This window comes from Mustelus asterias, chromosome 14, assembly GCF_964213995.1.
Source record: "Mustelus asterias chromosome 14, sMusAst1.hap1.1, whole genome shotgun sequence".
NCBI lineage: Eukaryota > Metazoa > Chordata > Chondrichthyes > Carcharhiniformes > Triakidae > Mustelus > Mustelus asterias.
Genome location: NC_135814.1, coordinates 23,279,397 through 23,423,575, shown reverse-complemented (window position 1 = coordinate 23,423,575; position 144,179 = coordinate 23,279,397).

The window sequence follows — 144,179 nt, the reverse complement described above, 5'->3', positions numbered from 1 at the left end:
TTTGGGATCTGCGTTATTCCAATTCCGACCTCATCCAAATCGCCCTTCCCTTTTACCTCATCATTGATGACCATGCCTTCAATTTCTATGGTCTAAGTGCTGGAATTTTCTGCCTCATTGTCTCTACCTTCCCTTCACTTTCCTCCTTCACAACTATCCATTTCCAACTGTTAGTCACCCTGTTTAATATCTCTTTCTTTGGCTGATGTGCTTCTGTGATTGGAAGATTTTTATACATTATAGACATTACATAAAACCACACGAGTGTTCTTGGGTTAGGGGACATACATAGAATAATATGTGCACTCAGAAGTATTTCCATCTGTGCTTTCCAAGATCAGGCCGTGCTTCAGTTAAAGAGAAAGAGGTCCAACAGGGAATGAATGAAAATGTAAAAATTCCAGTTTTAAACAAGCATTTCACGAGGCCTAAACAAACCATTTGCCAGGGGAGCCATGGATTGCATAATGTATTCCATTTGTAACCCTATCCTAATAATCTACTCATGGGTTGCAATTGTTAGATGAAATTGGTGATAACATTAGTATCCTATGGTTGGCTCCTTGGTATTGTTGCTTTGTACAATGCAAAGAGGCTGAAAATAGAAATGCTTTTGGAATAGACAAAGAGTTTACATTATCAGTGAACTGCTTCGAGACAGTGAGAAACAAACTACTTTGTAAATAAAGACAACTGGGTTGATTATGCATCTGCATATTTTTATTCACTAAACTGCAGCCATTAAAGGCAAGGGAGGTTTCATCTGACATTTTTGGGCCTGTCTGCTTTTTTAGAATTTAGAAAGTTTGTATATAGTTAGCAAGTTCCTGGCAAGATCTCCAGCCCAATATGGGAACCCCGCCTGGAGGAGGGAAAAGAAAATGATTAACACATGACTCAGATGTGTGTTATCTGCCCAGTGATTGACTGCATGGGCCATCGCAGCCCTTAAACCTTTGAATATCTCCCCACAGCAACCCTGAGTATCAAGATGCAAGAAAGCAAGGTCGGAATTATCCTGTCTCACATGCCTTGCTACTGCTCCCAATGAGAGCACTCGGCCAGATCTCTGTTCACTACAGCCAGACTATAGAACCCCGCTGTGGACGAAGTGGTGGGGGAGGGGAGAGAATTCCAGCCCATGTACAAGGGACATAAATGACGGGTTACACATTGGGCAGAGTTTTCCCGTCCCACCCGCCACAAGAATCGTAACGGGCGGGGACGGACCACGCCAAGGCCTGTTGACCTTGGGTGGGATTTTCCAGTGTTGGGATGAGCGTGGTCGGAAGATCCATCCCACTGTATGATACATTTTGCCATTTGTATCACAGTTCAATCTGGTCACCCAAATTAGATTCCAGGGGTGCAATTCTCTGGCCATTTATGCTGGTGGGATTTTCTGGTCCTGCTGCAGTGAATGGAGATTTGGTTGAGTTGCCAAAATCTCCATTGTCCCTTGCAGCGGCAATGGAGTGTGAATGGCCGATAAGATCGTGCCCCAGAACCCTGTCACTTCCAATGGAAAATGCTACATGTGGCGGAGGATACAAAAATTGGCTCTCAGACCCATTTTCGCTCTCTGCATATTGGAACTGCATTGTGAACCCAGCGGAAATCATATTCCAAAAATGTGAAGTATCTCAAAAGATTTTGACTTGATAAATCCAAATATTTATTTGAATAATGAACTAGCTTTGTTGAAGCGTGCAATTAGGTACAAGAAACCTGTGACTTTTCTGTTATGTCTTACTACAATTTCTCCACGAATTTCTGCATTTTGGCTTAGCAGCCATCAACTTCAACCTCCGAAGCATTTGTCTTCCTTACAAATGTCATGTTCTTATGCCACCCAATTAAAAAAATGCAGCAAAAATGTCAGGCAAGACATCCCTCGCCTTTTCAAAGATCTCTCATTAATTAAAAACTGCAAATTTCTTTCTCTCCTGTTTTCTTCCATTTATTATTTTCATCCCAAAAGTCTTAAATCGTGTGAGACCTCGTATGTTCCAGCAGCTCTTTTGGAATAAAACAAAATAGTGCTCTCCACATTTGAATGAACACCGCTCGACAATCACCAGGCAAGACTGTTCTCTTCCTGTTGGGGAGCACTTCAGCGGTCACGGGCATTCAGCCTCTGATATTCGGGTAAGCGTTCTCCAAGGCGGCCTTCGCGACACACGACGGCGCAGAGTCGCTGAGCAGAAACTGATAGCCAAGTTCTGCACACACGAGGACGGCCTCAACCGAGATATTGGGTTCATGTCCCACTATTTGTAACCCCCACAGAATTTCACTGGCTGTCTTGTCTGGAGACAATACACATCTTTTTAGCCTGTCTTGATGCTCTCTCCACTCATGTTGTTTTGTTTCTTAAAGACTTGATTAGTTGTAAGTATTCGCATTCCAACCATTATTCATGTAAATTGAGTTTGTGTCTTTATATGCTCTGTTTGTGAACAGAATTCCCACTCACCTGAAGAAGGGGCTTGCAGCTCCGAAAGCTTGTGTGGCTTTTGCTACCAAATAAACCTGTTGGACTTTAACCTGGTGTTGTTAAACTTCTTACTGTGTTTACCCCAGTCCAACGCCGGCATCTCCACATCATCTCCACATTTGAGCCAGGGCAGTCATTTCAGTTGAGTATACCACATGGAAACCCAATACAGGCAAGCCCACTGCTGGTTTTAACCACAGTTACCACAACTATGAACATTAAATGAAAAAGCCACTGGATAGCAATAATTCTGTCCGCTCTGTGCCTTCTTAAATGACGTAGGTTGTAGTAACTTGAATATTTTCGAACTGCAATAAACTAACTTAACACAGATTAGAGTTTGAGCATGGAATGGCCTTGCTTTGTCTAACTCAGTGGGTTGGACACTTTCATCCCCAATGTTGGGTGCTGAAAGGCTGTGTGTGTGTGTGTGTATGATGTGGAGATGCTGGCGTTGGACTAGGGTAAGCACAGTAAGAAGTCTCACAACACCAGGCTAAAGTCCAACAGGTTTATTTGGCAGCACTAGCTTTTGGAGCCTCAAGCTTCTCCTTCAGGTGAGTGAGGACTTGTGTTCACAAACAGGGCATATAAAGACACAAACTCAATTTACAAGATAATGGCTGGAATGCGAGTCTTTACAGGTAATCAAGTCTTAAAGGTACAGACAATGTGAGTGGAGAGAGGGTTAAGCACAGGTTGTGTATTGTCTCCAGCCAGGACAGTTAGTGAGATTTTGCAAGCCCAGGCAAGTCTTGGGGGTTACAAATAGTGTGACATGAACCCAAGATCCCAGTTGAGGCCGTGATCATGTGTGCGGAACTTGGCTATCAGTTTCTGCTCAGTGATTCTGCGCTGTCGTGTGTTGTGAAGGCCGCCTTGGAAAACGCTTACCCGAAGATCAGAGGCTGAATGCCCGTGACTGCTGAAGTGTTCCCCGACTGGAAGGGAAGGCTCCTGCCTGGTGATTGTTGAGCGGTGTTCATTCATTCGTTGTCGTAGCGTCCGCATGGTCTCCCCAATGTACCATGCCTCAGGACAAACCTGTTGGACTTTAACCTGGTGTTGTGAGACTTCTTACTGGGTGTGTGTACACAGGGCTATCTGAGTGACGACTTGTACTGCTGTAAGCCCACTCATCAGTTCAGCGAAGATGATTTTCTGCAGGGAGCGACTACTTGGCTGTATTTGGGCTTTTTTATTATAATTACTCTGTGGAATGTGTCCTCACAAAATTCGTGGAGGATCATGCCAACGGCATTAATCTTGCCTCAATTTATTCCCCCTAGAGAGCCTCAGTGAGTCAGAAAATCGAGGCTGGTATGTTTACACACTGAGCCACTGCAAGAAAATGGGAAAAGTCAGTTTGTGTAACACTTCTAATGGAGTGGAGTTTTGTCTTTACCACTGGGGCATTAAGCAGTACCTGAACGGAGCACTGAAAGGAAAATACGGAGGGGCAATCACGTCTCTGCAACAGAAACATGACTGATTTTCATTTGCAAAAGCAAAATACCTATTGTATTCTGTACTGGTGTACAATCCTTCCTGCCAAACTTTTCACTCAACATTCAGGCCAAGTGATGACCTAAAGTTTGGGTAATAAAGATGTAAATATATCTCACTGTGTTGATAATACTCGTTACTTTGAAGTTAAGCAAATAAAAATGTTAGGATGAGCACCCATCTCTGGTCGCAATGTGTCCATTATGGCCTGAATTTTTTAAATGGCAGGATCAGGATATTGTATCCGATGATCAGCCATGTTAAAAATGAATGGCGGAGCAGGCTCGAAGGGCCGAATGGCCTACTCCTGCTCTGCCACTCCGCTTCCCCAACTCTGAGTCCACTCCTGCCATTTGGCGATGAGTGCTTAGTGACTGCAGGCGGGACTTCCAACGCCCCCCCCCCCCACACCCTCCCCACCTCCTGTACTCAGGAGGAAGTCCCACCTTGGACAGTTAACGGCCAATTTGATTGACCACCAGCTCTCCAAGTCTCTGCAGTGAGAACGGAAAATTTAGATAGTAGAAGAAATGCAGAAGACAGCTGAAACTAAGTCTGGGCGCTGCAGGCCCAGGTGACTTCAAGGGGCCACAGAGCAGAGAGGATAGGGAAGGTCAGGGAGCAGCACGAAAGGGGCGATCCGGAAGAGTTGGGAGAGGAGAGATGTCTGGAGTCCACTGGAGCTAAAGTGGACCCCCTAAAGTGGGTTGGGGCCTTGACTTCAAAATGGGGCTTCTGGCAGAGATTCACCTGAGATGTAACTCAGTTCATTTCTGGAATTCCCTCACGCGCAAGTTCAACCCTAAAAGCTGAGGCTTGGTGGGAAACAGCCCATAGCTGGATACTTAAGGGCCTCAGCTGGGATAGGACATGCTTCCCATCCGAGGTTAAGTCCGCCCCAGGGTAAAATTGCTGTGTGAGCAGAGCAAGCAGTAACCCAAGGGAACCCTGTCCCTTCAATTGGCTCCCTGTACAACCTCCAACACTCCCTACAACCCCACACTCCCCCCCCACCTAAAAGCCCACCGGTGAGAGGCATCAAATTTTGGCCAATGTTTTAAATGAATTCACACATAGCAACAAGAACAACTTATTACCAATATTTCCACTGATAGGACATCATAATGCTTTGACAACAATATAAAATACACTCCTCTCATGGAATTCCTCCAATGCAGAAGAAGGCCATTCAGCCCATTGAGCCTGCACATACAACAATCTCACCCACACCCTATCCCCATATTTACCCTGCTATTCCCCCAAACACTAAGGGGCAATTTAGCATGGCTGATCAACCTAACCTGCACATTTTTGGACTGTGGGAGGAAACCGGAGGAAACCCACGCAGACACAGGGAGAACGTGCAAGCTCCACACAAACATTGACCCGAGTCTGGAATTGAACCCGGGTCCTTGGCGTTGTGAAGCAGCAGTGCCACCCCATTTCCTCACCTTCAGTTCCATTAAAAAAATTAAAACATTCTGGCCGGAACTCTACCACCTCACTTGTCACGGAATTGGCGTGGGTGAGGGTCCGACAAAAATCTCCATTGACCTCGGGTGGAAAATCTCCAGTCTTGCCCGAGTGAGCCCATAAAATCCTGCCCAGATAAACACAATTTTTCTGTTGAAAACATTCAGCAATGTCCCAAACAAAATATGTCATTGCAATGTAAGGAAAACTTATGAGGCAGACCACAACCCATTTGGATTTCACTTCCAGGCACACTTCATCTCGAATTGGCATTGCTGTATCTGACAATCCCAACAGGCTAATTATAATGCATAATTCCTCATGGAGCAGGTGGCAAACAATGTTTTATCTATCGTTGGTTCTAATCTCACTTGGTAAGACTATGGCACAGATGGTGAGGAGTTGCTCCCGGTTCTAAAATTTGGTTGTAATTCTTGTTCACCGGTTGAGGGAAAGACAGCAACACATTTATTTACAGGTAAAGGCTATACAGAGGCTTGCAGTCTCGTGGCTGCAGTCAGCTCCTGAGAATATTCTGGAGCAGAAACCCATGCTCACCAGGGTAATCCCCTACCCTGCTCTCTGGTTCACCAGGTCTTGTGACACTTACTCTGCAGATTGAGCCTTAAAGGGACAATCACCACATCCCTCCCCCTTCAAGTCCTTTAGTACAAATGTCAATACTCAATTTACACATTCCAGTATAATTAAACATCTACTCTGGGGCATTTCCACAGGATTGCTGTCAGCTGAAACCACAGGACAGGTGCCTCTTAAGGCACAGGCAGTACAGTTCTGTTTCCATGGAGACGTCGGTTGTGCCTGACACAGGATGACCAGTGCTTGGATAGTCAACACCATTTCCATGTGGCAAGTTAACTCCTGATGGCAGCACTGAATGCTGAGGCAACTCTTGCTCTCTGAAATGGTCTACATATTTCCAAACGATCCCTCCTTCTGAATCCACTTGATAAAACAGGAATCCAATTTTATATACAATGGGTGAAATTTTCTTGTTCCGCCCGCCATGGGTATCATAGTGGGCGGGACACGGACCGTGCAAAGGTTTGTTGACCTCAGGTGGGATTTTCCAACCTTGGGACGAGTGTGGCCAGAAAATCCCACCCAATGACTCCAGGGACCCAAGTCAACCCACTTCCAAAATTCCTCACACACATGGCTTCATCCACTAAAAACGACAGTGTTGACTAACAAGAATCATGATTCGTCTTCTGGCTGCTTTAGCTGGCCTCTACTCTCCCCGGCAAATTTAGAAACATGAGGCTCACCAAGGGGATCCCCCTACCCTGCTCCCCCATTTGTTCGCCGGGTCTTGTGACCCTTATTCTGCAGATTGATCCTTAAACCATGACAGCCAATGTCCTTTTAACAGACAATTTTTGAAATAACTTCCATTACAAAATGCAAATCCTGTTTCATCATTTTCCCTCTTTCCTCCCCTCTCACTGGAGCGACGGAGGTAGAGGGGGGACCTGATAGAAGTCTACAAGATTCTGAGAGACATGGACAGAGTGGATATTCAAAAGCTTTTTCCCAGGGTGGAAGAGTCAATTACTAGGGGGCACAGGTTTAAGATGCGAGGGACAAGGTTTAAAGGAGATGTAGGAGGCAGATTATTTACACAGAGAGTAGTGGGTGGATATGGTAGTGACTTTTAAGGGGTGTCTTGACAAGTACATGAATAGGATGGGAATAGAGGGATATGGTCCCCGGAAGGGTAGAGGGTTTTAGTTAAGTCGGGCAGTATGGTCGGTGCAGGCTTGGAGGGCCGAAGGACCTGTTCCTGTGCTGTAATTTTCTTTGTTCTTTGTTCTCTCCTCATTTCTTAATAAAGACATTGATGCCTGTCTGGTATATAGATTGCACACTTTAGCATCTTGACCAAGTGACCAATAATTGTATTTGAGCCAAGACAAAGATTGTCGCCATCTTTGATCCATGGAGTTGAACACCACAACAAAAACCAACTCCATCCTCAACCAGGATACAAGCATTTGGAAGAGAGATGGATATGCAGGAACTCCACTGACACTGTTGATACTCATGCTATCAGATGGTAAAATTGTTCAGCCTTGTATTTCAAGCATAAATTCACGTACTCGGTCTGTACGGCTCTTTAACATCTTCCATTCCGTGGGCTGATGCCAAGTCCACACCGCCCCTCCCTCTCTCCACCTTGCTGGGCGTGTTTTCAGCAAGAAACACTTGAAATATGATGGCTGCTCATAACCACCACCTCCCTGTCCACTCCCCAGTTTGTCTCCGATAAAGAGAAAGGTGAGTAGGTGCCAAAATCGGCAGACTGTCTGCCATATTTAATTAAATCATTAAAATTCAATTGAGCTTGTTACCAAGCCAATTGACCAGGTGATGACACTGCCCATGATGTAAGACAGTTGGCATGGACAGACAAGCTGTCTCGATTTTGAAGCCAGGTTCGAAAAAGGAACATTTTTGAGGAGGTTCACCGTGCACATTCAGGGCAACCCCCCCCCCCCCCCACCCCGGCCCCCAACCCCCCACCCTCTCCTCACCCCTCCCCAACATCTCACCTCCCTTTCATTCCTCATAATATGTCTTCCAAATCCTGCCCATCTCCCACTACCCTCCCTCCTTTTCTGGGCTCTCGGATCCCTCCCCACCATAATAGCAGGGGACTTGCCTGTCTCCGGCAACATTGCTCTTCTCCCTGCTTCTTCTTCCAGTCCCAATGTAATTAGCCAGCAATACTTGAGAGTGAGACTTCTTGCCCACTGAGGGGCACTGTGCCACTGTGACCTTTTTCTTTGGCTCATTGGTGTTCTTTTGTTATAATGATATTTAGGGACCAAACACTCACAATGGATTGGGTAAACATTTATTAAAACAAGGTGCATGAGAACCGATAAACATGGATGGAAAGCCTGAAGACATTAGCAACAGAGCTGTGTGTGTGCTCTTCTCACAAGCCAAAGTGAAACTAAGACTGAATCACGTGACATACTTCCCTTTTAATGATGTCATGCCGCTGACACTGAAAGACATATCACAACATCTGGCAGTGCATTATGTCTGAGGACTGGTCTTCTTTCTGGTCTTTTGGCTGCCACCTGACTCCTTCTGGGGGGTGGTAAAGTAGTCATCCTCCCCCACCCCTGTAAATTACAGCCCCATGTGCTATCCTTTACACACGAAAGAATATTTTCCAGGTATTAAAGAGTTAATTACATTTTCCTGGCATGAGATTGAGTCATGGAGTACAATATCATGTTGGATTGGGTCATGTGATATCATCTTGTTTATAGCTATAATTAAATCTCTAAACAAGAAATACATTGTTCTGTGAAAGGAGTGTGGAATTCATTTAAGAGACAGTAGGCTCCCTATTCATAATCTCTCAAGGCTAGAATTTCATGATGTCACTGCGGGGAAAATCCTACATAATTGCCCTTTTTCAGATTGTGCCTGTTCTGCAGTACCACAGGACAAAGTACAATATCAGAAAATATTACAAACCAGTTAGAGTACAGCTATCTTCCATTTTTATCATAACAGGATTATGTAGCAATGTATATGAGCATAATTCTATTTTAAATTACAAAAGACATATTCTGCAATATTCAAAGTCATTCTACTGGCAGCATTCTTTTACATATGGTTCTCAATTGAGTCAGTATTTCTATGTTTTTTAAGCAGTATTAAAGGCTATTTTCTCAAAAAGTGGACCTTGTTCCCTCTAATTAGAAATTCATTATAGTTACAATCTGGAAACAGGCCATTTGGCCCAACCAGTTCACCTCAATGTTTACATATTGCACAAGCAAATAGTTGTCTTCACATTTATCCACCCTGTTCCCCTATTTCTTCATATTTTAAAGTTTATTCATTAGTGCCACAAATAGGCTTACATTAACACTGCAATGAAGTTACTGTGCGAATCCCCTAGTCGCCACACTCTGTCCGGGTACATTGAGGGAGAATTTAGCATGGTCAATATACCTAACCAGCACGTCTTTCGCACTGTGGAAGGAAACTGGAGCACCCGGAGGAAACCCAAGCAGACACGGGGAGAACGTGCAGATTCCGCACATACAGTGACCCAAGGCCGGAATTGAACCCAGGCTCCTGGCATTGTGAGGCAGCAGTGCTTGCCACCGTGCCATCCTTATATTGATACTTCACCTAACCAACCTAATCTTTCCTTCTATTGCAAGACATGACTTGCCAAGAAATGGCATAATTCAGAATCTATTTCCAATCGACAATGCTAACTTCCTCATTAACTTCTTCAACTTGCCTTCCCCTGTTCAGTATATTAAAAGGCCACCTTTACTTGGAATGTCAAGAGGATTTCTCATCAACCAAATGAGATTAATGACAGCCTTAAAATCTGATCTGTGTCGATCATCTCCTCTCCCCTTTCTCCTGTTCAGGCCAAATAACCATTCACTTTAGCTGAGAAGTGAATTGTTGAACCAGATCATTGAAGGAAGTTGGTAGTACGGTGGCAAGCACAGCTGCCTCACAACTCCAGGGACCCAGGTTCAATTCCGTCCTTGGGTCACTGTGGAGTTTGCACATTTTCCCCGTGTCTGCCTGGGTTTCCTCCGGGTGCTTCGGTTTCCTTCCACAGTCCAAAAATGTGCAAGTTAGATTAATTGGCCATGATAAATTGCCTCTTCGTGTCAGGGGAACTAACAGGGTAAATAAGTGGGCTTACGGGGATAGAGTCTGGGTGAGATTGTCGTTGGTGCAGACTTGATGGGCCAAATGATCTCCTTCTGCACTGCAGGGATTCTATGATTAAGCGTTAAGTAACCCAACTGCTAAAGGTTCTCACTTTGGCAGCTATTCCTCACATCTAGATAAAAAAGGATAAATGCTACATCGTCATTATTGTTTGACATAATGTCCATCACCTATTCTGTTTTAAATAGCTCCTTTTTCACCAAAGATAGTCGGGAAAAAACCTTTAGAGTAATATGTCAGATCTGCATCAATTATTGACCAATGTTAAGGGAGAGCTAACAACAGTCATGGTAAATTCATAGTTTGGTCTAAAACAAAACAACTGAACAGGATTAGAGTAGCAAGATCTTATATGTGTTAGGAGGTGGAATTACATTCTCACCAAGATGAAATTATATTCTCACCATTAGTGTCATCTTTTGCTCTGATACTGCTAAAGTTTGGTGCCATGGCTTCTAAAGTTTGTATTTTGTTCAGTGCTTCTACCTGAAATGATGTGCCAATGAATGAATATTTGATTCTCAGTTGAAATCCTTTGAAGAATCCTTTGAGGAGTATACTGACATATTCCATGACAGAATGTCATTCTAAGGAATCACAGAGCTTTGTTATGAGGAGAAAGAAAATATCCTTTAAAGGTGGTAAGATGTCATTTTGCTAAAATGGTTTCCGAGATGGTTATGTTCTGAATCTAAGCCACGCCATTTGGAGAACATGCTGATTGAATGCTCAACAGTTATCCATTGACAAGGGTGGGAGGGTGCAATCAGGATGAACAGTTGTCTTGCAAGCTTCAACAGATGCCGAAGTGCCAGTTACTTGCTGATCCTGTTGGATCATGGTTAGGTCATGGTGTTGGCACATGGTGCAGTACAGGTAACCCAAAAGCATTGGTGCATATCTACTTTGAATCTGCCTTTGTGCATCTGATATTCCTCTAGAAAATTCAATGCATTTCTATTATCATGCGTTATTCACCAAATGAAACCAACAAGAAATAATTTCATGCCTGGAAGAAATCACCAGTAGCTGATTAGCTGCCCATTCTACACCACCGACAACTGTATTTCCCATTGAAATCATTCACTAGAGCCAGGTTCTGCCTGGTCGTCATAATTAAAATCCACCCCAAAGTGTGGTGCTTTAAATTGAGTGAAGGAGAACACAGAGGTAGACCAATAACTTGAAAGTCAGGTGGGTGACCTAATTCGTAAATGTATCAGAGCAACAGAGGTGAAACAGCCTCTCCTGGATGGTTTTAAGCCCATTCTGTTGCTTACAGAAGACAGTGTAACTCCAGTCTGGATTGTTAGAGTTAATGGTGTCTTCAAAAGTACCCACAATACACTAAGCACCATGCACCCAGTGAATTATAAAACTAATTCAGAGTGTAAGAAAAACAATTTTTGAAAAAGCCATGGCTTTTGTTCTGTGTCAGTTGAATTGGCGAATATGTTGACATTACTGTGTAATGGATGACAGATCATAGCAATTAAAATTCCAGTCATTTACCTTTCTGTGTTTCATGTCAACTATGCCTGACTTCAGATCAGGCCGAGAGCATTTTCATTATTGATTTCGTGATTCCTGTTTTTGCTATAAATACATTCTTAAAGTTTGTGAAGCATACAGAAATCTTCCTGGCAAATGATGAAACGTTGAACCTAGACAATTTAAACTGCCACTTTGGCTGTCTTGTGGGCAAATAAGGCACACATTAATAATGTTGTAATATGCAAATAATGATGGCTGTCAAAGACAATATACTGATATTGACTGTTGTTCAGGGTGACGGTGACAAAAGTTACCCTAAAGATTACACTCAGGAGCAATCAATATTAGAATACTGAAATCCCGAGGTTGAGGGATTATGACATACGGCAGATAGATTTTGCAGTTAGAAAGTAAATATTTTATCTCTGCTATATTGCAGAAAATTGCACACATAGCATCTGAAGTATATTGTTATGGGATTTTATTCTCATACAAATTTTCTTCCTTTCCCTTTCCATTGACTCCTTCCTGAGGCAACCTGTCATTTTGCCCATAATTTAATGGGTTAGATCCTTGCCAGCATGTAATAGGACTGATAGATAGCAAGTCGGCAGCCCAGAAACCTTAAAGAATTTAAATAAAAATTGAGAGTTGTAAAATGGGTCGCTGACTCGTTCTCATCCATTTTATACTATCGCACAAATTCAAGGAGTGCCCCAGTGAGTGTTAGTACAGCTCAATTCTGTTCTCACATCACATCCACTATGCGGACTTCTGGAAGGGACCACCAGATAGTTGTCAGGAGCAGTAACCCGGCTATTATTTCTTCCCCTTCTGAACAAATGACTGCTAGTTACAATACCTTACCAACACACCATCTAACTCAGAACAGACAGGGTTTCAACCTATAACCCTTTAGCCTGTACAGACTGGATGATCCGGCTGGCAGCCAATGGTGAGCCATCTCTGCCATGGAAAAGTCCCACTATGTGGAGAGGGGAGGGGCTGGAAAATTCTGGCCATTGTAACAAGTAGAATAAGTTATTTCCAATTCTCACTGACAGAGGCAGCCTATTTTATATTTCTTTTTTTAAAAAAAGGATTTTAAATAAGTGCATCCCTGGATATTTCTACAAAACTTATCTGCATTTCAAGAACAGTTATGACTACTCAGCATTTGAATCCAATTTCTTTTTCCAATTCTCACGAATAGAGGCAAACTATTTTTTTTTAAAGGGCCAGGATTTAAAATAACTTCACCCCTGGATATTTCTGCAAACCTTATCTGCATTTTAAGAGCATTTATGACCTCTCTAAAATTCATAACTCCCGCATTATAGTTTTCTGCATTGATAAAGGGGTCTGTTTGAACTCAGTGCTGAGTTCAGGTTTCCCCCCTCTGTGTTACAAGCCCCTTTCCCCCACAGGGAAAATTGGATCTGTCGGAAATGTGGGTGTGAATTCTGAATTCAGGTCTTGCTGCCATTTTTAAAGGCCCATGCGGCCTTGCAGACTCCTAGAAAATCTTGGCCTATGGCTGGGATTTTTGGTCTCCCCTCACCCCCCACATGGAGCATGCGGCGAACAATTGGCCGCCGGTAGGATCTTCTGGTCCCGCCAAAGGCCTTAGCATGTCTTGCCTGCCCTGCCGCCATGGAGTCGACTTTGGCAGGACTGGAAGATCCCACTAGCGGCTAGGGCTTTTTGCCGCTCAAGTTTATTTTTAGTCTTGTTAGAGTTAAACATTGCTGACAAACTGCTGATGTGTGTGAGGAATGTATCTCCGTTAAGCGTATCCATGATCCTGAAAATATCAAAGAGTGAATGAAGGGTGGCACGGTGGCACAGTGATTAGCACTGCTGCTTCACAGTGCCAGGGACTCGGGTTCAATTCCAGACTCGGGCGACTGTACAGACTCCACACAGACATTCTCCCCAAGTCTGTGTGGGTTTCCTTCGGGTGTTGCAGTTTCCTCCCAATGTCCAAAGATGTGCTGGTTTGGTTGATTGGCCATGCTAAATTGCCCTTCGCGTCAGGGGATTAGCAGGGTAAATATGTGGGGTTGCGGGGATAGGGGCCGGGTTGGGATTGTTGTCGGTGCAAGCCTGAAGGGCTGAATGGCCTCTTTCTGCATTGTAAGAATTATTCTATGATTCTATGAAACTGAAATAGAGGCAAACCTTGTGAGGAATTATGAAAGTACATTGTTTTCAAGGTATTGAGTGAGGTGGTTAGGAGCATGGAGCAGAGTATTCAAATAAATTATTCAAATGAAACACAATTGAACAGTAAAATTGCTTTCAACTGTCTGGACTCTCACAAGAGCTGTATAATAGTGAAATGTCTAATCTTCAATTACATTGATGTAAACATCAATATCTAGTGACATTGTATAAGTAGCCTGAATCAATCAGTGATGCACCTTACAAAGCACCAGTCTTTGGGATGTCAAAGGGTGCTAATCTTTTTGTTTTCTTCCTCTTTGATTCAATTCACTGATGATAATAGCCCTCCAGATATTGTCAGCACTACTGGGCAATCATGGAAATGGTCAGATTGCATTTTACCAGTCAAAATTGAAATTCACGGGACTAATAACGATACTGTATAGCCTCAAGGCATCATTGACGGTACATTCCCTAAATGATTTTTTTTCTTTTATTTCAAGAGTATTGTCAGAGTGAACTGGGGGGAAAAAAAGAAATAACTTCTCGATTTGCCTTCATCGTAAGGCTTTGAACATTAAAGGGTCACGATTGCCCTTTGTGTTAAAGTAACCACACGTAGATTGAGCAGGGATGTTAAGCAATTTTGTACATTCAAGTTAACATCGGAGTTGTTGTACGGCCTCTGTAATGTTAAGAAACAAAATCTCAGTTGAACATGTTAAAAACTCCTTAAACCTCTGTTGCAGTCCCATGTTAGTACAATGTAGTCCCAGCAACACCAGAATCGAGCGGTGGCCACTACCACAGCCGACGCCTGAAAAAGAGGGATCATGGAGCCCAGAAACACAGGTAAGTTTAACATGTTGGATGGACCTGGCTGGGAGATTCTAGCAAGGTGGATGAGAGGGATGGGAGGCTGTGTTAGAGAGGCCAGGGGAGGGAGGGTTAAAGGAGGGGAAGGGGGTCTAGTTTTGGCAGGGGGGTGCTTCCAATGAGCATAGGGAGAGCCCCTTAAGGTGGTAAAGTCACATATTTCCCAACAGTAGCCCAAACAGTGAAAGGCGCCATGCTACCAACCTATCCTCTATGTTCCTCTACGTTGGGAATTGTACTAACAGTTGAAACAATTTATGAATTCTGTCATAGATACCTTCCAGAATTCTGAGGCATCAGTCACTCCCATATGAATCATAGAATCCTACAGCACTGAAGGAGTCCATTGTGCCCATGCCAACTTTCTGAAAGGGCTGCCAATTAGTCCTGCTTCCCCACTCTTTCCCCATAGTGCTGGTGCACATTTTTTCCCTTTAAAGTAGGGTGCCAATTCCCTTTTGAAAACTATCTCTGAATCTACTTTCACCACCCAATGCAATGTATTGTAGATCATAGCAAAATCAGCAGGCAAAAATCATCAAATCATCTCCATCTCCTCCCTCATGCCACCACCACCCAAACTCCCCAGCTTTTTATTCAAATGCGTTAGCTGTACGTCCTTGGGTTATCAACCCACCTGCAGCTTAAAACAAGTTATCCCTATCTATTCTTTCAAAACACCTCATAATTTTGAACACCTCCATTCAACATGGGCAGCCTGGCGGCACAGTGGCTAGCGCTGCTCCCTCACAGCGCCAGGGACCCGGGTTCAATTCTGGCTTCGAGTCACTGTCTATGTGGAGTTTGCACATTCTCCCCATGTCTGCGTGGGTTTCCTCTGGATGCTCCGATTTCCTCCCACAGTCCAAAGATGTGCAGATTAGGTTAATTGGCCATGCTAAATTGTGCAGGGGGATTAACAGAGTGGGGTTACAATGATAGGGCCTGGGTGGGATTGTGGTCGGTGCAGACTCGATGGGCCGAATGGCCTCCTTCTGCACTGTAGGGATCCTATGGTGATCCTATGAATTTCCCTTAACCTTCTCTGCTCCAAGAAGAACAATTCCACATTCTGTCGTCTCTCCAGAGAGGATCCATCCCTAATCTTTGGTATCATTCCAGCCCGAAAAGTTATTATTGTGGGACTCTGTTAACACCCACAGTTACCTGGATTGCACTTCCTATCACTTCAATTCTTGTCAAGACTCTCTTCCATTCTCTCAGTGCCTTCATCCCTGCTGCATCCAATCAGACAATGCCATCTTCCACCCCAGTGACCTACTTCTGGAAGATTTCCTAAAAGCGGGAAGTCCTCCGACCATTGACCTGATGCCAAGATGTGGGCATCACTGGCTAAGCCGGCATTTATCACCCATCTCTAATTACCCTTGAGAAGGTGGCAGTGAGCTGCCTTCCCGAACTACTGAAATCCACGTGATGCATATATACACCGACAGTGCTGTTTAGGAGGAAGTACCAGGATTTCGACCCAGTGGCAGTGAAGGAATGGCGATATTTTTCCAAGATGGTGAGTGGCTTGGAGAGGAGGGTGGCTTGAAGGGAATTTTTTTTCTGTTCCCGCCTTCAAACCCAGCCCTTCAAGACTGGGAAGATTCCATTCATTTAACGTTTTTATTTCTCCCCGGATGCCACCTTACCTGCTGAGTATTTCCAGCATTTTCTGTTCTTATACCTTTTATGATATTTGATTAGCACTGCCCCAGATGTACTCGTACAATCACATAAACTGGGGTGAAACGAGCAAATCTGTAATAGTTAATTTCCTCAGTTTTTCCAATTTCTGGACTGAGAGAACAGTCGGAGAATCAAAATTAATATGACATGTTAAGCTGCTTTATTTCCCAGCAGATGATTAACTAGAAAAATTATGATGGATTAATATTGAAGCTCATGCTTCGACCAGCGTGACCACTGAGAACAGGATTGGCATTCTGAAGGCTGGATCATTGAGGAGGTGTAATATAATCTGGTGCGCAGGATCATAGAAGCTTCTGTTGTGCTCCACAATCTAGCCATTAAAAGGGGCATCCACATATAGGAGCAACGGTGAGCAGAGCAAGGAAAACAAGGTTTGAGACAGATCAGAGAGCAGCCAGGCTTTTACTGGCTGAAACATCCAGAAAAATCTCATCTCGGAATCCTTCTACATAATCATGCCATCCAAAACAACCCTTCAATTCCATACCTCCTCCTTTCACCTTCCTCTGCAATAAAGATATTCCACTAATGCGTTCTCTGCATCCATCCATGGTCCACAGCACCAATCCAACTAAAATCCCCAAATGTCAGTAACATCAAAAGGGCTTTCAAAAAGCATGGTCAACAGTTAGAACATAGAACAGTACAGCACAGGAACAAGCCCTTCGGTCCACAATGTTGTACCGAACATGATGCCAAATTGAGCCAATCCCTTCTGCCTGCCCTTGGTCCATATCCCTCCATTTCTTGCATATTCATGTGCTTATCTAAAAGCTCCTTAAATGTCTCCATCATATCTGCCTCCACCACCAACACTAGCAGTGTATTCCAGACACATACCATTCTCAGTATATAAACTTGCCCCATCAACGTCTGAGGGTAACTGCTGGTGAGCATTAAATACAGCCTTGATAGTATTGTCCACAGCACTTTAAACCAAATCTTTGAAAAGGTGGTAATTTAATCTCGTCTTTATATTGAGTGATTGGAAACATTAAGTAGTTGCTGCCCAGTCCACAAACTATTCTAAATCTGTGTATGGTTCCCACTTACTTTGCCGCTTCCGAGAGGTCATTAAGCCTCTATTGCGATTGCATCCTTGTATTTGCATTGGTGCAGCTAGTGTAGATGGCCTTTATCGGGTGGGTGAGAGGGAGGGGGAGGAATGGGGATAAGGCGAGGGAGAGAGCCTGGTTAAGATACTCTGTCAGAGAGTCAGTGCAGACTCGATGGGCCAAATGGCCTCTTTCTGCACTGTAGGGATTCTGTGATTCACCGACATGGCATGTCCATTTTGAACTTCTTTCAATAGCGGGTAGAGAGAGAGAGAGAGCATTCTCTTTTTGTCTACTTACTGAAACTGATCTTCAAAATAAGATGCCATTATGTGATTAGCCTCTTTCATTGGCAAGCTGATGTGACACAAGTTTCTTTTTTTAACTGCAGCTCCAAAATTGTGCTCCTTTGCACTGTTGCTTTTAAAAATTATCTTACGGTAAAAGTAATTCTTAGGAATTTGCTGGATCTTAGTTCAGAATATTTGTCTATAATTTGCCGACTTCCACATTACTCAGCGTTCCCTGTCCCCACCAACCCCCATACCCGCCACTTCCATACACCCTCCGCACACCCCCCCCCCCCCCCCCCCCCCCCACTCACCTCCCCCATAATCTCTTCCAAGGTCCCAAATTGCTGCAGCCACTTTAAGCTGGCGTAGGCCTTTAAGGTCTGCAGCAGTGCTTCAGTCAAGTGAACCATCAGTGCACTGAACAAACAAGCACAGCGACAGCCCATGTCATCAAAATTAGCTCAGAAGAAAAAAATCAGGGACAGTGCAATTGTCGCGAGCTGCCAATGTATTGCACCCACTTCAGTGAAACACAAGGTCTGTCTTATTGTCTCCTGAACACTTATATTGCCCAGTCTCTCACATAACAATTCCCTTCCAGCCTGGTTCTCCTATGATTTTAACTGTTTGGGAACTACGCTCAGTTCAACAATAGGATTTGCAACATATTTTACACAAGGTTCACCGATGGTAGTGTAGTCTGAAGTCCCAAAATTTACTGTTCACTGTACCTCTGATGAAAAGATAACAGATATGGCTGGCGTTTGGTATCCCAAGGTTAAAAAATGACTCTTTAAATTCCAGCACACTGAAATTCAGCATTCGATTATTTTGTCAAGTCTGAAAAGTGGAAAATGTCATGCTCAGAGCTGTATCTGTACAGGCTAATATTATTAATGAAATTTATTTGCAATTGTACAACTTACAGAAGGAAAAAACGGAAAATACTGGAGAAACGCAGCAGATGGGATTTTACGGTCTCGCTCGAGTGAGACTGGAAATGCCCGCCCGAGGTCAATGGAGATTTCCATTGTCGGACCCTCGCCCGCTCCGATTCTGGGCAGTCGAGGTAGTAGAGTTGCAGCCAGAAAGTCTGACAGCATCTGTGAAGAGAGAATGGAGCCAACATTTCAAGTCTGGATCCAGGCTCAAAACATTGACTCTATTCTTTCTCCACAGATGCTGTCAGACCTGCTGAGTTTCTCCAGCATTTTCTGTTTTTGTTTTAGATTCCAGCATCCGCAGTATTTTGCCTTTAACTTACAGAAGGAAATGTGTTCGGTAATTACAATTCAGCATTGTAACTGAGTAAAAGTATTTTTTAAAAATAGTCCACAGCAAATTTGTTTATCACTTTTAGGCTTGACATTTTCGCAAAGTAAAACATTTAAAAATTCTTGAGTTTGGAACATTTTCGGAAGGCGAAACTGAGAAGCCCCTTCTTTGTCCCTTGTTACGCTGAATGTTGTCTCATGGTAGAGCCTTTAGGTTCACATCCAGCGCACGGAACTAAGTGTTCTGTAGAGTTCTGTGCAGCCAAAAAAATCTCAGCTGTTTTGCAGGAACATTTGAACACCAAATAATTCTCATGTTTTATAACTCCTTTGAATGCAGGGCTGTCAATCAATTATGATCAAAGGAATATTAGTACAGACACCAGTAATAATAGATCACAAAGTTCATGGAATCATAGGCTGAAGAAATCCTCTGGAATTCTAATGAGAAGGTAAATACAGATTGCCTGCTTTTTATCAATTGGTCATTTTGTACAGTGAGATTGTACAGTGGGATGAATCTAAAATGATAACATAAATGTCTTGACACTAATACATTAACAAACTTCTGATAAACAAAGGAACAGACGTGGCAGATTGTTAACAGCAACACAATACAGGATTGCGCATTGCTGAGGACAATTATTTCTCTGTGTCGGTTTAGGATGAGGCAGTGACCCCTTTGGACTTAAAGGCATAAGGTTAATTCAAAATAATGCCTAAACCCGACACACAACCTTGCAAGCTTGGAGAACATTATTCATCCAGTTGATCTTAGGAATAATGTTGGGAGTTTGACTATGCTATCCTGCAGCACCCAACGAGTAAGACTGCTCACAAAATTAGTCTTGTAAAATTTTTCCCAACCAAAGTTTAAAATTCAGATTGAAAGCATTTAAATTAATTACATTTGCACAAAAAAAAGAACCAGCATAAATTATACAAGTTACCACTTAGAAAATTGCAGGCATTTACTTCACTAGGATTTCCAAACTCGACTTGCAAAATAATTGTGAAGGCAAAAAAACTTCAAAGGGGGCCTTAATCTCTCCCGGCACAGGGTTGTTAATGTAAAGAGCGACAGAAAGAAAAGCAAAATGGAACACCGAAACACACACAAATCAATGGGAAGGCGACTTATTATCGAAATGGGGAGAGACTTCAGGGTGCTCCGGTGCAGAAGGATCTGGGTGTCCTCGTTCATGAGTCACAGAAAACTAGCATGCAGGTAAGCAGATAATAAAGAAAGCGAATGGAATGTTGGCATTTATAGCTAAATGAAGCCCAGTCCATCACGCAAACCAGCCTCTCACCCACTGACCCCGTGTATACTTCCCGCTGCCTCGGAAAAGCAGCCAGCATAATTAATGACCCTACACACCCCGGACAGACTCTCTTCCACCTTCTTCCGTCGGAAAAAGATACGGAAGTCTTAAGACATGTCCCAACCGGCTCAAGAACAGCTTCTTCCCTGCTGCCATGAGACTTTTGAATGGACTTACCTCACGTTAAGTTGATCTTTCGCTACACGCTAGCTATGACTGTAGCACTACATTCTGCATTTTTTCCTTTTCTTCCCTATTTACGGTATGCTTTGTCTGTATAGCACGCAAGAAACAATAATTTTCACTGTATACTAATACACGTGACAATAATAAATCAAATCAAAAGATCATTCCAGATAACGATAAGGGAATTTCCCAGGATTTGTCAGCTCGCGGACTCCAGACTGAGTCTCTTTTTTTTCCAGTAAGGGGAGATCTAGTATGAGGCAGCATGAAGAAGCAGGCTTATTTAATATAAACCCAGAAAATGTTGGATAAATGCAATAGGTCTGGCAGCATCTGTGGAGAGAGAAATGGACTGACTTTGCAGGCTGATTTGTTATTTGTTGCTTGTTGTATTTCTTCAGAAATTATCCCAGAAGACAACCAAGTAGCATTTTATTCACCTACAAGTACCACTGGGTCCTCTATGTAAATTATGACAGAAAGTAAAGCAAAATGGAACACAAAACCCATATTCATCAATGGTTAGGGTGCAATTGGAAACTTGTGTCCAATTTTGGACATCGTACACTAGGAAATATATCAGAACCATATACAGAATGCAGAGAAAATACTGGACTGATTTTCACTTTCTCATTTCTCACCTGCGGTGGGATGTGGGGGAGGGTGTGAAGGCAGTGGTGGTGGTAGGGGGGCGGGGAGGGGCGGGGGGGGGGGGATTCACACCCATCCCTTGGATGCTTAAATCCTGTCTGATTTTCCAATAGAGTCATAGGCTGCGATCTTACCACCATTTCACGCCACGCTCCCCCTGCAGCATATACAGAGATTTTGGTGACATGCCAAATCTCTAGTCATTGTAGCGGGATGGGAAAATCCCACTGGTGTGAATGGTCAGAAAATTCCGGCCATAGAATCGTCCAGTGCAGAGGTCCTTGGGCCCATCGACTCTGCACCGACAATTGCTACCACTAAAGTTGCACCAATCCCATCTTCACTGCGCTTGTCTCATATCCTTGAATATTATGATATTTCAAGTGCTCATCCAAATACTTTCGAAAGGTTGTAAGGTTCCCAGCCTCCATTACCTTCCCAGGCAGTGCATCCCAGATTCTCACCACCCTCTGAGTGTAGACATTATTTTCTCAAATTCCCTCTGAATTTCCTGCCCCTCTCCCTAGAACTATGCTCCCTTGTGATTGACCCCTCAACCAAGGGATATGGCTGCTTCCTATTCACTCTGCCCATACCCCTCATAATCTTATATATCTCAATCATGTTCCTCTTCAGCCTTCTCTACTCTAAAGAAAACAATCCAATCCTATCCAGTCTCATTGCTCAAATGCTCCATCCCAGGCAACATCCTGGTGAATTTCCACTGCACATCCTTCTGATAGTGAGGTGACCAGAACTACACACAGTATTCCAGCTGTGGGATAATCAATGTTCTGTACAGCTCCAACATAACCTCCTTGCGCTTATACTCAATGCCATGACTGATAAAAGCAAGTGTCCCATATGCCTTCTTAACTCCTACATCATTTGTACAAACTCGTTTGCAATTTTCAAACACAGAAGTTAGGAGTGGGCATTCTCTGCCCATTTATACAAGGGTGTTGAGAGTCTATTCAGATCTCCTTTAAAAGAATTATTGGAGATAGTTTCAGAAATAGCTTCACTCTTTGGGGGATGGGATTTTTGAGTGACTCGGTGCCTTAGGACTGCTGCTCCTGGTTCCAGAAATATAGCAACACAATCTACTGTTATTCAGAGATCCGATTTAGATGTTACCTTCTGTGCACAGGATAAAAGATAGGAGAGAAATCCATGGGAAAATTCCTCATTCACCCCAGTAGATATCCCAAGTCAGGGAAACTTCAATAGGGAATTCAATTCAATCAATTCAAGGGATGCCGGGCATCACCGGCAGGGGCAGCATTTATTACTCAAGCCTAATTGCTCTAGAGAAGGTGGCGGTGAGCTGCCTGCTTAAGCTGCTGCAGTCAGTGTAGTGTAGGTACTCCCACAGCGCTGGTAAGTAGGGTGTCAAGGTTCTTGGGCTGAACTCATACACTGATGAAGTCTCATCCATCACTTGTCCCGAGTAGCTGGTCAGTAAGCTTTGGGAGTCAGCAGGGGAGTAATTTTCCAAAAACCTCCCAGCTCTTGTAGTCACAGTATTTATGTGGCTGGTGTTTCTGGCCAATGTTGACCACCAGGGTGTTGATGGTAAGGGAATTAGTAATGATATGCAATTGAATGTCAAGAAAAAATGATTAGATTTACTTTTGTTGGAGATGGTGATTGCCTGGCACTTGTGTGGCACCAATGCTATTTGCTAATCATCAGTCCAAGCCTGAATTTTGTCCACATCTTGCTGAATATGAACACAGACTGCTTCAGTATCTGAGGAGTTGTGAAAGGTAACGAACCCTGAGCAACCATCAACGAACATCTCCACTTCTGACCTTATTGTTGGAGGAAGGTCATTGATGAATCAGCTGAAGATGATTGAGCCAAGAACAATGTTCTGAGGAACTCCTGCAATGATGTCCTGGGGCTGAGATTTTTGGCCTCCAGCTTCCTTTGTGCTAAGTGTTTGTCCAGCCAGCTGAGAGTTTTCCCAATTACATCTTTTCTAAGGTCCCCTAGTGTCACACTCAGTTAAATGCTGGTTTGATGTCAAGTGTAGTCACTCTCACCTCACTTCTGGAATTCAACTCTCTTCTCCATTGTGACATTGAGGTTTGGAGACAATTAGTCCTGGCAAAACCCAAATTGAGCATTGGTGAACAGGTTATTGATAAACAAGTACCATTTGATAGCATTGTCAATAACATTTAGCACCACTTTGTTGATGATTGTGAGTAGACTTGTGGGCTGATAGTGGGATTTTTCCTGCTCTTTTCTGGACACAGTTTGCTTGGGTAATGTTACACATTGGTCAATTAATACCAATGTTGTAGCTCAACTGGAAGAGCTTGGCTACAGGCATGGCTTGTTGCAGAGCACAAGTCTTCAACATGGAGCTTGGATGTTCTGGGGTTCGATAGTCTTTGCTGTATATTCAGTGTATTTCCTGCTTCTTGATATTACATAGCGTGAATCAAATTGGATGAAGGGTCACTTTTATAAAAATCATAGAAACCCTACAGTGCAGAAACAGGCCATTCGGCCCATTGAGTCTGCACCGGCCACAATCCCACCCAGGCCCTACTCCCATATCCCTACACATTTACCTGCTAATCCCTCTAACCTACGCATCTCAGGACACTAAGGGCAATTTTAGCATGGCCAATCAACCTAACCCACACATCTTTGGACTGTGGGAGGAAATCGGAGCATGCGGAGGAAACCCACGCAGACACGAGGAGAATGTGCAAACTCCACACAGACAGTGACCCAAGCCGGGAATCAAACCCAGGTCCCTGGAGCTGTGAAGCAGCAGTGCTAACCACTGTGCTACCGTGCCGCCCCATAATTTTGAGATGAATCATTCACCCAGCACCTTTGACTAAATGTGGTTGTTGATGTTTTACTTTCTCTCAATGTACTTATATATGCCAATGCTGATGAGGGGGATGCTCATGGAGACCCCTCCTCCAGTTACTTGTTTTCACTTAGAAGTCTCACACCAGGTTTAGGTCCAACAGGTTTATTTGGAATCACGAGCTTTCAGAGCGCTGCTCCTTCACCAGGTGAGTGGAGAGGTAGGTTCACAAACACGGCAGATGTAGGCAAAGACACAATTGCAAGATAATGGTTGGAATGTGAGTCTTTACAGGTACAGATAGTGTAATTGGAGAGAGGGATAATCACAGGTTAAAGAGGTGTGAATTGTCTCAAACCAGGATAGTTAGTAGGATTTTGCAAGCCCAGGCCGAATGGTGGGGGTTACATGTAACGTGACTTCTTACTGTGTCCACCCCAGTCCAACATCGGCATCTCCACATCTTGTTTTCACTACTATAAATGACTGGGTTACAGAGCTTTAATCTAATCTGTTGATTATGGAAGAATTCAGCTCATGGCCTTTGTTGTTTAGCATGAACCTGGTCCTGTGTTGTAGCTGCACCAGATTGGCACACCATTTTTAGGTATTCCTGGTGGTGCTGCTTGCATTTTATGCCACACTCCATATTGAAACTGGATAGTTAGTAATAGTAGAGTAAGGATTATACAAGGCCTTGAGGCCATAAATCCTGTAATACTGTTTTTCATGATGTGGAGATGCCGTACTGTTTTTCCACAGCATCTCGGGGCTGTCCTGTTTTGAGCTGTGAGATGTGTTCTGAATGTCCAGTTTAGCATGATGTTGGTGCTTCACAACATAGTAGAGGATGTCCTTAGTGTGAAAATGGGACATTTGGCTTCACAAGGATTGTTGGTGGTCATTCCTACTGATACCTATCCTGGGGAAGGCAATGGCCTAGTGGTATTATCACTAGACTATTAAAGAGAATCTCAGCTAATGTTCTGGGGACCTGGGTTTGAATCCTGCCATGGCAGATGGTGGAATTGAATTGAATAAAAAATATCTGGAATTAAGGATCTATTGGTTTCACGGTCATCATTGTCGATTGTCTGAAAAACCCATCTGCCCTTCAGGGAGGGAAATCTTTCATCCTCATTTGGTCTGGCCTACATGTGGCTCCAGAGCCACAGCAATGTGGTTGACTCTGAACTGCCCTCAGGCAACTAGGGATGGGCAATAAATTCTGGCCAGCCAGCGACACCCATGTCCCATGAATTAATTTTAAAAACTATCGGCAACAGATGACAAATAGCTAGGTGAGGATCAGGTCAAGTAGGTTTTTAACCTAACATCGGTTCTCTTACTATCTTCCTCACTCTAATTTGGCAGACATGTTGCACTGGATTCAGCCTATTCCGTTAGTTGTAGAGCTACTAATCCACTCCTAATGCTGAATGTTCAAGTTTCCCACTCAGATACATGCTGAGCCCTTGCTGCCCTCAGTGCTTCTTCCTAAAATGGAGGAGTACAGAGACATCAGTTGAAGGAGAGCACTAAGTCGTAATCAGCAGGAGGTTCTCTTGCCCATGTTTGACCTCATGCCATGAGACTTCATTGGGTCCGGTGTCAGTATTGAGTACTCCCAGGGCCACTCCCTCCTGACTATATGTCACTGTGCTAACATCCAGGGACGGTGATGGTGGACTCTGGATTGTTTCCTGAATCGAGTTTGATTATATCAAGCTATTGCTTACCAGTCTGTGGATATCACTTCTAATTTTGGAGGTTAACTTTTGCATGCTGAGTTGCCTTTGTCAGTCTCATGCGCAGATTGAAACTGGGTTGTCTGTCCAGTTTTATGTGGCCTTTCATGAAAACCTGCAGAGGGTAGTTAATAGTCAGCTAGGTTGTTGTGGATCTCATATAGATTAGGCTGGGTAAGGATGGCATATTTCCTTCCCTACAGGACCAAAGTGATACAGATGGATTTTTACAACAATCCAGTGGTTTCATGGTCACCATTTCTGAAATCAGTTTTTTTGGAATTCTAGATTTGTTTAATTGACTGAATTTAAATTTCCCAGCTGCCATGGTGGGATTTGAACTCATGGCTTGGATCATTGGTCTATGTGTGAGGTTGGCATCTTTGCTAGTTTTTCCCACACCTGGTACACTTTTTTGTTGATTATACACCCTTATCCTATAAAAAAGCTAATTTGCTTCTCATTCACTTCTACTCCAAGAGCCTGAAGAATATCATCACTTAATCTTGCCTTGACTTGAATGCGGTTTCATCTCCTTTAGACACAGCTGGATTTAAGGAAATGCGAGTTTTAAAGTGGTTAAGAGCCTCATTAGCTCATTAACAATTGGCTGAGCAGCCTTATCGCAGGTGTGTTCCAATTGTCTCATCTGCTGAATCACATCCCATCTCACTCAAAGTCCTCTGCTGAAAATTGCCTGTTTCTCAAAGCACAGTAAAGTTTCTCTGCAAAATGGCCATGTGAAGATTGAATTTCAATATGCATTTAGGAAACTGCTGGGCCGGCATTTCACCATCCCACCACTAGTGGGCATCGTCACAGGCAGAACAGGAAAATTTGGAGTTCCACCTGTGACAATGCTCGCCAGTGACGGGGCTGGAAAATCCCACGCTTGGTCTAGTTCACTGCGTTGTCTCCTCCAAGATATCCACCATCGTGTATATTGGGTGGAACCCTCCCAAGAATCATTTAGGTGAACCATCTCTGATCTGTTTCCAAAATAAAGGAGACCAAACCTGTACACAGCGCTGCAGATTGTTTCACCAATTCTCTGTACAGTTGTAGCAAGACTTGCCTTTTTTATATTGCATCCACTTTGCAATGAAGGCCAGCATTCCATTTGCTTTTCTAGTTATTCGTTGTACCTGTTTGCTGGCTTTTTGTGGTTCATAGACACCCTTCCCTTGCACACCGAATTCTGCAGACTTTCTATTTAAATAATTTCTTATTCTTCCCAGGAAAGTGGGCAACCACAGATGTTCCCACAATGTACTTCATCTGCCAAACCTTCACCCACTCACTTCACCCAAACTATGGGTGGAAATCTCCCATTTTGAGGCTAAGTGTGGTGGCGGGCGGATCTGGTGGTGCCTTTCCCGCTGGTGATTTCCGCGTCAGGTTCTGTGCTTGGAAGCTCATTAATGAGGCGCCATATGTAAACAGCAGTCCAGCACAGTCATAACACTCTCTCCAACTCATCTGTCCTCATAGGAACATGCAGGATGTCCGGAAACTGGATGCAAAAGGCAAGCAGCCTCAGGAAGAAGTCAGCATCCTTCCATGTCCACTCTGTCAAGGCTCCTTCATTATTTATGTACATTAATTAAATCTTCCTTCTGCCTTCTCTACCTCAAAGATAAACACCCCAGCTTATCCGATTTTGAAGCTTGACAGAGTTGGAAAAAAAACAGTAAGAAAAGGAAGCTGCAATATGACACTTATGGATTCAGTGAGAAGCTTTGCAGGTAAGAAAAAAAAAGCCAATGGTAACAAAAAAATAGAAAGCATATGTGCTTTCTAGGAATGATCAGAGACTTGGGGAGGGGGGAATCTTCAGTATGAAGAAAATGGGGCCAGACAGAAACAGGTGTGGTGAAAAGAGGAAGCACTTCAGGCTTAATGGAGCGTGAACTGATTGTATCAATAATGAACTCTTTGATCTCCCATATATATTTCAGTCGAAAATGCTTTTAGCGGCTAATGGACAATCTGTTCTGTGTGTAAACACACCTCGGGAATCCACTCTTTGATCTGCTCTGGAGCTGCCAATCAAAGCAATGCTAAGAGGTTTCAGAGCAGCTGGGACTTATGAGAGAAATCAAGGGGATCTCAGTGGAACAGACAGCTCCTGTCATTCAAAGCACTTCAATGAGGTCTGGTAACACCTGGGGCTTTTAAAATCAAAGAAGGGTAATCCCTACTGTTGAAAAGAGTACTGTCATGATCTTGAAGGCTTCCAGTTGTTCAGGAAACATGGATTTTAATGAGACCAGGCCACTTCAAAGGTTTTACAGAATACAGACAATAATAAAGAATTTTATCAGAGAGGTGCCTGAAATCACCATTGTCAGAGGGATTTCCATATTTTCCAGGGCAACAAGGTGAAGTCCAGCCACGAGAGCCCCATCCGGAGGAAGGCCCCTGAGGTCAACCCCTTGCCCCCAGCCTGAGCTACCCCAACCCCCAGGGCCTTTGGACCCTCCTCAGCCTGGCAGCGGCAGAAGAGCACATGGGCATAGTTGGAGGCAGTACTTAACTCCTTGCTCCACCCCTCGGAGTGCATGGCACCTGGTACCCATTTGTCAGAATCAGGACTAATTGGCGCCTGCGTGACTTCCCACAGGAGCGGGGGAGGGTGGCACAGGAGCATCCCAGGAGGCCGTTAAAGCCAGCCCACTAATTGCATTTCAATCAATTCTAATCAGGTTCTCACCCGGTCTGGATGAGAGGTGGCTGGGCGCAGCGAGCCGGGAGGCTCGCAACAGGTTTGACACCTGGTGAGAATCCTAATATGTTCCTCATGCCCAATTCAAAGGGGCATTTGGCATCCTTGCTGGGGCTAGCGGACCTGGAGAATCACCCCTTCTGTTTCCTGTTAGTTTGACAATTCACTATACATGTTAATTACCCACAATGCCACAGGCTCTTATCTTGGCCTTAGCTCTGTTTGCACCAATGTAATCTTTTTTCACTGAAATGTAAACATAACAGTGGCGTGTACTTGATGCTAGAATCTAATAGAAGTTGTAAAACAATATTGTTTTCTGTCATACTTGTTGAAACTAGGGAAGTCTACAAGTCACCCTATGGGATGTTCAATCTTTCACAAAAGAGATCGTTACACCACTGATTTCAACTCTGCCCAACAGCAGAGATTGTATCATAGCATGAAGTGTGTAGAACGTTACCATGAGAACACGGACTATATATTCCTGAAACTGGCCTCTTCTCTGAATGCTTGAGCACTGTTGTAAGAAAATAGTGCCATGGAATATGATGTTCAAGATTAGTTTTAAGACGACCATCTTTGGGGTGAAACCTTGCTTAAGTCTAAAATTATCCTCTTGAGAAGTTGTTCAAAATGCAAAATATTCTGGAAATTTCAAATGAGTGAAATCATAGAACCACTAACCGGCCTGTAAAACCTGTTCATTCTACACGTGTACTCTTCCTTTGTGGATATTTAGGGACTAAAAATCTGTAGTGCACATGATTCCTAATGTGTACTAGGACAGAGGGACTCATGGACCAGAATCAATTCATCCTGATGCTCTGATGCAGCTTGCCTTTTGGTAATGACCTATTTTATTCTCTAGGGGGGCAGGGGAGTATAGAGTAGGCTGGCAAAGGCTGCTGCTATTTCATTGAGGGAGAAGTAATAATTTACTCCTTCCAACCCTACAACTGTTAATAATGTTACCAGGCTTTTGACCTTTTTTTGAGTGACCTCCTGCAGAATTCTTAAAGGTAGTTGATAAGGTTGCTTCAGACCTGGAACTTCCAGTCACCGCAAGTTTCAACTTTGTCAAACAAGTTCAGAAATGTGGACCTGAACTAAGTGCCAGAGTTCATTTTATTGATGAAATGAGGCTTGAACTCACCAACAAAGGCCTTTGCCAATTTGCAAACGGTCAAATGACCTGGCATATCTGATGTGTATCTCTGAACTGCCAAATTTGTTAGAATTGTACTCATGTTAAGCCTGTAGAATGTGAAAATCAGCTTCTGGTATCAGCTGACAGGAAGTTCTGTATTGGCATTCCTTTATGCTCAAGGTAATCATGCAAAGTTACAGAATGTTCGTCCATCTGCGCACATTTCTGGCTTGCTATCTTCCATACAGCATTCCCCAAAAGCACAGCAAACATGATACCCTTTGGAATACTTGGTTATATTAATATATTCCTGCCTTTACAAACTGCTGTCCCATTCCGGAACCGGCGCATAACCAGCTCCTTTTTGAAGGAACTAATTGGTTCACCCTCAACAACGGTTTAGCCATCACTGAATCCCCCACTGTCAACATTCTTGGGGTTACCATTGACCAGAAACTCAACGGGACTCATCACATAAACACAGTGGCTACAAGGGCAAGTCAGAGGTTAGAAATACTAGGGCGAGTAACTCACCTCCTGACTCCTCAAAGCCTGTCCACCATCACACAAGTCAGGAGTGTGATGGAATAATCCCAACTTGCCTGGATGGGTGCAGCTCCAACAACACTCAAGAAGCTTGACGCCCTTCAGGACAAAACAGCCCGCTTGATTGGCACCACATCCACAAACATCCTCTCCCTCCACCACTGACACTCAGTAGCAGCAGTGTGTACTATCTACAAGATGCATTGCAGCAATTCACCAAAGATCCTTAGACAGCACCTTCCAAACCCACGACCACTTCCATCTAGAAGGACAAGGACAACAGATATATGGAAACACCATCGCCTGCAAGTTCCCCTCCAAGCCACTCACTATCCTGACTTGGAAATATATCGCCATTTCCTTTGCAGTTGCCTCGTCAAAATCCTGGAATTCCCTCCCCAACGACATTATGGGTCAACTCACAGAACATGGACTACAGCGTTTCAATGAGGCAGCTCACCACTACCTTCTGAAGGGCAACTAGGGATGGGCAATAAATGCTGGCCAGCCAGCGACGCTCATGTCCCACAAACGAATAAAACAAAATGTTGCTGCCTTTGATATTCAATAACTTAAGGGGAAAAATGTTTCTTCCAATCTTGAGTCCCACTTCAGGCTTGGTTATTTTAAACCTGTGCCTTTTAAATCTTTGCATACTTCCCATTCAAGTAGCCTGTTTACATCTTCATCATCTATACCCAGTGGCATTTTAAAGACCTGGATCATGACTCCTTTCAATTTTCATTTCTCTATTAAACAACTTCAGTTTAGCGAATCTCTCCTCATTATTTACAGCCCTAAGTCTTAGGATCATCACTGCCACACTTCTTTAAAAATCTTCAGTGATGCATTAATGTCCATTTGAAAATATGTTGTTTAATATCGCCCACGATAGTTCGGATGTGACATCACAAATAATCTATTAAATGAACAAGAATATAATAACCCACAATACATTAAAATACTGTGTATGCTGCGCACTCCTCATTTGAGAATCATCATTTTGTCATGCCTTTAGGTAGTGTCTCAATGGGATTTTTCCAGTATAAAGCTACCTGTCACATAGTCATGCCTGCAGCTGCACAATTCTTCCACTAAATGAAACTTCACAAGCTCCAGAATAACATACTGAGGGAAATTTGCTTTGTCCTGACTTTCCATAGGCAACGTCACTTGCAATGAAGTAGTACTTAAAAATAACAGAGGCTTAGATCTTGAGGGTGAAAACAAAACTATTGGCACCAGCATCGTACAAGGGTTTAACACACTTGTATTAAGTTCTTCTCTATTTAAATGAATACATTCATAAATGGGTTCAGGCTCTTCTCAAACTAGGCAAAAAAAGGAATGAATATTAGATGTACTTACATTATCAAAAGTAAATTCTGCTCAATTCTTTTTTTGATTTCTCAAAATTGGTTGTCTACATTCCCATATTCCAATACTGACTCTACCTACTTACCTACCTATCTACTTGACTCCCTTTCCACCAAGCCCAACTGATTTTTGCTTTTAGCAAATTCTCATACGAAAGCAAAATACTGCAGATGCGGCATGGTGGCACAGTGGTTAGTATTGCTGCATCAGAGACTCGGGTTCGATTCCCGGCTTGGGTCACTGTCTGTGTGGAGTTTACACATTCTCCCCGTGTCTGCATGAGTTTCCGTACAGATGATCCGGTTTCCTCCCACAGTCCAAAGTTGTGCGGGTTAGGTTGATTGGCCGTGCTAAATTGACCCTAGTTTCAGGGGGATTAGCAGGGTAAATATGTGGGGATACGGGGATAGGGTGGGATTGTTGTCGGTGCAGTCTCGATGGGCCGAATGGTCTCTTTCTGTACTGTAGGGATTCTATGAAAAACAAAAAATGCTGGAAATACTCAGCAGGTCAGGCAACTTCTGTGGAGAGAGGAAAACAGGGTTAGTGTTTCAGGTCAATGATCCTTCATCAGAACCTGAAACGTTAACTCTTTCCCTTCGCAGCTGCCTGATCTTCTGAGTGTTTCCAGCATTTCCTATTTTCACTTTGATTTAAAATTCACATGCCCTGTCTTCTTGGCTTGGCTGCTCTCGCCTTACCTTCCTTATTTTAGTTATGTATGCGGGGCGTAGCCCCTTTAAGAGGATGGATCAGGTGACCCGGAGGGTGAAGTGACCTGCCTGGGAGGCCGTCCTTACAACCACTTGAGGGCTGGAGTGCGAGGAGTACAATCATCAATAAACCCTCTTGTTCCTGTGGCTCGCCTTTGGTGTGACTTCTTTGGAGCTACCTCCCCAGTGATCTGAGAGTTAACAATTTTCCTGTGCTGTCTACCTGTACTCCCCCAACTGCTGAGGCATGCTTTACTTACGATTTTAATGAGCTTACCTACTGACATCCTGTGTTTCCATAAGGGCTTCGGCAGACCGAACTCTCCACTCCCAACACTTGCTGTCACACCTCCACCCACTTGAGGCTGCTCTCACTTCTGACTCATCCCCCTTAGCAGCCAGTGTGCATGTCACCAATCCACACTCTAAACTCCCACCATCTAACCAAACATTGCTCAAAACAATATGTGAAGAAAGAACTCGCATTATTATTCACATTCTCAGGATAACGACCTTTTACTTTTTACTGATGTTGGTTGAAGGCTAAATATTGGCCACCATTTTCTCTTCTTGGAATTGTACTATGGGATATTTACCGTCCATCTGAGAGGGTAGGTAGACCTTGGTTAACACCTCATTCAAAACCTCTGATAACAGGGGCACTTAATTGCATTGAAGCTTCAAGCTAGGTCATGTAATCCCAAATATTTATACAATCCTACAGTGCAGAAGGAGGCTATTCGGCCCATCGAATCTGCACCGACCATAATCCCACCCAAGCCTGTGACCCCATGTATTTGACCTGCCAATCTCCCTGACACCAAGGAGCGATCTAGCATGGCCAATCCACCTAACCCACACATCTTTGGACTGTGGGAGGAAACAGGAACACCCAGAGGAAATACACGAGGACTATGTGCAAACTCCACACAGACAGTCACCCGAGGCTGGAATTGAACCCGGGTCCCTGATGATGTGAGGCAGTAGAGCTAACCATTGTGCCACCATGCCGCCCTACTTAGAACAGACAAAGTGAAAAGAACCATAGAAAATGCCATAAAATCAGAAAATGTTGGTTAAACTCAGCAGGTCTTGTTTTCTTGGAGCTTTAGATAATTTTTTGTCCTATAGTCGAGATATTGCAAATTTTAAAGCAATCTATGATACTGTAAATGAAAGCTACTGTTACATTGCAGGGTTATAAGTAGTAGGATGCAAAGCAAGTTTGTGCACTGGTTTTTCATCTTTTTCTCATCAGATTTATACATTGTACTCCTGTGAACCATGAAGTGAAAGTAGGTCTGACAATGAACGTGCCTGTCCTAATGTTGCTGGTACGTTTAAATAAGGAAGTAATGTTGTGCTGGCATCAGGCATCTTATTTTACTTCACTTAGGCTGAATGTAAAGCATGCAGCTACATTCTGAGATGTTTCTGCTGTGGGCTGCAGCTGTTGTGTTGTCTGAACGGAGAACCTGGCCCTGCCTTCTTTCCGACACTTGTTCGTACGTCGGAAAGGGTTGGTTGGTGGGCACATATGTAATGCTGTTCTGAGGGTAAAACGTCATTATTCCTATGCTACTGGACACTGGCCCAGCATGGCCACCGATCTACAGGAAAATAAATCTAGTGGTACCAATGCGATCAGTCAGGTCCGAAGGCACACTTGTCTGCATTTCAGCACAGTTGATTGGGAAGCTGCTGCTCCAGGCCTTTTACGGCAGCAGCCTGCATTCCATAGCAGAGCCTTTATTACGGGCACCACTGCTACATATTGACCTAGAGCTGCCACATGCTTCAGTGTGAGCTACAGCACCACAACGGCATTCATCAGGCTCGCATGCAGGGCGCCACAGGGATGTATCTAATTGAATTACCATCTGCTGCACACTGATGAAGACCACCCAAGTACTTCTACATTCATTTTATGCTCTACAAAATCCCTACTTTTAAAAGCCACTGAGGATTGGGTCTAGGAAGAACAAATCCTGACTGCAATCGAGAACAACATTCTCAGGATCTTCAACCCTTGGTTGCTCCAGACCACATATGACATTGTACTTCACCCAGTTCACTCCCTTATGGATCATTAATTTGGATGTGTCTGAGTTGGTGCTTATGAGGAAGAATGTTCTCAAAGGTACGTTCAATGAAGAGGAATCCGATTCACTCCTCTTTGTGGTTCAGGCCGAGTTATAACCCTTTATTTTTACAAACATTTAATGGACTTAATTGAATCTGAACAAGAGGTACACACATTTTTCAACAGACTCCTCTCTGGGTACAGAAAACAAGGCATTTTGAACCTATTAACTTCTCTTTTATACATTTTACATGAACCATTAGTGGCATGCCAGTTATTTTGTTAAACTGGTTTATACATTTGCCCTGGAGTGACAGGCAAAACTTGGAAGTGTTTGTTACCAGTCAAACATCATTCGAATAGCACTTCCAGCTTTGACCCTTTGCCTTCCTGCAGTCAATTGTGTTGGTTAAGTTAGTAGAGTGAAGAGCCAAGTCCAGTGACAACACTTAGGATGGACTACTGTACTGACAAGTATTATGATTTGGGTTTCTTCAGTTTTTTTTTGTTGTGCCCAAAGCAAATGATAGGTTTGATAGACAACTCTCTAAGAATAGAAACAACATACTGTGTGCAAAATCATCGGTATAAAGCTGTGGCCTCCAAAAAGAAATAGGTTCGATCAGTGTCTCTGGATTACACATTGGTTTTCTACTATGCATCCGTGTCACCTCAGAGAATGATTAATATTAGTCACACCAGACACTTTTGTAGCAAAGTAATCTACTAAACAGGTTTATTCACAGCGAAGCAGTAACAACCAGTTGTTGCTGTCGATTCAGATAACACAGCAGCTTTGAACCAATTCATGAAGGGATTAAACAGGCATACCAGTCAGCTGAGTTTCTTTGAACAATTTCCTTTGCTGATCCTTCAAACCAAGTGATGGACAAATGGTTCTCGGAAAAAAGGATTACCTGCCTGATCCCTACTGGCTAAACTTTCACCTGTGTATCTTGACCATCGAGGTGCAAGTTAATTCTGATTTGTTGCTGTTAGGGCATGATGGTAATTAACTGGTACATGGAAAATGCCTAATTTTTATAATTTTATTTCTTTATATAATACAGTCTAGCCTTTGAGAAGAAAGTTTGTGTGACTGAGGCACAGTGGTTAGCACTGCTCCCTCACAGTGCAAGGGACCCGGTACGATTCCAGCCTCAGATAACTGTCTGTGTAGAGTTTGCATGTCCTCTCCATGTCTGTGTTGATTTCCTTTGGATGCTCCGGTTTCCTCCCACAGACCAAAGGTGTGCAGGTTAGGTGGATTGGCCATGCGTGGGGCTGTGGAGTTGGGCAGGGGATTGGGCCTAGACGGGGTGCTCTTTTGGAGGGTCAGTGCAGACTCAATGGGCCAAATGGCCTCTTCAACTCTGTAGGGGATTCTATGATTCATTCAAACAATGATCCACAAGAATTGTAAGATAGGTACAATGGCGCTTACATTCCATTTACTGCATAGCCATAGACTATTTCATCCAACACGCACATACCATTGCTTGTATAACTTTTCCCACTTGTTTCCATCTAATTGCATCAACATATCCTTGTATTTCAGTAGACAACTATGTTCCTTAGCCTAAGCTATGCTCAGCCAGTTTTTCCTTAAATGCATCTATGCTAGTCATCTCAAATATTCTTTGTGATTGCAATTTCCACATTCTAACCATTCTATGGGTAGAAAGATCTTTCCTGAATTCCCTGTTGAATTTATTATTGACTGTGTTCTATTTATAGCCTAGTCATAGCAAATGGCACGTTGGCCTTCATCGCAAGGGGATTTGAGTACATGAGTAAAGATGCCTTGCTGCAATTGCATCGGTCCTTAAGGTAAGACCTCCCTGAAATATTATATACAGTTTTGGTTATATATTTAAGTGGTTGCATGATTATTTTAAGAGCTGGTCATATGATTTGATCAATGCCTATAGGGGAGGTGGTGGTATTGTCACTAGACCAATAATCTCGAGACTGAAGGTAATGCTCTGGGGATCAGCTTCAAATCCCACCACAGCAGATGGTGACATTTAAGTTCAATTTTTTGGACAGCACGATGGTACAGTGGTTTGCACTGCTGCCTCACAGTGCCAGGGACCCGGGTTGAATTCCATCCTTGGGTTACTGTCTGTGTGGAGTTTACACATTTTCCATGTGTCTGTGTGGGGTTCCTCCGGGTGCTCCGACTAATCAACTTCCCTATTCCTGAGATCATTCCCTACACCACTGCACTCTCTGAGATCAACCCCCTTCCTCGGGACTGCTGGAACTGATCCCATTACACACCTACTTCGCCATCCCAGAGATTGAGCCCAGCTCCCAGGATCAAACACCCTCCTCCCTCCAAGATCAGCTCCCCCTCCCACCCTGGGATTAACTCTCCCGTCCCTGTCAAGCAACTCATTTTCTCCTGCCCTCTCGATCAATGCCCACCCATCCCCCACCAACCCACTGACTGACAAGATTTTATTTTCCCCAAGGTTATGGGGCCTCCCTATTTTTCCTATCATATTGTACCACAATACAATTTTCTGAAGGTAAATACATTTGCCAGTTATATGCTCATCCTGCAAGCCTATCAATGTCTTCCTGCATTTAGTTGCAGTCCTCTTTGTGTTAACCATAACCCTCAATTTGGTGTCATTCACAAATTTTGCTAAATACTATATCTTCTCGTGCTACCCTAATTAGTTAATGTTGTTGCTTAATAGCCCAATGATGCATGATAATTGTTTCTAACACTTGAGTGTGCGCAATGATTGTTTTCTGGGCATATAGATCTATTAATTAAAGTATTGGCTTGACTGTCTTCTTTCTGATCTGCATCATGCAGAACGAAAAGGAAATAGATCAGTTAACCAGATGGAGTTGAGGACCTCATTTTGGAGGCAGCCTTTCTCGATATAAAAAAGCCCCATGTTTTAGGTAAGACACACAATAAAACAACCAATGAACTACACACTAAAATTATTCTTTTTTTCCTCACTCGAAGCACAGAAAAAATACTTACTGACTCATACACTCCCAATTATGTCATCAGAAACATTTAACAAGCTGTTTTTTTTAATGTACTGTCAATAATTACAAATCGTTTAGTATGCCCTCGTTCTGATGAACTGGGTGGTGAGACATTTTCTCCTTATTTTCAGTGCCAGCTTTGAATCAGTGGAGGTTAGGAATGGCAGGGATAAGATGCAAACTAACGTTTCCAATATGATGTATCTAGTTCAGAAGAAAACTAGCAAGCATAGAAACTAGAAGCAGGAGCCCTTCGAGCCTGCTCCGCCATTCATTTTGATCATGGCTGATCATCAAATTCAATATCCTGACCCCCCCCCCCGCCCCCTTCCCTTGATATCCCTTGATCCCCTCAGCCCCAAGAGCTATATCTAATTTCTTCTTGAAATCGGACAAAGTTTTGGCCCCAACTACTTTCTGTGGTAATGAATTCCACAGATTCACCACTGGCTGGGTGAAGAAATTTCTCCTCACCTCAGTTCTAAAATGCTTATCCCTTATTCAAACTATGACCCCGAGTTCTGGACTCCCCCACCATCGGGAACATTCTTTCTGAATCTACCCTGTCTAACCCTGTTAGAATTTTACAAGTTTCCATAAAGAAAGCTGATAACACCCGAAAACAGACACAGGGTCCGCCATACAAATTAGCCCATGATCACTGATTCTGAGGTAGGCACCACGCCAACTTCATATAACCTCTTAATTTTCATGATTATTGTTTGCAGCCAGCAGCAAACATGCTGTTGACTATCTGCATGCCTTAGCATGGAGGATCTTGTTACAGTGTGGCAAGAGGTTCAATGATTTCACGAGTGGCTAAAATCAGTGAATGCATCTTCAGATGGTATTACCCAACTTGCTGAACCACTAATCTCTCATATTGCTCCACTGCTCAATGAACTATACTGGTGGGAGACATGGTCCCCTCTCCCAGTGGAAATGACAATGGTTGTCATCATTGGAGAAGTCATGGCTCATTCTGGGGCTGAAACCATCAAAGATGACAGTATCCTCCTGCCTAATCACCCTTCTCACATTCCATTAATCCCACATCCCACAATCCCTTCAGATTTACATGCTGCAATTGATCTAAGTACCTCTAACATTCCTCCTCTCCCCCTTCAAACAGCCCCACCCTTGTGCCATTCTTCTTTTAGATGCCCAACGATTGCAACCCGGACAGGCAGTGGTGGAAGACTAAGGTATGGAAGAACAAGAAGACAATGATGAAAAATAAAGACCATCACTCACACACTTGCAGCCACCAGCTCAAAAACTGATATCACAGAGAGAATTTCAAAGAACAAATAAAAGTTTAGCACAGGAACAGGCTCTTTGGCTCTTAAGGAAGCCGAGAGGAGAACATGCCCCTGTCTACATCAACGGGGACCAAATGGAAAGGGTCGGGAGCTTCAGGTTTTTAGGTGTCCAGGTCACCAACAACCTGTCCTGGTCCCCGCCCCATGCCGACACTATAGTTAGGAAAGCCCACCAACGCCTCTACTTTCTCAGAAGATAAGGACATTTGGCGTGTCAGCTACGACTCTCACCAACTTTTACAGATACACCATGGAAAGTATTCTTTCTGGCTGTATCACAGCTTTGTATGGCTCCTGCTCTGCCCAAGACCACAAGAAACTACAAAAGGTCATGAATGTAAGCCCAGCCTCACGCAAACCAGCCTCCTATCCATTGACTCTGTCTACACTTCCCACTGCCTCAGCAAAGCAGCCAGCATAATTAAGGACCCCACGCACCCCGGACATTCTCTCTTCACCTTCTTTCGTGGGGAAAAAGATGCAAAGGTCAAAGGTCACGTACCAGACGATTCAAGAACAGCTTCTTCCCTGCTGCTGTCAGACTTTTGAATGGACTTACCTAACATTAAGTTGATCTTTCTCTACGCCCTAGCTCTGACTGTCACACTACATTCTGCACTCGCTTGTTTCCTTCTCTATGAACGGTATGCTTTGTCTGTATAGCGTGCCAGAAACAATACTTTTCACTGTATGTTAATACATGTGATAATAATAAATCAAATCAAGCCTGTGTCAATCATGATGCCATAACTAAACTAAAAAAAAACCTTCTGCCTTTACTCGGTCCGTATCCCTCTGTTCCCTCCCTATTCATGTACCCATCCAGATGCCTTTTAAATGTTGCTACTGTGCCTGCTTCCACCATCTCCTCTGGCAGTGCGTTCTAGGCACCCACCACATGTGTGAAAAACTCCTCCACACATGTCCCTTAAACTTCTCGCCTCTCACCTTGAACCTGTGCCTCCTTGTATTTGACACTTCCACCCTAGGAAAAAAACCTCTGACTATCCACCCTGTCTATGCCTCTCATAATTTCGTAGACCTCTTTCCCCAATTACTTGGGGCAGGTTTGCAGGTGAGTGAGTGGAGGGGTTGGGACAGGAGAATAAAATAAACGTTTGTCGGACTACCTCCACAAATCTTTCCGTTGTCGCCTGCTTTTACCAGAGGCAATTCAGAGTATTCAGTGCAGTTGTTGTCTACATGGACCTTAGCAAGGCATTTAACAAGGTTCCACATGGTAGGTTGTTGCACAAAGTTAAATCTCATGGGATCCAGAGTGAGGTAGCCAAATGGATACAAAATTGGTTTGATGACAGAAGACAGAAGGTGGTTGTAGAGGGTTGTTTTTCAAACTAGAGGCCTGTGACCAGCGGTGTGCCTCAGGGATCAGTGCTGGGTCCACTGTTATTTGTCATTTATATTAATGATTTGGATGAGAATTTAGGAGGCATGGTTAATAGGTTTGCAGATGACATCAAGATTGGTGGCATAGTGGACAGTGAAGAAGGTTATCTAGGATTGCAATGGGATCTTGATCAATTGGGCCAGTGGGCTGACGAATGGCAGATGGAGTTTAATTTAGACAAATGCGAGGTGATGCATTTTGGCAGATCGAACCAGGGCAGGACTTACTCAGTTAATGGTAGGGCGTTAGGGAGAGTTATAGAACAAAGAGATCTCGGAGTACAGGTTCATAGCTCCTTGAAAGTGAAGTCACAGGTGGACAGAGTGGTGAAGAAGGCATACGGCATGCTTGGTTTCATTGGTCAGAACATTGAATACAGGAGTTGGGACGTCTTGGTGAAGTTGTACAAGACATTGGTAAGGCCACATTTGGAATACTGTGTGCAATTCTGGCCACCCTATTATAGAAAGGATATTACTAAACTAGAAAGAGTGCAGAAAAGATTTACTAGGATGCTACTGGGACTTGATGGTTTGAGCTATAAGGAGAGGCTGGATAGACTGGGACTTTTTCCCCTGGAACGTGGGAGGCTAAGGAGTGATCTTATAGAGGTCGATAAAATAATGAGGGGCGTAGATCATATGGGTCAAATGCAGGCAATTGGGAGTAGCTTAGTGGTTAAAAAAGAGGTGACATGGACAAATTGGACCAAAGGGCCTGTTTCCATGCTGTAAACCTCTATGACTTCTATGATTCATTGATGGCAGCAGTGGGAAGCCAACTAAGGCAGTTAAATAGGTTATTAATAATGAGCCAATTTTTGCAGCCCTGCTATTGCACAACTGCAAGACATTTTTGTCCTCTATCATCAATTTATGTGGGCAATTTTCATGTCCCTACCATGCTCTGTGAGTTTAAAACAATGGGCGGAATACTCTCATCCAGCAGGTTTGGTGGCAGGTCGGAGTAGAGAATCCAGTGGGAGCTGAAAAGTCAGAAACCCACTGGTGTAAAAACAGTTTGCAGTTCCCCCAATGGTGTCTGAATGGTGGGTTGGTTCTCCCACAGACTGGTGGTGTGAATGCCATTTGCATCTCATGAGTGCCCATTAAAACAGCTGGTCACCAGAATCCTGTCAGGCCTTCCAATTTTGCATCATGCCAGGCTGAAATCATGTTGCCATCAAACCCATTTGAAAAAGAGTGACATGTACAAAGCGTGCCCCAGTTCACTCGAGATTTTGAGGTGAGTGCAACATACATAACCGACCTGCCATAGTGCTGTGCCGCTCCTATTGCAGTGCACACCAGTCTGCTGAGGCACCCTGATTCATGCCCACCAGCTTCCATACCCAGCTGGTCTTTATGGACAGCACTGAGCTGCAAGACTCCTGTACCCTCCACTCCAATGATCTAAAGTTCAACCGCATGTGAGGTGCGAGGTGAGGAAGGGGCTGACGAAGACAACGGTGGAGGCAATGTGGAGGGAGGGCTGTGCAAGGGGTGGAAGTGCAAGAGTACATGATGGCAGGCAGAAGGGCAAGGAGGTTCATAAAGAAGAGAAGGCAGAGAGAAGACCGAGGAAAGGGGAGCTGGACCCCAACAAGCCTGCATGAAAACCTCACAAACAAGGGTGGGGAGGGTCAAAGAGAAATCATATCATGTCAATGGAAGGGACTGCGTGAAGACTCCCAATGGCGGGGTAGAAGTTACAGGGAAAAGGTGGAAGAATGGGGTTGAGGAACTTATCAGCCATGATTGAATGGCGGAACAGACTCAATGGGCTGAATGGCCTAATTCTACTCCTATATCTTATGGTCTAAGCATACTTCTCCTTGACCCCCATCTTAAGAATGTGGGCTACATCTGTAGGTACCTTTCCCTCAAAATTACCAACCCAACTACAGTGATTGGTACCCTTAGCACAGTTGCTTCCCTTCCCTGAACTCTTCCCTTCTCTTCCTGGGGATATGGTGGCATAGTGGTAATATCACTTGACTAGTAATCCTGAGACCCAGGGTAATGCTCTGGGGACCTGGGTTCAAATTCCACCATGGCAGATTGTAAGAATTGAATTGAAATCTGGAATTAAGAGTCTAATGATGATCATGGAACCTTTGTCGATTGTCATAAAAACCCAAATGGTTCGAAGAGTTGACTCTTAACTGCTAATGATATTTAAAATAGATGGACATGGTGATTTAAATAAATTATTCAGCTCCGCGCTGATTTCTGGCACGGAGGTGGCGACACCAGAAATCTGCCTTCCGGAGACACGCAGAGGTCGTGGCACCCTGCGGGAAGCCCACTACATGGCCTCTGCTCAAGTCTCCCAGCCCATTGCGCTACAAAAGCAGGGCAGCGGGATGGGAGAATCGTCCCCGTTGACTCCTGCATTCTAATTAGATAAGTTGAAGGGTACAAGTGTGTTTACGTCTGTTTGTTATTGCTGCATTTTACATCGTGGTGCTTGGAAATCATCGGCGGTTTAATCCTTATGTTTATCTTTTCCTAAAAAGTAGCTATGATGCCTAAGTGATCCAACAATGAGTGTTTATGTATAATTTACACCATTGTATTGTGTATCTGTAAACAAATGCTTGCTGCTGATTACTTTTTAGAAAGGTACATCGCTCTTTAGAAATAAACACTATTACAAGAAGCCAGAAATTGCCATTTACAAAACAGGAAGACAGCGAAGCATTTAAAAATGAGTGGCTCAGGTGCACAAATTGGCTGCCTGTTTTCACTTACAAACAATAGTTTTTTTTAATTCATTCATACGAACATACGAATTAGGAGCAGGTGTAGGTTACTCAGGCCCTCGAGCCTGCTCTGCCTTTCAATAAGATCAAGGCTGATCTGATTGGAACCTTAACCTCACATTCCTGCCGACCCCAATAACCTTTCACCCCCTTGTTAATCAAGAATCTATCTAGCTCTGCCTGAAAAATATTCGAAACCCGGTATTTTACAACCTCGCTCTTTCGGGGCTCATAAAATCCCGCCGGATGCCAATGGAGAATTCCGTTCTGCAAGCCACACCCTCTGTAAAAAACTTCGCCCATCTCACCTTGAGCCCATGACCCCTCGTGATCGTCACTTCTGATCTGGGAAAAAGCTTCCCACCGTTCACCCTATCTATCCCCTTCATATTCTTGTACACCTCTATTAGATCTCCCCTCATTCTCCGTCTTTCCAGGGAGAACAAGCCCAGTTTACCCAATCTCTCCTCATAGCTAAGACCCTCCTTACCAGGCAACATCCTGGTAAACCTTCTCTGCACTCTCTCTAACGCCTCCACGTCCTTCTGGTAGTGCGGCGACCAGAACTGGACAGGACAGAACTTGATGGCCTCAATCGGGATCTTGGGTTCATGTCACACTATCTGTAACCCCCACAACTTGCCTGGACTTGCAAAATCTCACTGGCTGTCCTGTCTGGAGACAATACACATCCCTTTAATCTGTGCTTAATGCTCTCTCCACTCACATTGTTTATACCTTTAAGACTTGATTAGATGTAAGGATTCGCATTCCAATCATTATTCATTATTCTGTAAATTGAGTTTGTGTCTTTATATGCCCTGTTTGTTGTTTGTGAGCAGATCTCCCACTCACCTGACGAAGGAGCAGTGCTCTGAAAGCTAGTAGCGTTTGCTACCAAATAAACCTGTTGGACTTTAACCTGGTGTTGTTAGACCCCTTACAATTGTGTACAGTCAGCCTTTTTTATAGGGCATTTACAACTTCTCGTAAAGATTGTTTCTCGTCTCACACACACCAGTAAATTATTTACATATGATACAAAGAGGTAGGCCTGAGACGAGCTATTTAATTGCATCCCATCGATAATGTCATAATCTTCAGTTATGGACAGATGGAATGTTCATTCAGACAATGGTCACTTAATCATGTAATTATTATAGTTTTGGTGCTGGTAGCAAAGACATTCAGCTGTGTCCTGTTGAAAGATATCATAAATCATCCACGTTTTGCCTGCGCTATCTATTTCATGTATATGCAGAGACAACCAGTGCACAGTGAGGATGCTGCTAATTTTCCTGGCCCCCTGGCCAACCCCCTGCTGAGCTCAGTTTTTCTCTTCCACAGAGGAGAACAATTCAAAAGTAATTTGTTGGCTGTAAAGCATGATCACTTTTGCGAGTCCATAACTTAAATGTATACATAATGCCAGTACAATGAAAAAAAATGGGGGTGATTTTGAACCAGCGCTCTCCGTCTCGGAATGGTGGCATCTGCTCAGAATTTGGAGGGTGTGATTCGAGCCAATGAGTTTCCCAGTTCCGATTTTCCCAGCCCCTCGCTGGTGGAGTGGCGTGAAACATGCCATGGGACTGCAGACGCTCATTTTAATACATTAGCATGTCATTAGTGAGCTCTCCCTGCATAGAATTTCAGCTGGCGCCAGTGAGCTATTTACAGCAGGTCTGTGAACCTGGCACCTTCACCTCCGAGGGGGGATTTCAGAGGCGAGTGCTCAGGGAGCCAGCACCCTTCTTAGTGTACTCTGCTCAGAGGCCACTGTAGAGAACTCAGGGGACACAGATAGGTTCAACTCAGGTCTGGGGTTGGGAGTCCCAGAAATGCCATTTTGGGGGAGGGGTCAGGAGGGATCACTTGCAGGCCATACCTTCCCTTCATATCGAGGCGCTTCTTGCTTTAGGGGTTGTGATGGCTGATATGCAGGCAGTGATTCCAGTGTCCTCCATCCTGGGTTCCAGCTCGTACCGCAGCTGAGGGTGAGCTCTTCCTTAGTGTGGGCTGGCAAGAGGATGGGAGGGACATAGCAGTGCCATTCTCACACTTCACAGGGATGAGGTGAGGGCAGTGGTTCCCCCAAGCTTGGTGGTATGAACAGACAGGGTGGAGGTTCTGTGGGTGAGCGAATTGAAAATTATTGACAAACATTCGGAACAAAATGATGACCTATCTGCAAAATGGTAACCTATCAGGGTCTCCTGGCTGGAGGACCCTCCTGCCAATCCTCTTCCCGTCAGGTTCTGAGGGGTCCCCTGTACTCCTCCATGAGGTGGAGGGGCAGCTGGAGTGAGATCCAGAAGCCCCTTATATTCTCTGGCATTGGTGCTCATGGATTCCTACCAGTGCCAGCACCATACAGTTGAAGCCCTGCACCATGGTGTGACATCTCTTGCCACAGAGTGCACATCCTGCACTAATGTCCCCACTGCGGACGCCAACCTCGCAGTGTTGGCCTCAGTGCATTGTAGTGACGGCACCATCTCTTCGGATAGAAGGCGATTGGACTCCCCCAGTTGGTCTTGCATTCCGAGGACGGCTGCTGTCATCCCTTCCTGATACTCGCGACTCTGCCTTTGCAGCTCCAGCAGCTGTGGGACGACTGGGCCCAGGGGCACATCATCAGCCTGGGGCTCAGCAGAGACCTGAGCTCCGGCATCCTTCTGAGTGCCTGTTCCCTGGGACATCCTTGCCTCCACCTGCTGTGGATCTTCAGTTGTGAGGTGCTCGCAAATGAGTGACCCAGAAGCCTGCCTACTTATTGGACCAACTGAGGTGTGAGTATCTGTGCTGGTGCCGGGTGCAGGTGACAGTTGTGATGCACTCTGAAGAGTGGGCTCTGAGAAGTCTCATTCTGCACTGCTGGAGCCCAGTGGTTCCAGGGAGCGCAAGGATGATCCGGCCTGTTCTGGTGGTCGGCCTGCAAGAGAAGGCACATGGCACCATTGCATCACAGGGGGGACTGAGGGAACATTGTTTACTCACTAGAGATTTGAGGAATGACAGAATATCTGTTGAGGATTCTCATATTTCTCTGCTGCCCCCATTTCACTAAACTTCTGAAGATGCTCAGTCTACATTGACAGAGCTAATTTTTCCTCAGTTTAATCGTTGTTTCAACTTCAATAATAGATAAAAGGAAGCCAGCAACTGGGCTTTATATGAAAGATTATTAGGTGTTCTCATAAGTCAGGATTTGCAGACACACATTATCCAGTGAAATTAAATACCTTTATAAAATGCTTGAAAAAAAGAATCTACCCAGAAAAATGAAAATTAGCAAACTTAATGAAATTCAAAAGCTGTTTTCTTTTACGGATATTTCAGTTTGACAATTTAATGTCACAATTTCAGATGCGGTTAGCCAAAGCTCTCCCTAGCTCTCAGTCTTTGAGCTGTTTGGCACCCAGATCAGTAAATAAATTACAGAATTGTGGCATAAATAAGTTATAAATTATATAAACTATAAATATTTTACACTGTGTTGATACAAGATAAGATGAACTCTTTATTTAAATGTGGGCCAAGAAAAAGCATTCTGCATCTTTTAAAATGAATCTTCCTATGATACTTTCTGGGTTTGAATTAGATAACGCTTGAATATAGGCCTCTGGATTGCTTTGCACGGTGATTGCCATGTGGACCTCGTGCTTACTTGAGACTGCCCGCTCATTTGGATGGTTTTTGTTATTTGATCGGCTGCACACATCAGCTGGGAAGCCAAATTTATAACTTACCAGTACCAAGGTGGCACAGTGATTAGCACTGCTGCCTCACAGCACCAGGGATCCAGCTTCGATTCCCAGCTTGGGTCACTGTCTGTGTGGAGTCTGCACGTTTTCCCGGTGTCTGCATGGGTTTTCTCCGGGTGCTCCAGTTTCCTCCCACAGTCCGAAAAATGTGCTGGTTAGGACTTTGGCCATGCTAAATTCTCCCTCAGTGTACCCGAACAGGTGCCGAGTGTGGCGACTGGTGATTTTTCACAGTAACTTCATTGCAGTGTTAATGTGAGCCTAGTTGTGACACTAATAAATAAACTTTAAACTTAAAACCTCTCTGCGCAGCTTAAACCAATCATGCTCTGCTTAAAGACGACGTGCATTGTGATTGCAACAGACACCAGCAGTTGTGCAGAAAGTGAATCTGAACAAGGAAACAGTAAAAAATGGCACAACATTCAGCAGAGCGAGCACCAAGGTCATCAAATGAAGGTTTTGGAGGAATATCTGGAAAGTAAGAGCAATGTTCTGTAGTCGCATTTGGGGAGGAGGCCCCACCGACACACTTCAAAAGGCAGTGGGCATAGATAGCCATGGAAGACCTGAGGTCCTGGACACAGTGCAGCGAAATGTTCAATGACCTCACATGCATGGTGAAGGTCAGTCAATACACCTTCTAATGTCATATGCTACCAAGCACACAAGTAGCCTGAGCCACTGCTCAAATCACCATACTCCATTACAGATCTGCCAATGATCTCTATCGGCCTCACATTTATCAGTCGTATGCTTCTCCTCACACTCATGCAACAGGGGCAGAACGGTGGCACAATGGTCAGCACTCCTGCCTTACAGTGCCAGGGACCCGGGTTCAATTCTGGCCTCGGGTGACTGTCTGGGTTTGTGGGTTAGGTTGATTGGCCATGCAAGATGGCCTCTTATTGCCAGGGGGATTAGCAGGGTGAATACATGGGGTTACGGAGATAGGGTCTGGATGGGATTGTTGTCAGTACAGGTCTCCTTGGGCCAAATGACCTTCTTCTGCACTGTAGGGATTCTATGATTCTAATTAGCACTGGTGTATGCCTCACACTTGCATCCCACAGCTTGCATACACTGTTAGCTTTTTGGTCATGGCACAACAACAACTAAACAACAATAACAACACTCACTGTCACACACAGATACAGCCACTATGTAATTTAGGGCACAGTATAGATGCGGGATCTGCAATATGATACCATGGGCACGAGTGGCCTGCAGCAAGGACAGGGGGAAAGGAAAGTAAAGGTATCCGCTCACCAGAGGATGAAGACACATACGAGTTCACTTTACAGAGGACCCATGTGAGGACTTTGATTGGAGGCCTACAGAAGAAGGCTGATGGGTACGCACACAGAAATGCTTGGTGCTTTGGAAAACCTTTCAGAAAGTCGGCATTCGAGGAGCTTGCAGCAGTTTGGCTCAAAATTGGCAAAGGGTTTTGTGTCAAGCTTTGAGGCCCATGCTCTCCAGCATTGGAGGTCAAGTTCATTCGCACACTTGTGGACCTAACCATGAACGGCGTCCAGTTTCCACTGTAGCAAAAGCAGCTGCCACCTACAATGTGAATTCTGCAGTAGGAACGTTTAAGAGAAGGTGATGGTCTAGTGGTGATTTGAGTGGACTAATAATTCTGTACCCAGGCTAATGCTCTGTGAGACATAGGTTCAAATCTCATACGATTGATAAATATGAGGCCAGGTTGATAGAGATACAGGTGCTTCTGAAAGTTAATTCAATTAATTCATAAATCTGGAATTTAAAAAAAAATCCCATTATTGGTGACTGTGAAACTACTGTTCATTTTCACAAAAAGCCCCTTGGTTCAATAATGCCCTCTAGGCAAGGAAATCTGCCATTCAGACCTGATCTGGCCTAGATGTGACTCCAGACCCACACCAATGTGGTTGACTTTTAAATGATCTAGCCAACTATTCAGTTGTACCAAATCGCTACAGAACAGTCAAAAAGGAATGAAACAGAATGGAACAACAACAGCTCACACAGCCCAGTTGACCCTGCAAGATCTTTCTTGCTAAAACCTGGGTGTTTGTGTAAAATTGGGAGAGCTGTCTCACTGACCAGTCAAGCAACAGGCTGACATAATCATACTCACCAGATGATATCCTACAGACAATACACCACCAGCATTGAATATATTCAAGGCAGAGTCAGACATGATTTTATCTATGTAATGACCTCAACAAGGCCTCTTGAAGTATGAACTCCCTGATTGAGGTAATGATTGTCTGCCCAATCAGAGAGTCTCACCTGTATATATATTGAAGAATGTCAGGGCTCATGACAATCTGGATTCTGACTTTGTACCTGAAACGCTTTTAGGAGTGGTATTGAGTTTGTAAAGAAAGGGATCTGGTGAAAGGACACCAGCCTCTGGGGGGGTGGCACGATGGCACAGTGGTTCGCACTGCTGCCTCATAGCGCTAGGAACCCAGGTTTGATTCCCGGCTTGGGTCACTGTAACTCAGAGGGCTAAGGAAAAGAGGAGGAAGGCAGTAATAAACACATTCTCCCCATGTCTGCCTGGGTTTCCTCCAGCTGCTCCGGTTTCCTCTCACAGTCCAAAGATGTGCGGGTTCGGTGGATTAGCCATGCTAAATTGCTCCTTAGTGTCAGGGAGGCTAGCTTGGGTAAATGCATGAGATTATGGGGATTGGGCCTGGGTGGGATTGTGGTCAGTGCAGACTCGATGGGCTGAATGGCCTCTTCTGCGTTGTATGATTCTATGAGTTATTTCAATCGACAAGTGGGGGATGGGGGTGGGTGGAGGCAGAAAAGTGGAGTTAAGCCTACAATCAGATTGGCGGGGCAGACTCGATGGGATAAATGGCCAGTTCCCACTCCTATTGCTGAGCTTATGATCACCACCCCTGGATGTGTCTTGCTCCATTGGCAGAACTGACACACTAGAGGTGGTGGACACAGTGGTATACAGTCAGGAGGGAATTACCTGGGGAGTACCCAACATTGACTCCAGACCCCATGAAGTCTAATGGCATCAGGTCACACTCGGGCACAGAAATATTCTGCTGGTGACCTCCAACATGCTATCCAAATTGCAATTTGAAGGTACTATGGAAAGCAATAAACACAACAACAGCCAGACGACATCGGTCATCAGTTAACCTTGAGGTAGTTAATGGCTGATGGTCCCTTTAAATGTTGCTGAAGTGGGGTCACTTCCTGCAGCACAATGCGTGTTCAGCTGGGCAAGGCTAAGGGATGGTGTTAGTTGTAATGTTAAGTTTTGAAATGGCACCACTGGCATGATGTGTCTGCTCTGTGAATTTCCTGCAGATGTTCACTGCGGGTGCGCTAACAACTTTACCAATATAGAATCCAGTGTGATTCTTCACAAATATGAACGTATGCCTTGGATGCCATATTGGAGTTGTAAAGGCACCCGTAACTATGGGACGCTGATGTGCCCAATTTTTGCCTTTTAACCTCCTTGGCACCATTAAAGTCTTACATCAAACTGAGTGAAAATGTATCTTGCTTATCAAATCCACATTGATAAGAAAGAGAAATCCAAGTGTAGTAGAAATGGCTAACATCAATAGGGAGTATCCCTTTAAAAAAAATAATTAAACTAGAAACTTATTAGCTATTGTTGCCCATTATGTGTCAGCTAATCAAATAATCATTGATTGTATCCTTAGTTGTTGCCACCTGATATTATAAAATGCAGACAACAGTTTTAATCCCAAGACGCAGCAGGGGAGGGATTCCTCATGATGACAGATACACATTCATTTAGTGATTAGTGAGACGGGCAAACAAAATGACATCGGAATAATCCCATTCATCAGTCAGCGCAGCCTCCAACAGGCACTTCAGCAGAAAGGATTTTAAACCAGAGATGAAAACAAATTTCCAGATGTAACACATCGTGGAGTTACCGCAACGGCATCAATTGCTATGCAGTGTTCTATGTACTTGCACAGACAAAATAACATGATAGCACCAGTACAAGCAATTAAAATCAGAGACAAGGTCAGAAGATCAGCTTGTAACCCTCAACTGATACTATGAAGAAGCCAAATATTCAGTTTCCCTCTGCAACTACCTCCCCCCCCCCCCCCCCCCTCCTCCCACCTCCCCACTCGATCCATTATTCAAGTTGCTTCCCATGTTCACCGGTGTCAGATGGGGACCGATGAGTGAGTTATACTGGAGACAGTAAGCGGATGTTAACTTCCCACTGAGAGAATTTCTCCAGGTCGAATAAAAACGTTCCACTAATCATCTACCCCATGAAACTGCCAGCTGTGGCCTCTAGTAGGATTATAATTCTCATAGACCTCTTATGGAGCTTTTAGCTAAATGAAAAATCTGCCATAGCCTAGGGAGAAGGGAGCGAGCAGATAAGAAGCAGAGTGTTTACTAAGAAGCTGTGCAACATAACAGGTTTTTGTGATGTAAAAATCATAAGGAAACCATTAGGTTAAAAAAAAGATCTATGTATTTACACGTTTCATTTGCAGCAGTTTTATGGGCTCATTAATTTAACATTCCACTGTACTTTTTTCAGGAGTGCTATCCTTGGGGTGTCTCTGATTTGTTATGCTGTTGCACTTTTTTTCTGTTGCAACACTTGACTTAATAGTGTAAATCCCTGCATCTCTGTCAAATTTCACAAAATTGCGGAGCACAATGGACCCCGATTTCTATGGGTTTGTTTCCTAATTCTAGGCAGAATTCCGAGAGCTTAAAGGACATGAAGGAATAGCAGCAGCAAACGGATTCCAACAGCTGCTATGAAATAAATATGACAGTGATGTTTCATGAATTATACAACTTGTTTATTTCTTAGAGGAAAACGAACGTCCCCGTAAGATTTCAGCGGACGATGTCAGGCAGCAACGCAGCAACAGAGAGCACAGAGTGCAGAATTCGACACTGACTGAAGGCACGGGCACACGCTGAAGGATGTGCCAAACTCAGAATAAGATGCGCTTGGTTTGCGCCCAGCCGATAAACTATTATTTTCAGTTCACTGCAGACGAGGACGGAGCTGAACTTTATGTAAATTAGATGTGGCATCTGCATTTTTCATCATGGTGGAGTCAGCTCCTGGACAGGGTGGCCACACATAGTGTAATACAACCGGAGGGATCTCTCATATCACCAACATCCCCCCAAACCCTTACATTTTAATATGGAGTCCTTGCCTTAATTTCCCTTCAGATAAACAGACCGCTTCCATTTTCTTTTTACATTTCCATGTAACAGTGTGCAGGGTGATGGAATTATTAATATATTGGTTGCAGAGATTTCTGGGAATGGCATTTTTAAAAATTCATCTGTGGGACATGGGTATCACTGGTTGGCCAGCATTTTCTGCCCATCCCCAGTTGCCCTTGAACAGAGTGGCTTGCTAGGCCATTTCAGAGGGCAGTTGAGAGTCAACCACATTGCTGTGGCTCTGGAGTCACATGTAGGCCAGACCAGATAAGAACGGCAGATTTCCTTCCCTAAAGGACATTAGCGAACCAGATGGGCTTTTTCAACAATCGGCAATGGTTTCACGGTCATCAGTAAATTATTAATTCTCGATTTTTTGTAATTCAAATTCCACCATCTGCTGAGGCCCCAGAACATTAGCTGTGTTTCTGGATTAGTAGTCCAGCGATAATGCAACTGGGCCATCGCCTCCCCTTTGGGCCTATGTAAATTGCGTAGCAACCAAGTTTGTGTCAACTCACTGCAAATGAAAAGAACTGTCCAGCAGCCTAATTGTAATTGTAGTTAATTGATAGCTTCCTGTTGCTCATTTAAGCAAAATTCAAATATATTTTTGTTAGCTCAAATGAAATATTTCACCCCCACTATGCGATATTACTGTCCGAGTGGCAATCGGGCACCTATGGATCAATAATTTGATTAAGAGAATATGAAGGAATTTGGCACACTTGGGGGTGACCCTGCAGACTCTTCTGGGGAAGAACAGGGGCTGTGCAGTTATGCTTCCTTGAAATGTATACCCTGCAACTATCATTCCTGACAATGAGTGCCAATCACTGATTCACTCCCTTAAGCATGCCTATATAGGGCAGCATGGTGGCACAGTGGTTAGCACTGCTGCCACATGGCGCCAGGGACCCAGATTCAATTCCGGCCTTGGGTCACTGTATGTGCGGAGTCTGCACATGCTCCCCATGTCTGCATGAGTTCCTCCGGGTGCGCCAGTTCCCTCCCATAGTCCAAAGCTGTGCAGGGTAAATTGATTGGCCATGTTAAATAGCCTCTTTGTGACCCAGAATTTGTAGGTTAAGAGGATTCGTGGGGTGAATGCATGGGGTCAGGGCAGGGAGTGGGCCTGAGTAAGATGCTCTCCTGGAGAGTTGGTGCTGTCTCGATGGGTTGAATAGCCTCCCTCTGCACTGTAGGAATATATATCAATATATTAATATTGGGTAATGATGTTTCAAAAGTTGAATTTCTTTTTGTCCCCTTCTTTTAATTTTTTTTCCTAATGCTTCTACAGAATAAAGTTTAATTATTAGTGTCACAAGTAGGCTTACATTAACACTGCAATGAAGTTGCTGTGAAAATCCCCTGGTCGCCACACTCCGGTACACTGAGGGAGAATTTAGCATGGCCAATCCACCTAACCAGCACATCCTTCGGACTGTGGGAGAAAACCGGAGCACCCGAAGAAAACCCACGCAGACACAACGAGAACGTGGAGAGAATGTGCAGACTCCGCACAGACAGTGACCCAAGCCAGGGATCGAACCCGGGTCTTTGGCGCTGTAAGGCAGCAGTGTTATCCACTGTGCTACCTGCCACCCAATAAGAAGGTGTATATCAGAAAGAAGATAAATCTGGCTGACGTTTTCTCCTTCCTGGCACCATGTTGGCCATTTTAAACCATTGCCCAGCCTCTGGGTTAATTGAGTGGAGGTTATTCATATTTGTCAATCTCAGCATTTCACATTAATGGTCAGCAATATCTGCTGGTTAGCTGCAGTTGTTCAGATGCCATATAAAATGCAGTGGTAGTCAAGCATCTTGAAAGCGGATTGATCTACTGCTCACTATAAGTCGTAAACAGCTATATTTTAATCCTGCCATTTTAGGTGATCTGCTTGTTGTCACCATAAGGATTCTCTGGGAAGCCTGTTACAGACTGTGCAATCTAAAGCACTTTGTTCCTCAAACTACTTGGAGCACAATCTCATTGTTTTGGTAATTAATGCCTCATTTTAAAAAAACAATTTAACCCATTTTTATTCACTTTTACCAAAAGCAGGAACTGCCTCTCAAACATTTGGAGTACCGCGTCCAGTTCTGGTCGCCGCACTACCAGAAGGACGTGGAGGCTTTGGAGAGAGTGCAGAGAAGGTTTACCAGGATGTTGCCTGGTATGGAGGGTCTTAGCTATGAGGAGAGATTGGGTAAACTGGGCTTGTTCTCCCTGGAAAGACGGAGAATGAGGGGAGACCTAATAGAGGTGTAAAAAATTATGAAGGGTATAGATAGGGTGAACAGTGGGAAGCTTTTTCCCAGATCGGAGGTGACGATTGCGAGGTGTCACAGGCTCAAGGTGAGAGGGGCGAGGTATAACTCAGATATCAGAGGGACGTTTTTTACACAGAGTGGTGAGGGCCTGGAATGCGCTGCCAAGTAGGGTGGTGGAGGCAGACACGCTGGCATCATTTAAGATTTACCTGGATAGTCACATGAGCAGGCTGGGAATGGAGGGATACAAACGAATGGTCTAGTTGGACCAATGAGCGGCACAGGCTTGGAGGGCCGAAGGGCCTGTTTCCTGTGCTGTACTGTTCTTTGTTCTTTGTTATTCCTATCTGCAGTGTACACTTACATCCTGAAGGTGACAGGTGCATTGTTTTGCCACGGATTTTAACACTTTTCTCAAGGACTTCTGCTTAATGACCGTGGCTGACTGGGACCCTGGCTCATGAATACTTTGAAACACCCAAGAACCAGTGCTCAACATAAATGCAAGCTAGAAACACACAGCAGCCAGGACCTTAGTACAGGAGACATCAAGAAAGCTAGAACAAAGGTTAAGGTGTTCAGCACAACTTGCTGGTTGAGGTATCTCAGGTTAGTATAGCTAGTACACTATTAGTGAACACCATTAGTTTACACTGTTATTATCCTTATTCAAATGGCTGTGCATCCAATTCATGGCACATTCCCCAACTGGCAAAATCCCCTCAAGACACAATGAAACCACCACATTTTTCCTCTTTTGCGCTTTAGTCAGCCTATTCCAAATAAACTTTCACAACGTATTGAAGTATCCAAGTTTTATACCTAGCAACACAGGCTGAAGTTAGCTGATTGTCTCAACAAAAAAGAGGTGGTGCAGTAATTCCTTGTGCTGTGTCGGTGGACTGCCTTATGGGCATTGCTGATGTGGCTGCAGGCTCTTTGTTACATGTGCAGTCACTTGAATGGAAAGATTGATGGTATGGTTGTGGCTTTGCCCTGAGAGATGGCGTTGCTCTCAAAACAGCTTGTGCTTGAGAGGGAGATGCTGTTGGTTGAATCTCTGGAGTTTGTACACGTGTAACCTATTAAGCAATATTGATCTGAAACTCCCAATCCAGTTGGGTCAAGAAAATCAGCCTCAAACTATCAGTGTTTCAGGTCTAAATGTTCCCAATATACTAATCTATGTACTAAAAATCAGCAAACTTATTCTGTTTCCAACACTACTATCAAGTGTTTCGGAATATCTGTTCTCACATTTCAAAGTATTAGTTTATTATACATAGAAACCAGAAGCAGGAGTAGGCCATTCGGCCCTTCAAGTCTTTTGCACTGTAGGAGGAAACAGAAGATCCTGGAGTAAACCCACGCAGACACGGGGAAAAACGTGCAGACTTCACACAGACAGTCACCCAGGCCAGGAATCGAACACGGGTCCCTGGCGCTGTGAGGCAGCAGTGCTCACCACTGTGCCACCGTGCTGCCCAAATATTAAAATATGATGGGATTTAATGATGTGAAGGCTGTTATTTATGCTATTTTATTAGCGCAAACTCCACACAGCAAAAATGTGTTGAAGGATATGTTACTAAAAAGCAGAAGAACTGAATGGCTGTTATGATCACATAAACTGGAGCTAAAAGTTTGACGGAGATCTAACAAATTGCATGAATGAGATGGAGTGAGATAAATTGATTACCGGAGGAAATGAAAATTAGCCCAAGTACTTCAAATGATTCTGAAGAGAATTGCCACCCTCTGTTTCTTTTTACTTCGATGGAGTGCTGAGTGTCTTTCCTGCCCATTTATATTTCAGGTTGGTGGACTCTGGAGCATTAAATGAGTCTCTTGGAGGAGAACAATGCCAAAATAGCCTGCGTGAGCCACTCAGCTTGCTGACAGCTGGAGAAGGTGGTGTCTCCTCCTTTTAACGGCAGTGTTTAAATTTCCTACTGGGACTTCTCAGCCTCCAGAGGCACCATTGAAATGCATCCGCTGTCCCACAGGTTAGAATGCTGCCTCATTTACCTCACAGCACTACTGCTGGAATCAGGGCTGTCGCCTGTGAGAGAGCTGTGAGGTAAATGCAACATGAGAGCAAGACAACATGGTCGTACACTGGTTTATTGGTTTTAAAGGAAGTACTTATGGTAGGAGTGCCATAGGGGCCCCTCCATGCTGCCTGACTCTCTCCAAGTTACAGTGCTTCGATGAGATGGCGAACAGGACAATGTTAGATACAGAATAATCCTACAGTGGCTCATCCCTTCTCACCGTAGCATGGTTAGGTTTAAATTTAATAACGCATTGCACTCAGCTTTAAATAACGCAGCATTTTCAGTTCAATATTAATCGACAACATCCACTATTGCCCAAATAGATTTTTCCTCTGTTAAGTACCACTGTGGTGGAATGATCTGAAGTGGGCAGTTTCCAAACAACCATTCCCAATATCTGGACTCAGTTCTCATTGAACAATTGCCGTGAATTCCCACCCTATGCAATGGGCAAATGCTGAGAGCTCCCACGCAGCAAGACGAGTTCTCCTGTGATACGACTGACATTTAAAAGCCCTTGGTAGTGAGGTGCATAAATGATGTCTGCCGGAGAGATTTAATAGGTTGGGACTTTATTCCCTGGAGCGTAGAAGATTGAGGGGAGATTTGATAGAGGTGTATAAGATTTTGATGGGTATAGATAGAGTGAATGCAAGCAGGCTTTTTCCGCTGAGGCTAGGGGAGAAAAAAACCAGAGGGCATGGGTTAAGGGTGAAAGGAGAAAAGTTTAAAGGGAATATTAGGGGGGGCTTCTTCACGCAGAGAGTGGTGGGAGTGTGGAATGAGCTGCCAGATAAAGTGGTAAATGCGGGGTCACTTTTAACATTTAAGAAAAACTTGGACGGGTTCATGGATGAGAGGGGTGTGGAGGGATATGGTCCAAGTGCAGGTCAGTGGGACTAGGCAAAAAATGGTACGGCACAGACAAGAAGGGCCAAAAGGCCTGTTTCTGAGCTGTAATTTTCTATGGTTCTATGGTTCTTTCTATGGACTGATAATCTTCTGCATGATAGAAGCACTAACACTGAGTTCACTCCGTGAGAAAGAGATTTTGAGTGGACCCCCCACCCCCCCAACATGCAGTTATTTGCACTAAATTAGGGAACCAACATAAAGCTCTCTCACATAGAAACTAGAAGCAGGAGTAGGCCATTCGGCCCTTCGAGCCTGCTCCTCCATTCATTATGATCATGGCTGGTCATCAAATTCGATATCCTGATCTCGCCTTCCCTCCCATATCCCTTGATCCCTTTAGCCCCAAGAGCTACATCTAATTTCTTCTTGAAATCTCACAATGTTTTGGCCTCAACTATTTTCTGTGGTAGTGAATTCCACACATTCGCCACTGTCTGAGTGAAGAAATTTCTCCGCTCAGGAGAAACCTAAAAGGTTTACTCCTTATCCTCAAACTATGACCCCTGGGTTTGGACTCCCCCACCATTGGGACCATTGTTCCTGAATCTACCCTGGCTAACCCTGTTAGAACTTTATAAGTTTCTCTGAGATCCCCTCTCACTCTTCTAAGCTCCAGTGAATATAATCCTAACCCACTCAGTCACTCCTCACACGACAGACATTCTTACTGAGAACGATCAGTACTGATGAACATGTTGTGTAGAAAATAGTGCGCTGCATTTGGGAAGTAGCAGAGTGGGGTTGGTGAATTGAGTGGTTCACACTTCCATTTCCTACCCACCCATATTCTGTACCACTGCGAGCTTCTTGCAATTAAAAGAGAGAGCCTCATATTTTTCCAGCTATACTTCATGGGTAATGCCACTGAAATCGTAGCATGGTTGAGTTCCGATAAACCCGTTGCCAAGAAGCGTTATGCTTGAATCGGGATTATTCATAGAACAGAATTTCTATGAACTGCAGATAAAAAAAAAAAATGGCCCGTTTGAAAAGCTGTGCTGGAGCCCATTTAATTATTCATTCAGGAAACTGCATGCAAACAAAAAAAAACAGCACAAAAGATTGTATTTAACAAAGAAAGTGATCAGACTTTTAAAAAATCTGCTGTTATTTACAGCTGGGGTTTGGCAGTGGTGTGCTGAAGAGTGGAAAGCGAATAATTAAGAAATGCTTTCGATTTTCAGAATTTCCTGTTTGTGTTATGCCACGATCAGAAATTTCTGTTGCAATCTGAACTAAATAATTCTGTCCATTTTAATTTGATGTTTGGAGCTGATATATACATTTGAATAGAATTAGCTACGTTAGGGGGTCAAAACTCCAGGTAAAGTGGGAGTTTTATGATCTGTACAGTGCGCAGTAACTTCTGCAGTGTCCTCCTGCAGAGATTACTATCTGTTTGCTTTAATAATTGTGTGTAAGCCAGACATGTACACAAAAGAGTTGCTCAAGCATGATTTATGAAGTAGCTGAACTGACCTTTGATAGAATTATTGTAAAATCGTCACAGATGTCACCGTATAGCCAGAACCTTTTGTGGTTATTTGTAGCCCACTCTCCTAATTGTGAAATTAGAGCAGCCGAAGACAATAACATCTCCTCTGCTGGCTTTCCTTAAATTAGACAGTACTTAGAAACAATTACAATACACTCGGAGCATTTGGGCTTTCAACGTTCACTGCTTTGTTACAGAATTCTGTGTAAGTATGACCTGGTGGCACAGTATATTACTATGCTGCCATGCTGTGGCACAGAGAGGTACAGTACAAGTTATAGGGTGATAACTTCCTAACCTTAAATAAAATCGAGTGGAACATAAAAGGTAGAGGGAGAAACTCAACTCGCAGTTGCCCTGTCACTCAGATATAAAATCAGAGTCCAATCTCCAACTTTTGCAACATGACATGCTGCATGTGAGCTACACCAGAATTGCCGAGGGCATTATGTGACTAGAATGCCTTTTGGAGGGAATCTAACCCTGACATACATTGTCATCACTGAATCCTCTGCTATCAACATGCTGGGGTTACCATTGATCAGAAAGTAGACTGGAGCAGCTTGGCTGCAAGAGCAAGTCAGAGGCTGGGGAATTCTGCAACAAGAAACTCACCTCCTGACTCCCCAAAGCTTGCCCACCATCTACAAGTCTGGAGTGTGATGGAGTATTCTCCATTTGCCTGGATGAGTGCAGCTCCAACAACACTCAAGAAGCTTGACACCATCCAGGACAAAGCAGCCCGTTTGGTTGGCACCCCATACACCATGTTAAACGTTCATTACCTTCACCACCCACACACAGTGGCAGCACTGTGCACCAATCACAAGATGAACTCACTCTCCTCTCCAAGTCACTCAGCATCCTGACTTGGAAATGTATCGCCATCCCTTCACTGTCGCTGGGACAAAATCCTGGAACTCCCTCCCTAACAGCACGATGGATGTACCTACATCACATGAACTGTAGCAATTCAAGAAGGCAGCTCACCACCTCCTTCTCAAGGGCAATTAGGGATGGGAAATTAATTCCCTCCTATCCGGTGACGCCCACATTATGTGAAAGAATTTTTAAAAAGTAATCAAAGTACACCTTCTCAATGCAGTCAGAACTTAATAAATGTATGTAAATTCGAGTCCTTAGATTGTTTAAGGACAGGTGTACCAAACTGAGTGTCAAGAACAATGTATGGTTATTCTAAAACATTCTCACAAATCCTGAGTGACAACAGTCAGGTACATAACTGCGTTTGTGTTATTGAATGAGTTCTCAGCAGCAGCCAGGTGAGTCTCTGGTTATTCATTTTGACAACTTGTGGATTTTTTGGTTTACTTTTGACTGCTTGGGCTTCTCTGGATAAGTTCAAACATCGCAGAGAGTTATTTTTTGGAGCTGCAAGACAACCTTTGTGCTAGGAAACAGGGGGCAGAATGTTCCGGTCCCACCCACCACGGGAATTGTAGCGGGCGGGGTGGGGGGGGGGGGGGTGGGTGGAACATGCAAAGGTCCGTTGACCTCGCATGGAATTTTCCGGTCTTGGGGCGAGTGCGGCCAGAAAATCCTGCCCAAACTTTTTCTGTGAAAAAAGGGGATGGTCCTCTGGCTGCTACTGACGTTGACAGCCTGACAAGGGGGCCACAGCAGCAAGGCAGGGTACAGTGACAGCTGCTGGGATACCAAGCTGTGGGTGGGCTTTTCTGACTGTCCCAAACCCGAGGCTGGAAATTCATGCCTGAGGTAAACTGACCTTTTAATGATTCGGCAAATTTCCTGCCCTGCCCGCGACGATGCTCACAGTGAGCGGGCGGGACGAGGAAATTTCCCCCATTAGTGGGTGCCCAAAGATGTATTATCTGACTATTATCATATTGCTCTTTATGGGATCTTGCTGTGCACAACCTGAGTGCTGTGCTTCCAGCATTAACATCGTGAAGGTACTTCAAGAGTACTTTTAAGTGGTTTAGATCACCCTGAGCTCATGAAAGATGTTAAATTAATGCAGGTCTTCATAGGTCATCCCTCAGGATCGAGGATGACCTGCTCCCACTCCAGTTTGATTGGTTCTGAGGTGGCTGATAAGTCCAGTGGTGATCTGCAGACCATGTTGGTGGGACGGGTAAACTGAGACAGATGCTTGCCAGCCGAAAACAGCAGCAATTTGTCATGTGTTGTCTTTAAGAGTGAGGCTCAAGTCAGAGACAAAAAGGAGGGGAAGGTGTTTCAAACCCTTTAAGACATCTCCCCCAGCTGTACTGCACCCCCTGTCCAGGACGTCCACGTGTTTCGATCTCGATTGAGATCAATAATCTTTTTCTTTAGTAAAAAGAAACCCAGAGTCCCAGTTATTTACTAAAAGAACAAAGCCAGGTCATTCCACGGTTTAAAACAAAAGAATATTTACAAGAGTCAAACAACACAAAAACTAAATAATATTATGGATAACCAACTAGATCCTGAAACCCAAAATCAACCTAAGTTAAATATGAATTAACAGGCAAATTGTGACTGATTGAAACTCAAAATATACATTAATAGACGATGCAACTAAAAGAGATCTTGGTCGGGATTTTACCGGACTGCCCACCACGGGAATTGGAGTGGGCGAGGGGAGGAGCATGAGAAGGTCCGTTGACCTCGGGTGGGATTTTATGGTTTCGGGACGAGCGAGGCTGTAAAGTCTCTTATGAATTCACTTGATAATCCATTCAGCATACATGCCCACAATCTCAGTCACAAAGTCCTCCAAAACTCTGGGGGCGATCTTGCTGGCTTGCCGATCAGTGTGGCAAGCCGGTAAGAGAGGGCAAGAGGCAGAAAATAGAGCTCGCACCTGGTTTCTCACCTTTCGTGATGTTATCGGCCCATTCTACTAGCAAAATCAGCCTCGCTCCCGGGAAGGATATGAGGCAGATTTAAATAGTCATAAGTTAATTTACATGTTATTAGTGAGTCCCGGACACAATCGTCTGGGCTCACTTGTCCTTACCTGCTTGCCGGTTGAGGTCCTCACTGGTGAGGATCACATATGATTGCCACCAACGGGGACCTGATGTGTTGGCCCCACTGGTGGGACCGGAGGCTATTGGGTCCCCCAAGCGGGCGGGGGCAGGCACGAGCTTTGCCCCTTGGACAGTGCCAGCCTGACACCCTGGAATTGCCCACTGGATGCCCTGGTATTACCTACCGGCACCAGGCAGTCACAACTTTGGACATTAAGGGGCAATTTAGCATGGTTAATCCACCTAACCGGCACATCTTTGGACTGTGGGAAGAAACCGGAGCACTCGAAGGAAACCCACGCAGACACAGGGAGAACATGCAAGCTCCACATAGACAGTCACCCAAGGCCGGAATTGAACCTGGGTCCCTGGCGCTGTGAGGCAGCAGTGCTAACCACTGTGACACTGTGTCACCTAACCATGTAGCTCTCAGGCTTGCAGACACACCACAGTGATTCCAACCGTCATTCAAGCCCCAAAACCTGGAGCTCAACCCCCTGCATTTAGAGACACTTCCTGCACATGTGATCGTCTAGGTCACCGCTAGTGACCATGATTTCCCACATACAACAGGAAGCACTACCACGCTGCCTTTCCATGCCCAAAATATACCTCACTTATGTTAACTTTATTTTACTTGTCCTTGACTTAACTTTACTTCCATCTTTCTTTTGCTTCTTAACTAAATCCAAGTAGCTGTTCTTTAAAAATAATACATTTTTGTTTTTAGTTTCAATTGTTGAAAGACACACTCCCTAACAGCAGTTTCTCACCAACCAATGAACTTACAGTTTTCCCAGCAGTTCTGCCTCAGAGAGCTGTTGACTGATTGGTCAGCGCTTCTCTTGTCCCAGCAGTGCCACTGGGACTGGTGGTCACTGCTGGGACTGCATCCAATCCCAGAAAATAAAAAGCTGAGAGGTGAACGAAAAGTGAGTTTGGGGCAAGGTGGGGGGGGGGGGGGGGGGGTGGGGGTGGTGTGGGGGTTGGAGTGTGATGATGGAAGTGGAGAATGATGGATAATGGAGGGAAGTGATGGGTGGAGAGGGGGGGGGGGGCCTCGAATGGAGAAAGGGCTCATGAATGATGCACCCCATCGTTTCCACCTGAGGACCGTGCAGGCTAAGTTGCTGGGGATCTTCACCAGCTCCCATCAACTGAAAAATTGCAGCCATCCCAGGAAGTGGCCCTTAAGTGGCTTCAATTGGGGCAAGGATGGGTGGACCATCCTAGGCCTCATCAGCGATTCATATAATCACAGATTATATGGGGATTGGGGATGGGTGGGAAATGGCGGGACATTCATGTGTAGAATTTTGCACGGCACCCTCCCCCCCCCCGAGATAGCTACAATGCCCAAGACTTTTACCACTCAGGACAGGATCAGCAACACAATATGTGGATTATTTATTCAAGAATGGTCCTGCATGTGTACACAGATCTTCACTGTATTAATACCTTCTTCAGGGAAGTCACAAGGTGTGTTGCATCACATCACTTATACTGCTGCATATTAGAAACATAGCCAAACCACTTAAAGGTGTACCACCTCACCCCTGCCAACAACCCACCCATGAGGAACCATAAAATGTTGCCCATTGTGCTTGCCAGTCCAGAGTAAGCACACAATTTTGTTTTGAATTGTTGGCTCTATAATTTGTATTTACCTTGAGGTGGGAGACACTTGTGCCGGAATTCTCCGGCCGTTCATGTCAGCAGGATTCTCCAGTCCCGCCGGCACCTCACCCCCACCCACGAGTTTCCCGTCGGCATGGGGTCATGTCAATGGGAATTCCCATTGACAGCGGCAGAACCAGAGAATCCTGCTGCTAGCAAACAAGGCGTCACTTCCCGCAGGTGGGAAACACACGGTTGGGAGGCCGGAGAATCTCGTCCCTGGAATTTGGCACTCAAGTGATGATTAGATCCCATTTTTATAAAACAGTATTTATGGTCTCCAATGCATCCCACTGAGAGTGGGAAGTGTTCAGGCCTCACGGTGCACGAAGGCTCAAGAACTGAGGCCAAGAGTGCACAGGTTCTCAGACTCAGCGCTGGATGTCCTGGTGGAGGAGATCCAGAGGGATGTCTTGTACCCCTGGTAAGGGGAAGATCACCACCTCTCCTGCCTTTTACTTTCACCCGAAACAGGTCATGTAGCTCTTCTCATTCCTCCTCCCATTCTTTGTCCAGTCTAGGGGGATGCTTAGCAAGATGCTAATCACCAAAACCAAACAGTGCAAAAAATGGCCTTTCTCCAGGAGGCCATGACATTATCCCCTCAGCTGAAGTAGCACAGTGACCAGAATTCTCGGGCCTCTCGCCCCCGGTTACCACTGCCAGCGAGAATGGGGAACTTGGCGCTCAGCCAAATCTCCATTCACAGCAACGGGACTGGAGAACCCCAGCTGCAACCGTGGTTAGAGAATCTGGCCCAGTGTTATCTCGTTTTAGGTGAAGTCCTCAGAGACCTCCTCAAGTGTTGGTGGAGTCCTGACAAATTGTTTCGGAAAGTGTCCTGATGTACATCAGAGGTCCTCTTCTCACCCCCAACAGGAATGACCATGTAATGGAAAGTACCCTTCAAGTGTTGAGTCCAGCTTTAAGTAGCACTTGAAACTGGCACCATCATCAGTTTTATTCCCAAACAGCTGGTTGCTCTTAAGAGAGGGTATCAGTTTGAATGAAAGCCACCAAAACGCCATGCCATCTCTTTAATGAGTGCTAGGTGGCATTTTGTGCAGCATTCAGCCTCACAGCAGCTGTTCCCATAGCACTGGATTCAACACTTTTACCAAGATAACATCTTGTACTACATGCGAACGAAACCAGTGCTTGAGAATGAAACCCCATCCTGGTCACCTCTTTGTTGTCTGAAGCTTTTGGGGAAAATTACCCTCTGCTTAGCGCTCATTTTACAATTAATTTTAACCGGGTTACGTTAAGGAAAGGATACAGACAGAGGATGGAATTTTCCCATCCCGCCCAACACGGGAATTATAGCAGGCAGGACAGGACCATGCAAAGGCCTGTTGACTTCGGGTGGGATTATCCAGTCTTGGGGTGAGTGCGGACGGAAAATCCTGCCCAGAATGTAACATTCCCAGAATATCCTTGAAACAGCATTACCGAACTAATGTCCATTGCACAACCTGTCTACATGACAAAAGAAGGGCAATACTCATGGCAGACAATTTTAGGGACAGCTAATTATTCTGGAAATTCATGTTATCTTTGAATTTTGTTCTGGATTTAAATCAAGAATGCAATCGGTCCTACAACACCCAGGTTCGCCATTTTTAAAAATTAAAATCCTGTTACACTTCCTGACAGTCCATTTAAAAATGGAGTTTGGAGCGAGCAACTTACTTTACAATTTACAATCTAACAGCCACTCCACCAACGGTGTTTAGATCAATAATTTTGGCAAATATATGCATGAGTGATACTTTCCAGGGGATGAAATCGCATGTTGAAGGGACAAATGTTTCCTTAAAACATGAAAAATACTTACCAATTATGTTGTACCAATTACGCCATGTTTTCGGTAGGCTAAGCAACAGTAACCCTAATAAAGATTTATCTTACACTCTAATTTCTGTTAATTGTATGCTATTCCCTCCTATCATCTTTTGTACCAGAGGAAAATGTGAGGAACATGTACATGTAGGGTGGCACAGTGGCGAGCACTGCTGTCTCACAGCACCAGGGACCCGGGTTTGATTCCTGGCTTGGGTCATTGTCTATGTGGAGTCTGCATGTTCTCCCCATGTCTGCATGGGTTTCTTCTGGGTGCTCTAGTTTCCTCCCACAGTCCGAAAGATGTGCTGGTTAGGTGTATTCGTCATGCTAAATTCTCCCTCAGTGTACCTGAACAGGCGCCTGAGCGTGGCGATTAGGGGATTTTCACAGCAGCTTCATTGCTGTGTTAAGGTAAGCCTACTTGTGACAATAATAAATAAACTCATAAACTTTTTAAACATATTCCTAAAGAATTAGTAGATAGGACTATAATATCAGGAAATTAAAATTACCGGCGATGACAGGTAATTTTTTTTCTCTATTCATTCAGGGGGTGTTGGCATCGCTGGCTTGGCCAGCATTTATTACCCATCCCTAATTTCCCTTCAGAAGGTGGTGGTAAGCTGTCTTCTTGAACCGCTGAAGTCCCTAAGGTGTAGGTACACCCACAGTGCTGTTAGGAAGGGAGTTTTAGGATTTTGACCCAGCGACATTGAAGGAATAGCGATATATTTCCAAGTCAGGATGGTGAGTGGCTTAGAGGGGGACTCCCTGGTGGTGGTGTTCCCATGTATCTGCTGCCTTTGTCTTCTAGATGGTTGTGGAAGGCTGTCTAAGGAGTCTTGGTGAGTGGCTGCAGCACATCTTGTAGATGATACACAATGCTGTCAATGTGCGTCAGTGGTGGAGGGAGTGAATGTTTTTGGATGGGGTTGCTTTGTCCTGGATGGTGTCAAGCTTCTTGACCGTTGTTGGAGCTTCAATCTTCCAGGCAGAGACTACACCTGACTTTTGCCTTGTAAATTGTGGACAGGTTTTGGGAGTCTGGATGTAAATTATTCACCGTAGGATTTAGATTAACATTGGTTGTTTTAGATGGTAGTATTAGTAGAAACACAGTTTCTGACCTGACAGCACTGTTGGTGGTGTATGTCCTTGTTTTGATGGCATCCCACCTCTAGAGTCAAGCGGTCATAGAGCTTTACAGCATAGAATGAGGACCTTTGGCCCATCATGTCTGTGCTGGCCATCAAACACCTATCTATTCTAATCCCATTTCCAGCATTTGATCCGTATGATATGACGTTTCATGTGATCATCTAAATGCTTCTTAAATGTTGTGGTGGTTCCTGCCTCTACCATCCTTTCAGGTAGTGAGTTGCAGATTCCCACCACCCACTGGGTGAAAAAGTGTTTCCTCAAATCCTCTCTAAATCTCCTGCCCCTTACCTTAAATCTATACCCCCTGTTCATTGACTTCTCTACCATCTACTAAGGGGGATAGATAGTTCCTTCCTTTCTACCCTATTTATGTCCCTCATAATTTTGAACACCTCAATCAAGTCCACCCTCAGCCTTCTCTGTTCCAAGGAAAACAACCCCAGCCTATCCAGCCTCTCTTCATAGCTGAAACACTCAACCCAGGCAACATCCAGATGAATCTCCTCTGCATCCTCTCTAGTACAATCACATCCTTCCCATAATGTGGCCACCTGAACTGCACACAGTACTCTATCTGTGACTTAACAAAGCATTTTATATAGCTGCATCATAATCTCCCTGCTTTTATATTCTATGCATCAGCTATTAAAGGCAAGAATCCCATATGCCTTCTTAACCAACTTATCTACCTGTCCTGCTGACTTCAGGGATCTTTGGACATGCGCCCCAAGAACCCTCTGGTCCGGTCTACTTCCTAGCATCCTACCATTCACTCTGTATTCCCTCACCTTGTTAATCCTCCCAAAATGCATCACCTCACACTTTTCTGGGTTAAATTCAATTTTCCACTGTTATCTCCATCTGGCCAGCCCATCTATATCATCCTGTAACCTAAGGCTTTCCTCCTCACTATTTACCACCCTATTCATAATTCATATAGCTTTATAAAACCTAATATGGTGCATGGTACTGGAGAATATTGTAATTAAAGTGTAGGGGATTTAATAGTATTGGGAATTTGACTGTAACATCAATAAAGTATAATTATTGTGGTAACGTGTGTTTTCATCAATTTGGTAAAGTGTTGTACATCAAGAAACATGAAGTAACACATATACTGGAATTTTCCCATCCCGCCCACCACGGGAATCATAGTGGGTGTGGGGGGGAGGGGGGACTCGGGCGGGATTTTCCGGTTTTGGGATGAGCGCAGCCGGAAGATCCCGTCCATTGTTCCACCTTTCCTCAAAATCTAGGGTTGACTTAAACACATGATATATGAAAAATTATGGATTCTTTGACCAAAAATCTGGACTCAACTTTTACACGAGAGGGATCGACGACTGCTCAAGTGTATATGGTAATTCTCAACATGAATCTCACACCCTGGCCAATGAATTACCACATACAACTCTGCTTGGTATCTAAGCAGAATCCAGATCACATCAGCAAATTATTCCTTTCAGCTTTTTCCTTTCAATCTCTGGCAAAAATAAGATGCGCCAAAAATGTCACAGTGAATTGTTGCAAAGGAACAAAATGCAAACCTCATTAGCTCGCTCCAGTCTTCAATAGGTTAAGCCAGCAGACTTGCTCTTCACGAATATAAGCACAGCTGTTTGCCAAATCTGAATGTTTCGTATTTATTAACGGCACCAGATTGTCCAACATCTGCAATGTTGCAAAAACAGGGAGGACCCCTAATCATCTTTTCTTCCTTTAGGAATTAAGCTGTTTCCTTCACGTCGAGTGACCTAATACCAACAATTTAAAAGGCAATTGTCCTGGGTGCAGTATGAATATGGAACGTGTCTAATTATATGGTGTTGCATGATACTCCTTCTGACACATACATAGCACTTTGGATGCAAATATCTGTGACCCCCCCACCCCCCCCCCCCCCAGTAAATGTTACTGTTAGCCAATCGTGCCAACTTGGATTCCAGTTGAATAGATAATTTCAAATGTGATCTCAACATCTGTTTGGTCGGGTAAAGGACCATAGATCAAAGAGTCGCTGCTGCGAAAAGAGAAGGATTGCAAGTCTGTTAGAAATGACCCATCTAAAATGACAAAAATATTTGGAGTTTCACATTCCAACTGAATGTTATGCTTTGAGCAATTTTTAGATTGATACTCCCAGGCAAACAGGGAAGTTTTAACAGTTTTAAACATACCATGGAAATGAGGCTGGAGCTTACGGATTTAACTCTCCTCCGCAAGAATTGCCTTGCTTGTGGAAAGCAGAGGCACTTGCCAAAACAAAGGCCACAGGAATCTCTATCTGAAGGCTCAAGTCCAGCATATCTATGTCCCAGCCTGTTTGCCAGACCTTCTGCAGAACTCCTGCCAGAGTTGAAAAGTTACGACAGAGTACATTGCAAGCAGCAGGGAAAGTCAGCCATGAATTCAGATAAGCTTGGAAGATCGTGGCGCTAATTATGTCCAGGGATAATTAAATACTTGGTGTAGCCTCGCTGTTTCTGTGTTGTTGTGCTCCTCTGAAACGTCTGCTGGTAACCTACCAGTCATTGTTGAATAGTGAGTGGATAGATATGTGTTCTCAAGCTGTTTACCAAGGATGAAGCTAGGCACGATGATAGATGAGTGGGGTGGAGACTACGACAAAGCAAATTTTGCATGGTCTATGGTCGGAACGAGCCTTTCTCATACTGCCATTCATGGCAAGTACAGCAACAGGGCAGCATGGTGGCACAGTAGTTAGCGATGCTGTCTCACAATGCCAGGGACCTGGGTTCAATTCCAGCCTGGGGTCGTCGCCTATGTAGAGTTTGCACATTCTCCCTGCATATGTGTGGGTTACCACTGGGTGCTCCAGTTTCCTCCAACAGTCAAAAGGTGTGCGGGTTAGGTTGATGCTAAGTTAACCCTTAGTGTCAGGGGTAAATATATGTGGTTATGGGGATAGGGCCTGGGTAGGATTGTTGTTGGTGCAGGCTCGATGGGCCGAGTGGCCTCCTTCTGCACTGTAGGGATTCTATGATTCTGCAATGCCCAAAGAACATCATGCAATCTGAATTTTTGGAAGTCCCTTCACCATATCTTCACCAAATCTAAAAAATGTCAACTTATACCTAAAATCTATATATTGCATTCAGGATAAAAGCATATTACTTCAATTGCAAAAAGGAGACTTAAAATGAAATCAGAACAGAAAAATAAGGTATTATATCCAACTACTTTGAGATCTTGCCTGCCTGGAATGCATATCTGAAATTCCAGCATGAATTAAGCACAATTTTCTGATCATTCCTTGAATGAAAAACTAGCCATCCAATATTTTTTCAGCAAATATAACTTGCTGTAGAATCTATGGGGCTTGAATTTCATTCCCAATAAAGGCCTCATCACAGGTACAGATGGCATGGCAGGGCGTCATTTGTTATGGAGCACTAAGACAAACAGAACTTAGGTTCAGCTCAATCTGTAACAGTAGGATTCTCTCTTAATACAGCCTGGTTTAATTATACAATAAGAAGTTTAACAACACCAGGTTAAAGTCCAACAGGTTTATTTGGTAGCAAAAGCCACACAAGCTTTCGAGGCTCTGAGCCCCTTCTTCAGGTGAGTGGGAATTCTGTTCACAAACAGAACTTATAAGACACAGACTCAATTTACATGAATAATGGTTGGAATGCGAATACTTACAACTAATCCAGTCTTTAAGAAACAAAACAATGGGAGTGGAGAGAGCATCAAGACAGGCTAAAAAGATGTGTATTGTCTCCAGACAAGACAGCCAGTGAAACTCTGCAGGTCCACGCAACTGTGGGAGTTACAAATAGTGTGACATAAATTCTGATTCTAGGATCGCATGATAAAGACTCAGGAGGAAAAAAGCAGAAATATTTATGTGAAATAGTGTGACATAAACCCAATATCCCGGTTGAGGCCGTCCTTGTGTGTGCGGAACCTGGCTATCAGTTTCTGCTCAGCGACTCTGCGCTGTCGTGTGTCGCGAAGGCCGCCTTGGAGAACGCTTACCCGAATATCAGAGGCCGAATGCCCGTGACCGCTGAAGTGCTCCCCAACAGGAAGAGAACAGTCTTGCCTGGATCGCAACAGACACCTCCAGACGCTGAAAGATGCCCTCATAAGAACAGGATATGGCGCTAGACTCATTGATCAACAGTTCCAACGCGCCACAGCGAAAAACCGCACCGACCTCCTCAGAAGACAAACACGGGACACAGTGGACAGAGTACCCTTCGTTGTCCAGTACTTCCCCGGAGCGGAGAAGCTACGGCATCTCCTCCGGAGCCTTCAACATGTCATTGATGAAGACGAACATCTCGCCAAGGCCATCCCCACACCCCCACTTCTTGCCTTCAAACAACCGCACAACCTCAAACAGACCATTGTCCGCAGCAAACTACCCAGCCTTCAGGAGAACAGTGACCAAGACACCACACAACCCTGCCACAGCAACCTCTGCAAGACGTGCCGGATCATCGACACAGATGCCATCATCTCACGTGAGAACACCATCCACCAGGTACACGGTACATACTCTTGCAACTCGGCCAACGTTGTCTACCTGATACGCTGCAAGAAAGGATGTCCCGAGGCATGGTACATTGGGGAAACTATGCAGACGCTGCGACAACGGATGAATGAACACCGCTCGACAATCACCAGGCAAGACTGTTCTCTTCCTGTTGGGGAGCACTTCAGCGGTCACGGGCATTCGGCCTCTGATATTCGGGTAAGCGTTCTCCAAGGCGGCCTTCGCGACACACGACAGCGCAGAGTCGCTGAGCAGAAACTGATAGCCAGGTTCCGCACACACAAGGACGGCCTCAACCGGGATATTGGGTTTATGTCACACTATTTCACATAAATATTTCTGCTTTTTTCCTCCTGAGTCTTTATCATGCGATCCTAGAATCAGAATTTATGTCACACTATTTGTAACTCCCACAGTTGCGTGGACCTGCAGAGTTTCACTGGCTGTCTTGTCTGGAGACAATACACATCTTTTTAGCCTGTCTTGATGCTCTCTCCACTCCCATTGTTTTGTTTCTTAAAGACTGGATTAGTTGTAAGTATTCGCATTCCAACCATTATTCATGTAAATTGAGTCTGTGTCTTATAAGTTCTGTTTGTGAACAGAATTCCCACTCACCTGAAGAAGGGGCTCAGAGCCTCGAAAGCTTGTGTGGCTTTTGCTACCAAATAAACCTGTTGGACTTTAACCTGGTGTTGTTAAACTTCTTACTGTGTTTACCCCAGTCCAACGCCGGCATCTCCACATCTTAATTATACAAGCCATTAGTAATTGCAGCACATCTGGGGTGGGCTGGGGGGCGGTGGGGGGGGTGGTGTTTAAGGGTGGCGGATGGGGGGAGGTGGTGGGATGGCGAGGCGTCAAGGAGAGGGCTGGGCTTTGAATAAAAAAGATCTGCCAACTGTTTTCATTTTCTGTTGGCCGTGCCTTTCCCACTATAGACTTATTGAGTGCAGCTGCCTTCAGTGGTGCAATGTTCTGCCATTGAAAGCTTGTGAATCAAGTTTAATTTATCTTTTCCCAGACTTATTAGTTCCCTAAGCTTTTTTTAAGCTATAAATCTGTTTGGCTGATCTCTGCTCTTGAAAATCAATCTGTCCTTTTTTCTTAAGCATGTGGATAAATGTATTTATTTAAGAGTGCAAGGGAGCCATACTTCATTCCGAACAGGGGATGCTATTCAAATTTTGGTCATTTATACTTCCTTAAAAATAATACAGCTTGATCAGGGAGAGAATGGATACAGACAAGATTTACAAAAGTAATACAGGCGTCTTCAAAAGCAATTAAATACAGTTCAAACCTTTATTTGTGTTTAAGAATTGTCATTAAATTAGGCGGCATGGTAGCACGGTGGTCAGCACTGCTGCCTCACAGCGGCCGGGTTCGATTCCAGCCTCGGATAACTGTCTGTGTGGATTTGCATGTTCTCCCCGTGTCTGTGTGGGTTTCCTCTGGGTGCTCCGGTTTCCTCCTGCACTCCAAAAATGTGCGGATTAGGTTGATTGGCCATGCTAGATTGCCCCTTAGTGTCAGGGGGATTAGCAGGGTAAATGGGTGGGATTACGGGGAAAGGGTCTGGGTGGGACTGTTATCGGTGCAGGCTCGATAGGCAAAATAGCCTCCTTTTGCACTGCAGGGATTCTATGATTCTCTGAAATTCCTTAAGTAAGGCAATAATATAGAGTTAAATATGCATAATACACAACAAAACTTGATACAATTAAACAGGTGAGCAAAAAGAACAGTTATTGGGTAAAGATATTTTTCCCTCTTTATTTTCACTATTCAAAGTTCATTGCCAAAATGTGCTTGCAAAAAGTTAACCCCACGAAAGAAAAAGTTAGTGCCTGTTACTTTCTTGTTCAAGGCAATAAGGAATTTTGCTAGTAATGAAATCGATAAGAAGGTTCATTGCTCATTTATTGCTGTTAATTAGCTTTACAAAGGAAGGTTGACCATAGCAATGAGAGAATTGAATTATAATTATTACACAGGGCACAGAGCTAGTGGAGAGGGAGGCTGGGGAACTCAAGAGGCCACAGAAAATGCACTACTCATAAAACAAACTGCTCGCCTTCATTTCAAGCAACATTTCAAAAGTAATTCATGAGATGTGAAGCACTTTGGAATATCCCGAGGACATGAAAGGCGTTATATTGATGCAAGTTCTTTCTTCCCTCTTTACTCCAGGGAGTGGATTTACTGCAATGAATGCAGTTACCTCACAGATGAACAGTGCGCGAGGACACTGAGGCTCAGCAGGGAAGCTGTTATTTTTTTAAAAAATGTGTGACCTAACTCATGATAGCCTGCAGGGACGAGTCAACCAAACACTGCACCACACTAACATGGCGCAGGTTCCTCTCAGGCACCCAGAAGGGACTTTGCAAAAGTCAGTTGCTATGTTTTACACCACTGCATTAGTGTAACTCCACCCACACGCACACACACACACACCTCCATAAACTTAAGCGTGAATCACCAACTGAGGGATGGGAAGCAGCTGAAGTTTGGGGGGGATCAATTTCCTCGTAGATTTTACCACTTCATTTTTTGCTTGAAAAGGAACAAGAATGTAAATCTGCATTCTTTACAATCAAAATATATGAAAAATATCTTACTAAAAGTCCATTTGAATCATTATCATACGCACAATCTAACACAATTAATAAATAAAACTTTAAGAGACTTGTACTGTAAGATATAATTACTACATTGAAATATTTATCAGTCATATTTATTTCTTAGGCCATTAACCAACATTGTAGTAAATCAGTGAAAGAATTAGGTAATAAAAAAGAAAAAGGAATCTTCTACCCTACATTCTAAACTAACAAATATCCTTCCACGCTGTGAAAAAGGCTTTGTCAGCTGCAATTTTAAAAGTAATAGTTCTATTTTTTTCATTTAAAAAAAATCAATGAAAAATCCCTTACTGAGTAATTCAATGCATTTTTGTGCTTGTGTTAATTTTTTTCCGACGACTCAAAATACCAGGAGTTAAAAGTTTCAAAGGAGCTTTGTCAGAGGCACTCAAAGTTGGGCAGATTTTGGTAGAGTAGATAGAGAAGCTGTTCCTGCCAACAGAAATGTGAGCAACCAGAGGTCACAGATTCAGAAATGAGGAAACATGGAAACTAGAAGCAGGAGTAGGCCATTCGGCCCTTCGAGCCTGCTCCGCCATTCATTTTGATCACGGCTGATCATCAAATTCAATATCCTGATCCCCCGTTCTCCCCATGTCCCTTGATCCCTTTAGCCCCGAGAGCTATATCTAATTTCTTCTTAAAATCAGACAACGTTTTGGCCTCAACTACTTTCTGTGGCAGTGAATTCCACATATTCCCCACCCTCTGTGTGAAGAAATTTCTCCTCACCTCAGTTCTAAAAGATTTACATCCTCAAACTATGACCCCTAGTTCTGGACACCCCCACCATTGGGAACATTCTTTCTGAATCTACCCTGGCTAACCCAGTTAGAATTTTACAAGTTTCTATGAGATCCCCTCTCACTCTTCTAAACTCCAGTCAATAAAATCCTAACCAACTTGATCTCTCCTCAAATGACAGATCTGCCATCCCAGGAATCAGCCTGGTAAACCTTCACTCTACTCCCTCTCTAGCAAGTATATCCTTCCTCAGATAAGGACACCAAAACTGCACACAAGACTCCAAGTGTGGCCTCACCAACACCCTACACAATTGCAGTAAAACATCGCTATCGCTATACTCAAATTCTCTCGCTATGAAGGCCAACATACCATTTATCTTCTTTACTGCCAGCTGCAACTGCACGCTTACTTTCAGCAACAGGTGATGAGGACACCAAGATCTCGCTGAGTATCCACCACTCTCAATTTACGCCCATTCAAGTACAAAGAACAAAGAACAAAGAAAGTACAGCACAGGGACAGGCCCATTGGCCCTCCAAGCCTGTGCCGATCATGATGCCCTAATGAAAAAAAAACGTTCTGCCCTTTCTCAGTCCTTATCCCTCTATTTCCTGTACCCATCCAAATGCCTCTTAAATGTTGCTAATGTGCCTGCTTCCACCACATTCTCTGGCAGTGCGTTCCAGGCACCCACCACTCACTGCATGATAAAACATCTCCCTTAAACTTTCCTCCTCTCACCTTGAACCTATGCCCACTTGTAATTGACACTTCCTTAGAAAAAGCCTCTGACTATCCACCCTGTCTATGCCTCTCATAATTTTGTAGACTTCTATCTGGTCTCCCCTCAGCCTCCGTCATTCCAGTGAAAACAATCCTTATTTATTCAACCTCTCCTCATAGCCAACACACTCGAGACCAGGCAACATCCTGGTGAATCTTCTTTGCACTCTCTCCAAAGCTTCCACGTCGTTCTGATAATGTAATGACCAGAACTGCATGTAATGCCCCAAATGCAGCTTAACCAAGGTTTCATATAGCTGCAACATGATTTCCCAACTACTGTATTCAATGCCCCTGCTTATGAAGGCAAGCACGCCATATGCTTTCCTAATCACCTGGGCCACCTGTGTTGTCACCTTTAGGGAACTGTGGACCTGCACGCCCAGATTCCTCTGTTCCTAAGGGTTCTGCCATTTACAGTATAATTCATCCCTAAATTTGATCCTCCAAAATGCATTACCTCCCATTTACCATTTCTGTGCCCAAGTCTCCAATCTATCTATAATCTGTAATAATCTGTTTTCCTATTAATGCAACCAAAATGGATAACCTTACACTTATCCACATTATACTACATCTGCCATGCAGATGCCTACATGTTCAGCCTGTCCAAATCACGCTGAAGCATCTCTGCATCCTCCTCACAGCTCACCCTCCTACCCAACTTTCTAGCATCTGCAAATTTGGTGGTAATACATTCAGTTCCCTCTTCCAAATCATTAATATATAATGTGATCAATTGGGGTCCTAGCACAGATCCCTGCAGAACCCCACTAGTCACCGACTGGCAATCAGAAAAAGACCCATTTATGCCAACTCTTTGTCTCCCGTCTGCTAGCCAGCTTTCTATTCATCTCACAACATAACCTGCAATCCTATGTGCTTTAACAGCAAGTCATTATGGTCTAGAATGCACTCTGGAAGCAAAATCAAAAGTAACTTTCAAAAGGGAATTGGATAGCCACCTGAGGGTGGCATGGTGGCATAATGGTTAGCATTGCTGCCTCACAGCGCCAGGGACCCTGGCTCAATTCCCGCCTTGAGTGACTGACTGTGTGGAGTCTGCACATTCTCCTCATGTCTGCGTGGGTTTCCTCCAGGTGCTCCGGTTTCCTCCCACAGTCCAAAGATATGCGGGTTAGGTTGAATAGCCATGGTAAATTTACCCTAGTGTCAGGGGAATTAGCAGGGTAAATATGTTGCGTTATGGGGAGAGGGCCTGGGTGGGATTGTTGTCGGTGCAGGCTCAATGGGCTGAATGGCCTCCTTCTGCACTGTAGGGATTTTTTGATTCAATGAAACATAGAATGTTACAGGGCTATGGGGAGTGTATAGGGATGGAGAAGACTGACCAGGTGGGTGGCTAGATGCTCAGGGAAAGGTGGACAAATTGGTGAATACATTTCACAGTACTCACTTTTTTAATGTGATTCTGGGCCTGACTGCCCGTGGGGAGTAAAGGTGAGGCCGGTGGGGATTCATTATGGCATGTTTCCTTTTTGTACTGTTTTGCAATGCATTTGGCCATGCTGACCACATCGCCAGTAACATTGTGTAAAACCATTGACAATTCCAGCATGTAAGAAGGCCCATATCTTTTTAATGCCGACTCTTTGCTTTTGCGATACAAATCTAATCACGTTGCTCCACTTCCCTTCTCTGCCACCCCACAGCCTCGTACCTAGCTCCGCTGCAAATATTTATCCAATTGATCTGTAAAAGATCAAATGGTCTCTGCCTCAACCACTCCCTGTGGTAAAGCACTCCGTGTGGGTAGCAATCAGAAAGTGCAAGAATGCTGCTGCTGAGCCAGCTAAAGAGCCACTTAACCAGTATAAATAGTGCTCAGTGGGCCAATCCAGCACTGGAGCATGTAATTTCTGTGAGGAATGAAGGGAATGAGGCAAGATTTACGGACTGAGAGCTGCAGATGATGGTCGAAGCCATGAAGGAACAGAGACTGCTCTTTATAGAGTGAAAAGGCAAGGCATTTGGTCAGGGAGTGACGGAGGACGATGGGTCCAGCATATAGGAGGCCAATGCCTCAACGTGGGGTTGTATATTAGGAAAGCAAGACAGGGGTCGGAATTTGACCATCCTACCCATCACGGGAATCGGAGCGGGTGAGGCATGGACCATGGAAAGGTCCGTTGACCTTGGGCGGGATTTTACGGTTTTGGGACAAGCGAGGATGGAAAATCACACCTAAGTTCTCCAGAAGCAGATGTGAGACATGAAGAAAAGTGCTGATGTAAATATGAAAATGAGCAGGAATCAGCTTAATGTTCTATATCAGGAGACTATAAACGCAAGTTTCAGCTTGAAAAAAATGGCTTGCATTTATAGGATGTCTTCCATGACCTCTGGACATCCCAGAGTGTTCTTCAGCCAATAAAGATCAGCTTATGCTTAACCTAAATTGACGCAGTAATCAGTTGTAAATACAACTCACAAGGAAGAAATGAATACGATTGTGAATCGGGAATACGTGAATTTAATGTTACTGAGACAGACTGAAGACAAATTATTCACATATACACCTCACAATTACAACACGCTCAGTCAGCTCTTAAAACATCCTGACATCATTTCTCTTAAAAGTTACTTTTCTTTTAGGCATAATGTCATAAAAGTGTTCTCCTGTTTGAAATACATGGCACAAAAAGTATTTCTCATTCAACACACATTTGTCTTCTCCCTGCAGAAGCATGTCACCTCCTACAGATGTGGAGATGCCGGCTTTGGACTGGGGTGGGCACAGTAAGAAGTCTCACAAAACCAGGTTAACGTCCAACAGGTTTATTTGGAATCGCGAGCTTTTGGAGCGCTGCTCCTTCATCAGGTGAGTGGAGGTAGGTTCACAAACATGGCATATATATGCAAAGACACAATCGCAAGATAATTACTGATTGGAGTTAAGCATCAAACTCCAGATGAACAGTGTTTCCGTTGACCCTCCATCGCAGATATAGTGACCAATGGAAAGAACACTTGAGAAAGTTTTTGGTTCATAACTGGGCCATCAGCTGAGGAAGTTTCAGGTTGGAAATGCACAAAGCAGAGGAGAGGAATACACAGCACAACCCTAACTTTCTCTGTACCAATGGATTTCAGCAAGCATAAATCAGGGAGCGCTCTGTCTCACAAGGTGTCTGATCCTGTCAGCACAGTAACAATATTCCCAATTGTGTCCATTGACAAGCCTTTTCTTCAGATGGAACCCACTAGCTAGTGTCACTGCAGCACTGATCATCTTTATTCCTTCAAATAAGCACTAGCCCAAAGACACAATATAATGAATGACCTGCTGCACTGAACTGAAACCGCGCCACTAGTTTTGCTGAGTTGCTTTGTGGTTCTGACCTATGCAATCGGCTATGAAAGGAAGGATAGTTCATGAGCACAAACAGCTGCACCAGTCATTTGTCCTCCTGTAATATATGATGTACATGATGTGGAGATGCCGGCGTTGGACTGGGGTAAACACAGTAAGAAGTTTAACAACACCAGGTTAAAGTCCAACCTGGTGTTGTTAAACTTCTTAATATATGATGTAAACAGCTGCTACAACACTGGGTGATGTTGCAAATCAAGGATTCTCTAACCTGCGGAATACCTTGGAGTGTACAAGCATCAGTGGCATCTGCAGGTCAGACTTGAGACATGCAGGCAGTAAGTGTAGTTACAGCATTGTTCGCAGTCCTCCCATTTCATGCTGCCGTGGCACTGAGACCTTGTTGAGCTACAATGTGCTTAAACGGTGGAATGGCCAAACGCGAGAATTCAGCTCGCAGCAGGGGGGGGGGGGGCATGCAACTGGAAACAAGGCACCACAGGTGGCTCTGAAGTTGGTGCCAGTTTGTCGCCTGCAGCTGTCTTTGGGAAAGTGGCAGGGAAAGGATGTGAAAGCAATTAGGCTGGGCCTTGTGACTGGTGCAAGCTGATCCTGGGAAACACGCAGCTCTGACTCGGTTCAAACACACCAAGGTAAGGTATCAAATGAAGATTTGAAGCTGGCTATTTAGGAAGCTTCAATATTATGTCATAGTACATCATGGAGTAGAGTACAAAACAGCAGAAAGCAACATTATGGGCGGGAATTTCCAGCCGCGCTTGCCCCAAAATCGGAAAATCCCGCCCAAGGTCAACGAACCTTTGCATGGTAACCCCTCGCCTGCTAAGATTCCCGTGGCGGGCGGGCCAGGAAAATTTCCCCCCATATATTTAAATGTTTAAAACAAACGACTCTTAGAATGATAAAATGCTCCAGGATGCTTCACAGGAGCATTATGAAGCAATATTTGAGACCATGACATTGATCGGAGAGGTAGGTTTTAAGGAATGTCTTAATGGAGGAAAGAGAGGCAGCCAGGTAGCTGGCGGATTGTGAATTCAGTTAACAAGACCTGGAATTGAAGCCAGTCTCAGCAATAGTAACCATGAAACTATGATCGACTGTCATAAAAACCCATCTGCTTCACCAGTGTCCATCCTTGCCTAGCCTGGCCCACAAGTGACTTCCGAGCAGCAATGGCACTGAGTTTGAAATAGCCAGTCAATTCAAAGGCAATTAGGAATGGGCAAGAAAGGCTGAACTTCCCTGCAATGCGCATGTCCAATGAAGGAATAAAAAGAAAACAAAAACACAGTATTGCTTAATTGGGAGTCAATGCAGGTTAGTGAGCTCAGGGGGGACAGACTGAATGAGGCTTAGAATCATAGAATCCCTACATTGCAGAGGTCATTTGGCCCATCGAGTCTGCACCGACCACAATCCTACCCAAGGCCTATCCCCATAACCCCACATATTTATCCTGCTAATCCCCTGACACTAGGGTCAATTTAGCTTAGCCAATCAACCTAACCCGCACATCTTTGAACTGTGGGAGGAAACCGGAGCACCCGGAGGAAACCCACGCAGACACAGGGAGAATGTGTAGACTTCGCACAGACTGACCCAAGCCAGGAATCAAACCCGGGTCCCTGGCGCTGTGAGGCAGCAGTGCTAACCACTGTGCCACCATGCCATTTGATGTGAATAAGGATGTTGTGGGAAATTCACCACTTTGGAGTCAGACTTGGAGGTTCAACAAAACAGTTTTATTTCGGACAAAGCTTTGGGAGAAAGCACTGGTACTCTGCAGTACTTGGCAGCTACCTTCTCAACTACACAACGGTAGTTGAGCATCTTTTGTACTTTTTAGATAATAGACAGGACAGACATTAGCCGTTAGCACATCGTTACAAGTTGAGTAGACAGATACGGACATCGACAGTTAACACATCATTGTACATAGAGTGGATACATTTATGAAGTTATGTCCTCCATCAATGACACTTTTCGATATATATATATTTATGTATTTACGTCTCCATCAGTGGCTGATCTCGTTAAATTTATGCATTTATGTCCCCATCAGTGGTTGATCGTGTTATCAAACTCATTGTTCTGGGTCTGCTCTTATCTCAAGTCTTAAGGTGCCTCAAGGTCTGACCTGTTTCCTGCAGTAATTTAAACACTACAGGTTTTAACTCTTTGTGTAACTGTCTGTGCCCAAAGTCAGTGCCTCTTAATGTCCCTTCCCAGAGTCCATTTTGTGTGCCAGGTAACCATTTTGTGTCCATCACTTTGATTTCACCATAACAACTCCCCCTTTTGGTCAGGATTATTATTTAATAATCCACGGACCAACAACAGCAGCATCATTCACAGGTAGATGTCCATCTTCTCCTTTCCTTCCTCGTAGCTCTCAATGTCTTCGGAGGTTCCCATCATGTATTCTTCCTCGATGGTTACATTGGCTCCTGGCACAATTCGTGTCACCATTACTTTGCAACAGACATTAAGGCATCCAACAATTAGGCAACAGACAATTACTATTGCAATGAGAATGATCAGTCCATGCATTAAATAGGATCCCCAGGATCCTCCCACTAGCCATTCCAGCCAGCTACTCCCTTTCTTGGGTCCTTGTCTGAAATCATCAAGCTGTTTTCTGATGTTATTAATGACTTGGGTGATGTTATAGGATTCGTCTGTGACATGTGTTATGCACTTGTCTCCTATGATTGTACATATTCCCCCCTGTTGGGCTAACTGGTAGTCTACTGTATATTGCCTCTGCTGTGCGTATAATCTCAGTTCAGCCATTTCTTGGTTGACAGCCTCCAGTGCTTTTGATGTACTGTTTCCCAGGACTGTTAGTCCACAGATAATATGGTTCCTATTTTTTGCACTAATTACTCCTGCTGCCCCCCCTCAGAGATGGGGCTCCAAGGAACCTGTATCCCAGTGATGATCTCATTGTGCCCGGGGTTTCCCAATCAGCGCAGAATTCTTTGCTGATGGCCCGGGTTACTATCTTTCTCCGGATATGCCCCTTCTGAGGGCATGGAACAGTGAGTGGTCCTATTGTTCCTACTGCAAAAAGGATCGGGAGGGTTGGTGTTGCTGTCGTGTAGGTACCGTTGAAGAGGAATACAAATCCCTTCTTAGCCCGGTAGCATTTAGTGTCCTGATTATTAGTTTGTGTATACCGCCAATTGCTCGGTTTACTTGACTCCCCGTTTGATTCCACCACCTGGTAAGTATCAAATGGGTATGTCCATTCGGCTGAGCTGACATGAGCCCCATTACACTGTCCACAAATGAGCTGCCTCCCCGCGGTTACATTCAGGCATTCCTGCTCATCACAGGTGCAAGTAAACTGACCCCTATTTGCCCGACAGTGCTGACGGACACACTGCATCTGTACGCAGGAATCATTCTTGGGGACCAAGGCATATGCACATCCCCATCCGTGCCCCAAAAAACAAAGCGGATAGCTTGCATTATCCAAGCAAGCTCTTCCTCCCACCTGTTGGAGCCCTCTGCACACAGGATCTGTGAGATTTACAAGTTCCACACATCTTCCCTGTATACCCCTTTTATATTTGCCAATTTGTCCCTTACAGGGTGCGTCTGATGTATCCACTGTATATAAGTCATGGGGGGTCCACCCAAGGGTGGCCACAAATAGGGCTTCTACTGATTGGGCTAACAGGTAACATACAGTTCGATTCCCGTGTAAGTGTATATGAGCCTTGTAAAATAGGTTATCCTCCAGCCCAGTCAAGTTTACAGACGTGACAATGCAAAGTAATACAGTTACATTCGCGATTTCATACATGTCCGCAACAAGCAAGTATCAATCAAAGAACAAAGAACAAAGAACAAAGAACAGTACAGCACAGGAAACAGGCCCTTCGGCCCTCCAAGCCTGTGCCGCTCCTTGGTCCAACTAGACCAATCGTTTGTATCCCTCCATTCCCAGGCTGCTCATGTGACTATCCAGGTAAGTCTTAAACGATGTCAGCGTGCCTGCCTCCACCACCCTACTTGGCAGCGCATTCCAGGCCCCCACCACCCTCTGTGTAAAAAACGTCCCTCTGATGTCTGAGTTATACCTCGCCCCTCTCAGCTTGAGCCCGTGACCCCTCGTGATCGTCACCTCCGACCTGGGAAAAAGCTTCCCACTGTTCACCCTATCTATACCCTTCCTAATACTTTAAGTTATACAATTTTCCAAAAGGCTATATTGCCAACCCGAACGCATCAGTTACTCTTGCTTGCAGTCTTCACCTGTTTTGGGGAAAGCACTCTGGTCACTTTAATTCATGATGTGGAAATGCTGACTTTAATTCATACATTCATTTCCTGTGTAATTTCAGCTGGGTCCAATGTTTCCATACACCTTTCCCTCTTATGTCTAGACAGGCACAGGTGTCTCCACTAATTATAACTTCATATGGCCCATTCCATTTTGGTGCAAACCCTGGTTTCTCAGGTAATGTTTTTACTAGGACACGACTTCCCGCTGTTGGGACGTCAGGGAGCATTTCAAGCTCTCTCTGTGCGTCTCTTCCTTCCTGGTTATCTTTTACTAATTTACCATCCCTTTTAGTTAGGCGGTTAGTTCCAAAACATATCTTTTGATTTTATCTTTTAGTTGACCTACATCGGTCCCACCTGTTATGATGCTTTCTGGTAATTGCATCGCCCTTCCTGTCATTAGTTCATAAGGGGTTAATCCGGGTGTACCCGAATATGAAGCCTCTTCTCTCTGCCCATTCCTCCTTTATCAAAGTACAAAGCCAGGACAGTAAAACTTGAAAAGTTACAGATTCAGACATAAGAAACGGCAAGTCACATTAACCCTTAGAATACTGAACACTGAAGTAAAACTTAATTATAAAATCTTGCTCTTCGCATAAGAATTTAAAGAAATATTCTCTAGCTCTGTACAATTCTTGATTGAACTCCCAGTATTTAAATTTGAAGCAGATCACTTTTACCAGCGTCAGGGAGAGGGACAGTATGTATTCAGTAATCAAATAACACTTTGCACTGACTTTTTGGCTGCAGCTGGACATCCATTCATTTGTATATAATCCTATCAAAAGACATCGCTTTCCCCATTAAAATCACATGCCTTACAGCTCCAATCTTTATATGTACTCTTACATTATATCTAATTTGATCATTAGCGTGCAAGCGCTGCATTACAGTACTTCACAAAATGCCACTACCCTACCTACAAAGAAGTGCATTCAAATGCTTAGCACCAACATTTAGCAGCGTTGTGCAAGTTATTACAAACTATGGAAAAGAATGGTTAAACGCTTGGAATAAATAGCCTTTTCATGGAGGAAAACAGGAAGTTCCTACAGAATTATGTTTTTATCAATACACAATACATAATATATAAATATATTATACAAAATTGGTTAAGGCTTTTCAGGATTTGATTTTATTCTCGGGTCTATATGGCAGTGCTATACTGTAATCAAGCGGCAGTTGTATCATACCACTTTACCTATCATAACCGTGATATCCAAACCCTTTTAATTTAAGTTGTTACTATTTTTAAACTGAGTTCCAGATTAAAACCTCTGCGTTTTAGAAAGATGGTAAGAAGTCTCACAACACCAGGTTAAAGTCCAACAGGTTTATTTGGTAGCAAATACCATAAGCTTTCGGAGCACTGCTCCTTTGTCAGATGGAGTGGAAATCTGCTCTCAAACAGTGCAAACAGACAGAATCAAGTTGCAGAATACTGATTAGAATGTGAATCCTACAACCAGCCAGGTCTTAAATGTACAGACAATGTGGGTGGAGGGAACATTAAACACAGCTTAAAGAGTTGTGTATTGTCTCCAGACAGAACAGCTAGTGAAATTCTGCAAGTCCAGGAGGCAAGCTGTGGGAGTTACTGATAATGTGACATAAATCCAACATCCCGGTTTAGGCCGTCCTCATGTGTGCGGAACTTGGCTATCAGTTTCTGCTCAGCGACTCTGCGCTGTCGTGTGTTGTGAAGCCCGCCTTGGAGAACGCTTACCTGAAGATCCAAGGCTGAATGCCCGTGACTGCTGAAGTGCTCCCCCACAGGAAGAGAACAGTCTTGCCTGGTGATTGTCGAGCGGTGTTCATTCATCCGTTGTCGTAGCGTTTGCATGGTTTCCCCAATGTACCATGCCTCGGGACATCCTTTCCTGCAGCGTATCAGGTAGACAACGTTGGCCGAGTTGCAAGAGTAGGTACCGTGTACCTGGTAGATGGTGTTCTCACGTGAGATGATGGCATCCGTTTCGATGATCCGGCACGTCTTGCAGAGGTTGCTGTGGCAGGTTTTAGAAAGATAACAGGCGCCGAATCAAAATCAAAGTAGGTACAATACATGCTGGTTAATTGATTAGAAACGTTTTGGTTTGATTTTTTAACTGGCTAGATTTTAAGCCTTGCATTGTTTTTATATTTGTCAAACCTTGAACAATAGATGGCACATGAAATTCCAACGGCAGTACATAATTTTACAGGATATCTACCTCACTCTTTTGTTCCTGTTTTTCTACTTTTCCACAAAATTACTTATTTTCTTCTCCTAACTTCTCAACTAACTCTCTCATAATTTCTACTTCAAGACAAGGGAAAGAGCACATGATTCCCTCCAAGGTTTAATTCCTTTCTTAACAAAATTTGAACCCACTGTTGTAAAATCACAATTAGGGGAAGAACATTAAAACATTAAAAACAAGCAACAACAAAAACATCCATGCAACCACTTTATTAAACACACACAGACACACATGGAAGCTTCCAACATTCATTCCACAGCACTTCCTCTTTCATTCAAACTTAACATTTTGTTGATTAAGACAGTCGTTTTTATTCTTCTTTCTTCCAAACTGTAATTAAACTCAAAAACGGAAGTAAATTCAAGAAATCTTATACTTAAATTTTAACAGTTTTAACACTTGCTCAGCCCCCCCGAAATTAAACCAAAGTGCAAAGCACCGCATCCACTGCCCGCAAAAAACACTCCACAAGAACAAACAGGCTTCAACAACTCCTGCTCTCAATCTAATGCAACAACAGCCACCTACATTCAACAAGCAACCAGACCACACAAACACACTGAAATACAAAAACTAAGATTTCTCCTCCCCGCCACCAAGTACGCCACTAGCCCATTCCACTAGTTCATCATAATCCTGGAACATAATCACTCCCATTTTTAGGATGGTTTGGTGAGCGCTAGAGAGCCCATCCTTGAAAGCCTGGATGAAAGCTCGATCCCCACGGCCTGGGTTTCCTTGCCCTGAGCATTCCTGGTATACTTGGAACAACCGTTCCCCGTACTCAGAAACTCCTTCCCCCTTTAGCTGCTTGGTTGTTGTAATTCTGCTCCAGTTAGTAGGAGCATTTCCTAAAACTCTCTGGACTTCTGTTTTAAACTGGGTGAAGGGTGCCTGTTGGGCATCTATTTCTGCTGTTAGGGCGACTACATGTGTCCAACGTCCCCCACTATAATCTTGTGCTGGAGGAGTGGCGGATCCACCTGCTACCTGCCTCCACTTATCCGCTGGACAGGCTGCCCTGACCAGTTGGTGTATGTCTCTCAGGTGTAGTTGGTGTCCTACCCAAACTGTATCTAATTCTTTCCAGAATTTAGTGTTTGCGCTTCTAGGTTGTAGTTTACCCAGGGAAGCCATTATCTGCTGCCTTTTGCCTGGGGTGAATGGTTTATAATTTGCTTTTGGCTGCGCATCCATTCCCCCTCAGGTTACTGGTGCTAAGTTGTGTTCTAGCGCTTCCCATTCCTCTGGAGGAGCGGTTGGTCCCTGTCGTGTGGACTCATAAGGGGGTAGAGGAACAGTTTCCCCTCCCCATCGATTCTCCTCTAACACTTGGTTTTGTTTCTCCAGTTCCCTTACTCTGGATTCTAACTTTCTGATCTTCTCTTTATCTTCGCTCCTCTTTTTGGTGGAAGCAACTACTTCCGCTGATTGATGTACTAATAATACCCCTGTCTTCTTTGTCTTGTTTCTCTTTTCCCCATCTATCCACTTTCTCTGCTGTTCTAAGGTCTGAGAAACATCCCAGCCATCCCTTTGCATCCTCTTTATTAACACTTGTCTGTCTGTCATGTACACTTCAATAAGAGATCCTGCAGGTCCTCTCTTAACTTCTTTATCTGCCATCTCGCAGACTTCACTACCCCAGTCACTATTGCCTCCTTGGCAACTTGTTTTATGCACCGTACGGCCATGATTACTTCCTAGCAATGTGTTTCTTTGCCGTAGGGACTTCACTACCCCCGGCCACTATTACTACTCTAGCACCGTGTTTCACTGCCGTCTCAGGGTTTCAATTTATACTCACGGCTCCACTATTACCGCCTCGGCAATGTGTTTCTCCACTGGATTCCGGCTCTAGGTCAGAGTTGATCAGCTCCTTTTCCGCATCGCTGTACAACATTGACAGTCCAGTACCCAACTATACAAACTTTCATGCAAACAGGTGGCAAACTCTGTGTTTGTTCGCCACTACAGAGTTTGATGCTAACCGATCTTTGTCACTTGTGCTTCACAATCCTAAGTGCCCTTGTGCCTCTGTGCCCACTTCAGGGTCCTGACCTTCATGTGGGGGATTTCCCCTCTTAACAACCGGTCTAAGGCTGCACGTTTGAGACAGGCACTTCCTTGTCCTCTAGTCGGTCAGCACAAGTATCAGTCAATCAATACTTATCACTATATCATCAGCAGTTAGTACTTATCACTATAATACCATATACAATCACTACTTATCACTATAAATACCCCTTAATTTTACGCTTTTTAAACTGTATTATTGACCTCATCTGACTCCCACAGATCTCTACCCCGGTTTTCCAATCATGGCCAATCGCTCGAACTTAACACCAGTAGTGAGATCCCGCCCGACTATGCCAATTTGTTGTGGGAAATTCACCACTTCGGAGTCAGACTTGGAGGTTCGACAAAACAGTTTTATTTTGGACAAAACTTTGGGAGAAAGCACTGGTACTCCGCAGTACTTGGCAGCTACCTTCTCAACTACACAATGGTAGTTGAGCATCTTTTATATTTTTTAGATAATAGACAGTACGGACATTAGCCATTAGCGCATCGTTACAAGTTGAGTAGACAGATACAGACAACGACAGTTAACACATCGTTACAAGCAGACAGGTACGGACATTGACAGTTAACAGATCATTGTACATAGAGTGGATACATTTATGCAGTTATGTCCTCTATCAATGACTGGTTTTGATATATATATATTTATGCATTTATGTCCCCATCAGTGGTTGATCTTGTTATCAAACTCATTGTTCTGGGTCTGCTCTTATCTCAAGTCTTAAGGTGCCTCAAGGTCTGACCTGTTTCCTGCAGTAATTTAAACACTACAGGTTTTAACTCTTTGTGTAACTGTCTGTGCCCAAAGTCAGTGCCTCTTAATGTCCCTTCCCAGAGTCCATTTTGTGTGCCAGGTAACCATTTTGTGTCCATCACTTTGATTTCACCATAACAAGGACATATATGTAGCAGAGTTTGGGTGACTTCATGTTTATGGAGGGTAGAATTTGAGAAGCTGGTCAGAGTACATTGGTCTAGTTAAGTCTGAAGTTCACAAGCAGAGTGATGAGGGTTTCAGCAGCAGAGTCAGATAATATTAGATGAAATTAGGAAGTGATGGTATGAATACTATTATACTAATCTTATATCAATGCATTAATGTACCCATACTAATTTAAATTCCACAAGGAACATTTCAGCAGCACAGTATGTTTAAAACAAACATCATCGTTATTATTATATACAATATATAAGGTAGCTAGATGAGGTAGATAGTCAACATCTTTTCCCAAAGGTAGGGGAGTCTAAAACTAGAGGGCATAGGTTTAAGGTGAGAGGGGAGAGATACAAAAGTGTCCAGAGGGGCAATTTTTTCACTCAGAGGGTGGTGAGTGTCTGGAACGAGCTGCCAGAGGTTGTAGTAGAAACGGGTACAATTTTGTCTTTTAAAAAGCATTTCCACAGTTACATGGGTAAGCTGAGCTTAGAGGAATATGGGCCAAATGTGCGCAATTTGGACTAGCTTAGCGGTAAAAACTGGGTGGCATGGACAAGTTGGGCCGAAGGGCCTGTTTCCATGCTGTAAACCTCTATGACTCTATGACTCTAATACATAACAAATCACCTCAAACTTTCATGTCTATGTTTAAATTCAAAATGATTTATTCCCAAAGTGTTACCAAGATACGTCCACTTATTGGAAAATTTTGATATAATTCAAAGAAAGAACTGCTGAATTAAGCCATTAATCCTTCTTGAAGTGCTGTTGAGCTTCATTCCCTCAGCAGCACCGTCCCTTCTTCATTCTTCTGTGCACTCCTTTTTAAGAATCATGCATAAGCCTCTTCTGACAACTCCCTCATTCAGCATGAAGTGCACCATTCTCATTCTGAGATCACTCGCAGGATATATTGCAGTGCTTACCGATATTGGAACAATTGTTTGAACACAACAAATAGCCTTGGATTTCATGGAAACCTGTGCCGGTGGTAGTTCATTATACCAGGAGCTTATGGTGTGAGTGAATTTTCTGTCTTAAATTTCTATCTTTTGTTTTCCTCTCCTGTATCTTCCCACTCAGGTTCCCAACCCCTCTGCCACTCCAGTGTGAATCCTTCCCAACAGGACGAGCAAATATCCCAAGAGAATCTTGGTCCTGACCCTGCTGGGGTGTAACCGGTCCTGTTTGTACAGGTTCCACCTTCCCCAGAATTGATCCCAAAGCCTCAGGAATCCAAATCCCTCCTTCCTACACCATTTCTCCATTCATCTAGTCTACTTTCTTATTCCTGCTCTCACTAATACGTTGCACTGGGAGTAATCCTGAGATTATTACCTTTGAGTCCTGCTTTTTAATTTTTTTCCTAGCTCCCAATATTCAGATTTTAGGAACTTACCTATGTTGTTGGTACCAATACGGGCCACAACCTCTGGCTGTTCGCCCTCCAGCTTAAGAATGTCCTGCAGCCACTTACTGACATCTTGAAGATGTCTCCCAATTGATCGGATAAGTTTTTGTGCAACAGCAACAGGAAGGAATGGCAAAAAATTCCACATTGCAGGAATTGTGGAATGCGATAATCGAAGGATAGCCTGTTTCAATTCAGTTTGTCCACAAACACATGAGGCAATTTTTGGTGTTACTCGGACAAACTAGGCACCTTCCAGGGAATCATTGTTATGGTAGACAGGTCATCATACCAGAATCTTGATGACCTGATATGTGTCAACAACTTCATCATTCTCACATGGGCATAGGTTGGATGAAAAGACTTGCAAAGGAGACTGTCTCATGAATAATGACAGTATTTTCACAGAATTTTCACAGTAGCTTCATTGCAGTGTTAATGTAAGCCAACTTGTGACACTAATACATAAATAAATAAAAATAAAACATCATAAAGAAGAGTGAGGCATGTCAAAAGCATATGCCAAGTTAGCACAAAGCATGATTCTGTATGAAGTTCCCACATAACCTTGGTCCAAAGTTGGATCCAAACTCTTTCACATCCATAGCACTGGCTTCATCCTCATCATTAACTACTTTACCAAGTCCCTCATTGTTCGACAATTGTAAGCAAACTATCACAAAAACTCTAAGTGCTTTTGTCAGTTTACTGTGTGTTCCCAGAGAGATCATTACAGATAATGGTCCACAATTTATTGGTAAGCCATTTCAGGATATGTATGATAATTGGAATATCGATCGCACTACTTCTTCTGCTCATTACCCTGGATCTAACTGCCTAGCTGAATGAATGATTTACATGGTGAAATTCCCAATTCTCAAATGTAGACAGGCCAAGCAAGATCCACACATTGAAATGTAATATCTGAGAGTGACACTTTTAAATGCAACTATTCCATCACTGGCAGAGTGCATGTTTAGCAGACCAGTGCGTACCAATATACCAACTCTTACCCATTCTATCCCTCAGAAATTAGAGAGCAATCTTTAAAACTGCAAGAGAAGATTACAAATGTGCATGATAAAATTGCAGGTACGGAATTGTGAAGTTTCAAGTTGGGACAACAAGAATCCCACAGAAGTTACGTGGCAACCAACTGACATGACAAGGGTTTGTTTGGACTCAAGGTCCTATGAAGTCATTACATTCAAGTAACTGAGGACAAATCAGATACATTCCAGCTCCTCAACCACCATGCCCCCCTATCCCATCTAGGACCAGATGTCAATAAACATTGACAGTAATAACATCCAAGAATGACAATCCCACATAATACTAGGAACCATTAAAGACAATTCCAGACAAAGTTACCATTATAAGATCTGGGCACCCAAGCAGATTACCTCCATGCTTTCAAGGCTCTTAGATTTACCAGTCCTGTACACTTATGTAATTAAATGTGAACATGCATCACAAGTAATTATACATCTTAGAAAGGGGGATCATATCTTTAAAAAGAAAGAGGGATGATTTAATATTGCCTTTAAGGACTGCGGCATGCTGTGACTGTGCTATGTGATCCAGTCTCAGTTTCATGTTTGCCTGTGAGCACAACACAGCACACGCAGCTCTACTGATATCTTCAAGTGTTATACCTATGTATATCTGTTCCCATGTGCCTAATCTTAATAAATAAACACACAACTTGTTTATCTTATGAGTGTTTGGTGCCTTTATATCATTTTGAAAACATGACTCCACTCTGGGGTAGAGAATTCCAGAACTAACGATCCTTTGAGAGAAGAAATTCCTCCTCATCTTCATCTTAAATGGGACACCCCTTACTTTGAAATTGAGCATCCCATTTCTCGATTCCCCATGAAGGGAATGATCCTCTCAAGGCCCCTGCCAGGTCCACTGAGGATCCTATGGGCTGGATCATCTGAAGAGCAGCAATCTTCATTGGATTTCTGCTCTACTTGAACTTTCCTCCATCTCGATGCTGCTCTGCTTGTTTTTCTAAGTGAAGCTTTACCAGAAATGTGGACTGCAGCATCCAACCAGAAGCTCCTTCACAGCAGAGTAGAATTGGAGGAGGGTGGTGGAGGTGGGGCGTGCCTTTTATGGCACGAGCTGCTGTATTTTAAGTTTAAATGCCCAGTATGAATGTTAATGAATTGGTGAGTTGATGAATGAGTGAATGGGTAGGTTTCAGTGTGGGCAGGGTGGGTGAGATGGTAAGTGGCTGAGATGGTGGGTGTGTAAGATGGAAGGTGGGTAAGGGGTGGGGTGTGTAGAGGACAGGTAGGTGAGGTGGCAGGTGGATGAAGTGGCATGTGGGTTAATGGGTAGGGTTGGTAGGTGAATGAAGTGGGTCGATCAATGAGTGGGGAGGGGTTAGTCATGCTGGGTAAGGAGAGGTGGTCGGGTCAGGGGCTATTGAGGTTGAGTCAGACAGTAGTCAGGTGCTGGGCTTGTAGTCAGGTGGTCACGGGTTAGTCATGGCGGGTTGGGAGGGTTACTCTTGGGGTGGAGGGTGGAGTTAGTGTGATCATGTGTTATTGGTTGTGTAGTTGTGTGGTTACCTCAGAGTTAAACTAGGGCTGGAGTTCTCTGGTCTTGCACACCCCGCTAACACTGCCAGTGAGATTGGAGAATTTGGCGCTCAGCTAAATCTCCATTCACTGCAGCAGAACGGGAGAATCCCAGTTGCGGGCGAGGTCGGAGAATTCTGGTCTAGGTTTTTTTTAATAATCATTTCCAGGGTACTTATTCAGATAAGTAAATCAAAACTGTCCAAAGTTTCTGAATCCAGCTTAGAGTTGGAAACACTTGCAAAGGGCTTCAGGGAGCAGCGAAATTACCCCTTGGAAGTTGAAATTTCCTGGACAATTTTCACAGATGTCAGTGCACCACAACTTCCATGAGGTCCCAACACGCTTCCATGGTCACATGTCTGATCGCTCACAATCCAAAGACTGCAATTTGGCCTGATACATTTGGTTTCAATTGGAAAATCCTGCCAGCGAGAAGGGCCAAAAATTCCATCCTCGTGGTCTCGCATTTAAGAATGAGATGAGGAGAACCTTTTTTTGTGAATCTTTGGAATCTTCACCAGGGAGCAGCAGAGATAGGGTCAATTCATATTTTTAAGGCAGAGGTAGATAGATTCTTAACTAACAAGGGAGTCAAAGATTATCAGGGGTTGGCAGAAATGGGGAGTTGAGGTTACAGTCAGATCAGCCATGATTGAATAACCTCAACTCTCCATTCCTGCCAACTTTTACAGATGCACCATAGAAAGCATTCTTTCTGGTTGTATCGCAGCTTGGTATGGTTCCTGGTCTGCCCAAGACCACAAGGAACTACAAAAGGTCATGAATGTAGCCCAATACATCACACAAACCAGCCTTCCATCCAATCACTCTGTCTACACTTCCCGCTGCCTCGGCAAAGCAGCCAGCATAATTAAGGACCCCACGCACCCCGGACATTCTCTCTTCCATCTTCCTTTGGGATAAAGATACAAAAGTCTGAGGTCAGGTACCAACCGACTCAAGAACAGCTTCTTCCGTGCTGCTGTTAGACTTCTGAGGGGATCTACCTCACATTAAGTTGATCTTTCTCTATACCCTAGCTATGACTGTAACAGTACATTCTGCATTCTCTCATTTCCTTCTCTATGAACGGTATGTTTTGTCTGTATAGCGCGCAAGAAACAATACTTTTCACTGTATGTTAATACATGTGACAATAATAAATCAAATCAAATCAAAATAAATGTGAATGAATTGTTCTCAATATGTTCACATCGCATTCTTCTAAATTCCCACCATTATGGACACAGCCTGTTCAACCTTTCAAACATATTTGAAACATATTCATACCAATTAGGAGCAGGATAGGTCCTTCAGCCCCTTGAGCCTGCTCCATCATTCAAGAAGACCATGAATGATCTGATTGTAACCTCAACTCCCCATTCCTGCCAACCCCTGATAACCTTTGACTCTCTTGTTAGTTAAGAATCTATCTTTCTCTGCTTTAAAAATATGAATTGACCCCGCCTCTGCCTCTCTCTGGGGAAGATTCCAAAGATTCACAAAAAAAAAATCTCCTCATCTCATTCTTAAATGGGAGACTCCTAGGATGGAATTTTATGGCCCCTCTCGCTGGCAGGATTTTCCAGTCCTGCTGAAGTCAATGGATTTTTGAATGGCATGCCACATTTTCTGGCACTGCCCATGCTATAGTAGGGCTGTAAAATTCTGCTCCTAATTTTTAAACTCTGCTTAAATTTCCCTCATGGGACAATTCCTTCAACCCAGGAATCAACCTCGTGAGTCTTCTCTGAACAGCTTCCAAGTCAAGTATATCCTTCGTAAATAAGGAGACCAAAACTGCATGCTGTACTCTGGTGTGGTGTCTCTAATGCACTGTACTGTAGCAAGACTTCCATTAAGGCTAACATTCCACTTGCCTTCCTAATTACTAGCTTTACCTGCACGCTAACTTGTTGCAATTCATGTGCAAAGTCACCTGGATCTCTCTGCATTCTGTAGTCTTTCCCCAAATAATATGGGATATTATATAATTTAGGTAACCTGAGGCAAATTGGTTGAGTGTTAAACACTTCGATTGATATTGGCACTGTTTTTGCTCCTTTGTTGCAGGAGGTGACATAATTCCGATATGCTTTCCTTGATGAGACACAGCAGGACTGAGTCATCACCTTTCCTTCCTTTGACTGTTGGTGTTAGCTCCTGGAGAGGCAAACCCGTGAGTCACTGAAGCTTGGCCATTCCTGCAGCAGGACAGACTTGTGCCTGAGGTTTTTAACCACCCACTTACTGATCCGTCAAGTTGTCCGACACAATTTTAACAATTTGATGTTCTAATAAGTGTCATTCTAAATGGGGAAGAGCAGAACTTTATTGAAGCGAGAAACGCTTTTATAAGCACAAATCTTTCTGGGTGCAATGAACCAAGAGGTTTTATGGCTTTAATTAGTTTATGGCTTTTCCATGATTTCAACTCAGCGCAGAACTTCCCTTGCATTCAGATCGACAGCTGAAGTCCATTTTGAGTGGTCATCTTTCAAGCTAACATTTCATGTTTGATCTTTAAAATGGACTCCGGGTAATTAATCAGGCACTGCTGCTACAATGCACATACGTTCAGAGCATGTTGTGAATTCATGCAGGATTTATGAAAATTCACTGGATTGTTAGCCCTCGCCACTGAATTGCTCGTCCAGTAATATGACCACTGTGCTTTCATACAGTATTATGACCACTGTGCTTTCATACAGCATTATGACCACTGTGCTTTCATACAGCATTATGACCACTGTGCTATCATATTCAGCATCTGGTCGTCAACAGCCACAATGCAGCATTGTATTTTTCAAACTGTTCAGACTATAAGTATCAGCATTAAAAGAATGTAAAAGAAAACTAACATTGTAAACCTTTCAGTGATGTCTAACTTTAATGTGGTTTCAGTTTCTGTGAAATTCAGGTAAGTGATTGAAGCAGATGGTTTGGAGCCCAATCTGCTGTCGATTGCCCATTTCAGAGAACACTGCATCGGCGCAGAGCTGTAATCACCATTACACGAGTAATAGGGACAAATACTTCGAACAATAATTCACTAAGCATCAGCAATGTTCATCTAAATTTCAGTAAACATACTGTGTGATACTTAAAATGTACTGTTGTAATTCCAGAGTACTATCATTAAGATGTTACTGACAAAATTCCAAAAATAATTTCATGGTTCCGCTGCAGACACAAATGTCATGAGCGTATATCCAATATCACAGCCCATAGCGACCTATGAAACTTTGCCCTCCGCCAGCCCCCCCCCCCCCCCCCCCCCCAAAATCAAATATTGAAATCTCAAGTGGCAAATCTTGCAAGCCCAACAGGAAATATTTTTCCACGCAGGAAGGATATTACTTCTCTGTTTACTGAACACTTCAACGCAAACTGTGTTTTGGATTTAACAACTTCACAGTTTGAAGTACTGTGTGCACACATGATTAGATCAAAATAACCCCCCCCCAAAAAAACTGGCAGGTAATTAATTAAAGATTAAGTTGTGCAGCCTTATCCCTGACAGCAAAAGAAGGAAATGGAGGCCATTTTAAAAAAATTAATTCACGGGATGTGGGCTTCGCTGGCTGGGCCAGTATTTATTGCCCACCATTAATTGCCCTTGAGAAGGTGGTGGTGAATTGCCTTCTTTAACTGCTGCCGTCTGTATGGTGTAGGTACACCGGCTGTGCTGTTAGTTAAAAGTTTATTTATTAGTGTCATAAGTAGGCTTACTTTAACACTGCAATGAAGTTACAGTGAAAATCCACTTTCTGCCTGTTCGGGTACACTGAGGGAGAATGTAGCATGGCCAATGCATCTAACCAGCATGTCTTTCAGACTTTGGGAGGAAACCAGAGTACCCGGAGGAAACCCACGCAAACATGGGGAGAACGTGCAAACTCCAGACAGTGACCCAAGCCTGGAATTAAACCTGGGTCCCTGGCACTGTGAGGCAGCAGTGCTAACCACTTCCAGACTTCCACCCAGCAACAGTGAAGGAACAGTGATATATTTCCAAATCAGGATGGTGAGTGACTTGGAAAGGAACTTGCAGGTGTTGGTGTTCTCTTGTCCTTTTATGTGCCAGAGGGCAAAGGAGGTGCTGTCTAAGGAGTCTTGGTGAATTCCTGCAGTGCATCTTTTAGATGGTACACACTGTTGCCACAGTGCACCGGTGATGGATACAGTGAATATTTGTAGATGGGATGCCAATCAATGTGATTGACATGTTCCCGATTATGAAGGATTTTGACAAAATTGCTTGTGGAAAAATTGGTTCGGCCTTTTGGCTAAGATCAAGCATTAGATCAAGCATAAGATGGGGTGCAATGCCTCATCTTGTCAGCTTGGATCTTGTTTGTCTCCCTTGTTGAGACCTTGAATTAGATTCAATTGTTTTTTAATTTGGTTTTTGGAGCAAGCAAGCTATGGGTTTGGGTTTGCCTGGTCCATCCTGAGCACTGGCTTTGCGACTTTAAGAATGGAGATTCCTATAACAAAGAGCTTAAGTAACAGGGGACATACGATAAACCTGACAAAGTTTAGGGAAATAAGTGAGGTCAGGTGGGAAATCTTTCACTGAAAGTTAACAAAGTTGGAGGATGCATTACCTGAATGGAAAGTACTGGTGGGATTGATCCCTGAAAAGAGGACACGTGTTTTTTTCATCCAGAGTTCACCTATGCCTAACGATTATTTCATGAATGTGATTTAGAGAAATAGAAATGAAGGAGGGGGTTTTTTACCACCTCATCTCCCACTCATCAAGAGGAGAAATACGGTAGAATGTTGACTAGGTACGATGGAATGGATGGAGATTTCTGCTCCATAGATTTCGCTGGCAGATTAAATTAACAGTCGTTACGTGCAGTTATGTGGTGACCACACCAATTTAACACAGTGATTTTTCACAAACCAACATTAATCCATAAAGTTAATGGCTCAATATTGGTATGATTCAAAATATGGGGGTAAATTATCTGAGGCTTCCTATGCAGTAACCTCTGCCTCTCACCTCATCCTGAATCTTCCTTCCACTCATCCCAATCTCCTTCCTACCCTACTGCCAGTTTGTCTACCAAAGTCAATATGCTGAGAGGCTGCTTTCCTTTACTTCACCCTTCTGCCCAACCTCCTCATTTAGTTTCCTCAAAGTGAATTCATTTGCTTTGAAACTAAACATTTTTCAACAAGATAAAGAGAGATCAGGTTAGAATGAGGCAGGAAACTGCCCACCTAGCTTTCTATTTGTCTTCTATGGATTGATTACAGCACAGAAAGAGGCCTTTTGGCCCATCATGTCAGCTAGTCCCCAAAATCCTGCAAGTCTTTTTTTCTCTTCAGGTGCCTATCCAATTCCCTTTTGAAACCCACGATTAAATCTGCCTCCATGACTTTCAGAGCATTTCAGAACCTAATCACTTGCTGCGTGAAGAAATAGTTTCCTCATGTCACCTGAAATTTGTGTCTCTGACTCTCAATCCTTCTGCCACCAATGGGAACAATCTCTCCCTCTCTAATCTATTGAGGTCACACCTGGTACAAAGGTTGTGGTGATTAGAAGTCAATCATCCTATGAATGCTCCTTTGAAATCTCCCCTCAATCTTCTTTTCTATAAGGTGAACAAAACTCAGCTTCCCTGATCTATCCACAAAACAGAGTTCCTTATCTCTGGAACCATTCTTGCGAATCTTTCCTGCAACCTCTTTAAAACCATCACATCCTCCCTAAAATGTCCAGAATTGGATGCAGTACTACAGTTGAGAATAGACTAGTGTTTTACATCAGTTCATCATAACATCCTTACCTTTGTATTCTATCCACAGCATTTTCCAGTCCTGCCTGCACAAGTTCCATGGACATTTTAATGTTCTGTTAATTTGTCCATCCAACCATGATGATTCCTTCTGCAGGTGGGATCGGAAAATTTACCCTTATATGTCCATTAATAAAGCTCATAATCCAGTAAGCCTTTCTCACCACTTTTCTCAACCTGACCTGACACCTTCAACCACTTCTGCACATACCACAGAATCACAGAATTGTTACAGTGCAGAAGGAGGTGATTTGGCCCATTGTGTCTACACTGGCTCTCCAAATGAGCATCATGTGCCCCTTCAATACCGTACACAACCCTTGAAACGGCTTCTCAGTCAGTTTCTCCGGCTACAGTAGATTCCTCAGGACGCCAAATGTTTTACTTTCAACCATGCTCAGAAAGATCAGCACAATGAGGTCGTCTGCCACCCTATTTGTGGTGACAAAAATACTGAACCATTCGATATAGGCCATCCATGAATCAGCTTCCTCATCGAATGCCCTAATATTACATTTTCCCGCCATTTCTCTTTGCCGGCAACAGGGGTTTTTGTGCCCGAAACTAGGCCCGTAGCCTGTTTTTCCCACGTTGGCTTCTGCACTCGCTTCTCCCTGAGCGCTCGGTATTGCAGTCGCCCAACGACCGAGTCTTCCTCTAATTGCCCGCAACCCAATGCCAGTGATGGTTGTGGAGACCGTTGATAGCACCTGAGTCCGCCCAACTCGTTGTTTCCCACGATGCCCTCTTAACCCCATGGTCCTACCTGTCCTCTAAGGGTTTCTTTTGCACTGTGCACTAGGGATGTACAGATGGCCCATGTTGATGGTCCTGATTCTTCACCTTATGAGCCTTCAAACATTCCAATCTTCGTCACCAATGTTAAATTCTTTAGCCCGAGGGTTATCTTCAAGCACTCAGTCCACAGCAAGGCACCAGGGACACAGATCTTTATTGCAGTCTTACTTGCTCCACACTCTAAACGACAACTGCCCTCTCAGAGCGGTTCCCAGGCAGATCACCCCAAGCACAGGCAACCTGACACATTGCTTTAAAGGGGCTACGCCCCAACATAGATAACAAGTTGAATCCCACTTTGAACCAAATACCCAAATATACGCACTGAGCCCAATTTTACCATCAAGTTGCGCCCATTTTCAGACGCGAAAACTTGGTAAAGTCGGCGTGAGGCAGGTAGCGCGATCCACACCTGCTTCCACACTGGTTCATCTTGTACCAAGGCCAAAAAATGGCCGCGATCAGGACTGCTCCCAAAATGGACACGACGGCCATTTAAATGCATTTGCATGCATTTAAGTTGACTTAATGGGCTGCACACCCAACTTTACCAGCACTTCACCCTTTACCACCGCATTCGCCCATCCAGAATCGGCGTGAAACAGATATGCTCCATATAAGTCCGATTCGGGCGCTCCATCAGTGAGGTTTAGTGAGGAGGTAAGTGCCGAGCGTCCGACGGCTCTCTGCTTGAGATTGGTTGTGGGGGGAGGGGGTGTCCGCTGCCTGAGATCAGTGGTGGTGAAGGAAGGTCTGCTGCCACTCTGCCTGAGATCGGGGGGGGGGGGGGGAGGGAAGCCCGCTGCCACTCTGCCTGAGATCAGTGGGGGTGAAAGGGGGTCTGCTGCCACTCTGCCTAAGATAAGTTGGGGGGAGGGGGGAAGAGGGGTCCGCTGCCACTCTGCCTGAGATCAGTGAGGGGTAAGGGGGGTCCGCTGCCACTGTGCCTGAGATCAGTGAGGGGTAAGGGGGGTCCGCTGCCACTGTGCCTGAGATCAGTGAGGGGTAAGGGGGGTCCGCTGCCACTGTGCCTGAGATCAGTTGGGGGAGGGTAAGGGGGGTCCGCTGCCACTGTGCCTGAGATCAGTGGGGAGGAAGGGGGGGGTGGGGAGCCCACGATCAGTCTGGGTGGCGGAGGGCATGGGGGGATAAGGCGGTCAGGAATGTTGTGGGGGTGGGGCAATGTCTGTGGGGGACAGGTGGAGGCAAAATGGTAAAATGTGGTCCACGGAGTCTGTCTCGCTCAGGCCAAAGTCTCCCTCAATAATCGTGTGCCTCTTCTGACCCTAATTTAAATTGCACCAGCTGTCATTGTGGGATTTGAGCCCTTTTCCCCAGAGCAATAGCCTGGGTTTCTGGATTACTAGCCCAGTGATATTATCACTATGCCACCATAAAAACATATATAGGCAGGGAATAGAGGGATACAGACGACATAGAGGCAAAAGGTCTTCAGTTTAGAAAGGCGTCATGTGTTGGCGCAGACTTGGTGGGCTGAAGAGCCTGTTCCTGTACTGTGCTGCTCTTTGTTCTTTGTTCTATCTCCCCATCACCTTGATGTTCCTGCACTCCCTTTATAATTGTATCCTACATTTTATATTGTCTCTCCTCATTTTTTTTCTACCAAAATTTTTCACTTCATATTTCTCTGCATTAAATCACCTGCCACATGTAATGTCCATTACATCAGCCTATCTTTGCCCTCTTGAAGTCTATCACTATCCACTTCACAGTTCACAATACTTCCAAGTGTTGTGTCATCTGCCAATACTTCCAAGTTTTGTGTGTGTCTCACACGTTCTATGCCACAGGCGTTCTCAGCTCAGGTTTTGCAGTGGAGAAACTGTCAGCAAACCCTATCATTATTCCACTGAAGCTGACAGCCACGTTGGGACTTTACACATGCGCAAAATAATCATGTCTGATTCAATGCTCTCCCTGAGGGTGCAGTGTTGAAGTCCCCCTGGACTGCAATCCTTAAGCAATCAGTGAACTGATGAAAACTTCAATTTTTTTGCTTTGTTCTCATTGATAAAATCAGTGGAAAAGTTACACCTTTTTGAAAGAGGTGCAAGTAGGTTTTTAATGGCGTGCTCGTTTCATAATTACTGCTAAACACCCTCACTGGATCTGGAAAGGTAATTGACTTTAAAATTCTCATCCTTGTTTCCGTGGCCTTGTCCCTTTTTACGTTTGTCATCTCCTCCAGCTCCACAACCCTCCAAAGTATCTGCATCCCTCTAGTTCTGGACTCTTGTGCATTCCCAATCATAACTTTTCCACTATCAGTGGCCATGTCTCAAACCTAACATCTGGAATTTCTTCTGTACACCTGTCCATCTCTCTTCATTGCTTTCCTCCTTTAAGCTTCAAGGTCTCCTTTTCGACCAAGCCTTTAGTCATCCAATATATGGCTAAGTATCATACTTTGTTTTATAATGCTTCTGTGAAGCATCTTCAGACTCTTCATTATGTTAAAGGCGTTATTTGAATACATTTATTGTTGTTCTAACTTCCTGGCTTGCTGTCTGTGAGAATACTTTGATGTGAATTGCAACTTACCCTGCCTTACTTTGCTGGATTCTTGGAGATTGCCTTGATTTGGAACTGGATTTAAACTATCATCGGGAATGGGGAAGTCCGCATAACAATGACATGGCTGAAATTTTGTGGGCAGCTTTCCTTGAGATCAGCTATTGCTTTGTCAGTAACGGCAAAATCCAGTCCATCTTTTCCACAGAATTTATCCAGATCAGCCACCATGACTTCAGAGAAAGGTCGGTGGTTTCTACATTCATGCAGTCTACTCAGAGTTTCTCTCAATCTTTCACCAACATTGCTGGCAGCCGATTCAGAGAACCCGCAAGGTTATTCTTGGTGTCTCTCAGGTATAAACCATGAATAAACCAGAAGCGAGATAACCGGCAAGCTGAAGAATTCAACATTCTTTATTTTGAGAGTTGAAGTGATGATACTAACTGAAGGAGGTCACACTCTGCCTCCCTCTCCCCCCTGTTTTCTTTCACTCTCTTTTTCTCTTCACAATCTCCCTGCTTCCCTCTCCTTCTGATAAATTGAGCAGCATTTTGAATGATTATTGGGAACCGAGTGACCTACAGTCTGTGTTATAACTCTACAGACTTCTGGCAGGCTGATTTACTGTTTACTCTTGTGTTATGCATTGCGACACCTTTAACATTGAAAATACCTGTCAAAAGGCGGACTATACATTACACGGTGTAATGCCCTGATCATCATAAACAAGGCATCCTTCAGCGTGAGATATTTCCAAAGGATGTGCAGTTTGTTTTGGCTTGTATTTTAATGTACTGCTAGTGTCTTGTGAAGGGGCAATTTTATAAATGTGTACTCTCTCAGTGGGAAGCCCCACCTGCCAGGAATGCACAGAGTGAAAGCATAGCAATGATGTGCTACCTTTCAAATTGGTCCTAAGCTGTGCATCCAGTTGATCCGCTTACAGTACATCTCGATTTATTTAAAAATAGTGGGCATGACCCAGGTGTTTTTAATGTAGAGAACCATCCATAATGTGATGGTAAACAGTTACTTCGCGATGCTCTAATCAAACCATTAGAAGCTAGAAATTATGATTAGCAGTTAAGCATTCACACACCATCATTTGCCAGGTTTAAGCGACTATTTTCTGTTTTTGCTGCCTGACTTTCTCTTTAGCTCTCCATTGCACCACCAGTGGTATACAACCTCAGGAAATTCTGCTTACCACATATCCCCAGTGCAAAGATCACCAACTGCATGCATCCAGTAACTTGATTCCACCTCTGCCATTGTTTAACCCACTTGATGCAAAAACCCCTCAATCGCACTTCTGTCATCGCCAGTCTGGTTGCTTCGATGTTGTCCAGGACAGCCGTCTATTCGCCATCCGCTTCACCCAAGACACTTCTGCCTACGCTCCAGCCTAATCAAGTCCCATATACCCTTCACCCCTGTTCTGACTGACCGACATGAGTTCACAATCCCCCACCATCTCAACTTTCAAATTTCCACCTCGGGGATTTTCACAGCAACTTCATTGCAGTGTTAACTTAAGCCTACTTGTGACACTAATAAATTAAACTTTAAACTTTATGAGTGGGATTTTACACCCTCACTCGGGTGAGACCGGAAATTCCCGCCCGAGGTCAACGGGAATTTCTGTTGTCGGACCCTCGCCTGCTACGGAAACGCCGTGGTAAAGTTCCGGTCTCTGTTTAAATTCCTCCATGGTCTTGGCACTCTCTCTAACACCTCCAACACGGCACTCCTTATTATTCTGTCATCACTGTGCTCCCTTTTGTGATAGATTTGATCTAAATCTGCCCTCGAATTCTCTTGCTGAACTTCTTCACCACTTTGAGCACACCTTTGATCATCCCTCTTAATCTTCCCTCTTGGGTTTTACCGTCTGCCTTCCTTTGTGATGTTTCCAATGTTAAAGATGATTTCTAAATGCAAATTGGTGGTTTGAGTGCTGTACTGTCATACGGCATCACTTTAAGGGGATATTTATCCTCCACCTAGTGCTGAGCTGGGCTGAATTCTATGGCAAGTGGGGAAGCATTGCTTGCAAACTGGCTGACTTTAACCAAAAGGCAGTCTTGCAGCAATATCACACCATATCATATTCTACGATTCTATGATTACGCTGTTGGCAGTCTTAATAAGCAGAGAGGGGGACTTCTGCCCCTCAGTGAAAGGAACTCCTGCCCTCAAAATCTGCAGGACAATCAGACTGGCCACCAGCTCTCTCCATCTCAGCAGCGCCAGAACTCGGTAGTAGGCAATGTTAGGACTACAAGTAGTCCTACGAACACCCAGGTAGGTCCTGGGTTTCTTTTGGCAAGGGGGAGCGGGGGACCTGGCACCCTTCAGGGTGATGGCAAGAAGGTGGGGGAGCAGTGTTTGGAGGCCAGGTGGGGAATAAAAAGGGAGGTGTACGATCTTTGGGATGGGGTGAGGTTGATCCCAATGCGCACCACAGGATGTGCACCATGTTCCTTCCCAAAGAATCACAGAATCCCTACAATGCAGAAAGAGGCCATTCAGCTCATCAAGTGTGCACTGATTTTCCAAAAGAATGTCTCATCCATGCCCTCCCCTCTGCCCTATCCCCGTAACCCCGGGCATTTACTGTGACTAATCCACCTAACCTGGGAGGTTCCCCCTCATTGATCCACTGGAGCAAGCTGAGAGGGGTGATTGAAAAGCAGCAGTGCTGGTAAGAGATTAATTGGATTAATTGAATTGTTTATTTATTTAATTAGTCAGCTAGTGTGTGTATTTTTTTGGCCTTTACTTTAACAGCAGTTTTTCAAGTTTAAAGTGAAAACTAGAAGTGGGCAGCAAAGGAGTCTGGGAAGGGTTTTTATTTTAACTTTAAAAGTCAGTTACCTGGGAGGTTCCCCCTCATTGATCCACTGGAGCAAGCTGAGAGGGGTGATTGAAAAGCAGCAGTGCTGGTAAGAGATTAATTGGATTAATTGAATTGTTTATTTATTTAATTAGTCAGCTAGTGTGTGTATTTTTTTGGCCTTTACTTTAACAGCAGTTTTTCAAGTTTAAAGTGAAAACTAGAAGTGGGCAGCAAAGGAGTCTGGGAAGGGTTTTTATTTTAACTTTAAAAGTCAGTTACCTGGGAGGTTCCCCCTCATTGATCCACTGGAGCAAGCTGAGAGGGGTGATTGAAAAGCAGCAGTGCTGGTAAGAGATTAATTGGATTAATTGAATTGTTTATTTATTTAATTAGTCAGCTAGTGTGTGTATTTTTTTGGCCTTTACTTTAACAGCAGTTTTTCAAGTTTAAAGTGAAAACTAGAAGTGGGCAGCAAAGGAGTCTGGGAAGGGTTTTTATTTTAACTTTAAAAGTCAGTTACCTGGGAGGTTCCCCCTCATTGATCCACTGGAGCAAGCTGAGAGGGGTGATTGAAAAGCAGCAGTGCTGGTAAGAGATTAATTGGATTAATTGAATTGTTTATTTATTTAATTAGTCAGCTAGTGTGTGTATTTTTTTGGCCTTTACTTTAACAGCAGTTTTTCAAGTTTAAAGTGAAAACTAGAAGTGGGCAGCAAAGGAGTCTGGGAAGGGTTTTTATTTTAACTTTAAAAGTCAGTTACCTGGGAGGTTCCCCCTCATTGATCCACTGGAGCAAGCTGAGAGGGGTGATTGAAAAGCAGCAGTGCTGGTAAGAGATTAATTGGATTAATTGAATTGTTTATTTATTTAATTAGTCAGCTAGTGTGTGTATTTTTTTGGCCTTTACTTTAACAGCAGTTTTTCAAGTTTAAAGTGAAAACTAGAAGTGGGCAGCAAAGGAGTCTGGGAAGGGTTTTTATTTTAACTTTAAAAGTCAGTTACCTGGGAGGTTCCCCCTCATTGATCCACTGGAGCAAGCTGAGAGGGGTGATTGAAAAGCAGCAGTGCTGGTAAGAGATTAATTGGATTAATTGAATTGTTTATTTATTTAATTAGTCAGCTAGTGTGTGTATTTTTTTGGCCTTTACTTTAACAGCAGTTTTTCAAGTTTAAAGTGAAAACTAGAAGTGGGCAGCAAAGGAGTCTGGGAAGGGTTTTTATTTTAACTTTAAAAGTCAGTTACCTGGGAGGTTCCCCCTCATTGATCCACTGGAGCAAGCTGAGAGGGGTGATTGAAAAGCAGCAGTGCTGGTAAGAGATTAATTGGATTAATTGAATTGTTTATTTATTTAATTAGTCAGCTAGTGTGTGTATTTTTTTGGCCTTTACTTTAACAGCAGTTTTTCAAGTTTAAAGTGAAAACTAGAAGTGGGCAGCAAAGGAGTCTGGGAAGGGTTTTTATTTTAACTTTAAAAGTCAGTTACCTGGGAGGTTCCCCCTCATTGATCCACTGGAGCAAGCTGAGAGGGGTGATTGAAAAGCAGCAGTGCTGGTAAGAGATTAATTGGATTAATTGAATTGTTTATTTATTTAATTAGTCAGCTAGTGTGTGTATTTTTTTGGCCTTTACTTTAACAGCAGTTTTTCAAGTTTAAAGTGAAAACTAGAAGTGGGCAGCAAAGGAGTCTGGGAAGGGTTTTTATTTTAACTTTAAAAGTCAGTTACCTGGGAGGTTCCCCCTCATTGATCCACTGGAGCAAGCTGAGAGGGGTGATTGAAAAGCAGCAGTGCTGGTAAGAGATTAATTGGATTAATTGAATTGTTTATTTATTTAATTAGTCAGCTAGTGTGTGTATTTTTTTGGCCTTTACTTTAACAGCAGTTTTTCAAGTTTAAAGTGAAAACTAGAAGTGGGCAGCAAAGGAGTCTGGGAAGGGTTTTTATTTTAACTTTAAAAGTCAGTTACCTGGGAGGTTCCCCCTCATTGATCCACTGGAGCAAGCTGAGAGGGGTGATTGAAAAGCAGCAGTGCTGGTAAGAGATTAATTGGATTAATTGAATTGTTTATTTATTTAATTAGTCAGCTAGTGTGTGTATTTTTTTGGCCTTTACTTTAACAGCAGTTTTTCAAGTTTAAAGTGAAAACTAGAAGTGGGCAGCAAAGGAGTCTGGGAAGGGTTTTTATTTTAACTTTAAAAGTCAGTTACCTGGGAGGTTCCCCCTCATTGATCCACTGGAGCAAGCTGAGAGGGGTGATTGAAAAGCAGCAGTGCTGGTAAGAGATTAATTGGATTAATTGAATTGTTTATTTATTTAATTAGTCAGCTAGTGTGTGTATTTTTTTGGCCTTTACTTTAACAGCAGTTTTTCAAGTTTAAAGTGAAAACTAGAAGTGGGCAGCAAAGGAGTCTGGGAAGGGTTTTTATTTTAACTTTAAAAGTCAGTTACCTGGGAGGTTCCCCCTCATTGATCCACTGGAGCAAGCTGAGAGGGGTGATTGAAAAGCAGCAGTGCTGGTAAGAGATTAATTGGATTAATTGAATTGTTTATTTATTTAATTAGTCAGCTAGTGTGTGTATTTTTTTGGCCTTTACTTTAACAGCAGTTTTTCAAGTTTAAAGTGAAAACTAGAAGTGGGCAGCAAAGGAGTCTGGGAAGGGTTTTTATTTTAACTTTAAAAGTCAGTTACCTGGGAGGTTCCCCCTCATTGATCCACTGGAGCAAGCTGAGAGGGGTGATTGAAAAGCAGCAGTGCTGGTAAGAGATTAATTGGATTAATTGAATTGTTTATTTATTTAATTAGTCAGCTAGTGTGTGTATTTTTTTGGCCTTTACTTTAACAGCAGTTTTTCAAGTTTAAAGTGAAAACTAGAAGTGGGCAGCAAAGGAGTCTGGGAAGGGTTTTTATTTTAACTTTAAAAGTCAGTTACCTGGGAGGTTCCCCCTCATTGATCCACTGGAGCAAGCTGAGAGGGGTGATTGAAAAGCAGCAGTGCTGGTAAGAGATTAATTGGATTAATTGAATTGTTTATTTATTTAATTAGTCAGCTAGTGTGTGTATTTTTTTGGCCTTTACTTTAACAGCAGTTTTTCAAGTTTAAAGTGAAAACTAGAAGTGGGCAGCAAAGGAGTCTGGGAAGGGTTTTTATTTTAACTTTAAAAGTCAGTTACCTGGGTGGTTCCCCCTCAGTAGTAGTTTTTTTTTTCTCTTGGGCCCCTAGCCCTATAAATTGGTGCAGAGGAGATACCCGATCCTCTACACTGGTAGAGGATCCCACCCTTCCATCCTCCTCTAACCTAATTATAAGTGTGGGGAAGTTTTTTGTTTTCTTTTTTTCTTGCTGGTAATGGCTTCAGGGATGGCAGTTCAGGCAGTATGCTGCATCTCCTGTGGGATGTATGTGGTGAGGAAATCCAGTAGTGTTTCAGGAGATTTTAGTTGTAAGAAGTGCATTAGATTGCAGCTTCTGGAGGAGCGTGTAAAGGAGCTGGAGGGGGAGGTAGAGGAACTCCGCATAATTCGGGAGGCGGAGGTGGAAGTTGATAGGAGTTATAGAGAAATAGTAACTCCTAGAAATGAGGCTTGGGTCAATGCCAGGAGGAGGGGTAAGAAGCAATCGGGAAGACAATCCCCTGGGGCGGTTCCCCTCCATAATAGGTTTTCGGTGCTGGAGGCTACAGTTGAGGAGGAATCAACTGAGCATAGAGAGCAGATCTCTGGGGGTGAGCCGAGTGAGAAAGCTCAGGTGGTTAGGGGCTGTAAAAGACTGGGCCTTGTGATTGGGGACTCCACAATTAAGGGGACAGATAGGAGGGTCGGAACTAAAGGTAGGGACTCAGGGTTGGTGTGTTGCCTACCAGGGGCTGGGGTCCGGGATGTGTCTGACAGGGTATTCAGGACTCTTAGGGGGGAGGGAGATAAACCACAAGTTATTGTACATGTGGGGACACACGACATAGGGAAGATAGGGGAAGGGGATATTAGGCAGGGATTTATGGAGTTGGGGTGGAAACTAAAGGCCAAGACTGACAGAGTGGTTATCTCTGGACTCTTGCCTGTACCACGGGATAGTTTAGAGAGGAATAGGGAGAGGGAAGGTTTGAATTCATGGCTGAGGGGATGGTGCAGGAGGGAGGGGTTCAGGTACTTAAGCAATTGGGGCTCGTACTGGGGAAGGTGTGACCTCTATGAGAAGGATGGTCTACACCTTAATCAGAAGGGGACCAATATCCTGGGGGGTAAATTTGCTAAGGCCATGCAGGGAGGTTTAAACTGATTCGGGGGGGGGGAGGGATCCTGAGTAGTGGGGCTGAAAGTGAGGGATGCATAGATGGGGACTGCAATGCACGGCATTGCAGAGGTGGGGTGGAGCAGGGTTTGAAATGTGTATACTTCAATGCCAGGAGTATTCGCAATAAAGTGGGTGAACTTGCAGCGTGGATCAGTACCTGGGACTTCGATGTTGTGGCTATTTCAGAGACATGGATAGAGCAGGGGCAGGAATGGATGCTGCAGGTCCCGGGGTTCAAATGTTTTAGTCGAAGTAGGGAAGGAGGTAGAAGAGGGGGAGGGGTAGCATTATTGGTCAGAGATTGTATCACAGTGTCAGAGAGGAGGTTTGATGAGGACTTATCTGTTGAGGTAGTATGGGCGGAGATTAGAAATAGGAGAGGAGAGGTCACCCTGTTGGGAGTCTTTTATAGACCTCCTAAAAGTTCTAGAGAGGTTGAGGAAAGGATTGCGGAGTCAATCCTGCTTAGGAGTGAAAGTAATAGGGCAATTGTTATGGGGGATTTTAACTTGACTAATATTGACTGGAATTGTTATAGCTCTAGCTCGTTAGAGGGGTCAGTTTTTGTTCAAAGCGTGCAGGAAGGTTTTTTGACTCAGTATGTAGACAGGCCAACTAGAGGTGAGGCTATATTGGATCTGGTGCTGGGAAATGAGCCAGACCAGGTGCTAGACTTGGAAGTTGGTGTGCATTTTGGTGATAGTGACCACAATTCGGTTACGTTCACCTTAGTGATGGAAAGGGATAGGCATGAACCTCGGGCCAGTGGTTTTAGCTGGGGGAAGGGTAATTATGAGGCTATTAGGAGAGAATTAGGAAACATAGGTTGGACTAGGAGATTACAGGGACTGGGAACGTCCGACATGTGGAGTTTTTTCAAGGAGCAGCTACTGCGAGTCTGTGATAGGTATGTCCCTGTCAGGCAAGGAGGAATTGGTAGGGCTAGGGAACCGTGGTGCACCAAAAAAGTTTCTTTGTTGGTTAAAAAGAAAAAGGAGGCTTATGTTCGGATGAGACGTGAGCACTCGGGTAGTGCACTAGAAAGCTTTAGATTGGCTAAGAGGGAGTTGAAGAGCGAGCTTAGAAGGGCTAAAAGGGGACATGAGAAGACTTTGGCGGATAGGGTTAAAGAGAATCCTAAGGCGTTCTATAGGTATGTCAAAAACAGAAGGTTGGTTAGGGCAAGTTTAGGGCCAGTTATAGATGGCAGAGGGAAGTTATGTGTGGAACCGGAGGAGATTGGTGAAGCATTGAACCAATATTTCTCTTCGGTGTTCACGCAAGGGGACATGAATATAGCTGAGGAGGACACTGGGTTGCAAGGGAGTAGAATAGACAGTATTACAGTTGATAAGGAGGATGTGCAGGATATTCTGGAGGGTCTGAAAATAGATAAATCCCCTGGTCCGGATGGGATTTATCCAAGGATTCTCTGGGAGGCAAGAGAAGTGATTGCAGAGCCTCTGGCTCTGATCTTCAGGTCGTCGTTGGCCTCTGGTATAGTACCAGAAGATTGGAGGTTAGCGAATGTTGTCCCATTGTTTAAGAAGGGGAACAGAGACTTCCCCGGGAATTATAGACCGGTGAGTCTCACTTCTGTTGTCGGCAAGATGTTGGAAAAAATTATAAGGGATAGGATTTATAGTTATTTGGAGAGTAATGAATTGATAGGTGATAGTCAGCATGGTTTTGTGGCAGGTAGGTCGTGCCTTACTAACCTTATTGAGTTTTTTGAGAAAGTGACCAAGGAGGTGGATGGGGGCAAGGCAGTGGACGTGGTATATATGGATTTTAGTAAGGCGTTTGATAAGGTTCACCATGGTAGGCTTCTGCAGAAAATGCAGATGTATGGGATTGGGGGTGATCTAGGAAATTGGATCAGGAATTGGCTAGCGGATAGGAAACAGAGGGTGGTGGTTGATAGTAAATATTCATCATGGAGTGCGGTTACAAGTGGTGTACCTCAGGGATCTGTTTTGGGGCCACTGCTGTTTGTAATATTTATTAATGATCTGGATGAGGGTATAGTTGGGTGGATTAGCAAATTTGCTGATGACACCAAAGTCGGTGGTGTGGTAGACAGTGAGGAAGGGTGTCGTAGTTTGCAGGAAGACTTAGACAGGTTGCAAAGTTGGGCCGAGAGGTGGCGGATGGAGTTTAATGCGGAGAAGTGTGAGGTAATTCACTTTGGTAGGAATAACAGATGTGTTGAGTATAGGGCTAACGGGAGGACTTTGAATAGTGTGGAGGAGCAGAGGGATCTAGGTGTATGTGTGCATAGATCCCTGAAAGTTGGGAATCAAGTAGATAAGGTTGTTAAGAAGGCATATGGTGTCTTGGCGTTTATTGGTAGGGGGATTGAATTTAGGAGTCGTAGCGTTATGTTGCAACTGTACACAACTCTGGTGCGGCCGCACTTGGAGTACTGTGTGCAGTTCTGGTCCCCACATTACAGGAAGGATGTGGAGGCTTTGGAGAGGGTGCAGAGGAGGTTTACCAGGATGTTGCCTGGTATGGAGGGGAGATCCTATGAGGAGAGGCTGAGGGATTTGGGATTGTTTTCGCTGGAAAGGCGGCGGCTAAGAGGGGATCTTATTGAAACATATAAGATGATTAGAGGTTTAGATAGGGTGGATAGTGATAGCCTTTTTCCTCTGATGGAGAAATCCAGCACGAGGGGGCATGGCTTTAAATTGAGGGGGGGTAGTTATAGAACCGATGTCAGGGGTAGGTTCTTTACCCAGAGGGTGGTGAGGGATTGGAATGCCCTGCCAGCATCAGTAGTAAATGCGCCTAGTTTGGGGGCGTTTAAGAGATCCGTAGATAGGTTCATGGACGAAAAGAAATTGGTTTAGGTTGGAGGGTCACAGTTTGTTTTTTTTAACTGGTCGGTGCAACATCGTGGGCCGAAGGGCCTGTTCTGCGCTGTAATGTTCTATGTTCTATGTTCTAACCTACACATCTTTGGACACGAAGGAGCAATTTAGAATGGCCAATCCACCTAACCTGCACATCCTTGGACTGTGGGAGGAAACCGGAGCATCTGGAGGAAACCATGCAGACACCGGGAGAATGTGCAAACTCCACACGGTCGCCCAAGACTAAAATCAAATCATCACCCTGGTGCTGTGAGGCAGCAGTGCTACCCACTCCCTCCCTTTCACCAACTTTGGTGAAAAACTGTCCCCCCCACACTTCCCCGAGTTCCACTGTCCAGCGTATTATGCAATGGAGGCAGACTGAGGTCCTGAAATGTCCATTAATTGACCACTTAAGGACCTCAATACGCTTATGGGTAGGCAGCCCTTACCTGAGCTCCCCCCCCCCCCCCCCCCATATTCTGATGACCGGGTTGGGGATGGATGAGAAGGCAGTAATAAGAGGATCAGGGGTTATGGGGAAAAGGCAGGAGAAGGGAGATGAGAAAAATTTCAGCCATGATTGAATGGCGGAGCAGACTCGATGGGCCGAGTGGCCTAATTCTGCTCCTATGTCTTATGGTTTTATGGTCTAATAGAGTCAGTTTCAGCAATAAAATTAACCTTTTACTTCTTAACTTAAAGGACCTGGCTGGCATATTTCTTGCACTTAACTATTCACAGTTAAAATCTACATTAAATTGGAAATTTCACCTCCCTTGGACTTACAAAGTCAGTTTTGTCTAGTGAATTGCAACGGTGGAATTGTGGCACGGTGGCACAGTGGTTAGCACTGCTGCCTCACAGCGCCAGGGACCCTGGTTCGATGTGCAGAGTTTGCACGTTCTCCCTGTGTCTGCATGGGTTTCCTCCGGGTGCTCCAGTTTCTTCCCACTGTCTGAAAGACCTGTTGGTTAGGTGCATTGGCCGTGCTAAATTCTCCCTCAGTGTACCTGAACAGGCGCCTGAGTGTGGCAACTAGGGGATTTTCACAGTAGCTTCATTGCAGTGTTTATGTAAGCCTACCTGTGACACTAATGAATAAACTTTAATCTGTATAGCTCCATATTAATGGAATTAACAGTGGCACAGTGGTCAGCACTGCTGCCTCACAGGGAACCGGGTTCAATTCCAGTTTTGGGTGGCTGTCTCTGTGGAGTTTGCACATCTCCCCGTGTCTGAGTGACTTTCCTCTGGTTCCCTCCAACACTCCAAAGATGTGCGGGTTAGGTGGATTGGCCATGCTGAATTGCTCCTTAGTGTGTAGGTTAGGGGGTTAGTGGAGTAATAAACGTCGGGTTACGGGAATTCTCCTGGATGGCTTGCTCTGTCAGAGACACGGCGGGTCCGAAGAGCCTCCTTCTGCGCTGTAAAGATTCTATGATTCTACAATTCTTCATTAGCTGCAGTTAGGTCACAGTATATCCTGAAAAAACTGAGAGGAGCCTGCGGGACGCATCATCCACCCAGTGTCTGTCAAATATGGCAGTGAGGCTCTACAATAAGCATCAGGCCTCTGATTATCACATTTATGGAGCCTAATACTATTTCAGACTGTTTATGGACATGCAGAAGTTGTCAATGTTCAATTTGGCAGCAGACGCGTTTCAGACTGAGGGATGGGGACAGTGTCCCATCACCTTAAATTCATCCAGGAACACCCATTTAGTGCCCAGAACTTGAGTGCAATGCAAGCCATTTTCTCCTCTTTGGTGTTGTAATGTTTGATTCATAGCAACAAGCTTTGTAATCAATGTATGATTCTGGTTAAAATCATCCCCTTGAACAAGAGCAAAGTGGATAATAATAACTGGAACAATTGAACACTGTATGGTTCATTACACTTGGACTAAAATATGCTATCAATTGATGCTAATTGTGATAGGATCCAGGAAACCATCTCCAAGCAACTTTGAATAGAGATCCAAAATCAGATGAACTTATTGATGGCACTTATAAAAAAACATAATGGAACCTGCTATTTATTGAAGTGAAAGGGGGGAATTTTAAGTTTATTTATTAGTGTCACGAGAGGGCTTACATTAACACAGCAATGAAGTTACTGTGAGAATCCCCTAGTCGCCACACTCTGGGAGAATTTAGCATGGCCAGTGCACCTAACCAGTACATCTTTTGGATTGTGGGAGGAAACTGAAGCACCCGGAGGGAACTCATGCAGACACAGGGTGAATGTGCAGACTCCGCACAGACAGTGACCCAAGCTGGGAATCGAACCCAGGTCCCTGGCGCTGTGAGACAGCAGCGCTAACCACTGTACCACCATGCCGAAATGCAGTCGCCTGATCAGCTTTCTTAAGCTAAAAACTATGGGCAGGATTTTACAGCCTCACTCTTCCCAAAACTGTACAATCTCACCCGAGGTCAATGGACCTTTCCATCGTCCACCCCTCACCCGCTCCGATTCCCGTGGCGAGCAGGACTATAAAATTCCAGCTTATTTGCATAATTGGTGAGTTCTTATGCATCTTTCAAATTCACTTTATTCTATGCAACGTTAGACATTTTATTAAAATTAATTTATGGTAAACTGGTGGCACAGTGGTTAGCACTGCTGCCTCACAGAGCCAGGGACCCAGGTTCAATTCTGGCCTCAGGTCACTGTCTGTGTAAAGTTTGCACGTTCTCCCCGTGTCTGCGTGGGTTTCCTCCAGGTGCTCCGGTTTCCTCCCACAGTCCAAAGATGTGTGGGTTAGGTTGATTGGCCATGCTAAATTGACCCTCGTGTCAGGGGGATTAGCAGGGTAAACGGGAATAAGGCCAGGGTGGGATTGTGGTCGGTACAGACTCAATGGGCCAAATGGCCTCCTTCTGTACTGTAGGGATTCTATGATTTACAAATGTTTTGATAGTTGCAGAATCTCTCAACGCAAGGAGTTATGGATGGGCAGCAATTCTCTCATTTTGTTAATATTATGCCACAATCTGGGATTAAATACTTTGGCCGGAATTTTCTGACCGTTTACGCCAGCGGGATTTTGCCATCCCATTGCAGTGAACACAGACTTGGCTGGCTGCCAAATTAACCGCCTTCACTTTAGCGGGAGCGTGGCGTGGACGGCTGGTGAAAATCGTACCCTCGGGACACAAAATAATTGAATTATATTCTGGATCACTCATGCAAAATCTGTTCATAAGCCTTGAAATGGAACTGACCGGGTTGTTGTACTAAGAATTAGCATGAATCCGATGAGGCGAATGGCCTCCTCCCATGCTATGAAGACGCCAAGACCCTATGAAAAGCCTTTCACAGTCATCCTGAGATTGTGAGAGGCACTCTGTAAATACAAGTCGCTCTTTCCAGCCTTCCCGTGCCTCGGATTGCATGCGCCCCATCAAGGGATTAGCGAAAACAGCTAGTTGTGATAAGTTGCCATTAAACGTCAGATGTCAAATTTCTTTGTTAGTGCTCGAACTGTTTCTGTTTATTTCCAAAAATGTGAAATGTAAATCGTGTCAGGAGAAGTAAACGGTGCGTTTTCTATTTATTTCGAAAAGGAGCAAATCAAAAAGCACAAGCAACTTGAATATAAATAACGTGAACATAAACAGCAGTTCTTTGGTTCCAGCCAATACATTGTGGTCTAAGTGCCATGTGTGAACACTCAGCTGACTGCTTCTCGCTAGTAAGTAAGCAGCAAATCTGAATAAGTCATATCAACACCCACTCCTCCCACAATCAGTGCAGCTACAGGTGGGTAATTTTTACAGCCATCGGGACCTTCCTGTCAAGATATGTCGGTCCATCAGCTCAAGAGTTAGCACCAGTAGCTGCTTGTTCTCTTCTCGTAGATGCGCTCAGCCTGAATGAAGGTGCTGTGAAGCTTAAAATACTGCTAGACATCTGAAGTGCTCCGGCAGTTTCGTGCAACAAACGGAAAATTAAGTCAGGCCGCGCGAGCAACTCTCAGGAGCTTAATTACAAAAAAAAAGAAGAAAATGAGAGCTTTGTTCAGTTTGAAGCCAAACAAAATGATTAGTATTTTGTGCTTGCTTTGTGTCACGTTCAGAAGCAATGTAACAACCGTTCCGACAACCCCCCCTCCTCATTCGCTCCCCCCCCCCACCCCCCACACCCCTCCCATCAGCCCTCGCCTTCCCAAGTACACACAAACATTGAATAAACAGAAGGCATGTTGCAGTCTGTCAGAGTTTTTTGTCTGACATGATGCCATTATCAAGGCACATCAGGTTGGGATAAATTGACCTAACTGACCACAGGCTTACAAACGTCTTGGGAAGAAGCGAAGACGGTGAATCAAAAGGTAGCTTTGCTGTATTTTCCCGAGGCCATTTTATTGACAAGAATGACAAGGGTCCCAAGATGCACCATTATCCACAACCAGCTACCAGACATCAAATAGGGGCTGAGCTGTCTTTGTCAGAACAGAGAATATGGCTCATCGCGTACCATACAGTGCAAGGCTTATTACATTTTGTACAGCTAAGGTTTGTCAAAAGACAGGGTCAGTGTGCAGTGCCCTAAAGGGAAAATGTTAAAAAAAAAAGAGCTACACGACCATCTTCAAAATCTTTGCCTAGAAACAGAACTCAGAGTTGAGAGATAACTAAAGCCTAGACTTTCTTCATATCAAAAGGAAAAGGAGTCATTTTCACGGAATCATAAATAAACCAGACAGACCATCATTTTATGAATCAAAGAGTGGGTTTAAAACAAGCTGTTAGGTTGTTGATTCACCTCCATATTCAAGGTCGGCTATACTTTAATCATAACTTCAGTTTCTCTTTCTACTTCTGGCTCTTGTGTTTTTTTTTTCCCTTTGTAGCACAACAGTCAGCTAATTTTTAAATCTGAACTACAGTTCTGTGCTGGTATATCTGTGGGCACTGAGATGAAACATCGCTATACCTCCAGAACATTTTTTAAAATTTCAGAATACTCCGAGGAATGGGCGAAGGAAAGCCATGATTTTTTTTGATATATAACAGCATTAACTCTGAATCGAGATACATGAAAGCACGGGAACATTTTCTCTTAGGTGTCAGTGTTACCTAATTTACATTAAAACGTTCAACAATTTCTGCTGTTTTTTATACAATGGCTTGAGGAATCTAACTGGGAGAAGAGGACAGTTTTTCTGCTTTGACAAGACTGCAGGCTCCAGAAAGGTCAGTGGCATTGTTATATTCAATTACATACCCCAACAATTCAGTATCTTTGTAGCCTTTGTCTACTTTCCCTGCTCCTTTGTTTACTTGTTGGTGCTTGGATTCGCAAGCAACAAGCAATCTCCAATTTCTCAGCCAAATAGATAACTACAAGTGGTCAGTTCAGTACAGATTTGGCAGACTATCTGACTGTGGCAGGTACAATAACCAGACCCAAATATCATCGAAGACGATGTCCACACGTGTGCCTTGAACAGTATAGAGGCAGGAACGCCCTTGGGTTTTCCCATCACTAAACCAGAGTTAATTGCGGTACCCTTTGGTTCCTCCATCCCCCATTTAAATCAGTTAACTCAGCTAACAGAATGGAGATCAAAGCTAGGACCTTACTTGATCTGTACGGATCAATGGATAAATGCACTGAGCACTGGGGGACCCACAATGCATCTATCTTGCTAGCATCAGACAAGCATCAAAAAGGCCTGGTAGCTCAAGAAACTGAACACTTAACGCCCAATAGAACAAAGTGTGCAAGAGTCCCAGGGGTCGCCTGTCGCTCACTCACCTCATTAGGGGAAGTTTCATCTGATCACCACAAAACATCACATACAAAGCCACCTGAGAGTGAAATCCAACATAAGAGGATGGTCGGGAGTGGCGGGGGGGGGGGGGGGGGGGGGGAGTGGCGGGGGGGGGGGGGGGTGGGGGGGCACACAGTTAAAGAAACATTGTCAACCCCAGTCTCAAGACATACTGGAGCTATACCTCTGCTGAATAATCACAGTGATTATGGTAATTGAGTGTCCTACCCTGCCAGCTGATAAAGAAGTATCGTGGGGAGTAAAATGTAGGAGCAACCCAGCAATCTTGACTTTATTGCTAGGATAGTCGACCCATGCTGTTCCTCCAGCTCACAACTGAAGGAATAATTGAAAAGCACATGACATTTCACCTGATTATATTTATCAATAAATATAAGCTTAAATGACTTCCAATCATTTTAGGTAATGTAATATTAACCTCTCCCATAAAGTTGTAATTCAGTCCTGACTGGTACAAAAATTAGTTGAAATACAATGGTTCTTGATTCATCTCATTGGCAGATGAGAGTTATGTACAAGCCCCCTAGCAGTAGTCAGGATGTGGGGCAGAAAATAAATCAGGAGATAGAAAAGGCATATAAAAAAGGCAATATTACAATAATCATGAGGGACTTCAATGTGCAGGGGGACTGGGAATATCAGGTAGGTAGCGGATCCCAAGAAAAGGAATTTGTGGAATACCTAAAATATGTTTTTTTAGAGTTTTTTGTGGCCGTGCCTACTAGGGAACAGGCAATTCTAGATTTGGTGATGTGTAATGAGATAGACTTGATTAGGGAACTTAAGGTGAAGGAACCCTTAGGGAGCAGTGATGACAATATGATAAAATTTACCCTGCAGTTTGAGAGGCTGGAATCAGACATAACGGTATTACAATTAAATAAAGGTAACTACAAAGACATGAGGGAGGAGCTGGCCAGAATTGATTGGAGAGGGAGCCGAGCAGGGAAGACAGTGGAACAGCAATGGCAGGAGTTTTTGGGAGTTATTCGGGAGGCACAACAGAAATTCATTCCAAGGAGGAGGAAACATGCTAAGGGGAGGACGAGACATCCATGGCTGACAAGGGAAGTCAAGGACAGCATAAAAGCAAAAGAAAAAGCATACAAAGTGGCGAGGATTAATGGGACGTCAGAGGATTGGGAAGCCTTTAAAAGCGAGCAGAGGACAACTAAAAAAGCAATAAGGGAGGAGAAGATGAAATATGAGTGTAAGCTAGCTAGTAATATAAAAGAAGATAGGAAGAGTTTTTTTCAATATATAAAAGGTAAGAAGAGAGGGGCAAAAATGGACATTGGACCACTGGAAAATGAGGCAGAAGAAGTAATAATAGGAAACAAAGAAATGGCAGAGGAAATGAATAGTTACTTTGCATCAGTCTTCATGGTGGAAAACACTAGTGGGATGCCAGAGCTCCAGGAGAGTCAGGGGGCATAGGTGAGTGTAGTGGCCATCACTAAGGAGAAGGTTCTGGGGAAACGGAAAGGTCTGAAGGTGGATAAATCACCTGGACCGGATGGACTAAACCCTAGATTTCAAAAAGAGATAGCTGAGGAAATTGTGGAGGCATTGGTGGTGATCTTTCAGGAATCACTGGAGGCAGGGAGGGTACCAGAGGACTGGAAAGTAGCAAATATAACACCGCTGTTTAAGAAGGGAGAGAGGCAGCAGATGGGAAATTATAAGCCAATTAGCCTGACTTCGGTCATTGGCGAGATTTTAGAGTCCATTATTAAAGATGAGATCGCAGAGTACTTAGAAGTGCATAATAAAGTAGCACTGAGTCAGCACGGCTTTTTCAAGGGGAGGTTATGTCTGACAAATCTGTTAGAGTTCTTTGAGGAGGTAACAAGGAAGTTAGATAAAGGAGAACCAGGGGACGTGGTTTATTTAGATTTCCAGTAGGCCCTTGACAAGTAGGTTTCCAGTAGGCCTTTGACCTTTGACAAGGTGCCGCATAGGAGACTGTTAAATAAGTTAAGAGCCCATGGTGTTAAGGGTAAGATCCTGGCATGGATAGAGGATTGGCTGACTGGCAGAAGGCAGAGAATGGGGATAAAGGGGTCTCTTTCAGGATGGCAGCCAGTGACTAGTGGTGTGCCTCAGGGGTCAATGCTAGAACCACAACTTTTCACAATATACCTTAATGATTTGGAGGAAGGAACTGAAGGCATTGTTGCTAAGTTTGCAGATGATACAAAGATATGTAGAGGGACAGGTAGTATTGAGGAAGCAGGGGGGCTGCAGAAGGACTTGGATAGGTTAGGAGAGTGGGCAAAGAAAAGGCAGATGAATACAATGTGAGGTTATGCACTTTGGAAGGAGGAATGGAGGCATAGACTATTTTCTAAATGGGAAAATGCTTAGGAAATCAGAAACACAAAGGGACTTGGGAGTCCTTGTTCAAGATTCTCTTAAGGTTAACATGCAGGTTCAGTCGGCAGTTAGGAAGGCAAATGCAGTGTTAGCATTCATGTCGAAAGTGCTAGAATACAAGAGCAGGGATGTACTTCTGAGGCTGTATAAGGCTCTGGCCAGACCCCATTTGGAGTATTATGAGCAGTTTTGGGCCCGATATCTAAGGAAGGATGTGCTGGCCTTGGAAAGGGTCCAGAGGAGGTTCATAAGAATGATCCCTGGAATGAAGAGCTTGTCGTATGAGGAATGGTTGAGGGCTCTGGATCTGTACTCGTTGGAGTTTAGATGGATGAGGGGGGATCTTACTGAAACTTACAGGATACTCTGAGGCCTGGATAGAGTGGATGTGGAGAGGATGTTTCTACTAGTAGGAAAAACTAGAACCAGAGGGCACAACCTCAGGCTAAAGGGACGATCCTTTAAAACAGAGATGAGGAGGAATTTCTTTGGCCAGAGAGTGGTGAATCTGTGGAACTCTTTGCCACAGAAGGCTGTGGAGGCCAGGTCATTGAGTGTCTTTAAGACAGAGGTAGATAGGTTCTTGATCAATAAGGGGATCAGGGGTTATGGGGAAAAGGCAGGAGAATTGGGATGAGAAAAATATCAGCCATGATTGAATGGCGGAGCAGACTCGATGGGCCGAGTGGCCTAATTCTGCTCCTATGTCTTATGGTCTTATAGAGCTATTCCAGAGTTCAATTTAGTTCTGGTCCAGGGAGTTGATCGAAGGAAGACCCAAAAACGGTGGCATTAATACAGTTTAAAGAATTGTGGTCATTTAAGGGGAAGCAGTAGGACTGGCTGAGTCGGAGCAATCTAATGGTGACCCCTGACTGAAGGAAAAGAGAAGGCTAAAGTTGATGGACATCAAAGAGAATCAATGTGGAGGTAGGACATGCCATTGGAAGAAAAGTGACAAAATGGCCAAGCATCCAACCCTTCGTGGTTGGTGACGTGAATGGCAGGCTGTCTGGGGTGAATGTGAAAAGACATGCCCTCTTTGGCATCCTGGAGTACCCACCCAATAAGATCTGGACAGCATATCTGCAATACAATGGACTCAGCATAAAGAGTAAGGATCAAAATTAAATTCACATCCCTGTGCTGAATCTACAATTTAGATGCAAATCAGATTGCAGTAAACAGCAGAAGTCACCAGCTCCGAAATGAACTACAGCCCATACACCACGGTTTCCTTAGATTAATTCAGGTAAGTATGCCTGTAAAAATGTTGGTTGGAGCGAAGCTAATCATAGAATCCTACAACACAGAAGGAGGCCATTTGGCCCATCGAGTCTGCACCGACCACAATCCCACCCAGACCATATCCCCATAACCCCATGCATTTACCCTAGCTAGCTCCCCTAATACTAAAGGGTAATTTAGCATGGCCAATCCACCTAACCTGCACCTCCTTGGAATGTGGGAGGAAACCGGAGTACCCAGAGGAAACCCACGCAGACACAGGGAGAATGTGCAAACTCCACACAGACAGTGACCCAAGCTGGGATACAAACACAGGACCCTGGCGTTGTGAGTCAGCAGTGCTAACTATTGTGTCACCGTACCGCTCTAATGGTGAGCATGATATCAGTTGCCTAGAATTCTTGCATCTTCTATCCCTGAAAAGCTTAATTATGGGGGGGGTATTTCATTGGGTAAAACCTAAAGCTACTCTTAGGGCTATAGGGAGAAGTGGCAACAGCAGAGAAATTGGCACAAGCCCTGTTTCTGGAATAAAAATGAGAAGGATGCAATTTTAACCTTGCCTGTTCAACAGAAACCAGGTGGGTTCCCAGCTTATTTATTCAGCAGTGGGTTTCCAGGACCTGACAGTTCCCAATTTTAACCTGCTTCATTGACCAAATGGCAAGGAAATGCAACCAAAGCTGCCAGGATCATTTTCACATATGCTTTCGGTTTGGGTGACCTCATTGGGGCCCAATGGACTTTTAACCAGATGGTTAAGCAGGAAGACAATATGGCTTTCCCACCAGTTGATACCAGTGGAAAGATGGTAATGTCCAGAAGAGTTTAAGTTTATTTACTAGTGTCACAATGTAATGAAGTTATTGTGAAAATCCGCTAGTCGCCACACTCTGGCGCCTGTTCGGGTACACTGAGGAAGAATTTAGCATGGCCAGTGCACCTAACCAGCACGTCTTTTGGACTGTGGGAGCATCTGGAGGAAACCCACGCAGACATAGAGAGAACGTGCAGACACTGCACAGACAGTGACCCAAGCCGGGAATTGAATGCGGGTCCCTGGCGCTGTGAGACAACAGTGTTAACCACTGTACCACCGTGCCACCCGCCTGCTGTGGATTTATCATCTATCCCATTGTGAGACCCCTAACCCCAGGAGATGGTACCTATCTCCTGTCAGGGGTCAGCCGCTAGGTTGTGTGACATTCCACCATTTGCTGCTAACTTTCAGCCAAGAATGAGAGTGATGTCAATGGGTTTTAAAGAAGTCTAGATAATGCAATGGGTGTGCATCATTCTGCCCCATGGGGGCAGGAAATGAACTGGCTGGCATGATGACCCTTTTCCCTTCCACACCACCTATGCCCTTCCTCCAGAAACCCACTAGCAGTTAAAATCCAAGCCACACACTTGAATATCCCAGTAAAGCCATTGTATTGGAAAGCACAGTTTAATGCTTAAATAAAGGAAATATGAGAACATTTATTGAGACAATTTCCTTTAATACTCCATAAAGCATAAAAGGAGATAATTCATAAAGTGTACTGTTATCTCTTGGAAACCTTTTAAGGAATAGTTAATCTCTGTGAGATGCAGAAGTTCACATCCGTTTTTTTGTCTTAATGAAGCATCTAATATGAAAAAAATCATATCAAGCTCTGATTTTTATGCTAGATTTCTAATGCACCTAATTGACTAATGTCAGGAAAAGGATACAGGCTACTATTGCTAAATTCATTTAGCAAGCAAAAATGCTGAATAATGAGAAAAACAAAATGAATGTTTTGTACAGAATTATCTTGAATTTGACTAACATTTGCAATGTCTTGGGTATATAAATTTCATACGGTGAGTGAACACATTTAAATTAGGTGTAGCCGAAGTAAGAAGGACAATGTGAATATTACATCAATGTAATTATTGCTTTTATTCAGTGTAACATTATCATTCAGTGTAATCTATCATTATCGTGTAAAAACTAACTGCACAGAAGCCCGTGAAAGCTGCTTTTATGCAGCTAGACCAAATGCTTTTAGAATTAAATAGTGCAATGTAGAGGGGGATGATTTCTTCTATATACTAGTAATGAAATCCTAAACCCATTTATAAGGAACAGGTTTATAATTTTGTTAAACATAGTGCACAGAGAAAACTTTTCCCCTTAATGGCTTCACACAATACTTTAAATAGCGATACATGCAAGAAGGGTCTCTCAGTGAACAACTTCTTCAAAAGTCTTGTCTGATCCCCTAGGACTTAGACTCTTTCTGACAAGATGCTTTGGAGTGATTTCTAGGACCTACGGGTTCCATTCCTTTTTTTGCAGACTGCAGTATTTTTGTACCTTTTTTTTGTACATTTTTACTTCTTCAGAGAATTAAGTGACTCTTTGAAGTTTTATATGAAGCTGAACAATATACCTGATCATAGTCAAGAGTAAAGGTTGACTGTGCTGGGATTTTTTTTTTGCATGTTAGAAAATGGATATTTGCTTTGAAAACTGCAAAGGCCATTTGGACTTTGAAGATGCAATGCCTTTCGCACAAGTGTATGTCTCCGCTCTCTAAGAGAAGTTAATAATGTAACACGGGCCCTAGTTATACGGGTGAGTGGAAAAGTGACTAGAATTGTACCAAATGAATGATTACATACTTCAGGTAATTTACAATGGTTAGTTTGTTGGATTTTTCAATATTCTGGTGATTATGGTAGTCACTCATATGATACATTGCACAACATAATTCAACAGTGGTGAGCACTGCCGCCTCACTGCACCAGGGACCCGGGTTCATTTCCTGCCTTCAGCCACTATCTGTGTGGAGTTTGCACGTTCTCCCTGTGTCTACATGGGTTTCCTCCAGGTGCCCTGGTTTCCTCCCAAACTCAAAAGATGTGTGGGTTAAGTCGATTCACCATGCTAAATTGCCCCTTAGTGTCAGGGGGATCAGCAAAGTAAATGAATGGAATAGGGCCTGAGTGGGATTGTTGTTGGTGCAGGCTTGATGGGCTGAACGGCCTCCTTCTGCACTGTAGGGATTCTATGAACTCAGTCATTTGAATGACAGCAAATCAGACAAATTCACAGGACCTGGTGGTCTACATCCCAGGGGTCTAAAAGAGATAGCTGCAGAGATAGTGGATATAAACATAGAAATCCTACAGTGCAGAAGGAGGCCATTCGGCCCATCGAGTCTGCACCAACCACAATCCCACCCAGGCCCTACCCCCACATATTTACCCGCTAATCCACGCATCTCAGGTCTCTAAGGGGCAATTTTTAACCTGGCCAATCAACCTAACCTGCACATCTTTGGACTGTGGGAGGAAACCGGAGCACCCGGAGGAAACCCACGCAGACACGAGGAGAATGTGCAAACTCCACACAGACAGTGACCCAAGCCGGGAATCGAACCCAGGTCCCTGGAGCTGTGAAGCAGCAGTGCTAACCACTGTGCTACCGTGCCGCCCGATACACTAGCTGATCTTCCAAATCTGCTTAAATTTAGGAATAGTCCCAGCAGATTGGAAGTTGGCTAATGTTACCGTGCTTTTCAAGAAAGGTGACAGAGAGAAAACAGTGAACTACTGGCCAGTTAATCTAACATCAGTTGTTGGGAAAATAGTGGGAACTATTGTTAAGGAGGTCTTAATAAGGCACTTAGGAAAGCATTGGATGTTTAGAACAAGTCAACATGGTTTTATTGAAGGGAAATCCTGTTTGCCAAATTTATTAGAGGATGTAACTAATAGGGTAAATAAAGGGGAACCAGTAGATGTAATATACCTGGATTTTCACAAGACATTCAATAAGGTGCCAGAGAAAAGGTTAATAGGCAAGATAAGGGCTCATGGAGTTGGATGTAATATATTAGCATGGACAAGAAGCAGAGGATGAGCATAAATGGAGTATTTTCAAGTTGGTAGAGAGTGAATAGTGGAGTGCCGCAAGGATCAGTGCTGGGCTCTGCTATTTCAAATCTATATTAATGATATAGATGAAAAAATAGAAAGTAATGTATCTAGCTCCACTGGTGACACAAAACTAATTGGGAAGGTAAGCTGTGGGGAGGACATGGAAAGTTGCAAAGAGATATAGACAGGTTAAGTGAGTGAGCAATGAGATGGCGGATTGAGTATAATATAGGAAAATGTGAAGTTATTCACTTTGGTCATAAGAATAGAAAAGCAGAATACTTCTTAAAAAGTGAGAAATTTATAAGTGTTGATGTTCAAAAGAGACTTTGGTGTGCTCGGACAAGGAACACAATAAGTTAGCATGCTCGTACAGCAAACAATTAGGAAGGCAAATGGGACTTTGACTTCAGGAAGTGTAGAGGAGAACATGCCCCTGTCTACATCAAAGGGGATGAAGTAGAAAGGGTCAAGAGCTTCAGGTTTTTAGGTGTCCAGATCACCAACAGCCTGTCCTGGTCCCTCCATGCTGACATTATAGTTAAGAGAGCCCACCAACGCCTCTACTTTCTCAGAAGACTAAGGAAATTTGGCATGTCAGCTACGACTCTCACCAACTTTAACAGTTGAACCATAGAAAGCATTCTTTCTGGTTGGTATCACAGCTTGGTATGGCTCCTGCTCTACCCAAGACCGCAAGAAACTACAAAAGGTTGTGAATGTAGCCCAATCCATCACGCAAACCAGCCTCCCATCCATTGACTCTGTCTACACTTCCCGCTGCCTTGGCAAAACAGCCTGGATAATTAAGGGCCCCACGCACCCCAGACATTCTTTCTTCCACCTTCTTCCGTCGGGAAAAAGATACAAAAGTCTGAGGTCACATACCAACCGACTCAAGAACAGCCTCTTCTCTCCTGCCGTCAGACCTTTGAATGGACCTACCTTGCATTAAGTTGATCTTTCTCCACACCCTAGCTATGACTGTAACATTACATCCCACACTTTCTCGTTTCCTTCTCTATGAAAGGTATGCTTTGTCTGTATAGCACGCAAGAAGCAATACTTTTCACTGTATGCTAATGCATGTGACAATAATACATCAAATTGATTGCAAGGGGATTTGAGCGCAGGAGTAAATACATCCTGCTACAATTTTGGTGAGACCACATCTGGATGTTGAGAGATTGTTTTACTGGTCAGGGAATCTAAAACACAGGGGCACAATCCCTGGATAAGGGATTGATCATTTAGGACTGAAAATTAGGATAAATTACTTCAAAGGATTGTGAATCTTTGGAATTCTCTGCTCGGTGGTTAGCACTGGTGCCTCACAGCACCAGGAACCTGGGTTCGATTCCCGGCTTGGGTCACTTTCTACGACTGTGGAGTTTGCACGTTCTCCCCGTATCTGTGTGGATTTCCTCCGGTGCACCAGTTTCCTCCCACAATCCAAAACGTGCGCTGGTTAGGTGCATGGGCCATGCTAAATTCTCCCTCAGTGTACCCAAACAGCTGCTAGAGTGTGGGGACTAGGGGATTTTCATAATAACTTCATCACAGTGTTAATGTAAGCCAACTTGTGACTAATAAATAAACTTTTCTTTTGGCCTCTCAAGGAATCAAGGGATATGGGGAGTGGGCAGGAAAGTGCAGCTGAAACTCAAGTCAGCCATATTGTATTAAATGGCAGAGCTGGCTTGATGGGCTTACTTCTGCTCTGTGTTCCACTTCTTTTGCCTGGTTTGGCACAGTAGCAACAATACTCAAGAAGCTTGACATCATCCAGGACAAAACTTGAGATTGTCATTCTTGCCCGTAGACTTAATATCCAATCCTTCAATCGCTAACGATCTATGGCTGCAGACTGTAATATCAACAAGGCACAGTGGTTAGCACTGCTGCCTCACAGCACCAGGGACCAGGGTTCGATTCCCGGCTGGGGTTTACTATCTGTGCAGAGTCTGCATGTTCTCCCCATGACTACATGGGTTTCCTTTGGGTACTCTCGTTTCCTCCCACAGTCCGAAAGACATGCTGGTTAGGTGCATTGGCCATGCTAAATATCCCCTCAATGTACCTGAATAGGTACTGGAGTGTGGCAACAAGGGGACTTTCATAGTAATTTCATTGCAGTGTTAACGTACGTCCACTTGTGACACTCATAAGTTAACTTTAAAACTTTCCAGCAGCCAAGGTTATTTTGATAATACTTGTTACTGCTCGAAAAGAGGACTATTCAAAATCATGAAGGATCTGGTCAGGTTAAAAGGAGAAAATTTATTCCCATTGGTGGAAGCGTCAAGAAATAAAGAGCACAGATTTATGGTGAAAGAACGAAAGACGACTTCTTTACACTGCAAGCAGTTAGGATATGAAATGAGAGGATGGCGGAGGCAGATTCAGTTGTGGCTTTCATAATGATTAGCACCTGAAGAGAAAAAACAAATTCTAGGCCTAATGGGAAAGGGCAGGGGAGTGGGGCCAGCTAAATTGTGCTTGAAGGCGATCGACATGGGTTTGAATGGTCTCCATCAGCGCTATATTCTGTGATTCTAAGTACAAGAGCAGAAATATCCTGGAATTACCATCAGTGATAAGGTGCCTCTGAGGTCGCATACCATCCTGACCTCGATGTACTTTCCTGTTCTTTCACTCTGGAATTCCCTCTCGCTAATCAAGGGAATACCATCAACGCAAGAGATGCACAAGTTGAAGAAAAAGTCCATCGCCCGTCTTCTGGTGTTAACTGGAGCGGCCAGTAAGTGTACCCTTGCTGACATTATTCATATCCTGAAAACACATTTTTAAAAAAATGTCATGAAGGTCCATTTTGTCGCAAAACTACTTAGCATAGTTACAAAACCAGAAAAGTCTGGAAAATCTCATCAGGTCTGACAGCATCTGTGGAGAGAGAATAAAGCTAATGTTTCGAGTCTAGATGATCCCTTGTCAGATCTTAGGATAGGTTAACAAAATTATACTGCAGTTTTTTTTTTCAGCAACAGAATTGCAGATCTTTACTGAGGGAGAAAATTTACCCTCTCTGACAACCACTTAGTCCCATCCCCATCCCTTTTGCTCAAATAATTTGATCTTTTTTTTCAAATATTTAACCACTTCCATTTTTCTGCTTCCCTCTTGATGCAGGTTGGACAATTCTCCTCTTAACACTCCTCTAGATTAAAAAACTCCTAATTTTTCTCTTCACTTTTTTGGATGATCTTAAACTCGTGCCCTCTAATTGCTGAAACAGTCATGATATTTTTGCCCTTTTTGCTCAGAGTGCCTCCATCAGGTTTCCTCTTAACCTACACTGCTGTAGTCAGAATGTATAACAAATCTAATCACTCCTAACGAAAGCCCATCAACTGTCATGTCATGTTAGTGAATATGTGTTTGTCTTTTGCATGACTTTGACATGCTTTCTATAGTGGGATGTTGCACAGTGTCTCAGATCTGGCTGTCCAAAAACTGGAGTTGTCTGAAAACTGGACATTTTTAGCATGCATTAATATTAACTGAATAAATTAACAAAAAACTTGCGTGACCAATTTGGCTAGTCGCTGCATTAGCGGGGTGTAATATAGGACTAGTTATCCGCTTCTCCATTGCACACTAGTCTGTTCCTATGTTCCAGGCACTTGCCCCCACCTGACCCAGCTTGGCCTCAACCACCCATGACCCAAACTTCTGGATCCAAAATCCAGCAAGATCCAAATTCCGGCACGGCTTCTGTTTCATGTTTACCGGTTTTGAGATACTGTACTAAGATTGAAAACCGATTTTCCATAATTTGCATTGGTTTAAGCATTGTCTGTTTGGATTTGCACCTGATATCCATATTTTTAGGATCCATAATAAAAATGGAGAATGCTGGAAAAGCTCATCAGGCATGGCAGCATTTGTGGGGAGAGAAACAGAGTTAACGTTTCGAGTCCGTACGACTCTTCTTCAGAGCTGGTGAGAAGTAGTAATGTGATGGGCATTATGCTGTTGAAGGGAGGGGGGGAATAGGTGCACCTTCTTTGCTCCACTTGCTCCACCTCCTCCCTCCAACAGCATAAAGCCCGTTTCTACTTCTCATCAGCTCCAAAGAAGAGTCATATTGGACTCGAAACATTAACTCTGTTTCTCTCTCCACAGATGATTCCATTCCTGCTGAGCTTTTCCAGCATTTCCTGTTTTTATTCCAGCATCCACAGTATTTTGCTTTTATTTATAGGATCCATGTAATTTTGAGAAATTATTTTCTGTTCAGGATGGCTATTTGATTCCCTACATTTCGTATTCTAATTTCATCATAAGAGAGTTAGTGTTTAAACACCAAAGGAAGTGATCCAATTGCGCAACTGTGTTGTAGCACCAATCTTGGCCTGTCTTCTCTGTCCAAATGTTGGGGTTCACTCCTTGCCTAAACTATCTAATTGCTGACCCCAAAGCAGCATTGGTCAACCAACTGTGCAGGTGGTACGATGGTATAATAACTCTAGGAGTCGGCTATAAAGGAATAGTGCTTTGTTGCACAAAATAACAAAGCAAAACCACAAGCCCGTGGTGAACATAAACAGGTCCCAACTAGGACAATGCGATGATGGACCCACTCAGGTGCTTGCTTTATACAGGTTTCGGTACATGAGCTCCAATGGTGAGTTGATTGCCAATCCCCAGGGAGCTCATATTCAACGAGTCCTACAGGGAGGTCAGGCAATCAGTGATTCCCAATGCACGTCCTGAAGGTTATCACAGATGTCATAAGTTGCATCTATTACTAAAAACATGAATAGGAGGAGTTAACGTTCAGGCAAGAAAGCTCATGGAAATTTTGAGTAAGCCGCAGTTTGATTTGATTTATTATTGTCATCTGTATTAACATACAGTGAAAAGTATTGTTTCTTGCGCACTATGACAAAGCATACTGTTCATAGGGAAGGAAATGAGAGAGTGCAGAATGTAGTGTCACAGTCATAGCTAGGCTGTAGAGAAAGATCAACTTAATGTAAGGTAAGTCCATTCAAAAGTCTGACAGCAGCAGGGAAGAAGCTGTCTTGAGTCAATTGGTACATGAGTTAACCCCATAACACGCCCAACAGTAGCATCAACATGGAAGTGTTATGAATTCAAACTCCCAGCATGAGCCTTCACACTTTGGGAGCCCACACTGGGCATTCGGATGCTGAGGTCGGCAGGTAAATTAATTTTAATGGGCAGAAATTCCTGTAGGAACAGTGACCCCCATTCCCAAATTCCTGATACACATTCCAGTGGGAGAAGCTTTGTGCCAGCAAAGGAAATTCCTAAAGTCTACCCCAAATAACTGGTGATGTTTCACTCTTGTGGCTTATCACATAATTTGAATTATTGAGTTACACTTCTAGGACGTTCTAAGTCAGCTGTACCTATTAAGAGAGCTGTATTGTCTACAGCGGCGCCTAGAAGGAAAAATAGTTATCTCAAGTTGGTTTTATTTTAGTTCAGGATTTGGAAAGAGCGCCTCTCCTATCTCAGAAACTACATAACTGAGCATTGTGCTAACTGAGGACATTATGGAACTATACTTGACATAACCGATTATTTTATTGCACGTGTTTTGGCAGCTGAACAATTATTTGGACATTAAATTAATAAACAGAGAAAAAAAATCTGGCCTTACACTTTTCCCACCAACCGCTAAATTAAAAAATATTAGGCAATAAACTTTGTAGTTACTGAGATACTTGTGACATGAAGAGTAATGACGTTTTCATTATGGTCTTCAGCTATTAAAAAAGCTTAAAATAAATTGTAATTGTTAATTTTGTCTTTGGCCAGAAGATCATAGACTCATAAACTAAATTATGACAGAAAAATACTGTTTCATACTGCACAAAGCATTAATCATTGGTACACACAGATAATACATTAGGTCAGACAAAAGTAATGTTTAGTTTCCTGTCATGAAACTTTTAATAAAATTGATGAGGAAAGGGGGAACATGCAGAACATCATAAAGGTACAGGATATAATTAAATGTACTATTGAAAAACCCCAAAGTTTAACCACCGCTTTATTCTCTACCAATATTTAGTTCCAGTCACAAAAGAAATGCAATAAAGTTCAAAATAAAAAGTGTAAACATCATTTAGGGACAAAAGAAAGTTAATCTCCTTTCTTATTTTTCACCTTACTGATACTTAAAGTTTTTTACTTTGGTTTTCCCATATAAAAATGCAGAGCGACTGGAGCTGTCCGAATAACTGATAAGTCCAGAACAATATTTTGTGCAACTCTCTCATGGGCTGTAGGTGATGTGGCGGTCGGACAATCAAATGACTAGTTTTTCTCTGGCCAGGTCCTTTCTATCTGTGATGGAACCAAACAAAAATCGCAGAGGACTAACCTCAGAGAAAGCAGATAGGATCTCAGATCTAGGATTCAAGCTCACCATTTTAGCATTGCATTCAAAAGGCAATGAGAAAGAAGATGGTGCAAAAATCTAGATTAGAAGACCCACTATTCTTATCGTTTTTAAGTAGACGTTTGAATCTGAAGTCATTTACATTTGGTTAGCCTCCTTTGCAGAGAGCTCACTTCAATCACAAAGTGGCAATAAAACATTCTGTCTTACAAAGAAAGAACATTGACAATACTAATCTTAGCTCCAGCAATGAACAGGGCTTTAGAAATAGTCACCATCTCTTGCATTCTTTTCAAACGACACTACAGGACTCAGCAATGTAAGAGAAAATAAAAAGTACTGGATAAAATATTTGCAAGCAAATATAATGTGAAGTGCTTGATGTCCTACTAAAAATATTTCATTCAAAGCATGTTGATGGCTCAAAAGATTAAAAGTACCAATTGAAATGTCTTGAGAGTTCCAGGAGAAGTTCTCAAATACTATTTTGAGGTATTAGCCACACCACTGGAATCATTATAAAGCAGACAGCAAAAAAAATAAGCAATGTATATCCCCAAGGCCTCTGCCAGCGTTGGTTCGGATTGTGAGGGTCTACTGTGGACAATTGGTAGAAAATGTAAGCAACTTTGTGTAACTTTTAACCCAAGTAGTTGAATTCAGAGGAGCACATTGAATAGACTTTCTGTAAGTCACTATTGACATAGATCTTAATTTCAGTCTTTCCTTGATTCTTCCCATACAACTGAGAATCTCTGCATGACCTTTATAATGTGTCCATCCTCATAACGCACAACTAGTATGGCCCCAAAGTCAGTGTAGTGAAAAGACATGGACTATGACTAGATTGCTAAGAAATGCTTGGACCAGACTTTATAGACTGTTTACAAAAGACAACTTTTTTTTGTAATATTTATGCCTCAGCCCAATTAATTTCTCATGCAGGAACTAAATCTAAATCCAAACATTTTTCTGTACATGATGTTTTTGCAAGAATTTGTTAATGTGCAATATATGGATGGTTTGGCAATATTCACTGCGCTGAGGAATGATATATAAATAAGAAGAGCAATTTATATTAGATTAGAAATGCATATTTAAATAGTGTGTTCAGACAGGTATGAATTAGAAATGGTTATGTACATCTTCATTAAGGGTATGCATTTTAATTGTACAGTACAACCAAGCATTTCAAATTAAAAAGGAAGAGTTTGAATAATATGTAACACCTTATAAAGTCATTCAGACGCATCCCAAAAGCTTCACGTGAAATAAATTGCTTTTAAATGTATTGACTAATGTAGGCAAATGACTTTGCACCAAAAAAATCCCACTATAAATTGAAGGACCAGTTAATTTTCTGTTGATGTTACTGGTTGAGGGATTAATGTTGGCTCTAATGTTGCCCCTGATCTTCTTCAAATCGTGCGATGGGATCTTCTATGTTCACCTGAGCTATTGAGACTGGCAATCTCTCACCTTATCCAAAGGACTTTATTGTATGATTAATCACTTGACTGCTTTCATTCTAAACAAAGGTAAAAAACATGCAAAAAAAATTGCAATTGGATATAGGAACAATAAAGGGAGATGAGTATATCATGCAATGGTTGCTCCTTTAAATAATATTATTTGACAGGAAGAAAATTGAAATGCATGATATTTAATACTTGCTCACTTAGGGCCTACTATTCCATTGTTTGGAGTGCAGAAGTGAAGCATAACCTGGGGTATAAATCAGACACATCAGTGATAGATCTCTGTTAAAATCCATGCTTAATTCCAATGGAATTGTGTTGTTGATGTAAGATGCAGCCAGCCTTAATGTATGTATGAAAATGATAGGATAATGAGGGGAAAAGCTTGACCCAAGTCCTGACATTTACACAAGAGTTGTACCTGACCTAAGTTAAATGTGCAGAAAAGACAGTTCGGAGACTGGCGAGTTCACAACCTCTGACTGTCAAAATTTGATCGAAACATCAGAATTAACTGAAGAAATTAGAAAAAAAAACTTTCTTCAGAATTAACTGAAGCAATAAGAAAACACTTCCTTCGCTGTGCGGTTAAGAATTGATTCTGCAAGCTGCCTTTCAACAACAACATGCAGAAAATCCTTTACTTTCTATTGTTGTGTCTGAGAACCATTATCAGGGGTTTGCTCTGGCCATTATATACAATTATAAGGGAGGTACAACAGGAGCAAAAGGAAGAGAAAATGAGAGAGAAATGCTGGATAAAGGTGCACCAACACAAAAGAACAATTCGGAGTTAGCCTATCAACAGAATCGACAGGCTAAGTTGCTCCTTCAATGAGATCAGGTTAAGGAGGTGATGTTTCCACAAAAGGCCGGAAGGGATGCAGGAGGGTCAATCTTAAAATGGCCCAAAATTGGCATGAAGTCAGCAGTGCGTCCAATCAATGCCATTGCCAGGAGTCCTGTACCATCTTCAAAATTTAAATGTTGCCACATTCACCCATCTCAGACATTGAAAAATCAACTTTCATTTGATTTGATTTGATTTATTCTCATCATATGTATAGATATACAGTGAAAAGTATTGTTTCTTGCGCGTTATACAGACAAAGCATACCATTCATAGTGTTCAGAGGGGAGAAGGAAAGTAGAGGGTGCAGAATGTAGTGTTACAATCATAGCATAGGGTATAGAGGAAAATTAACTTAATACAAAGTAGGTCCTTTCAAAAGTTTTACGGCAGTAGGGAAGAAACTATTCTTGAGGCAGTTGGTATGTGATTTTTCGCGATGGAAGAAGATAGGAGAGAGCGGGATGCTTGGGGTCCTTGATTATCTTCTGTACAGAGCCAACCAGCTTCTGGTGGAAAGATGGGTAGATCCTGAGGGCAGAGTGGCACCAATAGACCAGAATATTATTTTTAGGAACTTAAATGTGTCATTCTTAAATATATCATGGAGAAGTAAGGGTCAGGAACGTTAGTGGTTTTTGGCTGTACTATGGTATCATGAGCCTTGTGGAATCAAAGAGGCCATAATTTCAGGACTTCTGAGCCCAGGAAAAATCTCTTTAGCAAGATGCATCACCAGTACACGTGGGTAGGTAGTCTGGTTCCTCACACCATTATATTAGACCAGGATCTGAGGTGACTGATTAGAAAGTCCAAATGAATTATCACCAAGAGAGGGTACGGTATCAAAAAGACATGGTATCCTGACCTCCAATAAACTATGCCCCTTGCTATTCCTCGGTTACCAGGACATGTGGGTCTGGCTCCCTGAAGTTTTCATGATTTTTTTGATCTGGTTACATCATTATGTTCTTGCTTTTTCAGTGCTGCCACTCCCTTTAAGCACTGTCATTTTTAGGTCCTGGAACTACAACAGATTTATGCCTCCACTCCAATTACCTTCCAATGTTAACCTTCCAAATCCTTCCCAACACCTGCCACACCACTCCTACCATGTGTCACCGCCACCCCCCCACCCCCCTCCCAGCCCCCCCTCGCACAACCCCCTCTCACACCCAGCCTCCCACCTACCTTCCCATTCTCCACATAACCCTCCCTTCCCATTCTCCACATAACCCTACCTTCCCATTCTCCACATAACCCTCCCTTCCCATTCTCCACATAACCCTACCTTCCAATTCTCCACATAACCTTACCTTCCCATTCTCCACGTAATCCTACCTTCCCATTTTCTTCATAACCCTAACGTTGCATTTTCCACATAACCCTACCTTCCCATTCTCCACATAACCCTACCTTCACTCTTGTCCAGGTGTTACTCTCTACCTCTCAAACCCTTCCAAATGCATTGGAGACATTTCAAACTTCACTTCCCCAGCTCCAGTGGAGCCACAGCATCATCAGATTACCAAACCCTTAATGTAAGTCACATCTATAATTTTCTAGAAACTCAATTCCATTACTCTATTATTTTCAATAGTCTGCTTTTGTTTCAGTAATTGTAAGCTAAAAGCAAATGATTATTTTCTCCTATTTGCTGTCTCCTGGGCAGTTGTGTAGGAGGACATGGAAATTCCTAGCACCGTGAGTTGCTGTCCCAGTGTAGCCTCCTTTGTTCCACTTGCCTTGTCTGCAACAAGCAGAGGCTTCAGAGTCATGCTGGGAGTGCATCAAAGAGGCCATGGCCATGAATCTTTGCTCCTAAAATGCCATTGGAACATATAGGTATAGACAAGAGCATAAGAACCCAAGGGATGCAATGACTCTTTGTACTGTTAAAGGACCAGGATACGGGAGATGGGTTAGGTGGACGATGATGTCAGTGGTGGGCTACAGATCAGTGTTAGTTAATTAGATAATAATAGAATATATAGGGGATGGATAAGTATTCTGATTGCTAACCATTGCACACCATGAAGTACTTATGCAAAGTTTCTATACGGTGGCACAGTGGTTAGCACTGCTGCCTCACAGCGCCAGGGACCTGGGTTTGATACCTGGCTTGGCTCACTGTGCGGAGTCTGCATGTTCAATCCGTGTCTGCGTGGGTTTCCTCTGGGTGCTTCGGTTTCCTCCCACAGTTCGAAAGACGCGCTGGTTAGGTGCATTGGCCATGCTAAATTCTCCCTCAATGTAGCAGAACGGACGCCGGAGTGTGGCGACTAGGGGATTTTCACAGTAACTTCATTGCAATGTTAATGTAAGCCTATGTGTGACACTAGTAAATAAACTTTAATACTATCAAAAGATGACTAGATTTAGTCTAGGTAGTACTGATGTGTGAATGAAACTGATTTGATGGATCAGTCCAATGATACGCTGAAAGGCTCTATCTCATTTTATGCTATCCTATGTCCTGATTGCACCTCACGATAATGACATGGTCTGCGTACAATGGACGCACATTTTCAATAATTCATGGCAAGTTACTGCTTTTTTCAGCTGAGGTAAAGTTGATCTTAACAGTTATGAAGGAATATTTAGCGCATGAAAGCAAGCAAGTCGTAAAAAAAAACCAAGCTACATATTTTAATATGCCTATACAGGCTGATCTGAGTTGCAATTATTTTCATAAGACAACTTCATCTCAGCTGTTGAAGACTAGCAGAAATATTTAAAAATCAGGAATATATAATCAAAGTGGAGGAGCTGTCAAGCTCAGCGCTACCTTGAAATAATAAAACTTAGCTCTAATAGTCAGTTCAAATTATAACAAAGAGGAGGTTGTGACATTTTATCAGAACAAGCTGCCACTTGGGAAGCAGTATAATATGTTGAAATATTTTGGCAAGCTGGCTGCTTATTTCAGACGTATAATGTTAGCAGATTATTACTCAGTGGGTTTGCTTTTCCTTTCAACTGAATGGCATCAGCAGCAGTCTATTCAATATATATGAGTGCTGACTGATAAATTGAATCTATCCGACACCATCCCCTACAATAACTGTGTGACTACCAATCTCTACCACTGTTTAAGCACATCCGTTTGTACCAGGATATGTTGGTGATTAACCAACCACACCAGAGGTGTTATTAATTTTTTCAGGTTATGGCCCCAAAATCCCTCAAAATTATATTGCTCAGGCCACGAACAATAAAACAATTAATATTGTGTTGACTAAAAGCCCTTCAAAAAATGTCCACCCTCCTAATCACACAGGGGGCAAGGAGATTTGAATTGAATTGATTTATTATTGTCACATGAAGTGGGATACTGTGAGAAGTACTGTTTCTTGCGAGCTGTTCCAGACAAAGCATACCATTCATAGAGTACATAGGGGAGAAGGAAAGGAGAGGGTGCAGAATATAGTGTTACAGTTACCAATAGAATGAAGGAAAAGGTCAGCTTAATGTGTGATGGGATCATCCAAAATCTGATGGCCGCAGGGAAGAAACTGTCCTTGAGTTGGTTGTTGCATGTATTCAGACTTCTGTATCATTTTTCCAATGGAAGAAGGTGGAAGAGAACATGTCCGGGGTGCGTGAAGTAATGGAGTTGCGTCTACTCTTAATTGCTTCAGATAGGGCAACACTGTGACACAATGGTTAGCACTGTTGCCCCATAGCACCAGGGACCTGGGTTCGATTCCAGCCTTGGATGACCATCTATGTGGAGTTCGTTGGCAGATTCTCTGATCCGTGGGTTTCCTGGCAGGCAGGGTGGCTCCAATAGAAATTCCCATTGACAACGGCAGAACCAGAGGATCCTGTCACCAGTAAATGGTGCACCGCCTTCTACCACTGAGAAAAGCGCTGAGGGTAGGCCAGTGAATCTCACACATTATCTCTTAGAAAAGTGAAATATTATTAAAAGATAATAAAAATGGAAACCAAATCAGTCACATTTTGTTCATTAACAAGTTTGTTCTTTTTATTGAGAGGTTTTTTTAACTGGTTGCATTTTGGTAATGGTAAAACAAGTCTCATGGTTAAAAACTGTACATCAAGCAATTTACATTCTGTGAGGCAATATATTTATATAAACACGTCAAGGCATCATAAGTTATTCCCGTAAGGAATCAGCATGTCTAATGATGGCAACAATACTTTGAATTTACTAGAAAATGTAAAAATATAATTTAATATAATCACTTTTATATGGAGATTAAACTTGAAACACTCAACTACAATGTTAGTTCAAAGATCATGGTGGTCTCAATTTGACTGCTATTTTTGATGTACCATTTGCAGCAGTAGTTTGTTTATAGAATGTAATTACTTACTTCAAAGCAAGTAATCAGTCCTCCAAAGGGCAAAATATCACCCAATAAACTTCCCAGAAAATTGAGTATGTTGTTTTATTTCTAATGTTGATCTCTAATCAATATGGTTAGTATAAGAAATCTGCAATGGCTGCATCATTAGAGGAATTCACTGAGATTAGCATTTAAAGTTTAATCCTTCGGGGCTTGCACACGCATTTAAAGCTGCAATGAAACTACTCTTTGCTTTCAAAAGTGAGCAGTCACTTAGCAACAATTGCACCTTGGAAGGGGGCGAAAACATGAGAAGAATCACATGCCATTTCTATCATAAATTACAGGGATATTTTTGTGGATTAATGGTTCATGTCACAGCATTTAGCAATTGCTGAAAAAGGTAGGTCAAACATATTGTTATATAGCCAATAAAGCACATTTATTTGCCGTTTAGGCTCTGTGTCTGCAAGAGTCATGAGCCCACAATTTTCTGACTTTGTAAGCCGTGGTCAACATGTCCTTTAATATCATTAAGGAAAGGAAATCTGCTGTCCTCACTTAGTCTGGCATATATGTGACTCCAGATCCAAAGCAATATTGTTGATAATTGTCCTCTAAAATGACCCAGCAAATGATTCATTGAAGGGAATTTTGAATGAGAAAACAAATGCTGGCCTTGCCAGAGATGCTTGTCATTTTCAATTGTTCAGTTGTTCAGTGGTTGAATATGTTTGTCTGTTGACTGCTCGCTCTGTATGATTAGTTGAGCCTGATGGTGATGACTGAGTAAGAGAAACCAAATTGTAGTATATCAGCTGGAAGCAGGAGAGCAGACATTTTACAGTATTGAATAAAAGTCATGTTCAGACCAATAACCTGGAGTGTGTCATCTCTGCATATTTCTGAGACATGAAACATACCAACTGGCAATGAGGATGGAGAATAGTTTAAATTTACTAGCTCCAACATCTTTCCTTTCTTCACTGAGAGATCCACCTTTGGGACTCACGGGCTTTGGCTTTCAAAAACCTAATTGTTCGAAATGGATATGGTCTTTCCGTGAGTAGCAGTGACCTGTAAGAAGACAATATTCACACATTGTCCAAAGAGGGCCAGCGACTATTGAAGTAGCTCACATGAAACACGTTGGTAGTTGATATACGGGACGTACTCTCAGAATATACTTCAGGCCAAAGAAAAGTCTGATATTTGAGCAATGCACCTAACCAGAACGTCATTTCAGACTGTGGGAGGAAACCAGAACAGCTGGAGAAAACCCACGCAGACACGGGGAGAACGTGCAGACTCCGCACAGACAGTGACCCAAGCCGGGAATTGAACCCAGGTTCCTGGCACCGTCAGGCAGCGATGCAAACCACTGTGCCACCGTAGAACCCATCATGTTCGCATACTCTTAAAATTGTGCCCACACTGTGGAAATACTTACTGACTCACAGCATGTCCAGGTCAAGGTAAAATGTGTAACTCATGCTTAAACTGGAATCTCTTAATGATGGTGTGCAGGTTGAAGAAGGAGACTTCATTGGTCAAAACAAGAATGATTCTCTACCTCAAATTGAGATATAACAATGGTATACCATTATGAGTGGTAAAGCACCAGATGATTTTAATGAATGTGTAGTTGAGATCACATGCATCCCAGTGATGCTTCTCATCTATGGTTGTGCAAAAGTAGTCTCATAGCTATTTCTAAACTTAAAAAAAAACAACAAACGCCTTTTAATATTGCTTAACCTATGTCTGGCTATGACCCCTTACAAAAGGAGCTACCTGGCAGTACCAAAGAAAATTGCATCTTCTTATCTCTGAGGAAACACATTGTGGGCTGCACAGGCCAAATTCAAAGAGAGCTATACAAAGGGCATCTGCATTTCATAACCCAGGTTAGCCAACTGGAGACAAAGGGCTCCACCAACTTCCTTTTGATTCTTAATGGTTGAGACATTTAACTATCTCAGGGACCCAGGTGGAGGGAATACACATCCTTCATCAAAGACACTGAGAAAAGGTGTGATCATGTAACATGGACCTCGAGCTTGTAAAACCAGTAATATTGTCTTGCTGTACGATAATGTCTGCTATTTTACTATCTAATGAGCAACAACACAGAAAAGGAGTTCTGACCAGATTGAAAACTTGGCCAAATCTACATTGGTTCTACTTGAACATCTGTCCAATTGCCGAGAAGACAAATTAATCTCTGCATGTCCATGGCATTGTGTGAAGTCAACTCGACTGAAAAAGTGAAACATACAGCATCAATTTTCAGCATGTGTCAATCTGTCAGCACCAAGATCGGCGCATGCACACTGGCCCCACATTGCCTACCTCCCGATCGCTGGCCAGCCCAATCGCTGGCCAGCCCCGCTACTCGCCATCACTGCACCTCCAACCCTCCCACCCCCCCCCGATCACTGGCCTCCCAGACCTTTCCAGGTCAGCCCGGAGTCCCTTCTCCTTGACCTGCCCCGATCTCCCCGACCCTCCACCCAGCCAGCCCCGATCTCCCGATCCTCCCCCCATTCCAGGCAGTCCCGACCTCCGTCCCCCTCTACCACCCACCACTAGCAGTCCCAACCCTCCCTCCCCGGCAGCCCCGACCCCCCTCCCCACCTGGATGGCCAGCCCCAATCTCCTCTCCCTCCCTCTGCTCGCAATCCTCTTGCAGAGTGGTAGAGAGGATTGTTAGAAATTGAGGGGTTGGGAAAAAGGCTACCGCTTATAAAGGAGAAAGCAAATCAAATAATCTTTCTGTTCGTGAACGGGTGGTGAGGGGAGAAATCAGTGCTGTTTAAATTAACCACCTTCCTGTCCGTAACAGTATCTATATTGAGCAACAAACTCAAGCATTGGTATTTTTCACAACTTTCTCTCAGTCCTGAAACAGACACTCTTCAACCTTCATGACAACTCAAATAATCCAGATTACGGAACAATCACAGTTGCAGTACATGACAAAAATGTCATCCTAGATAGGGTCCTGTTCTATGTCACCTCATGGGGGTAAACATTTTCAAAAGGGTTGGCTTCACATTTGCAGACCCCAGTGGAGCACACAGTAATGTGATTCAGGACACTGACTACACAGTGGTATCCTTCCTCATTCACTGGATTTGGGGAGATTACGAGGCACTCTCATGCTTTTTACATTGGCACGTTAATTTGGCAGTTTTGCAAAATTTGAGGTTGTTGCCTTTTGAAATCTATGCCTGAGTGTCGCAGGAGCTGAAACGAATAGAAGCAGACGCTATCATTGAGCAAATTGACTCATTGTCATGCATATTGTACCTAGAAACAGGGGTGAATTGATTGGAGTATATAAGATCCTGAATAGTCTGACAAGTTGGACATGGAAAGGGTTTTTCCCCTTGTGACTGATTCCAGAACTAAGGGGGATTTTTTTTTAAAATTAGAGGTCACCCTTGTACGACAGAGCTGAGGAGATTTTTTTTCTCTCAGAGTGTTGTGTGACTCTGGAACTCTCTGACTCACAAGGCAGCGGAGAATGGGGTCATTGAATATTTTTAAGGCAGAGGTAGAAAGATTCTTGTTAGGCAAGGGGATCAAAGGTTATCAGGGGTAGATGAGAATGTGAAAATTGAAAAACAAACAGTCACGATCTTATCGAACGGTGGAGCAGGCTCAAGGAGGCTGAATGGCTTGCTTCTGCTCCTGTTTCATATGTTCATAGGCATTACACAATGTAAAAATGGGAAATTTAAAATATGTGTTAACCTTAAGTTGGTGAACAACACTATCATTCCAGACAAGTATCCAATTCTGGAGTGGCACAGTGGCACGATGGTTAGTACTACTGTCTCACAGCACCAGGGACCCAGGTTCAATTCCTGCCTTAAGTGACTGTCTGTATGGAGTTTGCACGTTATCCCTTCGTTTATGTGGATTTCCTCCGTGTGTCCTTGGTTTCCTCCCACTCTCCAAAGATATGCAGGTTCGGTGGTTTGGCCATGCTGAAAATTTCCCCTTAGTGTCCAAAGTTAGGGGGATTGACGAGATAAAGGTGTGGGGTTACAGGGATAGGCAGGGGGTGGGTCTAGGTAAGATGCTCTGTCGGAGATTTGGTACAGATGCGATGGGCCAAATGGCCTTCTTCTGCACTGCAGGGTTCTATGATTCCAATGATCCAAGAACTATCAGCATCATTTCATCACTCCACAGTATTTGTGAAGCTCGACATGCAGCAGAGCTGTCTCCTGGTACTTCTTGTAAAGGAAAATCAACATTGTACAATTTTTGTGACTCAAGAAGTACTTCAGAATGCCTTATGGACTAAAGTTTATTCATTTATTACTCACAAGTAGGCTTCCATTAACACTGCAATGAAGTCACTATGAAAATCCCCTAGTCACCACACTCTGGCGCCTGTTCGGGTACACTGAGGGAGAATGGCCAATGCACCTAACCAGTGACTACGTTTAGTTCCTAGTATATTCCAGGAGATCAATTCTTCAGTGTTGTCAGCCATTGAGAGAATGCTCGACCAACTTGGTGATATAATTTTCCATGGAGTGACAAAGCTAAACAGGATCAGCAGTTATCAGTGGTGCCCTGTTCACTCACGCAACACACTTTGATGCTCGATGAGGACAAATGCATATTCATAGCATCTGAGATTGATTTTCTCGGGTACAGTGTGACAGCAACTGGAGTAAAGCCGACGCACACAATGTCAAAGCCATTCATGCACTATTGTCCCCCTCCAACATAAAAGAGATGGCATTGTTCCTTGGTGCTACCAACTTTTATTATAAATTTGTTCCCAAATATGCAGAGATCACAGACCCTTTTTGAAAGCAATTGTGCAAAGATACAAAATGGAAACGGACAATCACACAGCAAACAGTGTTTGACACATTAAACTTGAAGGTAACATTTTCATCAGTCCTCTTACATTTCACCCTACATAGAAACATGTACCACCACAGATGCATGGGGAAATGTAATTGGAGATATCTTCTCAGAGTACATGGAATGATGTGAATCATTCTTATACATCATACAGATTGTTAGAAACATGATACAAATACTCTACTATAAAGCAGAAAGCACCAGCCTATGCTTTTAAATTCTGGATCCCTATTTACATAAATTAAAACATAATTATTGTTGGAAGGAGTGAGACCACATAGAACTTCAACAAAGACTGCTTGATTCAACAAGCATGAGGGACAGCAGAACTCGGAGCTGTAATTCCAGCTTGTTGCTGAGCTACTCGACCCATCATAGGTGCTTACACATTCTTATATGTTTTCATGTTACAATGTGCTACATTTCGATTGGGTCACCATATTGTTACTTCAAATTTGTTAAATCTCTGTTTTGATCACATTCTGCTGATCCATTGTCCTGTGTGCTTTATCTTTAATAATTTTCTGAACATATCCTGTCTACCTGTTTGCAATACCAAAGCACTGTAATTATCAAGCCGGTTTTAACGGGGTGTTAATTGTCCCCATTTCCCTGATACTTGATTAATTTTCCAGAGGCACAATGGCTGCTCTAGACATTATGGAGTCTCAATAAGTGGTATCGATTCTCTTATTGTTGCTGTAGTCTCGGAAAGATCTCACCTGGGGTGTGACTGTTTAATGCCATCTGGGATGTAGTTATTTGTAATTTGTCATGTGTCTGCCTGCAGTGAGTGTGGATACTACAGTCAGGCTGTCAGTTTAACCCTTTCCATTCTTTCCTCTTCTGCTGCAGCCCACACTCCCTGAGTTGCCCTACTACAATGATCAAGTCTGAGAGTCCCCCATGTTAAATTGTCCATTCATAATGTTGTTATTCACAGCTGGTCCCCCACAATGTGCAACTGGCACACAAAACTAATGGGAGATGTGCAGATGAGTACAGCCCCCAGGGATGTAGGATTATATCCAGACAGTATCCTAGCACTATCCCTGGGTACTGCTCCCTGGCACTTGCTGGGCAGTGTTGCGGTGAGGGGATTGTTGTGTGCAGGGGTGTCCATTTCCTTGAGGGGGTGTGGGGGGGTGGTAACTCCCTGGTGATGGTAGGGGGCAGAGTTTCCTGAAGGAAGTGCCAGGGAGGAGGCGGTGTTCGCCAGGGGAATTCTGTGTTGTGGAGGAGGGGTTTCCATGAGTTGGGGGGAGTTTTGTGGGGGGGGAATTCTGTAACTGGGGAGTTCCATGGGAGAGAGTGGTGGGGTGTGAGGAAGTGGGGGTGAGTTCCCTGGGTGGGGAGAGTTCCTTGGGCAGGGAGAGTTCCTGGGGTGGTGGTGGGGGGGAGAGGCTATGGGGGGGGGGGGGGGAAGAAGTTCCCATGGTGGGGAAGTTCTGTGATGGTGGGATGGGGCGGGTTGAGTGGGTGAGTCGGACGGGGGGGGGGGGGGGGGGGGGAGGGGGGTGGCAGGGGGGGGGAGTGCGCGGTGGCGGGTGGTTATTTTAATTTTTACACATTTTTAAAAGGGCACCAGAGTGTTGGGGGGAGCAGTGCGGGCTCAATCAAACACATCCCGCCAGCGTGATATCATGGGAACAGCTCCTCACGTTTTTTATCTATCATTATAAAAATATGGTGGGAAAACCCGCCAACACTGCCAGCAGCCTACCTATTGAATTTCCCGCCTGGGATGATAGTTTGCCAAAATGA